The 144,179-nt window shown below is 47.1% G+C and overlaps 2 protein-coding genes and 1 long non-coding RNA gene across 4 annotated transcripts; 2 read left to right on the top strand and 1 right to left on the bottom strand.

Annotated features, from left to right (window-relative positions):
* The first annotated feature begins 26,499 nt into the window (after window positions 1-26,499).
* LOC134965890 (phospholipase A2 inhibitor and Ly6/PLAUR domain-containing protein-like) lies at window positions 26,500-66,566 on the top strand. The gene is made up of 5 exons (XM_063942283.1): window positions 26,500-26,660; window positions 52,580-52,699; window positions 54,943-55,092; window positions 60,216-60,356; window positions 64,015-66,566. Exons 1-5 carry the CDS (start codon window positions 26,606-26,608, stop codon window positions 64,209-64,211), a joined length of 663 nt encoding a protein of 220 aa, XP_063798353.1. The 5' UTR covers window positions 26,500-26,605; the 3' UTR covers window positions 64,212-66,566.
* LOC134965891 (uncharacterized) lies at window positions 28,441-99,822 on the bottom strand. 2 transcript variants are annotated; one of them, XR_010188538.1, is made up of 3 exons: window positions 99,746-99,822; window positions 89,114-89,200; window positions 28,441-29,235 (listed from the first exon to the last, which is right to left on the bottom strand). It is a non-coding gene; the product is annotated as an uncharacterized LOC134965891 (long non-coding RNA). The 2 variants fall into 2 exon arrangements; XR_010188537.1 differs by lacking the exon at window positions 28,441-29,235 and adding an exon at window positions 79,394-79,702.
* Window positions 74,970-135,061, top strand: LOC134965889 (phospholipase A2 inhibitor gamma subunit B-like). Its single transcript, XM_063942282.1, has 7 exons — window positions 74,970-75,057; window positions 75,138-75,281; window positions 98,561-98,926; window positions 103,572-103,691; window positions 105,706-105,855; window positions 109,818-109,958; window positions 134,841-135,061. The coding sequence occupies exons 3-7, from the start codon at window positions 98,872-98,874 to the stop codon at window positions 135,035-135,037; spliced, it is 663 nt and encodes a 220-aa protein (XP_063798352.1). The 5' UTR covers window positions 74,970-75,057; window positions 75,138-75,281; window positions 98,561-98,871; the 3' UTR covers window positions 135,038-135,061.
* Window positions 135,062-144,179: the final 9,118 nt, after the last annotated feature.

Here is a 144,179-nt window from a genome sequence, read left to right as displayed (position 1 = left end):
GGTCAAGAGATCCGCAGGCAATAGCTGTGGACGCGCTGGTAACACCTTGGGTGTACCAGTCGGTGTATGTGTTTCCTCCTCTGCCTCTCATACCAAAAGTATTGAGAATTATACGGCAAAGAGGCGTGAGAACGATACTAGTGGTTCCGGATTGGCCAAGAAGGACTTGGTACCCGGAACTTCAAGAGATGATCACGGAAGATCCGTGGCCTCTACCTCTAAGGAGGGACTTGCTTCAGCAGGGTCCCTGTCTGTTTCAAGACTTACCGCGGCTGCGTTTGACGGCATGGCGGTTGAACGCCGGATCCTAAAGGAAAAAGGCATGCCGGAAGAAGTCATTCCTACTTTGATTAAAGCGAGGAAGGAAGTAACCGTGCAACATTATCACCGAATTTGGCGAAAATATGTTGCGTGGTGCGAAGATCGGAGTGCTCCGACGGAGGAATTTCAACTGGGTCGATTCCTACATTTCCTGCAATCAGGATTGTCTATGGGTCTCAAATTGGGATCTATTAAGGTTCAAATTTCGGCCCTGTCGATTTTCTTTCAAAAAGAATTGGCTTCAGTCCCTGAAGTCCAGACCTTTGTTAAGGGAGTGCTGCATATACAGCCGCCTGTGGTGCCTCCAGTGGCACCGTGGGATCTCAATGTGGTTTTGGAATTTCTAAAATCTCATTGGTTTGAACCACTAAAAAAGGTGGATTTGAAATATCTCACATGGAAAGTGACCATGCTTCTAGCCCTGGCTTCGGCCAGGAGAGTGTCAGAACTGGCAGCTTTATCTTACAAAAGCCCATATCTGATTTTCCATTCGGACAGGGCAGAACTGCGGACTCGTCCGCATTTTCTCCCTAAGGTGGTGTCAGCATTTCATCTGAACCAGCCTATTGTAGTGCCTGCGGCTACAAGTGACTTGGAGGACTCCAAGTTACTGGACGTTGTCAGAGCATTAAAAATATATATTGCAAGGACAGCTGGAGTCAGAAAATCTGACTCGTTGTTTATATTGTATGCACCCAACAAGATGGGTGCTCCTGCGTCTAAGCAGACGATTGCTCGTTGGATCTGTAGCACAATCCAACTTGCACATTCTGTGGCAGGCCTGCCACAGCCTAAATCTGTAAAGGCCCACTCCACAAGGAAGGTGGGCTCATCTTGGGCGGCTGCCCGAGGGGTCTCGGCATTACAACTCTGCCGAGCAGCTACGTGGTCAGGGGAGAACACGTTTGTAAAATTTTACAAATTTGATACTCTGGCTAAGGAGGACCTGGAGTTCTCTCATTCGGTGCTGCAGAGTCATCCGCACTCTCCCGCCCGTTTGGGAGCTTTGGTATAATCCCCATGGTCCTTTCAGGAACCCCAGCATCCACTAGGACGATAGAGAAAATAAGATTTTACTTACCGATAAATCTATTTCTCGGAGTCCGTAGTGGATGCTGGGCGCCCATCCCAAGTGCGGATTATCTGCAATAATTGTACATAGTTATTGTTAACTAATTCGGGTTATTGTTGAAGGAAGCCATCTTTCAGAGGCTCCGCTGTTATCATACTGTTAACTGGGTTTAGATCACAAGTTGTACGGTGTGATTGGTGTGGCTGGTATGAGTCTTACCCGGGATTCAAAATCCTCCCTTATTGTGTACGCTCGTCCGGGCACAGTACCTAACTGGAGTCTGGAGGAGGGTCATAGGGGGAGGAGCCAGTGCACACCACCTGATCTGGAAAAGCTTTACTTTTTGTGCCCTGTCTCCTGCGGAGCCGCTATTCCCCATGGTCCTTTCAGGAACCCCAGCATCCACTACGGACTCCGAGAAATAGATTTATCGGTAAGTAAAATCTTATTATCACCCTGTGTACAGGGCCGGCTCCGGGGTTTTGAGCGCCCCGGGCAGGCGATGGGGGCGTGGCTTCATACAGGGGGCGTTGTCACTTACGCCCCCTGTACAGTAGTAGCGCCGATGAAAGATGTGCGGTGCGCGATGACGTCATCGCGCACCGCACAGCAAAGGTCCTCTCCACGAAGGGGAACTAGACGCTTCGTGTCTAGTTCCCTTCGTGGAGAGGACCTTTGCTGTGCAGTGCGCGATGACGTCATCGCGCACCGCACAGTAAACGTCCTCTCGACGAAGGGAAACTAGACGCTACGCGCACGGCACATCAGCAGCGGATCTTGCCGTAGTGCGGCGCCCTCTGGATGGCGCCGGCGCCCTCCGGAAGGCGGCGCCCCGGGCAAAAGTCCTGCTTGCCCGTGGCAAGATCCGCTCCTGCCTGTGTACCCTACTCACTATATACCTATTATATCACCCTGTGTACCCTACTCACTATACATATTATATCACCCTGCATACCCTACTCACTATACCTATTATATCACCCTGTGTACCTGCCTTACTATATACCTATTATATCACCCTGTGTACCTGCCTTACTATATACCTATTATATCACCCTGTGTACCCTACTCACTATATACCTATTATATCACCCTGCATACCCTACTCACTATATACCTATTATATTACCCTCCATACCCTACTCACTATATACCTATTATATCACCCTGCATACCCTACTCACTATATACCTATTATATCACCCTGTGTACCCTACTCACTATATACCTATTATATCACCCTGCGTACCCTACTCACTATATACCTATTATATCACCCTGTGTACCCTACTCACTATATACCTATTATATCACCCTGTGTACCCTACTCACTATATACCTATTATATCACCCTGCATACCCTACTCACTATATACCTATTATATCACCCTGCATACCCTACTCACAATATACCTATTATATCACCCTGTGTACCCTACTCACTATATACCTATTATATTACCCTGCATACCCTACTCACTATATACCTATTATATCACCCTGTGTACCCTACTCACTATATACCTATTATATCACCCTGCATACCCTGCTCACTATACCTATTATATCCCTCTGTGTACCCTACTCACTATATACCTATTATATCACCCTGCATACCCTACTCACTATATACCTATTATATCACCCTGTGTACCCTACTCACTATATACATATTATATTACCCTGCATACCCTACTCACTATATACCTATTATAACACCCTGCATACCCTACTTACTATGGCCCTCATTCCGAGTTGTTCGATCGGAGTTTTTCATCGCATCGCAGTGAGAATTCTCTTAGTGCGCATGCGCAATGTTCGCACTGCGACTGCGCCAAGTAACTTTACTATGAAGAAAGTAAGTTTACTCACGGCATTTTCATCGCTCCGACGTTCGCATTGTGATTGACAGGAAATGGGTGTTACTGGGCGGATGGACGGCGTTTTAGGGGCGTGTGGCTGGAAACGCTACCGTTTCCGGAAAAAACGCAGGAGTGGCCGGAGAAACGGTGGGAGTGCCTGGGCGAACGCTGGGTGTGTTTATGACGTCAGCCAGGAACGAAAAGCACTGAACTGATCGCACAGGCAGAGTAAGTCTGAAGCTACTCAGAAACTGCTATCTCGTTTGTAATCGCAATATTGCGCGTACGTCGGTCGCAATTTTAAGAAGCTAAGATTCACTCCCAGTAGGCGGCGGCTTAGCGTGTGTAACTCTGCTACATTCGCCTTGCGAGCGAACAACTCGGAATGAGGGCCAATATACCTATTATATCACCCTGCATACCCTACTCACTATATACCTATTATATCACCCTGTGTACCCTACTCACTATATACCTATTATATCACTCTGCATACCCTACTCACTATATACCTATTATAACACCCTGTGTACCCTACTCACTATATACCTATTATATCACCCTGCATACCCTTCTCACTATATACCTATTATATCACCCTGTGTACCCTACTCACTATATACATATTATATTACCCTGCATACCCTACTCACTATATACCTATTATAACACCCTGCATACCCTACTCACTACATACCTATTATATCACCCTTCATACCCTACTCACTACATACCTATTATATCACCCTGTGTACCCTACTCACTATATACCTATTATATCACTCTGCATACCCTACTCACTATATACCTATTATATCACCCTGCATACCCTACTCACTATATACCTATTATATCCCCCTGTGTACCCTACTCACTATATACCTATTATATTACCCTGTATACCCTACTCACTATATACCTATTATAACACCCTGCATACCCTACTCACTATATACCTATTATTATAATACCCTGCATACCCTACTCACTATACCTATTATATCACCCTGTGTACCCTACTCACTATATACCTATTATAACACCCTGCATACCCTACTCACTATATACCTATTATTATAACACCCTGCAGCTCTCCTCCATTGTACGAGACGCAACAATGACATGGGAAGGGGCTGGCTGCTGGGCACATCATCTCTGCACTGAATATCACTGTCTGGCCACACAATGAAATGGTAAAATATGATGGGCACATATATGCACCCTTCCCATATAAGGGTGCATATATGAATACACTGTGGAGCCAGGTTGACAGCAGCTGCACCCTTCCCTGTCAGCCCGTCCCTTTATTTGGTATTTGGACCTCAACCTCTGCATCGCGTACAGCGGATTTGGTCATGCTTAGTTCGCATATACAGTAAGATGACGTTAGGAGAATCTGGGATGTTTAATAAAGTTTATGAGGCTTCAAGAGACTGGTTAACAACACGGGAGCGGTGAGAGGGTTGGCAAGTAAAGGTGCATACACACTGAGCTGTTTTCCCCCTGCCCAGCGAACCGGGGTAGAGGTTATGCAGTATGCTACAGTGGAGGTGACAGGCGCAGTCACAGGTGGGCAGCTTACAGGGGCGAAGGGGGCAGCAATGGCGCCGCAGCAGGATAAGGAGGAGGGGTGCCGGGCGTCCCGAAGGCGTGAACGCCGGGGGAGGGGGGGTTGGCTGCAGGGAGGCAGGACCCCCTCCCCTTTGCATCACCTGCAGGGAGCCCTGGGCCAGTAAAAGGTGCGGCCCAGAGGCGGGGGGGAGGAGGGAGAGGCAGATAAAGCAGCAGCCGGGGGGGAGGGAGTTAATAGCTCTATTTTCCCCACACAGGAAAGGAAGTACCTGTGTCTGTCCGGTGGCTGCTGCAATTCCAGGGATCCAGGCATGGCTTCCACAGTGACCGGAGGCAGGTCACCATCACAGCAGGGAGCAAGGGTCGGGCAGCGCTTGGCAGAGCGGCCAGAGAGGAGAAGGGAGCTTCCAGCACGATACAGAGGCCGAGAGGTCAGCATTTCTGGCCAGCAGCTGCAGGGCCCATCCGTTCGTTCCTCTTCAGAAAGGCAGCACAGGAGCAGTGAAAATGTTGCTGTGGCGCCATCTGGTGGCCGGAGGACACATAAGAAGAAACAACCAGGGGAAAAAAGAAAGAAAGCAGGAAAAGCAACTGCTAGATCCGGAAGGCAGCAGCGACCAGCAGCCCTGCGAAAGGAGCAAGGGCAAGAGGGGGGTGAGTACCAGCCGGGACAAGAAGGCATAGGAGAAAGGGGCAGCCATTTTAGGCCCAAGGGGGGAGGGGCAGGGCGGCTATGGCCTACTACAGTCCAGGGGAACCCCTATTAACGTTGCAGCATACCCCAACACAGGCTAGGAACGTAGGAGCAGCATGCCAGGAAGGGGGAGTTATTCTCACCGACACAGCTAGCGGGGCAGGGTCACCCGAAGTGAGGGGGAGATGGGTATTCCTGGCAGAGACACAGCAATATAATAGCCCGGCTAGGCAGCCAGAGGGCACTCCTAGGCAAGGGGGTAACTGGGGACAGGGCGCAGGGAGCGCACAGGACAGGGACATTACGCTAGGGTTGCGAAACCAGCTTGCCCGCTCCCCTGCGTTTATATCCCCGCCCAGAAGAATGTACAAGCAGATACCAACGCCAGTCACAGGACAGAGCAGGGGCCACGAAACGCCGCAAGCAAGCAATCGGGAGCAAGGAGCCACATCGCAAGATTTCACATCACAATCGCAAAATTTCACATCACAAGCGCAAAATTTTACATCACAAGCACAAGCGAGAATCCAAGACAATTACAGCAGTTACAGAGACAGTGCGGTCCTCGCCATGCCCAGCGGCCCGTCAGGGCAGCATCTTGCTGCTGCAAGAGCGGCGGAGAAGAATACAGCGGAGGCCGGTGCCGTGACCAGCCCGGCCAGAGAAGACGTCTCCACAGCATCACTCAGGAACGGTGAGATGAACCATGTGTTTAATATGCAGAATGTGAATGTTATGCCGTTGTTTAATAGCAATACACAAAGTGTGAGGGGTGGTACTGAAAAGGGGCAGAGGCAGGGGTTGCACCAAAACAGCGCAAATGGCAGGGGGGCCACCTTAAATGATGTAGCGAACACACAATGGGAGGGTAACAGCGCCGCAGATAATCAGGCGGGCAAGCGGGGCAATAGCAGCGCGTCCGAGTCAGACGACGACGAGGCATGCAAGGTATTGAAAGAGCAACTGCGGTTGGCCAGGGCCAATCACAAGAAGAAGAAGTTGTCAGCCCCAGGGGCAGATACAGCGTGGAGTAAGCTAGGTCAGACCGGAGCAGCTAAGCCAGTTTTCTTACAGCAGGGAGGCGCATTGGATCACGAGCTAGGCGCATTGGCAGGGCATTTGCCTAAAGAAATTAGGAAGGAAATTGTGAAGGGGGATTTCATCGACATATGCTCCCTTACAGAGGAGGGTCTCAGGGACAAGGAGAGGGGCAGCGAGAAGGGAGTAGGGCGAGGGGAATCCTACAAGACAATTGACAATTGGATGACCGGGATGTTCGCATACTCTGGTTGCTACATAGAAGCTTACCCAAATATGGCAATGAACATGATGAAATACATCAATTTTGTTTATTCAGTGTACAAGGATTATGGGGGAACTGCGTGGCGCAGATACGACGAGTCCTTTAGGTTAAGAGCGCAAGGGCAGCAACCCATCAAGTTTGGGACAAAGGATATCGAGCTGTGGCTCAAGGCGCAGGCAAGAGGGGCTAGCGATAAAGAAGCGACAGCGCAAAGGCAGGGGACAGGGAGGCCGACTAGCCTGGAGGGGGGCTAGGTCAGGGCACGGAATAGACAGGGGCAGTTGTCCCCATTTTACACAGTGCGGCAGGCAGGTTTCAAGTGGGGGGGAAGGAAGAGGGAGAAAGAGAGAGAGGATACTTACATCTTCCGCTCTTCGGTCCCGCCGCCTCGCGCCGGCCGCCTTCTCCTTCCATTCGTATCTCCTCTCCCCGAGCGCTCCTGCTCGGGGGGGCGGGGCTTCGCGGAATGACGCGTTTGCGTCGTGACGTCACGACGCAAACGCGTCATTCCGCGAAACTCCGCCCCCCAAGCAGGAGCGCTCGGGGAGAGGAGATAAGAGTCACAAAGTGCCGCGGCGGGCGCCCCGTGCGGTTGCACGGCTCGCCCGCCGCTAGAAACGGCACTGCGGTTGTTACTTAACATCGGTGTGTTGTTTCCCTGATCACATCCTGCATCAGAACTTACATTATAATACCACAGGGAGATTTCTGCTAAAGTGGATCTTTTGCTATTACAATGCTTCTAACTAATGTCTGTGCTTATTTCCCATTTAGCGGTATTGATGGAGCATTTGGCCTATGTTCTATAGCTGGCTGAGGTACTGCAGAAACACAATATGTGGTAGCCGGGCAGCGACAGGTTCATCAGTGATTTTAAAAGCATTGCACGCCAGGCCAACTCATCACATAAGCAAGCAGTTTATTCACAGTTCAGACAGGGTTATCACGACAATTACATTTGATTTATTGTTCTCCTCTCTTCAGTGTAATATTCATATGGGTTACATCAGGTTACATTTCCTTTCATTTGCTTCACTGGCAATAACAGCATTTGGACAATGCCTATTATATGTCGTACTTTAAACACTCTAAAAAGGTTAATGAACACAGTACGCAATTGGCGTATGATATACCGTAAGGGTACGCACTTAGCGTACCAGACGCTTATCCGTGGACGAGACGCACGAGCGGCATGTTCGCTCACGGCTTAATGCGTAAAGGCAAGCACGCTATAGGCTGCCGACTACCGTAATGATACGCTACCGATCGAGACCACGAGGAGATCACAAGCGGCGCTGACGCTCACAGAATTAAACCTTAATAACTATACCATAAGTAATGTACTTATACTGTAAACCTGTGTGCAGTGATAAGGTGTAAATGCAACGCAGTGTAGCCTTGTTAGTTTAAAAGCCGTATGAGCGTCTGTGACGCTCTGAGAACACTTAGAAATATAATAAACACTCAGATACCGGTCTTAGGTTCTAACCCTTAAATGAACGTTCAATTGCAAAAGAATACACAATACAAGTTATACACTACCAAACTAACATAAACACCTAACAGGATTACTACACGTTTAAAACACAATAGTGGCACAATCACATTTAAGGGGAAGGAGAGAGAGAATGGCTTACAACAAATAGGAGACAAATATGGTTGCAGAGAACTTACGCACAAGGGAAACAATCGCAAGCGCCTTTCTGGATATCCAGCTCCCGATTATCAGTGATGAGAACCGTTGAGAAGAGTAGAGAGCTGGATCAGATCGGCTTGTCTTTATATACACTACACACAGTAAAATACAATGGTCCCTACAATCTCATTGTTCATTGGACACAGGAATTCGTCTCTGCATTATAACAAAAGGTCATAGGTTGGTTCATACAGGTGGGCTGTGACTATTTCAAGCTGCTCAGGTGGGAGGGAATCTTAGGTTTCCCGCCGCATGGGTAATAAAGTGCAAACATAGTAAATGTCCATAAACTTCTTATAGTCATAACTATTCGCACGAGCGATTAATCTGTTTCTAACCAACACTGGAATATTGCTAATTAAATACTCTTCCGATGGATACTAAACACCACTGTGTAACCCCTGTCGGACCCTTCGTATCAAACAAAGAGGGATCTCTTTGTCTATGAACATGCCATATTAACTAAACTTTCAGATTCTATCAAAGGGACCATTACCTATAAAACCTGCTATATGGATTTATTAAAGAGCGATTGAGTCGCTCGCTAGACGCACACAAACTCTACCGTAAGTGCACATACCATGCGCTCGAGCGCACGCCCGTTCAGGCGCCGTCACGCATCTGCGAGTATGTGCACGCACGCCAGTGAGAGTGCATGTGTAGCGGGCACGCGCATGAGGTGAATATATGGCAACGTGCAGCGCGATATTTTTCTGACTTTGACAGTCCACCCTTTGGCAGTCACCAATAACTGCCACTTCCTAAAACATTTCAAAAAGAGAAAAATATATGTCATGTAAATACATTTCTATGATTGGGTAAGGGAGGAGAGAAGAAGGTGAGAAAAGGGTATGACCTAGTGAGATAGCAGAAGCATGTGTGTATGAATCCATGTTTGGGGGGTCATGTATCATCGTGCCGTACGTGTTTTAAATCAAGCTTCAAGGTATTGCGAAGTATACATTTGAATTCCTTCTTATCACGTATTAAGGGTCTGTGGATGGGCTGTCAAACTTTACCGAGCTCTCTTCGGCTTTTGGTTGTAACAAAATGGGGGAGCACATTTTAGTTGATGATACATGAATGGGGGGATATGTGAGTGCTGATATCTGTGCCTGTATTCCCTATCGACTATGTGTGTCATTACCTGAAGGTTGTAGAAATGAAGATAAGAAGTGTTATTACGGGGTAGAAATACCATTATGTGAGGTTAATTTACATTTCGCCGATTGAAGTCTTGTCTGAAGTCTTGTCTTGATGTACATGTTGACTGTAGTTTCTTTGGACTTTTGCCAAAATGCGAGCAAAAGCTTTCTCAATGTCCATAGACTTACAAAAAATGTTGGGCTAGCGTAAAATTAACGTTACTAGGGATAAGGGGGTCTATGGCATAGTCCATCTGTTGTCTGTGCAAAAGGTTGTCAAATTCTTCTTCCAAGCGGATGTCTTTTTACCTTGGAGAAAAACAAAGGAGAAACGGGTGAAAGAAACGGACCGTGGAATCACATTTTCATCACAACATTGTCTCTATCGTTGGGTCATAAATCAAATCAAGTGGAATTACAATGTCCTCACTCCTCAGACTCATCACCCTGGTACTTCGTTTACACTTCGTTAAAGCCCGAACGCACCTAAATACCAAACCAATCAATATGACGACACCCAAGATACACAGAAGAAATTTCCCTACTTCCATTATAACTCCTTGAGCCCATTCTCCTATACCGGAGAACCAATTTCGTGGGTTCAACCATGACACCCAACCGGTCAGCTCATTAGCCACAGCAGCAAGGGTGAGATTATGTCTCCTGCGGAACTCCCACTTTAATTGGAGGATATCGTCCATCTTTTGGTCTATGACCTCGACCGGGTCCTCGGTGCTGTTTGTAATATAAGTGCAGCATTTTACGCCGTACTGCGTTGCCAGTGTGACACAATATCCACCTGTCACTGCCGTGAGATAATTGAGAACCATCCTATGCTGAACCAGTTCTGTTTTATAAGCTTGGAGCTCCCTTCCAGTATACCTAAAAGTGTCGTCATACATTTCAGTGATATTGTCTATCAAATTCGCGAGCGCGTTTATGTATTTGAAATTTATCACCCCCCTGGCGGTACGAGTGATATCCATTGCGAGGAGAAACTGAATCCCGGTGGATTCATAGATCAGGTCAGAGGTATGATGCTCTGTCCTCTCTACCAGGTGCCTTTTAACTACGTGCTCGTAATGGGTGTGAGTATAAGGAGCTGGGGCACTGCAGTGAATGTCTTTCATTTTGGTATGCGATACAGTCATTACTTCAGGCAATACTTTTCCAATATAACACAATCCCTCTGAGTTTGGGGCAAGCCACTTATACGCCTTTCTCCCGCATATGAAATATGCATCATCGGGGAGCACATATGGGACTGAATATGTTAGAACCATGTTACACATCTTCCATGTGAACCCTCCTAACCCTAATTCTCCCATCTGTCTAGTACACGTATCTGGCTGTATGATATGTGCACAGTATCCTGGTGATACTTCTCCAACTCTCATGGTTCTACTTCCTAGGGTATACCTATATCGGAAATATCTTCCACTACTGGCTATATGGCGTATAAGTTCTGTATCTGTAGGCATTCTATCGGCTCTATATGAAAAGGTCATGGTTTTGTTATTCTTATTCCATGACACTTCCCAATTTCCCGGCTTTCGGGGATTGGAAATGTTAAAACACACTAAGGACCTATCCACATGGTATTGGTGGAGCTTCAAACTAGGAGGACTAGAGATATTAAACCTCTTGTCCACCGGCCTCCCACCACTTAACTCAAGTACCTCCCCTACCGTTAAAGGAAATGGTACTAGTCCTGATTTGCTGTGACCTTGAGGTACTTGAGAGCATACCCAACAGTCTGTTTGGTTTAACACCTTACCCACTAATGAGTGATAGTCACCCAATGGATGCCGGTCCATGTTAATGTTAAAACTGGACTGACATTTCTTGATGCACCCATCCTCAACTAGGTTATCACAATGCCTACAGATGCAATTTTCTTCAGCTAACAATCCTTCACAATTCCTTCTATGGTCAATGCTACCAGATCGTTTTCTGATACTCGCCTTTGCTTGGTGATTATGTTGTTCTTGGAAATCTACGCCTTCATCCTGGCCATCAGAACCCATTCCAGAACCTCTCTCGACCTCCATGGTACTCTCGCCTGAACAGACTGCTCTGGTCAACATCATGGTCAACAGGAAAATCCGGATCACAGTCTCTTGGGGCAAGTCCATCTTATAGGAGGAAATGGAGAAGAATGAGAAGGGGGAAAGAAATAATTGAGGGAGATGGGATGGGAAGTGGAGGAAAACAATAAAAGGGAACAGGGGATCGACAACTGCCTCTGATCTTATTATTCTCAATGCTCAGGTGCTGTCTCAATCATCCCGAAACAGACACTCCAGTGATACAACTTCCTCTACCGTCTGTTCTTTATCACGAGACCTCTCTGGATCAGCAACCTTCTTACAATGGGACGAATGAACCCAAGTCTCTCTCTCGGCAACCTTCAATGCTGTCGTGCTAATCAATAAGACTTGGTATGGTCCTTCCCATCTGTCAATAAGGCAACCTGAGCGTAGAAAATTCCGTATCATTACATAATCCCCAGGTTCAATGTCATGACAATTACTATCTGGCAGATCAGGAATCACCAACTTCAAATTATCATTTTGATTCCTTAGCTGTTTATTCATCTTAACCAAATACTTTACAGTCACTTCATTGTTACACTTCAAATCATCCTGAGGGTTAATCATAACATGCGGTTGTCGACCAAACAGAATTTCAAAAGGAGACAGATTAAGAGGGGACCTGGGAGTGGTTCTGATGCTGTATAGTACGATGGGCAAAGCTTCTGGCCATGTCAGTCCTGTTTCTGCCATAACTTTGCTCAATTTATTTTTAATAGTGCTGTTCACTCTTTCTACCTTCGCACTCGCCTGGGGGCGATACGGAGTGTGCAGCTTACTATTAATTCCCATCAACTTACACATTCCTTGAAAGACATCACCTGTAAAATGGGTACCCCTATCACTTTCAATTATTCTAGGGATACCGTATCTACACACAAATTCCTGCACAATTTTCTTAGCAGTAAACATAGCGGTATTTGTGGCCGCAGGAAATGCTTCGACCCAATTTGAAAACACATCTATACAAACGAGTACATACTTCAAATTTCGACAAGGTGGCAATTGTATGAAATCAATCTGTATTACCTGGAAAGGGCCGTCCGTTGGAGGGATATGGGATGGCTCTGTTGGTATTGCCTTTCCGATATTCTTCCTCAAGCAGGTGAGGCATGTCATTGCCCTTTTACCCGCATGGGAAGAAAATCCTGGGGCGCACCAATATGCTCTTACCAACTTACACATCCCCTCCTTGCCTAGGTGGGTCAGCCCATGTGCTGCTTCAGCTAGACTTGGAAGGTATGCTCTGGGTGCCACTGGTTTACCCTGTCCATCTGTCCAGAGTCCTGTGGACTCCTGGCCATATCCTTTTGACCTCCAAACTGCCTTTTCCTGTGGGGAACACAAATTTTGCATTTCACACAATTTCTGTGTGTTTACAGTATTAAATACCATCAGTTGTGTGATGTCTGTCTGTCTGGGGGTACCAGCTGCTAACTTAGCAGCTTTGTCTGCTCGGCTGTTACCAAGTGATACCGGGTCTTGACTATATGTGTGTGCTTTACACTTGATAACAGCCACTCTGTCGGGTTCCTGTATCGCTGTTAGAAGCCTTTTGATGTGGGCTGCATGCGCTACCGGTGTACCAGCTGCCGTCATGAAATTTCTGAGGTGCCATAGGGCTCCGAAATCATGGACTACCCCGAAGGCGTACCTAGAATCGGTGTAGATATTGGCTGACTTTCCCTTAGCCAATTCACATGCTCTGGTTAGGGCAACCAGTTCAGCAACCTGGGCTGAGTGAGGTGGGCCTAGCGGTTCTGCTTCTATGGTGCCTTGGTCATCTACGACTGCGTATCCAGTACACAAGTCTCCCGAGTCTGTCTGTCTGTGACAACTACCGTCAGTGTAGAAAGTAAAATCTACATCTTCCAGTGGGTTGTCACTGATGTCAGGCCTTGCCGTGAAATTTTGGGTCAAATATTCCATACAATCATGTGTGTCATTGTCCTTACTAAATCCTCCTTCACCATCACTCTCATCCTCCACCCTTTGTGCCTGTCCAGGCACACCTGGGAGATATGTTGCAGGATTTAATGCACTGCATCTCCTTATGGTGATGTTTACGGGGGCCATCAATGCCAATTCCCATCTTGTAAACCGCACTGATGAGACGTGTCTGGTTTGAGCCGAATTTAGCAAGGCTGACACTACATGCGGTGTATGGATTGTGAGGTTGTGTCCTAGCACTACATCTTCGCTTTTCGTTACTAGCAATGCTATCGCAGCAACACTTCGCAAGCATGTGGGGAGGGATCGCGCTACCGTATCTAGCTGAGCGCTGTAGTAAGCTACCGGCCTGCTGGCATCACCATGCTTCTGGGTTAGGACACCTGCCGCGCAACCAGCACTTTCTGTTCCGTACAGCTCAAAGGGTTTCCCATAGTCTGGCATACCCAATGCCGGTGCCTGCGTTAGGCACTGTTTAAGTCTCTCAAACGCCATCTCAGATTCGTCTGTGTGCGAAATCCGATCAGGTTTGTTTGAGGAAACCATCTCCTGCAATGGTAGGGCCAATATGGAAAAACCTGGGATCCAGTTACGGCAACACCCACACATTCCTAAAAATGTTCTAATCTGTTGCTGGGTTTGTGTCATGTCTCGAATTGCTTGAATTCTATCAGCGGTCAGGTGTCTCAGTCCTTGTGTCAGACAGTGTCCCAAATATTTTACCCTAGTCTGGCATAATTGTAACTTGTCTTTGGAAACTTTGTGTCCTGTGTCTGAAAGATGAAACAGGAGCTGTTTCGTATCCTTCAGGGACGCTTCCAGTGAATCTGAACATAGTAGTAAATCATCCACATACTGTATCAATATTGATCCACTCTCTGGTTGGAAAGACTGTAAACATTCATGCAAAGCCTGTGAGAAAATGCTTGGACTGTCTATGAAACCTTGTGGTAATCGAGTCCATGTGTATTGGACTCCTCTGTATGTAAATGCAAACAAATATTGGCTGTCAGGGTGCAGAGGTACCGAGAAGAAGGCGGAGCAGAGGTCAATTACAGTGAAAAATTTTGCAGTGGGAGGGATTTGCATTAGGATGACAGCTGGATTTGGCACTACGGGGAACTGACTCTCAACTATTTTGTTAATCCCCCTTAGATCCTGCACGAGCCTGTGACCCCTCCCCCCACTCTTTTTCACAGGGAAGATGGGACTATTGGCAGTGCTGGATGCTCTTACCAGAATGCCCTGTTGTAGCAAGCGCTCTATAACGGGGTATACTCCTAACTCCACCTCTGGCTTCAGAGGGTATTGTGGGATTTTTGGAGCTATCCTACCATCTTTTACTTGCACAACTACTGGAGCTACGTTTGCCATTAATCCAGTGTCTTGTCCATCTTTAGTCCAAAGTGACTCTGGTATTTGGGATGTCATTTCCTCTACTTGGGATGGACTCCTATTTATCATGACAGTATGTGACATTAATTTTGATGGGGAGTCTAACATGTCTTGCACTTCCTGAGCGTGATTCTCAGGTATGTCTAAGAATACACCTGCAGGAGTACAATATATGACGCACCCCATTTTACACAATAAATCTCTTCCCAGGAGATTTGTCAGTGCCGATGCCGCCAGCAAAAAGGAATGCTTGGTATGCAAAGGTCCTATTGTAATCTCTGCTGGTTTGCTAACAGGGTAGTGTTGTACTACTCCCGTTACTCCCATGGCTGGAATTGTCTTACCAGTGGTTCTCATGCCCACTGTCGAATTTATCACTGATTTGGCCGCCCCTGTATCTACAAGGAAATTTAATGATTTACCAGCTACATCAATTGTGACCTCGGGTTCACTTCCAAGACTAGCAATTCATTTCACTGGCTGCAGATTACAGGTGTGGCCACACCCCTATTGGGTATGGTGACCTCTCTGAATCGCACTGGCAGCAATTATTTGTGATGGGGGTAGATGGGAACTATCAGAGATTTGCCAGTCTCTTCTTGGGGGATACCTTTTTGTTTCCCCTGCATGTGGCTCATAGCTCCGCCTCTGCGGTCCTTGATCCCAATGTCTCGTATCAGGTCGTTGTCTAGGGGTTTGATATGATTGTTGTATGGGTTTTACTTTACAGTCACGTGCAAAATGTCCCTCTCTATGGCAAGAATAACATGTCATAACCTTTGGCTTACCCGCAGGGATCACAGCTCTATACTGATGTGGTCTGGTGGTGAGAGCCTGTATGCTCACAGCCATTAACTTATCACTCTGTGACTCCCTGTGTCTGATGATATTCCGATCATGCCCAGCAGCAGCCTCTCCCAATGCATCCACCGACATACCTCTCCAATCAGGCCTAGTGGTTTGTATTCTTTTCCTCAAAACCTCTTTTAAACCGTCCATTAATACCGAAACAGCTACCTCCCTGTGGTGTACATTAGTTTTAATGTCATCTGTACCTAGCCATATCCTGCAGAGCCCGGTGAAAATACTCTGGTGTGGATTCACCTTTCGTTTTGTTTTATTGTAAAGATTTTATTCCACTTTACTACTGCAGGAAAATATACTCCTAACTGTAAGTTGATTCTCTTAACATTATCCTGATTATACTCTTCTGTTAGTGGCACTTCCTCATCTAACTTGCAATCAGCGATAAACTTTAACGAATCAACATTGGGGGGTAGACATGTCCTCAAAACTGTCCTCCAATCTTTGTTATTTGGCTCTGCAGAATTTCCTAGCTCTCTAATATACTTTTGACATGCAACTAAGTCTTTTCTAGGATCAGGGAATTCTGACATCATTGACCTCAATTCTGCTCGGGAGAAGGGACAGTGCATGGCAATGTTCCTGACAGGAGTTTCTCCTGAGGCTTCCGTTCGGCCATTTGGGACCGCAATTACCCTGACAGGATTAAGCTCAATGATATCATTCTGTGTAGATTCTACAATACCTGGTGTAATGGCTTCTGCATAATGTATAGTACCGTACTTACCAGTCAACGATACCTCACCTATCCCTCCGCTAGGGGCTTTTGTTACCACTCTGGGGGGTTGGGCTGTACCAACGGTAGTCTCTCTTATGGTGGCTGCTAGGGAGAGTGCTGATATTGTAGTGGGCTCATCCTCTTGGTCACAATCCTGGGGAAAGTTCAAAACAGGGTACAACTTGCATGGATTAGTCTTATCATTAATTACTTTTGTTACATTATCTTTAACTTCTATACATTTATTATAACCCTGTGTGCCATTCTCTGCAACCAATTTCTCTCCAGGTATGTATGTTGGTGGGGGTGCAGTGGCTATCAGCTTCCTGATAGGGTTAGATCCAGCTGCTTGTGCCAACCCCCTTTGTATTTCACCTTCCTGTTGCCACAATGTTAAATAATCATAATGTCTAATACGCCTTTTTGAAGATTTAATCAGGCAAACTCTTCTCTTTAAATTCTGTAACACTTCTGGGTTAAAAGTACCTACCCGGGGAAACTTCTCCCCGTCATACACAGTCATCCTTTCCCATTCATTGCACAACGTCTCTGTGTGATGACCATATTTCTCACACATGATATACCTTGCCGACCCGATTGGTCAGTTTACTAAATCAACCTGAACCTCGGTTGATCGCCCCTTACCTGAACAACTGGCACCCATCTCTGCAGGTGCTGCTTTCACTACCTCTGACTTCAAATCAGGGTCTTCGGCAACCCTTACAAAAACCAAGATCCCCGGGGTAAGGCTGCGGTGAGGGTTTTTCTCTGAGATCCACCCACTTAACTCGCGCCCACGCTGGCCAATACGGCGACCAAAGTTCCCAGAGGTTCCGTACCCAACCTAGGGCACCTAAGAACGTCTACTTGCTCGGGCGTGTGGGAGTGTCTTACCCTCCTCAGCAAGTATCAGTTGTTGGAGTGATCCTGAGTGATCAGCAAACCTCCCTTAAAATAAAAAATTACGCAAATCACGCGAGAATGTGCAAGTAGCGTTCCTATGAATATTTAAGACACGCTAATGCACACAATCACATGCGGTACAATCGTATCTGCACACAAGCAACTAATCTTATGTGCGAAACGACCAACGGAATCAAAACTTACGACTGTGAATTCCTTCAGCCAGAGCTTTATTGGCCTATATGGGTTTTGCACCAATCCCCTGGGTTGTGCTCTCTTTCCTAGTCTACTGTACCTGAACCTCCTGTTCCGTGACCTCCTGGTCTGTTATGTACAGTAGACTCTATTGCTCAAATATGTTGAGATTAACAAGGGACGCCTCCCAAGCCACCCCACGCTATCACTCTCGCTGGTGTACCTCTTTCTACTGGCCTATGGTTCCCACGTCCGTAATAAAAGAGAAATCTTATATATACACACACTCTTACCACATGTACACTTTAATCTTATTTCTGCGCAGAAATCCTTTCATTCGGTATTAGCCTAACCCAGAAGAATTGCAACAGAGAAGGTTATTTCTTTTAGCTTTAAACTTTTGGATTTGAGATAGATTTGTGTTATTTTCGCGTTACTTCCTTATCGCCTACTAAAACAATACTATCGTGCGGTTTGTATCATGTGGGCGTATCCGTACGCTCCGTTGCGTAATATACGCTCCGTGCGTCGACCCTTGCGTTGCGTACACCCTGCCCTTGTAAGGACACGTGTACACAACCCAAGTACGTCCACAGTAACACACTACACGTTTATCAATGTGAATGATCTTTAACAGTAATCATTAACTGCACACCACCCAAATCTCCCTTGTATCTCTAGGCGAGACTGCCTGCGTGCCTTTTACAATTATTCCCTTAAATATTACTTTTTTTTTTTTATCTTTTAACTATTTATAACAACAAATGTCTCAGCACGTTATCACTAGTGTGTGGCAATCAGGAGAATGAGGCACAGATAAATAATGCTAAACCAAGAAATACAGGTGTGTGTGCTTATGCGTATGTACGCAAAACAGAAACTAAACAGGTTTTAAAAGACAATAACGTACTGTTCCTACCTTCCAGTTCCGGATTCCCTCAGCACTCCTTACTAAGTGAAGCAGACGCTTATCTGGTCAGCACTGCGAGGTAGCACCTTCCCGCCTTTTGCTGATCGATAATGTCTGCTAAAGTTACCTAGTGCAGATATGTGAAGACCGGAGGAGCCCTCAATTGACAATGCCTATTATATGTCGTACTTTAAACACTCTAAAAAGGTTAATGAACACAGTACGCAATTGGCGTATGATATACCGTTAGGGTACGCACTTAGCGTACCAGACGCTTATCCGTGGACGAGACGCACGAGCGGCACGTTCGCTCACGGCTTAATGCGTAAAGGCAAGCACGCTATAGGCTGCCGACTACCGTAATGATATGCTACCAGCGTAGCGGACGCTCGAGACCACGAGGAGATCACAAGCGGCGCTGACGCTCACAAAATTAAACCTTAATAACTATACCATAAGTAATGTACTTATACTGTAAACCTGTGTGCAGTGATAAGGTGTAAATGCAACGCAGTGTAGCCTTGTTAGTTTAAAATCTGTATGAGCGTCTGTGACGCTCTGAGAACACTCAGATACCGGTCTTAGGTTCTAACACCTTAAATGAACGTTCAATTGCAAAAGAATACACAATACAAGTTATACACTACCAAACTAACATAAACACCTAATAGGATTACTACACGTTTAAAACACAATAGTGGCACAATCACATTTAAGGGGAAGGAGAGAGAGAATGGCTTACAACAAATAGGAGACAAATATGGTTGCAGAGAACTTACGCACAAGGGAAACAATCGCAAGCGCCTTTCTGGATATCCAGCTCCCGATTATCAGTGATGAGAACCGTTGAGAAGAGTAGAGAGCTGGATCAGATCGGCTTGTCTTTATATACACTACACACAGTAAAATACAATGGTCCCTACAATCTCATTGTTCATTGGACACAGGAATTCGTCTCTGCATTATAACAAAAGGTCATAGGTTGGTTCATACAGGTGGGCTGTGACTATTTCAAGCTGCTCAGGTGGGAGGGAATCTTAGGTTTCCCGCCGCATGGGTAATAAAGTGCAAACATAGTAAATGTCCATAAACTTCTTATAGTCATAACTATTCGCACGAGCGATTAATCTGTTTCTAACCAACACCGGAATATTGCTAATTAAATACTCTTCCGATGGATACTAAACACCACTGTGTAACCCCTGTCGGACCCTTCGTATCAAACAAAGAGGGATCTCTTTGTCTATGAACATGCCATATTAACTAAACTTTCAGATTCTATCAAAGGGACCATTACCTATAAAACCTGCTATATGGATTTATTAAAGAGCGATTGAGTCGCTCGCTAGACGCACATAAGCTCTACCGTAAGTGCACATACCATGCGCTCGAGCGCACGCCCGTTCAGGCGCCGTCACGCATCTGCGAGTATGTGCACGCACGCCAGTGAGAGTGCATGTGTAGCGGGCACGCGCATGAGGTGAATATATGGCAACGTGCAGCGCGATATTTTTCTATCTTTGACAATTTACAGTGATGTGGCAGCATTACAGTACAGAACATACCAGCACAGTCTCTGGGAATCAGTAGTGCGGCGTCCGCAAACTGAGATTCATTTCGGCGGGCTCTCCCCTATTTGCTAGGGGCTCTATCTAAACAGGATCATGGATATGTTACTGGGGGCCTTCCGCAAAATGTGGTTTCCTACCACTCATCCAGATAGTCCTCTCCCGAAGACTCACACCTCCTGTCCTGCTTCTTGGATACCCCTGAAGGTGGGGATCCCCTTTGTTTCTTCCACTGATTGATCATGCTGTTACTGCACATCTGCATATCTTTTGCTCTTCCTAGCAGCACCTACATGCTGTTCCATAATGCCAGGGACTGCGGAGTACCATGCTTGTTCCACAGTCCCCAGACTGCATTTTTTCTGGTCACTTAGCCTGTGCCCTCCATCTCAGTCCTCAGCTCACACTGAATTCCACCCTGTGCTTTGTTCCTTGTCCTAAAATCCCCCTACACTTCCTGGCATAACCACCTACATGTGGCAGGGTCGGCCAGAACTGGTTTTGGGGCCATAAACTCCCCCACTCACTGATAAGAATTAAATGGCTTTTGGAACTTTCCAATACCTGTTAACATTCCAGTATGCCACAAATACAAGGGCACTTCTCTCTAGTACTGCTTCAATAGCAGAAAACTCAACTGGGCTCTTGTGTTAAAAAGTGTATTAAGGTGGAAATGTTGCACTAGAGTATAGCAACCAATCGCGCTTGCTAGGTTGAAGTATGCAGGTAAAGACATATGACTGACTGGCTTTTACTGCACCGAACCGCAATATACTGTTTAGTATGTAAGGCTCAATTATTTCAATTCATATATCTAGTGTCATTTACAACAAGTCAAGCAGAAGGAAGCTGCTGACCTCAGGAAACTTTGCTTTTAAATATTGTCTCCTCTTCCTCTCCTCTCCTCTGCAAAGATTTTTTTCCTTTGAACTGGCATTTCCTCTCAGATGAAACCTCTCCTTTAGGGGAGGAGAAGGAGAGGAGATGATATTCAAAAGCAAAGTTTCCTGAGGTCAGGAGAGTCCTTCTGCTTGACATGTTATACATTTATAATGACACTAAATATGCCTGTTGTGCTAATTGCCTTCTGGTTTTCGGGATTTTGTTCGTCGAGATTTGATTGTAGGTAAATTGACCGCATCCCGGAAGACACAGTAGTTATATTGAACCGTTAATTTGTAATTGCTGATATATTGTGTTGCAAAATTTTGATTTATCTCATAACTGTTGTGTGCTTACGTAGCTTATGAGTATCCATTGTATTTGTAGAGGAATACATACCTGAGAATTATTTGAATTACAGTATTTATAGTTGATGCATGGATGTATTTATATGTTCCCTGGCTAGAGAACTTGAAGTGAACCTTGTTATTGTCAAAGGGAGTGTATTGATAACACAACTTGTTAGTGTACACAGTTGCTAATATCCAGAGATCCGTCTTGAGGAAGTCTCCGGTTGCCTAGGAGACGAAACGCGTTGACGCCCACTCCATATTGGTCTCTGTCTGGTCTGATTTGTCCGTGGAACGGACCTACTGCTATACACAGCCACAGCACTTCCCCGCAAGCTGTATGCCGGGTGCTCCAGCTGACTGTCAGCCGCAGACCACAATCCGAGAGGCAGAAGTCCGGTAGTCAAAGCCGGCGGTGTCCTGCAGTACTTCACGTCACAGTTTCTTACGACTATCAAAGCCGGCGAATACCAGCTAATTACCGCACACGGCTGCCCGCAGCGGCTTCAATTTCACCTGCCATTCCATTTGTTCTCACCGGGTGTCTGCTAATGTCCTCCGCAGTGGGGTCAATTACCCGTGGTGTGGAATCAATCACAGAAACCGCCTGACAAAGCCATCAATGAGGGGAGCTTTTTGCGAATGGAACGGTAACTCTATTCTATTAATCACCTACATATGTGCAATTTATTATAAAACGGACCGTATATTTAAACAATTCAGGAACCAGCACATTGGTAATTATCCATTACAATTAATACATATTATCCATTAAGAGACTGCATTATCATATTTGCGGGACTTTTTTATTATTTAATATTTTTTTATTTTTTGACACTGGGACGCCAGTGCTTAATAATTCAATCCTTACCAAACAGAGCCAATAAGTTATTTTTAGAATATATAGTATATTGTTTATACTGTCTGTTTAGAGAGCAATTTATTGCTACAAAGTTTATGTATGTATGTGTTTTATGCTGCTAATCTTAAACAGACCAAATATAAAAGTGGTTATTTATAATTGAAGTTGTACTGAGTCAATCATTATACATGACAGACTGCAGCACACTGGTATCACAAAGTGTTTTTTGGCGCAGAGTACATTTTTTCTTTGTTAATATCCAGAGATCACCGTCTTCTTCAATAAACAAGTTCTCCGAGGAGGCACCTGTTTGAATCACCCTTTGTTCCCAACTTCCTTATCTCTCTGAAACATTTGGAAGAACCTGAATCAGGTGGAAGAATTCAGTTACCAGGTAAAGCAGAACGTCACTATTATAATTCACACACCGGCACCCTCTCACACAATACGTGGGTGTAAACACCTCCTGTAGAGTACTGAGTAGAAAGCATTTTAGCACATCCTACTTTTCTATACTTTCACAATGATACCCCTTTCAGACTGACAGAGCCAGGTCACACCTGGGAATGTGTTCCCAGAAGCATTCCGGGACACAACACGGGAATGTCTCCTTGGCTTTGACACTGCACTTAAGGGCGCTACATACTGTGCGACCCGCCGCCGGGCTGCTCGACCGCCAATCCGCCAGACGGGCGACCCGGCGGCGAAGAGGGAGGTGAAGGGGGAATTAAGTTTCTTCACTCCCCCCGTCACCCGGCTCCATAGCAGTGCATGCAAATATGGACAAAATCGTCCATATTGGCCTGCATGCACAAGTGACGGGGCACCAACAATGAACGAGCACGGGGCCGCACATCGTTCATCGTTGCTGCCTTCACACTGAAAGATATTAATGGTATCTCGTTCATTAATGAACGAGATTGTTCATATCTTTCAGTAATATCGCCCAGTGTGTTGGGCCCATTAGACCTGGGATCGACCAGGGACAGCCCCGTTTACACTGATCCCGGGAAATCCCTGCAAAAGCATATGTATATCATTAAAAATGGCCATTTTTCTGGCTCGCATAGATAAGGTCACAATAGGCAAGCAAAGGGAGGGGTGGGGCCTGCTTTTTCAGAGTCTTCATTTTATTAACAACTTGCTGTTGTGTACGGATAATTCCTCTGTTTTTATAAATAATAGCATCCTTCACTGTGCCTGTGATCTGTCTCTTTATTTCCTCCTGCCCCCTTATGCTGAGCAGCTCTCTGATCTCCTGATCAGTCCAGGTAGCCATATTGCCTGTCTCCTCCGCTTCCAGGACGCTTCCCCGGGCTCTGGATGATGACATCATCTTTTCTGAGTCCAAGAAAGCTCCAATGAGAGGCCTTTTAACAGTCCCGTGTACTGAATACCGGATAGGGCCCATTCACACTACACTGCATCCTGGGACAATACCGGATTCAGACCAGGTCGAGACCTGGAATGAAATGCCGGGACACTTTCAGGATATTCTTTCAGTACCCTTTCACACTGAGCAAATTCTCGGGTTGATGCGCGTTTATGTGCAATAACCCGGGAAATATTTGGTACTTTCATTTGAAGTTTTTAACAATACTAAAGAAGTAAATCATGTTTTATTGTACACCAAGATAGTCATTGTTGCACTTGCACTCCAACTACCAACCAACTGCTGAAGCCTTTCCTTGTATGCTATAATACTTTGGCCCAGATTTATCAAGCCTTGGAGAGTGATACATTTCATGGGGATAAAGTGGCAGCCAAACAGCTCCTAGCTGCCATGTTACAGGCTGTGTTTGAAAAAATGACAGGAGCTGATTGGTTGTTACTTTATCACTATGCAATTTACCACACTCCAAGTCTTGCTAAATCCTACGATTGTTATCCGATGCTCTTTGCTAATTCCATCCAAATATGACTTCAGTGTTTCTCAAATATCCATTGTTAAAGTAACAGTTGTATGTACCACTTTTGTAGGCTTAAAGTTACCATACTATCCCTTTCAAAATGGGACACTTATGAATTATACAGGTTCCGTGGCTGTTTTTTCAAGCCTGCATTTCACCTGGTTTTAATCAGCCACAGAACCTGTGTAATTCATGAGCTTCCCGGTTTAAAGGGATGGTATGGTAATCCTAATATTGGGGGTGATTACGAGTTGTTCGCTCGCTAGCTGCTTTTAGCAGCATTGCACACGCTAAGCCGCCGCCCTCTGGGAGTGTATCTTAGCTTAGCAGAATTGCGAACAAATGATTCGCAGAATAGCGAAAATAAATTTCTTAGCAGTTTCTGAGTAGCTCGAGACTTACTCACAAATAGCGATCAGCTCAGTCAGTTTCGTTCCTGGTTTGACATCACACACACGCCCTGCGTTCGGCCAGCCACTCCCCCGTTTCTCCAGACATGGCATGCCTGCGTTTTTCCGCACACTCCCAGAAAACGGCCAGTTTCCACCCAGAAACACCCACTTCCTGTCAATCACACTCCGATCACTTCAACGATGAAAAATCTTCGTTCGGACGTGAGTAAATCTACTTGTGCTAAAATACTAACCGCATGCGCACTGCGTACCATGTGCATGCGCATTTTTGCCTTAATCGCTCCGTTGCGAAAATCGGCAACGAGCAAACAACTCGGAACGACCCCCATTGTGTCTTACTTAATCATTTGCTCGTACTTTATTAATGGAAATAATAAGTTCATGATTTAAAAAAAAAAAATGATTCAAATGATTTATTTCCATAAAAAATGCTGAGCATGTGCATCTCTTCTCTATGTATGGGCCTAATTCAGACATGATAGCAGCAGCAAATGTGTTAGCTAATGGGCAAAACCACACTGCACTGCAGGTGGGGCAGATGTAACATGTGCAGAGAGAGTTAATTTGGGTGGGGGGTGTTCAAACTGAAATCTAAATTGCAGTGTAAAAATAAAGCAGCCAGTATTTACCCTGCATAGAAACAAAATAACCCATCCAAATCTAACTCTCTCTGCACATGTTGCTGTATACCCCCTCCCCCAGTGCACATGGTTTTGCCCATTAGGTAACAAATGTCTGCCGTAATGTGTAAAAAGGGGACTCTGTCTGCTGTAATGTGTAAAAAGGGGGATGCTGTCTGCCATAATGTGTAAAAAGGGGGATGCTGTCTGCCGTTATGTGTAAAAAGGAGGACGCTGTCTGCCGTAATGTGTAAAAAGGGAGACGCTGTCTGCCGTAATGTGTAAAAGGGGCTCAGGGGGTCATTCCAAGTTGATCACAAGCTGCCGTTGTTCGCAGCGCAGTGATCAGGCTAAAAATCGGTATTTCTGCGCAAGCACCGCAATGCGCACACGCGATGTATGGGTACAAAGTCCTTTGGGGTTTTGCACAGGTTCTAGCAACGTTTTCATTCGCACTGGCGGCCGCAGGAAGATTGACAGGAAGGAGGCATTTTTTTGGTGTCAACTGACCGTTTTCAGAGAGTGCTTAGAAAAACGCAGGCATGCCAGGGAAAACGCAGGCGTGGCTGGACGAACGCTGGGCGGGTATGTGACATCAAAAGCCTACCCCCCAACGTTAGAATCAACGCACATGAAGAGTAACTACAGGGCAGGTCTTGTTTTGCATAAAATGTTTTTGCAGGCGCTCTGCTGCACAAGCGTTCGCACTTCTGCAAAGCGAAAATACACTCCCCCGTGGGCGATGACAATGCGTTTGCACTGCTGCTAAAAACTGCTAGCGAGCGATCAACTCGGAATGACCCCCTCTAACTGCTGTAGTGGCGCTACTGTGCGGCGTATTTTGAATAATGGAGACTACTGTGCACCGTAGTGTGAATTGGTATTATTTTGTGGCCACACCCCTTCCCTATGAAGCCACGCCCATATTTTACATAAGGGGGGGCAATGCCGTTTCTTGCACACAGCGCTAAAATGCCTAGTTACGGCACTGCACATACCAGAGAAAAAGGACAACAGCATGTATAAACAAACTGGTGTTAAGAAATTCATTCCTTCATACTGTACTGCACTCCAGGAAAGCTTCTTGATATTATACATGTGTTGTGCAGCAACCTACCACTTCCTCCAGTATTCTGCACATTTTGAGGTTAAACAAAAGAAAGAAGTGTAGCCCAGCACTGGTCCTTTACCCCCTCCCCTCTAGTATAATTGCATTCTATCAAGAAGCCAACGCCCCAGTACTTGTTATTAAGGGAAACCTGCTGTTGTCGGTCCATCTCCTCTTCTTCTCTCATCCATAAGTAATCATGGAAACATCTCTTCTCCTAGTCACCGTCATCCTCTCCGCACTGGTCGCTACAAGTAAGTGCTTCACGGTTTAGGTGTAATTATTACTTTTGAGTTGCAGCCATACAGAACATGCAATGTGCAGTAACTTAGCCGATGCTTATACGGTGCATGAAAATGAAAACATGACATAAAATGCATCTTGTAACATGAAACGGAACCACTAAAAGAGAGAACTTTATTTGTATAATAATTTAATTCTAGAATTCTGTCACTTCCATATAGATAGAACTGTTTTGGGAAGAGTAAAAAAAAAAGAATAATATAATTCTGGAAGAAAATAGTTTACAATTTAATGTCAAATAAAGTAATAACCTCAGATTGCATTGTGGTAATTACAGTATTATGGCATCAACAGCTTTGAAAGTATAATTTAAACAGCTAATGTGTAGAGAACAATACAAATTATGCAGAGATTAAAAAGCAGGTAATACATATATTTTAAATACAGTACATAAAGGATAATACAATTACTGGGTACCTTTTTCTGCTAAGACCACGAATGGTTCTACTTGGCACCTCCTCAGTAAATGTTAGCAAATAACTTTTTGTTCTGAGATTCTTGTAACGGAGATTTGACATTCATTATTTGTGAAATATTCAGCGTCAAATTCCGTTTACAGTTCCCCGCAGTCTGTGACTGTCTTATAGGAAAAACAGTTACAGAATGCTGGTCATATAGTTTCAGTTCTGAAGTGGGTGATACAGCACCCTGTGAGCAGCTTGTCCTTGCTTGAGATCACTGAGAGAGTTAAATGTACAATGCTTGCAAGGAACATTCCAGCATTGGCAGATGTTCATAAACAGGCTCTCGCGGAGACAAAAGACAGTAAGAATATAATGAGTCCATCACAGAGCAATACTCACTAGGGGTGTGGTATGAAGGTAACTCCTCAGTAACTAGGCTGACAGTGGCTAGGTCGACCACTATTGGTCGACAGTAACTAGGTCGACAGAGATGCTAAGTCGACAGGGTCTGTAGGTCGACAGGTCAAAAGGTTGATATGAGTTTTTTTATGTTTTTTTGCTATCATTTTCTCCGTACAGTGACCCTGTACCCCAATTAGTGCACCATGGCCCTCATTCCGAGTTGTTCGCTCTGTAATTTTCTTCGCATCGCAGCGATTTTCCGCTAATTGCGCATGCGCAATGTTCGCACTGCGACTGCGCCAAGTAAATTTGCTATGCAGTTAGGTATTTTACTCACGGCATTACGAGGTTTTTTCTTCGTTCTGGTGATCGTTGTGTGATTGACAGGAAGTGGGTGTTTCTGGGCAGAAACTGGACGTTTTATGGGTGTGTGTGAAAAAACGCTGCCGTTTCTAGGAAAAACGCGGGAGTGGCTGGAGAAACGGGGGAGTGTCTGGGCGAACGCTGGGTGTGTTTGTGACGTCAAACCAGGAACGACAAGCACTGAACTGATCGCACTGGCAGAGTAAGTCTCGAGCTACTCAGAAACTGCTAAGAAGTGTCTATTCGCAAATCTGCTAATCTTTCGTTCGCAAATCTACTATGCTAAGATTCACTCCCAGTAGGCGGCGGCTTAGCGTGTGCAAAGCTGCTAAAAGCAGCTAGCGAGTGAACAACTTGGAATGACCACCCATATCCCTTGCTTTGTGCTAAGGTTACTATTCCCAACCACAGTCCACGTGGATCGTGAAGTATGAAAAAGTTTAAAAAAAGTAAAAATGTGAAAAACTCATGTCAACCTTTTGACCTGTCGACCTAGAGACCCTGTCGACCTAGTCACTGTCGACCAATAGTGGTCGACCTAGATACTCTTGACCTAGTTACTGTTGTCCTAGAGACTGGATACCCTCACAAGAACCCTTGTTGTACATACACCCACAGATAAATACTATAACTCTCTCCGGAAGAGAGGGGGGGGGGGGGGGGTAACAAACCATGGTGAGGGATAAACTACCAGCCAATCAGCTCCTAACTTCTATGTTACAGGCTACGTAGGAGCTGGCTGGTTGGTACTTTCAGGCTGATGTATTAATCCTGGAGAAGTGATAAAGTAGACGATTATAACGCACCAGCCACTCAGCTCCTAACTGTAATTTTTTTTTAAACCCAGCCTGTAACTTGGCCGTTAGGAGCTGATTGGCTAGTGCATTATCACCTTCCACTTCTCCAGGCTTAATACATCTGCCCCTTTATCTCTCTCCAAGGTTTGATACATCTCCCCTGGGGATGAAATAAATGTTATTGTGTTATCTCTATTTTATGAACTATGGAAAGAGTGTCTGCAAAATCTAACATAGAGAAACAGTATCCTTGTATAGTAAGACATATGGAAGGCGTGTGTGTATCTGTAGTGGGACATATGAAAGGTGTATCTGTATAGTATGACTGTATTGGGAGATTGAAACGGTGCAGGCCACACCTAAGGAGCACATAGAGGAGGGGTGACTGGTCTGGTGTACCTCTACCACTAACATCAGCCCCCCTCGTGGGTCCAGTTGGGTCAAAACTCGCTCTCCACAAGCCTGTATTGTAGCAGATATGGCCATGCCAGCTGCCACCACCCAACTACACAGCCATCTGATGGGAAGAAACCAGGATGGGGTGAGAGGAAGAGCAGGAGCTGTAGAAGAAAGAGATAGAGAGGAGAATGAATAAAACAACTAACAAGAAAAACTAGGCAACACTGAGGACAACAGCTAGACATGTACACACAAAATATACTGTATTCTATTTATTGTAATGGGCTATAGTGTATAATGGGCTATAATTTGTCCCCACAGTTACGCATTAGAGTTGAGAGAAGGTGCTAACTCTCCTCAGAGCACATAGGCCCAGATTTATCAAGCCTGGAAGACAGTGGCATAAGTTCGCCCCAGTTTCCCGGAGGCAAGAGAAATATTGGTGCCCCCCCGTGTATATATATATATATATATATATATATATATGTATGTATATACACTGCTCCAAAAAATATAGGGAACACTAAAATAACACATCCTAGATCTGAATGAATTAAATATTCTTATTAAATACTTTGTTCTTTACATAGTTGAATGTGCTGACAACAAAATCACACAAAAATTATCAATGGAAATCAAATTTATTAACCCATGGAAGTCTGGATTTGGAGTCATACTCAAAATTAAAGTGGAAAAACACACTACAGGCTGATCCAACTTTGATGTAATGTCCTTCAAACAAGTCAAAATGAGGCTCAGTAGTGTGTGTGGCCTCCACATGCCTGTATGACCTCCCTACAATGCCTGGGCATGCTCCTGATGAGGTGGCGGATGGTCTCCTGAGGGATCTCCTCCCAGACCTGGACTAAAGCATCCACCAACTCCTGGACAGTCTGTGTGCAACGTGGCGTTGGTGGATGGAGCGAGTCATGATGTCCCAGATGTGCTCAATTGGATTCAGGTCTGGGGAAAGGGCGGGCCAGTCCATAGCATCAATGCCTTCGTCTTGCAGGAACTGCTTACACACTCCAGCCACATGAGGTCTTGCATTAGGAGGAACCCAGGGCCAACCGCACCAGCAAATGGTCTCACAAGGGGTCTGAGGATCTCATCTAATGGCAGTCAGGCTACCTCTGGCGAGCACATGGAGGGCTGTGCGGCCCCCCAAAGAAATGCCACCCCACACCATTACTGACCCACTGCCAAACCGGTCATGCTGGAGGATGTTGCAGGCAGCAGAACGTTCTCCTTGGCATCTCCAGACTCTGTCACGTCTGTCAGATGTGCTCAGTGAGAACCTGTTTTCATCTGTGAAGAGCACAGGGCGCCAGTGGCGAATTTGCCAATCTTGGTGTTCTCTGGCAAATGCACAGTGTTGGGCTGTAAGCACAACCCCCACATGTGGACGTCGGGCCCTCATACCACCCTCATGGAGTCTGTTTCTGATCGTTTGAGTAGACACATTCAGGAGGTCATTTTGCAGGGATCTGGCAGTGCTCCTCCTGTTCCTCCTTGCACAAAGGCGGAGGTAGCAGTCCTGCTGCTGGGTTGTTGCCCTCGTACGGCCTCCTCCACGTCTCCTGATGTACTGGCCTGTCTCCTGGTAGCGCCTCCATGTTCTGGACACTACGCTGACAGACAAAGCAAACCTTCTTGCCACAGCTCGCATTGATGTGCCATCCTGGATGAGCTGCACTACCTGAGCCACTTGTGTGGGTTGTAGGGAGGTCATACAGGCACGTGGAGGCCACACACACTACGGAGCCTCATTTTGACTTGTTTTAAGGACATTACATCAAAGTTGGATCAGCTTGTAGTGTGTTTTTCCACTTTAATTTTGAGTGTGACTCCAAATCCAGACCTCCATGGGTTAATAAATTTGATTTCCATTGATAATTTTTGTGTGATTTCTCTTACGTCCTAGAGGATGCTGGGGACTCCGTAAGGACCATGGGGTATAGACGGCTCTGCAGGAGACATGGGCACTGTAAGACTTTAGAATGGGTGTGCACTGGCTCCTCCCTCTATGCCCCTCCTCCAGACCTCAGTTAGATCCTGTGCCCAGAGGAGACTGGCTGCACTGCAGGGGAGCTCTACTGAGTTTCTCTGAAAAGACTTTTGGTAGGTTTATTATTTTCAGGGAGCACTGCTGGCAACAGGCTCCCTGCTTCGTGGGACTGAGGGGAGAGAAGCAGACCCACTTTCCTGGACTGATGGCCTCTGCTTCTTAGGCTACTCGACACCATTAGCTCCAGAGGGTCGGAAAACAGGTGTCGTCCTTGCTGTTCGTCCCAGAGCCGCACCGCCGTCCTCCTCACAGAGCGGGAAGATAGAAGCTGGGTATGTATAAGAAGCAAGAAGACTTCAGAGGCGGCAGAAGACTTCAGATCTTCACTGTGGTACCGCGCAGCGGTCACGCTACGCGCCATTGCTCCCACACACACAAGGCAAAGCATGGGTGCAGGGCGCAGGGGGGGCGCCCTGGGCAGCAAAATTTACCTCAAATAACACTGGCATTAGTAACAGATACTGCTGAGGCAGTGAGTTAATAAAACCCCCGCCAGTATAAATAAATTAGCGGGGCCAAAGCCCGCCGTCGAGGGGGCGGGGCTTGATCCTCCAGCACTAACCAGCGCCATTTTCTCCACAGCATGCTGCAGAGAAGCTGCTCCCGGACTCTCCCCTGCTGAACACAGTAACAGGGGGCAAAAACGAGGTGGGGGGGGGCACATTATTTGGTGCTAATATTTGTTGTGTATAAAGCGCTATTTAGACTGGGACTTTCAGTTTCAGTATACTGTGGCGCTGGGTGTGTGCTGGCATACTCTCTCTCTGTCTCTCCAAAGGGCCTTATTGTGGGTCAGTCCCCATATTTCAGTTATCCCTGTGTGTGTGGGGGTGTCAGTACGTGTGTGTCGACATGTCTGAAGCGGAAGGCTCGTCTAGGGAGGAAGCAGCGCAGATGGTGGTGGTGTCTCTGTCGGCTCAGCCGACACCTGATTGGGTGGACATGTGGAATGTTTTGAATCCTAATGTGGCGTTATTACATAAGAGATTGGACAAAGCAGAGTCCAAAGACAAAGCAGGGAATTAATCCATGGCTTTGACTGTGTCACAGGAACCCTCAGGGTCTCATAAACGTCCCTTTACCCAGATAGCAGACACTGATACCGACACGGATTCCGACTCCAGTGTCGACTATGATGAGGCGAGGTTACAACCAAGAGTCGCCAAAAGTATTCAATATATGATTATTGCAATAAAAGATGTTTTGCATATCACAGAGGACCCCTCTGTCCCTGACACTAGGGTCTACATGTTTAAAGAAAAAGAAACCTGAGGTAACTTTTCCTCCATCTCATGAGCTAACGCTTTATTTGAAAAGGCTTGGGAAACTCCAGACAAGAGACTGCAGGTTCCCAAGAGAATTATTATGGCGTATCCTTTCCCCGCAAAGGACAGGTTACGGTGGGAATCCTCGCCCACGGTGGACAAGGCCTTAACGCGCTTGTCTAAAAAGGTAGCACTACCGTCCCCTGATACGGCAGCCCTAAAGGATCCTGCGGATCGTAAGCAGGAATCTACATTGAAATCAATTTATGCGACTACGGGAGCCCTGCTCAGACCTGCAGTAGCGTCAGCATGGGTAGGTAGCGCAATTGCAGCTTGGGCTGATAACTTGTCATCTGACATTGACACCCTAGACAAAGATAGTATTGTGTTGACCTTAGGTCACATCAAGAACGCAGCGTTATATATGAGAGAGGCTGCGAGAGATATGGGGCTTTTGGGTTCAAGAGCTAATGCCATGGCAGTTTCTGCTAGAAGGTCCCTGTGGACCCGTCAATGAACAGGGGATGCTGACTCAAAGAGGCATATGGAGGCATTACCCTACAAGGGTGAACTTTTATTTGGGGATGGCCTCGTGGACCTGGTTTCCACAGCTACCGCGGCTAAGTCTTCTTTCTTGCCTTACGTTCCCCCCACAGCAAAAGAAAACGCCTCAATACCAAATGCAGTCCTTTCGGTCGCATAAGTTCAGAAAGGGGCGTGGCTCTTCCTTCCTTGCCAGTGGTAGAGGGAAAAGAACACCGGCTACGGCTAGTTCACAGGAGCAAAAGTCCTCCCCTGCCTCTACCAAGTCTACCGCATGACGCTGGGACTCCGCTTCGGGAGTCTGCGCCGGTGAGGGCACGTCTTCGACTCTTCAGCCAGGTCTGGGTTCAGTCGGATTTGGATCCTTGGGTGGTCGGAATTGTATCCCAAGGCTACAAACTGGAGTTCGAAGAAGTGCCTCCACATAGATTTTTCAAATCGGCCTTGCCAGCTTCTTCCCCAGAGAGGGGAAATAGTTTTGGCTGCCATACAAAAGCTGTGTCAACAGCAAGTGATTATCAAGGTTCCCCTAGTGCAACAGGGGAAAGGGTTTTATTCAACCCTCTTTGTGGTCTCGAAGCCGTATGGCTCGGTCAGACCTATTCTGACTCTAAAATCCCTAAACCTATATCTGAGGAGGTTCAAATTCAAGATGGAATCTCTAACGGCAGTGATCTCCAGCCTGGAAGGGGGGGATTTTATGGTGTCACTAGTCATAAAGGATGCATACCTTCATGTCCACATATATCCTCCTCATCAGGCGTACCTGAGATTCGCTGTACAGGATTGTCATTACCAGTTTCAGACGTTGCCGTTTGGCCTTTCCACGGCCCCGAGGAATTTCACCAAGGTAATGGAGGAAATGATGGTGCTCCTGCGCAAGCAAGGCGTCACAATTATCCCATACTTGGACGATCTCCTGATAAAAGCTAGATCAAGGGAACAATTATTGAAAAGCGTATCTCTCTCCCTGAGAGTACTACAACAGCACGGCTGGATTCTAAATCTACCAAAGTCGCAGTTGGTTCCGACAAATCGACTGTCATTTTTGGGCATGATACTGGACACGGAAAAACAAAGGGTCTTTCTCCCAGTAGAAAAAGCCCAGGAACTCCAGAACATGGTCAAGGACCTGTTAAAGCCAAAAAGAGTGTCAGTTCATCAATGCACTCGAGTATTAGGAAAGATGGTGGCGGCCTACGAGGCCATTCCATTCGGCAGGTTCCATGCAAGGACGTTTCAGTGGGACCATCTGGACAAGTGGTCAGGGTCCCATCTGCAGGTACATCGGAAGATAACCCTGTCCCCCAGGGCCAGGGTCTCTCTCCTGTGGTGGCTCCAGAGTGCTCACCTTCTAGAGGGTCGCAGATTCGGCATTCAAGATTGGGTTCTTGTGACCACGGACGCGAGCCTCCGAGGATGGGGAGCAGTCACACAGGGAAACAATTTTCAGGGAATATGGTCAAGCCAGGAGGCTTGTCTACACATCAATGTGCTGGAATTAAGGGCCTTATACAACGGCCTTAGACAGGCGGAGAATCTTCTTCGCAACCTACCTGTTCTGATACAGTCAGACAACGTCACGGCCGTGGCGCATGTAAACCGCCAGGGTGGGACAAGAAGCTGAGCAGCAATGGCAGAAGCCACCAGGATCCTTCGCTGGCCGGAAAATCATGTAAGCGCTCTGTCAGCGGTCTTCATTCCGGGAGTAGACAACTGGGAAGCAGACTTCCTCAGCAGGCACGATCTCCACCCAGGAGAGTGGGGACTTCATCAAGAAGTCTTTGCAGAGGTGACAAGTCGTTGGGGACTTCCTCAAATAGACATGATGGTGTCACGCCTCAACAGAATGCTTCAGACGTATTGTTCCAGGTCAAGGGACCCTCAGGCAGTGGCAGTGGACGCCCTTGTGACACCGTGGGTGTTTCGGTCAGTCTATGTGTTCCCTCCACTTCCACTCATCTCAAAGGTATTGAGAATCATCAGACGAACAAGAGTGCGGACAATCCTCATTGTTCCAGATTGGCCTCGAAGGGCCTGGTATGCAGATCTTCAGGGACTGCTCTCGGAAGATCCATGGCCTCTTCCTCTCAGGGAGGACCTGTTACTACAGGGGCCCTGCGTGTTCCAAGACTTACCACGGTTACGTTTGACGGCATGGCGGTTGAACACCAAATCCTAGCTAGGAAAAGTATTCTGGATGAAGTCATCCCTTTTAAAGCTAGGAAGGAGGTAACGGCGAAACACTCTCACCGTATCTGGAGGAAATATGTTTCTTGGTGTGAATCCAGGAATGCTCCTACGGATGATTTTCAGCTGGGTCGTTTTCTCCATTTTCTACAGTCTGGTGTGGATATGGGCCTGAAGTTAGGCTCCATTAAGGTGAAGATTTCTCTCCCAGAAGTCCAGACTTTTGTAAAGGGAGTGTTGCACATCCAACCTCCTTTTGTGCCTCCGGTGGCACCGTGGGACCTTAACGTGGTGTTACAGTTCCTTAAATTACACTGGTTTGAACCGCTTCAAACAGTTGAATTGAAGTTTCTCACTTGGAAAGTGGTCATGTTATTGGCCTTGGCATCTGTGAGGCGGGTGTCCGAATTGGCGGCCTTGTCTTACAAGAGCCCCTATCTGATTTTCCATGCGGACCGAGCGGAGTTGAGAACTCGTTCTCAATTTCTGCCTAAAGTGGTTTCGTCATTTCATATGAACCAACCTATTGTGGTGCCTGTGGCTATGGGGGCCTTGTAGGATTCCAAGTCCCTTGATGTAGTTAGGGCCTTAAAGGTTTATATAGCCAGAACGGCTCGGGTTCGGAAAACAGAGGCACTGTTTGTCCTGTATGCGGCCAACAAGGTTGGTGCTCCTGCGTCTAAGCAGACTATTGCTCGCTGGATCTGTAACACGATTCAGCAGGCTCATTCTACGGCTGGATTGCCGGTACCAAATTCAGTAAAGGCCCATTCCACTAGGAAGGTGAGCTCTTCTTGGGCGGCTGCCCGAGGCGTCTCGGCGGTTCAACTTTGCCGAGCTGCTACTTGGTCGGGTTCAAACACTTTTGCAAAATTCTACACGTTTGATACCCTGGCTGAGGAGGACCTGATGTTTGCTCATTCGGTGCTGCAGAATCATCCGCACTCTCCAGCCCGGTCTGGAGCTTAAACCCCACGGAGTCCCCAGCATCCTCTAGGACGTAAGAGAAAATAAGATTTTAAACCTACCGGTAAATCTTTTTCTCCTAGTCCGTAGAGGATGCTGGGCGTCCGTCCCAGTGTGGAAACATTCTGCAAGGCTTGTATATAGTTATTGCATACATAAGGGTTATGTTACAGTTGAAAATCAGTCTCTGGCTGATACTGTTTTGTTCATACTGTTAACTGGTTTAGTATATACCAGGTTGTACGGTGTGTATGGTGTGGGCTGGTATGTATCTCGCCCTTAGATAACAAAAATCCTTTCCTCGTACTGTCCGTCTCCTCTGGGCACAGTCCTAACTAAGGTCTGGAGGAGGGGCATAGAGGGAGGAGCCAGTGCACACCCATTCTAAAGTCTTACAGTGCCCATGTCTCCTGCAAAGCCGTCTATACCCCATGGTCCTTACGGAGTCCCCAGCATCCTCTACGGACTAGGAGAAAAAGATTTACCGGTAGGTTTAAAATCTTATTTTTGTTGTCAGCACATTCAACTATGTAAAGAACAAAGTATTTAATAAGAATATTTCATTCATTCAGATCTAGGATGTGTTGTTTTAGTGTTCCCTTTATTTTTTTGAGCAGTGTATATATCAGTGATGTGCGGTGGGGTGAGGCAGGTGAGGCAGAGCCTTTCCTGTCATACCAACGTTTGTGCCAGAGTTTTGACTATATAAAGTATATGAAAAATACAAAGACTTTGTTTGAAATATCTTCTTTGCATTATTCTGATCATTTTTATAGTCAAAACTCTGGAGTAAAAAGTCTATGGTAGGTGTGGCAGTGCCTCATCTGCTTATCTTTTACGCACATCTCTGATCAACACGCTCGTTATTTCCAGGAGTTTATACTGCTGCACCTGTGTATAATCATGCCCACATGTATATCCTGCTGCACCTGTGTATAATGCTTACATGTATATACTGCTGCCCCTGTGTATAATCATGCCCACATGTATATACTGCTGCCCCTGTGTATAATGGCCACATGTATATACTGCTGCACCTGTATATAATGGCCACATGTATATACTGCTGCACCTGTATATAATGGCCACATGTATACACTGCTGCACCTGTGTATAATGCCCACATGTATATAATACTGCCCCTGTGTATAATGCCCACATGTATATACTGCTGCACCTGTGTATAATGCCCACATGGACCCTTTGGCTCATATATGGGGTGTAAATCTACTGCACGTCCAGCTCACTGCATGTCCCATATATATATATATATATATATATATATATATATATATATATATAATATATTATATTATATATATAATCTCTATCTGTTTAGAAATAGAGAAGTGTAGGGGCACGCTATAGTGCATTGAAGGTTTTTAATTTGACAGTAAAATCCAATGAAATCCTCATTGATTAAAATAAATTTGTACCGAGTGTAAAAACACTGTGGGCTGGATACACAAGGCTCACATATGTGTTACTGGGCAAAGCTCCATCCATGTGTCTGACTCATCGCCAGGCTCACTGCCTCACTCCACTGACCGCCAAAGAAGCCGCAGGTCAGGAACAGACGCCAGACGAAGGATGCTGGGCAGACAGGATCGAGCATCACTAGGCCATGCTCTAACGCGTTTCATCCCCAGACTTTGTCAGAGGGCTGGCCTACTGATCACTCGGTGCATACTATAATCTCATCCGTAGCCAATGGCTGCGCCGGGCGGGACAAATGTACGGAGCTTCATTTGAATTGCTCCTTCATAAGCCATCTAGTGGCCGCCGATGCACACAACACTTGAATTCTCCCCCCTAGAGGTGAGGAGCAAAGTTAGCCTTTTATTATATAGGATATATTTCCCAGTGCTAAGGTCAGCTACAGTATACTTTGCTTTGTATTGGGTCGGTGTGTTTTACTAGTGTGTCCTTCATAGCAAACAAAGCAGCGGGAGCAACTGGTTATTGCAGGGTGTTGGTCTTTTTGAAAGCTCCAACTCGATTACGTATGCTAATGATACATAGTAACAGCGGGGAATGTAGCGAATAAGATCACAGCACACAATCCACTAACAAGTGCCCGGACATTTGATACAGAACTAAATATAAGTTTGAACTTTTCCAATAGCAAAAATAGGCTCCATTAGATATTACTTCATGCAGCTGTAACCACTCAGACAATATAAGGTTATATGTGTAAGGCTAACTCAAGTACTTAGAGCAGGCATTCCCAACCACGGTCCTCAAGGCACACCAACAGTGCAGGTTTTAGTGATATCCAGGCTTCAGCACAGGTGACTTAATTAGTAGCTCAGTTATTTTGATTTAACCACATGTGCTGCAGCCTGGATATCACTAAAACCTGCACTGTTGGTGTGCCTTGAGGATCGTGGTTGGGAATGCCTGACTTAGAGGTTTAAGAATTATGGAGACACACTGAAAATGAATCGCTTAATGTATGAACAATATACAGCAGGAATTTCATAATGTACAACTGCAGTCTTCTATGACAACCACAAGCAATTATATTGCTAAAAATCATCATTTGCCAAACAAGATAAAGGAACAAGGGGGATCATTCCGAGTTGATCGTTCGCTAGCAGTTTTTAGCAGCCGTGCAAACGCTATGCCGCCGCCCACTGGGAGTGTATTTTAGCTTAGCAGAAGTGCGAACGGTTGTATCGCAGAGCTAAATTTTTGTGTAGTTTCAGAGTAGCTCAAGCGTTTGCGATCACTTCAGACTATTCAGTTCCGGATTTGACATCACAAACACACCCTGCGTTCTCCCAACCATGCCTGCGTTTTCCCTGGCACGCCTGCGTTTTTCCGAACACTCCCTGAAAACAGTCAGTTGCCACCCAGAAACGCCCTCTTCATATCAATCACTCTGCGGCCAGCAGTACGACTGAAATGCATCGCTAGACCCTGTGCAAAACTAAATCGTTCGTTGTGCCCGTACGTCGCGCGTGCGCATTGTGCCGCATACGCAGAACTGCCTTTTTTTTTTGCCTGATCGCTGCGCTGTGAGCAAATGCAGCTAACGATCAACTCGGAATGACCACCAAAAGTCAAAGGGAAATTTAAGGATCTCTAAGAACCAAAATAAAAATTTTCAGCCATGACAAAGGTACAGTAATATAAATTGTTCAGTTCTAACTTAGCATTCCAGTCAGGGCCGTAACTAGGTGTGTGTGGAAGGGGGCACCGCACATAGGGGGTCATTCCGACCCGTTCGCACGCAGCGTTTCATCGCTGTGGTGTGAACGGGTCGGGATTGCGCCTGTGCGGCACACGCAATGCGCACGTGCATCATTGCCTGACGAAGGCCGTCGCCGGGCAGCGACACCACCAGCGGTAAAAGTGATCCCAGCAGCGATCACAAGAAGACTGAAAGGCGGGAGGAATTCCGGGGCGTCAACTGACCGATTTCAAGGCGTGGTGAGGCGAACGCAGGCGTGTCTAGGCGTTTGGAGGGCGGATGTCTGACGTAAATTACGGGACCTTCGTCGCTGGATCCGTCGCACAGGGTAAGACCATGGTCTTCTTTGGCTCAAAACATTTTTTGCATAGCAGGGCTGCACAAGCGTTCGCAGCTTTACTATGCAAAAATCCCTGCACATAGGTGGCATCTAGTTAATCGCACGGGCTGCAAAAAGTAGCTTTCTGCGATCAACTCGGAATGAAGGCCCTAGTGCCAAATTCAGATATGTTCTCTCGCTAGCGTTTTTCGCAGCGCAGCGATCATGTCACTACTGCGCATGCATATGCACCGCAATGCGCAGGCGCGTCATACGGGTACAAAGCGGATCGTTGCTGTGCGATGGATTTAACGAAGAATCCATTCGCACAGCCGATCGCAAGGAGATTGACAGGAAGAAGGCGTTTGTGGGTGGCAACTGACCGTTTTCAGGGAGTTTCTGGAAAATCGCAGGCGTGTGCAGGTGTTTGCAGGGCGGGTGTCTGACGTCAATTCCGACCTCGAACAGGCTGAAGTGATCGCAGCGGCAGAGTAAGGTCTGAGCTACTCAGCAACTGCACAAACTGTTTTTGCACAGGGCGGCTGCACATGCGATCGCACACTTGCAAAGCTAAAATACACTCCCCTGTGGGCGGCGACTATCTGATCGCAGCGCTGCAAAAAATAGCTAGCGAGCGAACAGGTCTTAATTAGGCCCATAGCATTGCGGGGTAGGGGGCGCTGTTGGCGGCACTTGTCAATTATCTGTTTTAATTACTTTCACTTGCAGCTTCCCCCCTCTTTGAAGCCCAGCGTCTCCTGACAGGATCCAGTCTCTAGGTCAACAGTAACTAGGTCGACAGGGTTTCTAGGTCAACAGGGTCTCTAGGTCGACATGTTCTAGGTCGAAAGGTCGACATGGGTTTTTCTTATTTTGAACTTTTTCAGACTTGACGATCCATGCGGACTACAATTGGGAATAGTTACCTGTGCCGAGCGCACCGGTAGCAGAGCGATGCACCCTGCTCGAAGCATGGCGAGCGAAGCGAGCCATACGAGGGGACACGGTGCGCTAATTGGGGTTCCCGGTCACTGTACAGAAAAAACAATACCAAAAAAACATCAAAAACTCATGTCGACCTTTTGACCTGTCGACCCAGCTTCCCTGTCGACCTAGTTACTGTTGACCAATATTGGTCGACCTAGACACCGTCGACCTAGTTACTGTTGACCTTCCATACCACACCCCTCCTGACCGCCGCTGTCTCCTACTCTCCATCACTAATACCCATACAACAGTCATGAACTCAACTTGAGATTTCTTTGTTATTCAGTCACATGGGGGGTCATTCCGAGTTGTTCGCTCGTTGCCGATTTTCGCTATGCTGCGATTTGCTGCTAATTGCGCATGCGCATGGTACGCAGAGCGCATGCGCTTAGTTATTTTACTAAGAACTTAGTAGATTTACACAAGCACGAACTAAGGCCCTCATTCCGAGTTGATCGGTCGCAAGGCGAATTTAGCAGAGTTACACACGCTAAGCCGCCGCCTACTGGGAGTGAATCTTAGCTTCTTAAAATTGCGACCGATGTATTCGCAATATTGCGATTACTAACTACTTAGCAGTTTCAGAGTAGCTCCAGACTTACTCTGCCTGTGCGATCATTTCAGTGCTTGTCGTTCCTGGTTGACGTCACAAACACACCCAGCGTTCGCCCAGGCACTCCCACCGTTTCCCCGGCCACTCCTGCGTTTTTTCCGGAAACGGTAGCGTTTTCAGCCACACGCCCCTGAAACGCCGTGTTTCCGCCCAGTAACACCCATTTCCTGTCAATCACATTACGATCGCCGGAGCGAAGAAAAAGCCGTGAGTAAAAATACTTTCATCATAGTAAAGTTACTTGGCGCAGTCGCAGTGCGAACATTGCGCATGCGTACTAAGCGGATTTTCACTGCGATGCAATGAAAAATACCGAGCGAACAACTCGGAATGAGGGCCTAAGTTTTTTCAACACTCGAGTGATCGTAGTGTGAATGACAGGAAGTGGGTGTTTCTGGGCGCAAACTCAGCGTTTTCACGGCGTTTGTTAAAAAACGCAGGCGTGTCAGGGAAAAACACGAGAGTGTCTGGAGAAACGGGGGAGTGGCTGGCCGAACGCAGGGTGTGTTTGTGACGTCAAACCAGGAACTAAACGGACTGAGCTGATCGCAGTGTAGGAGTAGGTCTCGGGCTACTCAGAAACTGCTAAGAATTTTCTATTCGCAATTCTGCTAATCTTTCGTTCGCACTTCTGCTAAGCTAAGATACACTCCCAGAGGGCGGCGGCTTAGCGTGTGCAATGCTGCTAAAAGCAGCTAGCGAGCGAACAACTCGGAATGAGGGCCGTTGTCCTTTATTACATTTCAAGATGCTGACACACCCCGGGATTCGAAAACATTGCCTGTGGCAGTGCAGTCAGACAATCTATTAATTGAACTATCTGCCCTTACGTAGGGGGTCATTCTGAGTTGTTCGCTTGCTAGCAGTTTTTAGCAGCTGTGCAAACGCTATGCCACCGCCCTCTGGGAGTGTATTTTAGCTTAGCAGAAGTACGAACAAAAGGATCGCAGAGCGGCTACAAAAAAAAATGTGCAGTTTCAGAGTAGCTCCAGACCTACTCCTAGCTTGCGATCACTTCAGACTGTTCAGTTCCTGATTTGACATCACAAACACGCCCTGCGTTCGCCCAGCCACGCCTGCGTTTTTCCTGGCATGCCTGCGTTTTATCAAACACTCCCTGAAAACGGTCAGTTGACACCCAGAAACGCCCCTTTCCTGTCAATCACTCTGCGTCGTCCATTGCAACTGAAATGCTTCACTAGACCTTGTGTTAAAATACATTGGCCGTTGTGAAAGTACGTTGCGCGTGCGCACTGCGCTGCATGCGCAGAAGTGCCGCTTTTTCACTTAATCGCTGCGCTGCGAACATTTTTCACTAGCGAACAACTCGGAATGACCCCCATAGACAGGTAGATAATTCTAAACTAGATCATTCTTTTTGAAGCTCAGCTTGTACTTTGTCAGCATTGCGGCTGAGCAGATCTATGTAGTGTGTGGCTGCAAGAGATTGGATGTGTGACTGCACACTACATAGATCTGCTCAGCCGCAATGCTGATTATTTTTTGCAAAGTACCAGTAGCTTCATATAGTGTTCATAGTTTTTATGCAGGATTAAATAGCTCAATGAGTAGGTTGTTTGATTAGAATTCAACAGGTTATAGGTTTGAATCCCATGTATGGCAGTATATTGAAATGTGTTATTTAATAAAGGGTATTGTAACTGGATAACTACGAGCTCTCAAGTTATAACTGCATGAATGTTGTGTATAGAAGATTTGTGTCCAAATCCATTTTCTTGCATTGGTCTGTAAATGTGTAAATACATATATATAAGTGAAAAGGGGCATCATAGCATGGGCTTTCTCTGGTATAAATCTTGTCATGCCCCTTCCCCACAAGGCATGTGCCTAATCAGGGGCGTCACTTACATTGTGAACACCTGGTGCGGCTCTGGCAGAAGAGGGGGGCCGTGGTTTCCCGGAAGTGGGTGTGGCTTCACGGGAGGGGCTTCGCGTTCCAACCTCGTTTTCCGTCACTTGGGGGGTTCTGGAGGTGCGGTCTGTCTCCCGCAGAGTGCTGTCTCTGCAATGGCGGCTCCTACATAGTGACAGGAGCCGAGTGCAGCACTCGGCTCCTGTCACTGAGCAGGAGACGGCATTTTTGTGTCACACCTCGGCGGGTGACACTCGGGAGCGGGCCGCAGCCCCCTTGTGACCCCTTATGTTTGTATTGAAAAAAATGGGGTAGAGGGGGCCGCCAATGCTCTCTCACAGGGCACCAAAAAGTCTAGTTACAGCCCTGATTCCACTGTCTGCTAAATGTATTAACATCACAATCTACTACAGACTGCTCCACCACATTTTCAAAACAGAACTCTAAAGGAATCCGATATTGGACCTTATTCGGTAAGGATTGCAATTTCTGCTAAATAGTTACTGCAATCAAATAGTTGCTGCCCAGAAATTGAGAAAAAACGGCCATTGCAGAAATTGGGTATGCATCGCACTATGCGGCTGATCGCAGAACCATACACAATTACCGGAACATGGAAGATTTTTCCTATCTGCACCAGGCAAGGTTGTCCACAGTTCTTGCAACACAAGAGGCTGGAACTGGTCATAGCTCAGCTGATGTCAGAGGCCATCCTTAAAAAACGCCTGGGCACGCCTGCGTTATTTCACACATACAGAAAACAGCAGGGTTTCCGCCCACAAACGCCGGCGTCCTGTCAGTCAAACGTCTGCATAGCGATCACGATGTGTAAGCATTTTCTGTCGCTATTTTTACTCATGCGTGCGCAATACGAATACTGCGCATGCGCACTAGTTCGATAAACAGCCAGATTGCGATTTGCTAATTTTGCAATTTTTACTGAATGAGGTCCTTAGGTCATAAAGCTTTAAATGCAGTCATTTGAGCTACTGTGACATCAGTCTCTCTGAACTCATGCATGATACAAACAATAAATAACAAGCTGTCAATCAGTTGTGTGTCTGCTCTGTTAAAATCAAGGGTGCTCCTGAAATGCCAAACTCATGTAAAGGAACATTAAAAATTGTGGACTTATAAAGTTAATCTTAGGAATGTCAGCTATTTAATGTATATTAAGGGTTCATTAAACACACACACACACACACACACACACACACACACACACACACACACACACACACACGTACACATACAGTGTATACATATATATGACATCATTTATGAGTATAATAAACCTGCACAACAGGACCCTGCAAATACTGTTTCTCTTACGTCCTAGAGGATGCTGGGGTCCACATTAGTACCATGGGGTATAGATGGGTCCACCAGGAGCCATTGGCACTTGAGAGTTTGAGAGTGTGGGCTGGCTCCTCCCTCTATGCCCCTCCTACCAGACTCAGTTTAGAAAATGTGCCCGGAGGAGCCAGTCACAGCTAGGGGAGCTCTCCTGAGTTTTCCTGGAAAAAAGTTTTTTTTAGAGTTTATTATTTTACAGGGAGGCTGCTGGCAACAGCCTCCCTGCAGCGAGGGACTGAGGGGGAAAGCAGTGTCCGCCCTGCGGGTTCTGAGACACTGTCTCAGCTGACTGGACACTGAGCTCCAGAGGGGTCTGATCGTTCTCCGCCACAGGGGACCGCTCGCCCCAGCAGCATGCCGCCACCCCCTTGCAGAGCTTTAGAATCGGTGGCGAGTGAGACACCGACCCCCCTAGCAATCGGGGGGTGGGTGTGAAGATGGCGGCATCAGGGTAGGAGCGCAGTATTAACTGCGCTCCGGGGATGGCTCAGAGGTACATGGTGCGGCGATATGAGGGGCGCCCTGAGCCAGCGCGACACCCTACACTGGTCCAGAAGCCTGTCGGGGTCCCCGGATCTCAGCCAGCACTAAATCCTCAGGACAGTACAATCTGATGAAGAGCGGGAAGACAGCGCCATGAAGGGGGCGGAGCTTCTCCTCAGAGCGGACCCAGCAGCGTTCAGCACCATTTTCCTGCCTGCACAGCGCTGACAAGGAGAATCAGGTCCCTCCACAGCAACTCCAGCTATCTACAAACGGTACCAGAGGGTTGTAGAAGGTAGGGGGGGAGGCTGCAATACGACTGTGTATACTATTAAGGTACACAGTCAGCACTGAAAAGGGGTCTCCCTTTGGTATAAAAGCGCTGTGTGTGGGTTGGCTCCAATCTCTGTGTCTCTCTTGCCATTCTTGGGGGGGGGGGGGGGGGGGGACTCTGTCTGCCATCCCCTTTGTGTGTGTGGAGTGTTTGGTTGTCTCCTTTAGCTATGTCCAGGGATACTGTGTCATATGCTGCAGAGGATTTGTCCTCCCAGGATGATCCCATTCTATGTAATCAGGATAGCACTGGTTTAGCACAGATACCAGAAAGGGAGCCTGAGTGGTTTTCCTCTATCAAATCTTGGATTTCTCAGATTTCTGACAGGGTTGCAAGTAATGAATCTGCAACCCAGGTATTACAGAACTCTATGGCAGTATGGCCGGTTTCTGGTACCTCGGGACGCTCCGCTATATACCCCCACAAACGTGCGCTTGTGCATGTCACGCAGGATGACACGGATACCGATTCTGACACCACAGACGGTGATGGGGATGTGTTGCGGGGGTCTGCATCTCTTGCAAAGGGGGTGCAATTGATGATAGAGGCTATCAGGGATGTGTTACATATTAATGATACCACACCTGAGCAGGTTGAGGAGGCTTTTTTCACTGAAAATAAAAAAGCCTCGCTAACCTTCCCTGCATCAAAGGAATTGAATGCTATATTTGAGAAAGCATGGGAAAACCCTGAGAAAAAATTCCAGATCCCTAAACGGGTACAGGTGGCGTTTCCTTTCCCTGAGGAGGATAGAAAAAAATGGGAAAACCCGCCGATTGTTGACGCATCTGTGTCCAGACTCTCAATGAAGGTGGTTTTACCTGTTCCAGGATCTACCGCCTTAAAGGAGCCGGCTGATCGTAAAATTGATAACACTCTTAAATCAATGTACACTGCTTCAGGGGCCATATTACGTCCCACTATTGCTACTGCATGGATTGCAAAGGCTATAGTAAAGTGGTCGGCTACCTTACTAGATTTGGATACGATGGATAAGGGTGATGTTGAAGTATGTTTACGCAACGTTCACGATTCAGCAGGTTTTATGGTAGATTCCAAGAAAGACCTGGGTTCCATGGCTGCCGGAATCTCTTCCATGTCTGTTTCAGCTCGTCGGGGACTGTGGCTGCGCCAGTGGTCGGCCGACGCGAAATCTAGAAAGAGTCCCTACCCTATACAGGTCAGGCTCTCTTTGGGGAAGCTCTAGACGCGTGCATATCCACGGCTACAGCGGGTAAGTCTCCGTTTCTTCCCTCAGCTGCACCTGCTCTGAAGAAATCCTTCTCTTCTTCAGCAACACAGTCCTTTCGGCCTAACAAGCCTAGAGAGGCCAGACCATCCAATACCTTCTTTAGGGGAGGTTGAGTTAAGTCCAAGAAACCTGCCACTGCAGGTTCCCAGGAACAAAAGCCTGCTTCAGGTACGCCAAAGTCCTCCACATGACGGTGGACCGTGCGGCCTGAAGGTGGGGCCAGTGAGAACGAGACTCAGACAATTCAGTCACGTCTGGGTATCATCCGGCCTTGATCCCTGGGTGATAGATGTTGTATCCCAGGAATACAGGCTGGAATTTCAAAGTCTCCCTCCTCATCGTTTTTTTAAATCAGGCTTACCAGCTCTGCTGGCAGACAGCACTGTACTACAAGAAGCTGTCCAAAAGTTGGTGGAGGCACAGGTCATTGTGCCAGTTCCTCCTCATTCGCAAACCACAGGTTACTATTCAAACCTTTTCGTGGTACCGAAACCAGATGGTTCGGTCAGGCCCATTCTGAACCTAAAATCGTTGAACCCATTTCTAAAGGAGTTCAAGTTCAAAATGGAGTCTCTCAGGGTGGTGATATCAGGTCTGGAAGAGGGGGAATTCCTGGTTTCCCTGAATATCAAGGATGCGTACCTACACATTCCGATCTGGCTGCCGTATCAGGCTTATCTCCGTTTCACATTACTGGACTGTCATTTCCAGTTCCAGGCCCTGCCATTCGGCCTCTCCACAGCACCGAGGGTGTTTACCAAGGTGATGGCAGAGATGATGGTTCTCCTCCGCAAACAAGGGGTGAACATCATTCCATATCTGGACGATCTGCTGATAAAGGCATCGTCCAAGGAGAAGCTGCTGCAGTCCATTGTTCTCACAACCCGCCTCCTCAAGATCCACGGTTGGATTCTGAACCTTCCAAAGTCACATTTGGAACCAACCCAGAGGTTGTCCTTTCTGGGAATGATCCTAGAAACAGAAGTGCAGAGGGTGTTTCTTCCACAGGAGAAGGCGTTGGTGATACAAACAATGGTCCGGGATGTCCTGAAGCCAGCCCGGGTGTCGGTTCATCAATGCATTCACCCGTTGGGAAAGATGGTGGCTTCTTACGAGGCTCTCCAGTACGGGAGGTTCCACGCTCGGGCCTTTCAACTGGATCTCCTGGACAAGTGGTCAGGATCTCATCTCCACATGCACCAGAGAATACGTTTGTCGCCGAAGGCCAGGATTTCGCTCCTCTGGTGGCTACAATTACCTCACCTTCTGGAGAGCCACAGGTTCGGGATTCAGGAATGGGTCCTTATAACCATGGATGCGAGCCTTCGGGGCTGGGGAGCAGTCACTCATGGAGTAACTTTCCAAGGAAGGTGGTCAAGTCTGGAAGCCGGCCTGCCCATCAACATCCTGGAACTAAGAGCCATCTACAACGGTCTTCTTCAGGCGGCCCATCTTCTAAGAAATCGGGCCATTCAAGTGCAGTCGGACAATGTAACGACAGTAGCCTACATAAACCAACAAGGCGGAACGAAGAGCAGAATTGCAATGTCGGAGGTGACAAGAATCATCCTCTGGGCAGAAAGACACGCGTTGGTTCTCTCAGCAATCTTCATTCCGGGAATGGACAACTGGGAAGTAGACTTCCTCAGCAGACACGATCTCCATCCAGGGGAGTGGGGTCTCCATCCGGAGGTGTTCAAGGAAATAACAGATCTTTGGGGGTTACCCTAAATAGCCATGATGGCCTCTCGTCTCAACAAAAAGCTTTGATGCTATTGTTCCAGGTCGAGGGACCCACAAGCAGTGGCAGTGGACGCCCTGGTGTCTCCGTGGGTTTTCCAGTCGGTGTACGTGTTTTCACCACTTCCACTCATTCCAAGAGTTCTAAAGCTCATAAGGAGAACAGGAGTTTAAGCGATCCTCATTGCTCCAGACTGGCAAAGGAGGGCTTGGTACGCGGACCTTCTGAATCTCTTGCAGGAAGAGCCGAGGCCTCTTCCTCTTCGGGAGGACCTGCTGCAGCAGGGGCCGTTCGCCTATCAAGACTTACCGTGGCTACATTTGACGGCATGGAAGTTGAGCGCCTGATACTTGCTCGGAAGGGCATTCCGAAGAAGGTGATTCCTACCCTGATACAGGCTAGGAAAGGGGTAACGTCTAAACATTACCATCGTATTTGGAAGAAATATGTCTCTTGGTGTGAATCCAAGAAGTTTCCTACGGTGGAGTTTCAACTCAGACGTTTTCTCCTCTTCCTGCAAGCAGGTGTGGATATGGGACTGAGGTTGGGATCTGTGAAGGTCCAGATTTCGGCCTTATCCGTTTTCTTCCAGAAACAATTGGCTGCCCTCCCTGAGGTTCAGACTTTTTTGAAGGGAGTCCTGCACATCCAACCTCCCTTTGTACCACCTACGGCGCCTTGGGACCTTAACGTGGTGTTGCAGTTCCACCAGTCGGATTGGTTTGAGCCTCTACAGGAGGTTGAGGTCAAATTTCTTACATGGAAGGCTGTCACGTTGTTGGCCTTAGCTTCGGCTAGGCGTGTGTCCGAATTGGGGGCTTTATTCTGTAAAAGCCCTTGCTTTATCTTCCACGAAGATAGAGCTGAGCTCCGGACACGTCAGCAGTTTCTTCCAAAGGTTGGTTGGCATTTCATATCAACCAACCTATTGTGGTGCCAGTGGCTACTGACTCCTCAATTACATCAAAGTCCTTGGATGTTGTGAGGGCTCTGAAGATATCTGTGAAGAGAACTTCTCGTCACAGAAAGTCGGACTCTCTGTTTGTCCTATGTTATCCCGAGAAAATTGGGTGTCCTGCTTCTAAGCAGACGATCTATCGCTGGATTAGGTTCACTATCCAGCACGCTTATTTTATGGCAGGATTGCTGTGTCCAAAATCTGTTAAGGCCCACTCTACTTGTAAGGTGGGGTCTTCCTGGGCGGCTGCCCGGTGTGTCTCGGCATTGCAACTTTGCCAAGCTGCAACTTGGTCTGGGTCGAACACGTTTGCAAAGATTTACAAGTTCGATACTTTGGCCTCTGATGATCTGAAGTTCAGTCAATCAGTTCTGCAGGAGCCTCCGAGCTCTCCCTCCCGTTCTGGGAGCTTTGGTACATCCCCATGGTACTAATGTGGACCCCAGCATCCTCTAGGACGTAAGAGAAAATAGGATTTTGGTTACTTACCGGTAAATCCTTTTCTCGTAGTCTGCAGAGGATGCTGGGCGCCCGCCCAGCGCTTCATTTTCCTGCAACTGTTATCTGGTTCAGTACAACTTTGTTTAGTCATGTACTGCACTGTTACTTGGTAAGTAATGTTTCAACAGTTGCTGAGAGTTTCAAGCATGTTAGCTTGATGTGCCTTGTATGTGTGAGCTGGTATGAATCTCACCACTATCTGTGTTAAATCCTTCTCTCGAAGATGTCTGTTTTCTCGGACACAGTTTCTAGACTGAGTCTGGTAGGAGGGGCATAGAGAGAGGAGCCAGCCCACACTATTAAACTCTTAAAGTGCCAATGGCTCCTGGTGGACCCGTCTATACCCCCATGGTACTAATGTGGACCCCAGCATCCTCTACGGACTAAGAGAAAAAGGATTCACCGGTAGGTAACCAAAAACCTATTATTGTTGTACAAACTTTGACATGAGACCAAACACAGAGATAATAGGTTGGGGGTTTGGGTGGGTGGGGGTTGGTAGTAGTTACCATGATAATTGTACTATGCTTGTCTCTGGTCTCCTTGACTCTCCCCGTCATCGGTCTCCAGACAATTTTCGCTACCTGCCTCATTTTCCTCTTTGAACACTCTATCTAGTAACATAGTAACATAGTATCTAAGGTTGAAAAAAGACAATTGTCCATCGAGTTCAACTTATTTGTGGTCTCCTATGTACGATTATTTTGTATAAAATTTTGACTGAAGTTGATTTCTACCGTTACATTTTACCCCTCTTTTTTATAATAACCATAGTGCGTGACTATGCACCGTAACCCTGGATATCCTTATCTATTAGGAATTTATCTAACCCATTCTTAAAGGTATTGACTGAGTCGGCAGGGAATTCCAAACACGTATCGTCCTTACTGTAAAAAAGCCTTTACGCTGTATTATGCGGAATCTCCTCTCCTCTAACCTGAGCGAGTGTCCACGAGTTCTCTGGTTTGATCTAACCAAAAACAGGTCCTGCTCAAGATCTGTATACTGTCCCCTTATATATTTGTAAATGTTGATCATGTCCCCTCTTAATCTCCTCTTTTCCAGTGTAAACATGCCTAGTCTTGCAAGCCTTTCCTCGTATTCCAGCGTCTCCATACCCTTAATTAATTTGGTCGCCCGCCTTTGAACCTTTTCTTGCTTCAGGATATCCTTTTTGTAGTAAGGTGCCCAGAATTGTACACAGTATTCAAGGTGTGGCCTCACAAGTGATTTATATAACGGGAGTATAATACTCTCGTCCCTAGCATCAATTCCCCGTTTTATGCATGCTAATATCTTATTAGCCTTCTTTGCTGCAGTCCTACTTTGGGTACTACTGCTTAGCTTGCTATCTATGAGGACACCTAAATCCTTTTCCAGTACAGAATCCCCCAATTTTAACCCATTTAGTAAGTAGGTATTATTTTTGTTCTTGTTACCACAGTGCATTACCTTACACTTGTCTGTATTGAAGAGCAGTCTCCATTTCGCTGCCCAAGTTTCTAATTTAACTAAGTCATTCTGAAGTGACTCAGCATCCCCCTCCGCATTTATAACTTTACACAATTTGGTATCATCTGCAAAAATTGACACCATGCTCTCTAGTCCTTCTGTTAGGTCGTTAATGAAAATATTGAACAATAGCGGTCCTAATACTGAGCCTTGCGGCACACCACTTAGCACTTCAGTCCAAGTTGAAAAAGATCCATTAACCACAACGCGCTGCTCCCTATTATCTAACCAGTTTTTGACCCAAGTGCATATTGTGCTTCCTAACCCTGATTCTTGTAGCTTGTAGATAAGTCTCATGTGTGGTACAGTGTCGAATGCTTTGGCAAAATCTAAAAAGATTACATCCACGTCTTTACCCTGATCTAGGTTTGCGCTTACTGATTCATAAAAGCCAAGTAAATTGGTTTGACAGGATCTGTCCTTCATAAACCCATGTTGATTCCTTTTAATGACCTTATTGACTCCAAGGAACTTCTGAATACTATCTCTTAGAATACCTTCCAATACTTTCCCCTTCCCCTCCAATACTTTCTGCTACCCTTCTCTGGCAGCCACTCCATTTGCTCACTTCTCAAGCTCGCTACCGCTCAGCCTCCCCACTCCACCCTCCAGCTCCAGCCTCATTTCTTCATATATATCCTCCCGCCCTCTTTTCTCTGCTAGTGACTGCTGCCTCACCTCCTCCCTGAACACAGCTTCCTACTCTTGTATTCAGTATTTCTCCAGGGCTGCTCCTCACCTCTGGAATACCATCCATCTCTCTATTAGACTTTCATCCAGCCTCCCAGCCTTAAAATGTGCCCTGAAAACTCACCATTTTATTCTATCTTTCCAACTCTGCAGCCTCTTCATCCTTATAATCATTGTGCCCACCCATATACGCCACAGTTTGTGAGCAGGACCCTCACGCCTTTGTCTTCTCTAGATAATTCTGCACACTGTAATTATCTGCCTATGTGAATTTATATTCGTACTTACTTATGTATCTTGCTGTCCACTTTTCTCCTTATACAATAATATGGACCCCAAAGTGCCTTTTGTTGGAAATATATAATTATATATATATATAATATAGTTCCAATAGAACAAAAAGTATCTATAGGGGCGCCTATAGTACCGATATATATATATATATATATATATAGTTCTGTTTAGTCCACACTCTAGCCTTGATAAATGGCTGCCTCCATATATGGATAGAAGTCCCCAGGACATATCCACTCCAATGTACTTCCAATATTATCAGGATCTTGACAAAGGTCCCCACATGGGACCATAACGTTGATACCCCGATTCTGATGATCTGATGTAATTATACAAATAAAATGTATTTTTCTTCATCTTTCAGGTTATTCTATAACTTGCATAAAATGCATGGGGATGAGTGACACGCCATGTTCAGGACCTGAAGTAACCTGCGCCTCAAAGGATGACGTTTGCATTTTGACTTACACGGTCAGCTCATTTGGTATGTGTATACATTTTTGGGGTCTACTACGGACAGCACAGATGCAATGTGTCACTTGCACTTAAAGCAAAAAAAAAAGAAATGTATTTTCCAGAAGACAATGGGACTAATTCAGACCTGATTGCTAGGGTGCGCTTTTTGCATCCCTGCGATCAGGTAGTCGCCGCCTAAAGGGGAGGGGGATATCGCTGTGCAGGGGTGCGATCGCATGTGCGGGAGAGCTGCACAAACAGAAGTTTGTGCAATCTCTGCACAGCCCAGGACTTAGTCTTCCAATGCGATGATCGGGGCCGCAGCTGACGTCAGAATCCCTTTAATTTGATGCATCCGCAATGTAATTGTGGACGCATCGGGAGGTGGCGCATCACACATACTGGGCGGCATTGCTCTGTGTTGGGCGGCCCCCAGCATGTGAGGAGATGGATGCAGATCTGGCTGCGTATGCAGCAATCTGCGTCTATCCCTGAATAAGCTCCAAAGTACCAGCCAATCAGCTCCTGTCATTTTTTTAAAACACAACTTGTAACATTGCAAAAAAACGAAATACCAAGGTAATTCGCCCGGCGCTGTTAAGAGGATATGCTAAACCTTTAAGCTGCTGTATGAAGGGATAGTTAGTCCCTGGAGATACAATAGGAAAAGGGGTGTGTAAACAGCGCTAAAAAACTGGATATGGAAAATTAATAATCACAATTTATTATAAAAATTGTTGCAACAATGAATCATTCAATTCATATATATATGAATAAATAAAAAAATGCAATGCTAGCAGTTGAAAGTCCAGAATATTAGGCGAACCTTGATTGCTTGGTTCCAAACCAGATTCAGTCCTATTCAAAGCTGGATCTCTGGTGCCTTTGTGGACCTCTGCCAATTTCCCAATTGCTGGTGGACTTCTAGGCTTGTTCCAGGTGTAATTGATGATTTGGAGGAGCCGTGCACTGTTTGAATCATCAATTACACCTGGAACAAGCCTAGAATTTGGTTTGGAACCAAGCAATCAAGGTTCGCCTAATATTCTGGACTTTCAACTGCTAGCATTGCAAAGTGCCCCCAGGACTGTGGCGTAATTCCAAGGATTTTCATCAGTACATCTTGTCCGGCTTCCTCGTGTGGTAATACACCAAACAAACTTGCTGTGCTTGCCCTATTTGACACGTTTTTATGATAATTATTTTTTATTTATTAATGATTCATTGTTGCAACAATTTTTATCATAAATTGTGATTATTAATTTTCCATATCCAGTTTTTTAGCGCTGTTTACACACAACTTGTAACATGGCAGTTAGGAGCTCATTGACTGGTACTTTATCGCTCTCCAAGGATTGTGTTAATAGACACCTCCTGCAGGACGAAGCATTGGATCACTCAGAATGGCCGTCTCATATCTGTAGCCGAGGCCAGTAAATCTGTCTGGAAGTTGCAGACATTGGCCTCAGAACTCCCAGGTAACCCCCCTCACACACACTTTCTGGAATGCTGCCCCCTTCCCACCCCCAAATGGCTGCACTGATGCAGGATCTGCTCTGCAAATACTCAGTATGAATCATACGCAGGTACAGTCCCCCGCCATCAGAGCTGTACACAAACTATTGGGTACAACTCTGAAGCAGGTTCTCTGTCACTCAGCACATTGCTACAGTACCAAGTGACATGACACAGTATAAATCTATGATATGAAGTTTCTGTACTTAGGGGAGTATTCAGCTTGAGTCGCAAAATAGAGAAAATCGCAAACCTACATTGCACATGTGCAACCCTTCACAATGCGATCTCATTGTGATTGACAAACGGCAGGGTGTTCGGTGGCAGCTGGTGCGGAAAATACAGGCCCGTTTTCAGTGGGCCGGATGACGGCGCCTGCATTTCCTGCAATGAGAAGCACGGTGTCGGTGCACCTGGACACGCAGCCTGGCTGCGTATCCGGGGGGCCACTGGTGTTTCCTGATTTCTGCGATGCGATCGCAATTTCTTTGCGAAAATCAGCCACATGCGATTGCATCGCACCAGCAAGGCATATTGAACAGGGGACAGTGAGCGGCAATGAACGGGTACCTTGGAACCAGCGCACTGTGGCTAAGGTGCCTGTGCAGTTTACTGATAATCTCTCAGTTGCGACACCATCGCAGTTGCGACTGCATCTGAATAAGGCCCACTCTGTACAAAACACACATTTTGTATTATTTTTGTTTTACTTTTTTTTTTGCCTGAGTCTCAGTTTAATCTGCTCTTTTTTTACAGGTGGAATGGGTGACAGCCACACGTATATGAGAGATTGCGGGAATCGCAAATCATGTTCTGCTTGTATGAGTTTCAGTAACCTGGCCGGCAAAAGCAAGAGCGCCAGTTCCTGCTGCCACACAGACAGGTGTACCCCTGCCCAACCTGTCAGTAAGTGTCTATCTTCCATTGACGTGTAATGGGAACATGAAGGAGTAACTATGACACTTGCACCAAGGATGTGCAGGAAGTGGGCTACCACATACTTTACCTCTATTCTCTTTTCCTCATTTTAGGTATCTTAGGTATTCCTTTGTTTGCCCTACGGTCCATGGTGGGTAATTTATATATAATAAGAATAACAACCCCTTAACAGGGTGCCATAGCACTCCATACCACACCCAGCGCCTTTAGCGGCTCTTATACCATTATATTTTTAGGACACTCCGAGCAGCAGTACAGATCCCACCGCACTGTGGTAGATGTTAGGATAGCTCTCCCCACACTGCATCGGCGGGGTAGTAAGGCGATGCCACCCTGTGTTACGCCACTGGCCGCACTGCCCTCCATACAGCCCTGAAGAATAAAAATAATAAGGCAGTAACATACCATGGACCCAGAGCACCCCCTATTGCATCCTAAAGTTCAATTAGAAATGGAGACCGTAAGGCTGAAGGTTCCAAACTGTGACACAAATGAGAGGTGGGCGTTTGAGGCGTGAAGGAAGTACCAAATTTTCTGCGAGATTGGTTAGAGTGGGTAGAGCGCCAGTTCTTGATACTGCAGTATATTATATTCCACATATATGCCTGAGATAGCCGTACTATTTGCAGGAAGAAAGGTCCAGGTGTAAAGAGGTGATGATGAAAGTGTGGCGCCATACAAATAAAATGTAGTAATGTATGTAGTAATAATAGTACTAATATAAATGTTCAAATTACCAGCATGAAAGTTTATAATATTTACAAGAAAAGGATTTCTCCCAGCGCTAATGTTGTTAGGTATATAATGGTTATTTAGTGGCAGTGTAGGCTCAAGAGATTAATAACATTCATAACATCAATGATAGTTAAAATATAATGTTTTATTGACACATGAAAAACACTTTTCCAAGGATATCTTATTCCCTAAAGTGATACTAATACCGGTATACACAAAACAAACACACACAACGATTAACATATAAAAATACCAGTGATACGCTAAAATAGTGGTTTATTCACTAGATAGGAGTTTATATTCCTCAGGTAAATGCAGGCATATATATGTGGTAGCTGTATAGATTGGAGTTTATATTCCTCAGGTAAATGCAGGCATATATATGTGGTAGCTGTATCACAGTCCCTTATCATATATGGAATAAGTCCAAAAGTCTTGATTGATACCAGCTGATCGCTGTAAAGTCCTTCCAGAGTGGAAATCAGCACATTGGGCAAAAATCCTAAACTCCTTGATGGGAAATGTCCAAAAATACAAGACACTTACTTCAAAATCACAGGATGGTTACTGCATAGATGTCGACTTCTGGGCTGCTCTCTCCGGGAGAGAGCAGCCCGTCGGCTCAGCAGGGGGGGGCGAGCAGTGAAGTGACTAGACAGGGGGGTGGGCCAGAGGCGGGACGGGGCGTGGCTTCAGGGCCGCGTCATTTAAGCCCCCCCCTGCTGTGTAATGCCGCGATTACCGGCATTATACAGCAGGGGGCGTGGTTACGATGACGCGATTCAACAAGAATCGCGTCATCGCCTGCCCGGACCGCCCACTTTACTCGTTAAGTGGGCGGCGGGCAGGGGTGACCCCCGTAAGTCGGGAGACTTGCCTGCGCTTCCGGGGGGCCGGGAGGGTCACCCGTTTTTCGGGAGCCTCCCGGCCATTCCGGGAGGGTAGGCAAGTATGGGTTACTGGAACGGGTGTCTGCCGGCAGACATATCCGATAGCTCCGCAATCAACTAGTTTCGCCTGGCACCGCAGGCTTCCTCAGGATGGCTGAGCTGTACCAAAAACCCCGTTCTTATACCCTATCCAGCGTGTTTGTTGTCATGGTAACTAGTTCCTTCCTTTCGCGCATGCGTCCGTTGCCGGGGCTCCGTCCGCGTCCTCCGTCCATTTGTTTTTCGTTGTTATGGAGACCGGGCGTGCTGACGTGTATCGCTCCGTCTCCTTCCTCTCCATGGTGCGCGTCTGTTGTCAGGGCAACTACGTCTCCGTCCACGTCTTTTGTTTATTAGTTGTCATGGAAACCGGACGTTTTAATGTGTATTTGCTTCACTTCTCCCCTGATCTGCTCCTCATACAGCGGCTCTTTTGTCATGAAAGTCGACACTATACTGAGTTTTTAGTCCTCTCCTTTATATACATATTCATGTATGTATCTTGCATAGTGAGGTTTGTCAGACGCCGGGGGCGGGGCCTATGACGCGCCGATTGGCTCGCCGCGCCCCTCTCCGATTGGCTGTCGCTCCGGGAGCCGCGATTGGCTCCCGGAGGGCGCCAACATTCAAATGCCCCTGCAGCCTCTGGTCCGGTGCAGGGAAAAAGGTAATCCCTGCACAGGACACCCGCCGCCGCCACACACTGACAGGCGCTGGGGACAGACAAGCTGTCCCAGTGCTGTCAGCGACGTTGTCCCGCAGGGGACACAGGCGCCCTGGCTGCTGCAGCTGGAATGTGTCCTGTAAAACAGGACACATTCCCACAGGGACATGCTTTCATAGTCCCTGTAGGAATGGTGCCGCATTCCCATGCAAATTCAATGGGCTTTTCCTGCCCATTGCTAGGCCCCGCCCACGCCCGCCCCCCGCTCCCATATCTTTTCCCAATCACTACGGGAGGCACCACGATCGGTGCCTCCCAAACTAATTATGCACACATTAATGATAAGTAAAATAATAAAGAAGATACTTATGTGTCATAAGTATCTTCTTTGTATTATTTTACTCATTAATGACAGGGGAGGCACTGCCTCCCCTGCCTCCCCTGACTGCACGTCCCTGGTGTAACCCCTGAGCTTGGCGCTTTCATTAATGACAGCCTCCATGCCCGGCCAGGAGAGGCCACTCTCTCCCTCCTCCTCCCTACTGATTCAGTTACCCTGTCTGACAGGCTACTGTTGCCAAGGCCTGATGTCACAATTTAGTGACCGGCCCTGGCAAGAAAACCAGAGAAGAGGAGCCTCACGTACCCAAGATGATGCTAAAGGCGGGCATGCCGTCCGAGTGTCCTCCATCACTCGTGGGTCATGGGTGTTGCAGCTGCTGTGTCAACATTTCTGCATGCACAAGGATCATGGAGTGGGTGAAAGGTTACTCCCAATCTCTCTGCCTCTCCCTATCACCCACTCTTCATCACCTCTGACTATCCCTGTCCTTTCACCGTCTCCCTCTCACCATCACCCACAGCCTCTTCCTTTCTCCCACCCTTTTTCACAATCTCCGTCACCCTCTGCCTCTCTCTGTTACCCTCTCCTTGTCACTCCCTGCTTCTCCCTCTGTTTGTCACATTCCCCTGTCCCCATCACCCATTGCCTCTCCCCGTTACCCACTGCATCGCCCTTTCACCCACTTTCTGTCACCCTCTCCTTGTCACCCACTGCTTCTCCCTGTCACCCTCTGCTTGTCAGCCTCTGCCCATCACCCTCACCTTCTCCCCGTCACCCTCTGCCTCTCTGTGCCACCCTCTCCCTGTTACCCACTGCTTCTCCCTGTCATCCTCTGCTTGTCACCATCTTCCCATCACCCCTACCTTCACCATCTCACCCTACCTCTCTTTCATTCACCCTCTCTCCTTCACTCTCTGCCTCTCCATGTTATCCACTGGTTGTCACCCTCGCTCTCTCTCTCTCTTCCTATTACCCACTGCTGTGTGGCATATTGTGACCTTGGGGTGGGGTATAGGAGGATGGCCCAAAGTATATTTTTTCACCTGGGCCCACCACTTACAAGTTCCGCCACTGGTGCTGTCCCTGTCTGCAGCAGCTGCCAGCTCCGGGCTGTATGTGATATCTCGTGAGAGTAGCACGATCTCACACATGCACACTAGAGCCGGCTGGGGGGAGAGACACAGGCTGATGCACTGTGTGCTCTAGCAGCTATCGCCAGAGGTTAGAGTTTTCATTCCCCCCTCTCCAGCAGACAAGATGATGATACATCTTGTCGGTGTAGCTTCCTGCTTTGCCTGTAATGAGGCAAAGCAGGAAGTGTTATACTTACACAATACATGTGGGTATAATACATTGTCCCATTATCTGGCAAAACCAAGTGCAGTGCACTGCAGGTGGGGCAGATGTAACATGTGCAGAGAGAGTTAGAATTGGGTTGGGTGTGTTAAAATTGAAATCTAAATTGCAGTGTAAAAATAAAGCAGCCGGTAGTTACCCTGCACAGAAACCCACCCAAATCTAACTCTCCCTGCACATGTTACATCTGCCCCACCTGCACTGCACATGGTTTTGCCCAATTGTTAACTTTTTTGCTTTGCTAACAACTCTGCATAATCCCCTTGGACTCCAGAGACCAAAACTTATTAAATGCTAGTGCAAAGGCATAATACACAAGGGGCCTCATACAGACCCGATCGCACGCTGCATTTCTTCGCAGCCGTGTGATCAGGTCTGAACTGCGCATGCGTGTGACCTGCAATGCGCAGGCGCATCAGCCGCCGGCGATGGCCGTCGCCGTGCTGCAACGACCCGCACAGAGAAAGCGATCGCACCGGCGATCGCAAGAAGATTGACAGACAGAAGGCGTTCGTGGGCAGCAACTCACCATTTTCTGGGAGTGGTCGGAAAAACGCTGGCGTGATCGGCCATTTCCAGGGAGGGATTCTGACGTCAGCTACTTCCTGGATCATCGCAGAGGGTGAGTAAGTCCTGGGCTGTGCAGAAACTGCACACTGCACAGCTGAACGCATCCCTGCAAAGCCCTAACCCCCTCCTCTGTAGACGGCGATTACCTGGTGGCAGCAATGCAAAAAATAGCCTGCGTGCGACCAGGTCTGAATTACAATTAGTGTGGATGCACTTGTATATGCAACATTGAGGTCTGAATTAGGCCATTAGCCGGATCAGAAGTTTTCATTATGTGGAAAACAGAATAATGTGTTTTATGTAATGTATTTAGGACATTAGTGAGGATAAAGTGATGTTGATCTCTCCAAACAGACCACGCTGAAAGCATATAAAGTGATAATAATTACTATCTCTAAGTGTTTCATTTTAAACTTTCCTAGATTGATATTTGTTATAACAGTCCAAAAATAATCTGTATTTTAAATTGTTTCCTTTTTATTTACTATTCCAGTCCCAGCGGATAACTACAATAAGAACGGTGTCAGATGCAAAACCTGCATGGACCTGACAGATAAACCCTGCCAAACTGATACATACGTGGATTGTCTTGGAGAAGAGAAAAAGTGCATCTCCCAGGTTTCAACTATAAAAGGTAATTTCAGACAAACAATCCTTATGGAATTTGCTTACATCATGCGTCGCCTTCTACTGGAAGATTACTACACTAGCAGCCAGGCTGGTGCCACACAAAAAGGTCGACACCTTAGGTCGATGCCAATTGGTCGACACACCTTAGGTCGACATGGACAAAAGGTCGACATGGACAAAAGGTCAATGGGAACAAGGTCGACATGGAAAAAGGTCGACATGAGTTTTTAATGTTTTTTTGGTGTTGTTTTCTTCGTAGAATGACCGGGAACCCCAATTACTGCACCGCGTTCGCGCGCCATACTTCTGGCATAGTGCCTTCGCTTCGCTCGGCACAGATTACTGTTCGAATCGTAGTCCACATGGATCGTTCAGTATGAAAAGGCTCCAAAAAAGAAAAAAATTGTGAATAACTCATGTCGACCTTTTGTCCATGTCGACCTTTTGTCCATGTCGACCTAAGGCGTGTCGACCTTTTTGTTGTCGACCTGGAGTCCGGATACCGTTAGAACGCTACTCCTTTTCCTGGCAAACAAATCAGGGGCTCCTGTGTGATAGAGGGGATCAGTATGATTTGCCGACGGATGGGATGCCCTATCCTAACCCTCCCCACTTGGTGCCTAACCCTAACCCTCCCTTCCACACTACTTCTACCGAGCCCTCCCCGCTTGATGCCTGAGCCTAACCTCCCCCTCTAAGTGCCTAAACCTAATCCTCCCTCCCCTGTCCCTAACCCTAAACTTCCAGGCCCTACTCCCTAACCCCCCTTCTCATGCCTAAACCTAACCTTCCCCCCCCCCCCCCACCACTACAGCAGGGAGGATTCCAGCGCGTCCCACTGTGAGGGTGATCGGGATGCTGGCTGTCGGTAATGTGACGCCGACATCCCGAGCGGCGTCGGTATGTAGATGCCAGCATTGTGTCCTCCTTTCGGATCCCGACGCGGTATATTGACGCGCCGGGATCCCATCCGTTCCCTGATAGAGAAACTGTGGGGTATATTCATTAAAGGTCGATTTTTGTGTTTTCCACCGATTTGGCCAATTGTGCATATCGGAGATCTACTAAAGGTGCAATCCGCCAAAATCCAACACTTGGGAAAACATAGATGTTTTCGGAGGGTCTAAATGCACTAAGTGACAGGCGTTTTTCACTTGTAAAACACATTCTATTGCCTAGACCTTCATTCCGATGCCTATGAAAGTAAGCAAGATGGACGCTACGCCAGTGTTATTGCAATTGAGTGATTATTGGTAAATTGTGCATACATCTGCTTCACACTGCGCATACGCCAAAGTCTAATAGCTGCTTGCAGCGCTTACCTCAGTCAGGCACCGCTGGCGGGCACTGAATGCAGGCTTATCACAGCTGTGTTTGGGCGTCTCTGTTCAGGCTGCCATGCTGCGTGGTTGTTCATTCAAGCTGGCGATTATGTAATGATCGGCGTGTGCGCGGGGTATGTGTACACAGCTGCTGTGCCTTTGCTCCGATTTTTAGTAAATATACCCGTGTTTTTTTACAGAGGGGAATGACACAAAAGGAAACCATTATACAGTACATGCAAATGTCCAAAAATGTAGCATTGCCTGCAGGAACCAATCAGCCTCCTGCTGTATTCTAGTACAAGATAGATAACAGAAGCAAAAGTCTGGATAATTTGGGTAACAATAAATTTTGCTTCACAGTGGTCTGCAGGGCCGTCTCAACAGCAGTGTGGGCACAGCAATGCACTGGGGCCCCTACCTATCCTCCAGCGTTAGGGGTGGGGGGAGCTATCAGCGGCAGCTCTGACGTCCCGCGGGTGGAAGAGGGTGTTCTATCTACTGCTCAGCATGTAGGAGCTGGATCAGTAATTTCTGCTAATTACTCCTTTACTGCACAGATGGTGGGAGATGGGGCGGGAGGGAGAACACTAATACCCCTTTTCCACTAGTAGCACGGGTCGCAGCCGTGTCGCCTGACACGGCTGCGACCCGTGCTACAGCCCCTTTCAGACAGCGCTCCCCAACCCGGCATATTGCCGGGATGGTGACGCTGCTAGTGACGCGGCAGGGGCGGCGCTGGGAGATCTCCCAGCGCCGCCCTCCCATACACTATGAACGGGAGCCGTTCACACTAGACAGCTAGCCAGGTTGAACGCGTGTTCAACCTGGCTAGCTACCTGGGTAGGATTCCCGGATCACTTGATCCGGGAATTTGCAGGGGGACCCTTTTCCACTAGGGAAAAACACGGGTAAATGCGCGCCCCCGAGCTAGTGGAAAAGGGGCATAAACAGGAGAAGGGTCATTGGGCTGAATGAAGGTTTCCCGGTACATGACTTCCAGGATAGTATGGGGTGTTTAATACCCACGGGAGGAGTGGATAGTGAAGTGGGCTTAATAGTCATCATTTTGCAGTGTGAGGGCAGCTTGCTTGACTGCAGATATCTCCAGTTTGACTTATCGGGAGAGCTGCCCTTTGTGGTACTAATAATCGCATAAATTAGTACATACAGTATGCCATTTGTTTCAGCACGATGTGGGCGGGATGTACCGCAAGAGGTTAGAACATCCTGCCCTTTATCTTGATACAAATGATACTAAACTTCATTTAGCAACTATTAGTTAAAATGAAAAACGGCAGAAAACTCCAAAAATAATCCAGTAATGCTTTCACTGAATGTGGACTTTAAAGTGGGATTCAATTAGCCGCGGTAATTTACCGTGGCTAATTGAAACACAACCGCACAAACCCCTTCCTCCCCCCCTCCCCTCCCGGGACTACTCAATTGTCCCTGAAGCCGGCAATCATCAGAGATTTTATTTTCAGCTGCGAAAAACAAATCCCAGATAATCAGCCCTAATCAGCCCCATTTGCAAGTGTGCCAAAAAAAAAAAAAAATCACGAAAAACTCTTGGACAAAAAATACTCGGGGCTAATTGAATTCCCCCCTAAGAATCTATAGATTAGCAGAGAAGTATGACAGTGTCAGGGAGATGCACAGATAATATGGTATATTTAGTCGACATTCGTCATGTGGACATGAGAATGTTGACGTGGTTGCAGTGTCAACGAGATTGGTATGTCGACATAGATGAAATATCAACATGAAAAGGATAGCGTACATTGGGGGTCATTCCGAGTTGATCGCTAGCTGCCGTTGTTCGCAGCGCAGCGATCAGGCTAAAAAAATCGGCATTTCTGCGCATGCGTATGCACCGCAATGCGCAGGCGCGTCGTACGGGTACAATGAGCATCGTGGGTTTGCACAGAGTCTAACGATCATTCATGTCACACGGCCGAACGCAGGAAGATTGACATGAAGTGGGCGTTTCTGGGTGGCAACTGACCGTTTTCAGGGAGTGTTTTGAAAAAAGCAGCCGTGGCAGAAAAGCCGTCCCTCCATCGTTGGAATCAACGCACAGGAAGAGTAACTACAGGGCTGGTCTTGTTTTGCACAAAAAGAGTTTGCAGGCGCTCGGCTGCACAAGCGTTCGCACTTCTGCAAAGCAAAAATACACTCCCCCGTGGGCGGCGACAATGCGTTTGCCCGGCTGCTAAAAACTGCTAGCGAGCGATCAACTCGGAATGACCCCCCCTTGTCATACATTATTCATCTCATTACACAGTAATATAACGGTTTGTCCGTTTCATTTACGTTGCTTTCCTTTGCTTACCCCAGCAGGACCAGGCAGTGCGATGTCTATGGCGATACGAGCCTGCGCCACTGAGGAGCTGTGTGATCTTGCCCCAGCAGAGCAGACATATGGACAATTTTCAGTCAAAATGCAGTCAACCTGCACAGGCGGAGGTTCCGGCCTACACTATAATTTCTTCTTGCTGCTTATGTCAGCCAGTCTGCTCTTAAAATTCATATGATCAAGTAAATTATCCAGTCCGTCGCTACATTTATGTGCAAGAATGTACCAGTATTAAAGGGAAAATATAACACTGAATACAACAATAGAACTAATTATGATTGGAGATGATAATATTTAAATGTCTTACGCTATGATATTACTGCAGGTGGTTTTCCACCAGACGCTAAAAAAAAAAAAAAACATACTTGCCAAGTCTCCCGGGATGCCCGAAATTTGGAGGGTCTCCCGAGAGGTTGAGATGGGCTTCTGCATGCCGAGTGAAGTGGGTGGTCTGCGGGTTTGATGATGCAGTGAATCTCATCATCATGGTGACGCCATCTGCTGTACCACGCCATTATCACGGCTTTGTTTCGGCCTGTTGCAGAGATCGCAACGCGCCCCTGCTACACCACCCTTGTCTTCCAGCTTGTAATGCTTCCTTTTTCCGCACAAGCATTTAGAGCAGGCATGTCCAAACTGCGGCCCTCCAGCTGTTGTGAAACTACATATCCCAGCATGCCCTGACACAGTTTTGCTGTCAGAGAATGCAAAAGCTGTGTCAGGGCATGCTGGGATGTGTAGTTTCTCAACAGCTGGAGGGCCGCAGTTTGGACATGCCTGATTTAGAGGGTCTGCTCGGCCCACATTTATTAACCAATGTTTGTATAGCACCTACATATTACACAGTACGGTACGGCGAATATTTCATCATTTACATCAGTCACTGCTGTTAATATCGGCTGCAGCCAATTAATCTATCGGTATCAGTTTAGAGTGTGGGAGAAAACTGGGGATCCCAGAGGAAATCCAGACAAACACAGGGAGAACGTCAAACTCCACTCGGATACAGCCATCGGTGGAATCAAACACAAAACCCTAGCGATGAAGCATCAATGCTGACCACTGTGCATCTGTGCTGCCCACACAAATACACTCCATTTTCTATGTAATGTTGAAAAGTGGGTTTACGAAAAAGTGGGGAAATCTGTAGAATCACATGCACGTTGCAATCACTTCTTCCATGTGTCTGCTGTCGCACTGACTGATTCAGCTCCATGTAAATACTGTGAGCGAGGGGTCGGGACTGTCTGTATTACATACTGTATGTCACTTTTTGTGAAGCTCTTTTTACGTTGGACCACTTTGAAGTTCACATAGAAAGACAGTGATTGTATGTATGTAATATAACAAATAATCATAGTACCACAAATAACCCAATTCAAAAGAGTTAATATAATTAACCCCTTTATAATCATTATCTTCATAATCCCTCATTTTAATCAGACTCAACGTCATCAAATAATTACATTTCTTAGTCTCATTTAATTACCCCCGTTAAAGGTCATCATTGGAGACCAGGGACGTACAGCCTTTTGTTGCAGTGCACCAACCCTGGGAAGAGATAAGATATATGGTGACAATCGACCTGCTCCCCTGATCCCAGGCTATAATAAAATAAAATCCTAAATTACACCCAGGATTGTGACTCCCTCCCTGAGCACCTCCTCTGGCACCCGGGGCGAGTGCCCTGCCTCCCTATTTTCGCCATCAGGCACTTATGGGATTGACAGATATTTTCCTTACATAATAAATGATGTTATTACATAAATTACAATGTTGATAAAAATAATAATAATCATCATCATTATCATCATCAACTGTATGTTAGCACATATACGATCAGTGTGAATTCGATGTGTGGCGTGATGTACCGCACAAGCTTAGTACAAACCACCTTTTATACCGAATATGTAAAATTATTTTTACCTATAGATTTAATATTTTGGTTGACATTCATAAATTAAACGATGCTAAGATATATATATATATATATATACTCTCAATTGCGGCGGCACTCGGATATGAAGAGTAGTCAATGCAGAGTACACAACGTTTCGGAGACTTTTATTGCCAAACGAAACGTTGTATACTCTGCATTGACTACTCTTCATATCCGAGTGCTGCCGCAAATTAGAGTATGTTGTGAGTCTGCCTGGGCACCTAGGAGGACACCGGAGCTATTGAGTGAAGCATTGGGAGTGCTGCCCCAATTGCAGATATACATATATATATATATATATATATATATATATATAATCTATAGTAATAGAAATTAGTAATGAAATTATATGTAAACATATATATCTCTCTTTAATAAATCCAATGATTTGAAACTAAAAAAGATAAAATAATTACCACTTGATACATTTATCATTGTGTGTCTTATTCGTTTGTTGTCATTATCCTGTTGTGGCATTACTGAAATCTTGGTGCGAGGGAAATTCTTTTTTTTGTCAAGATGATCTGATTTATGTAATCTACTATGTTGTTTGTTTGTTTGTTTATGTATTTAATAAATATATTCTTATTCCAATTTCCATTGGTCATTGAGTGCATATGTTGGGTCCATGCCTTCGTTTTGTGCTTATGGTGTTTTCTTGTAAGTAAAGACTGAGATGTATACAGTACAGTATCATGTCTTAGGCTGGGTACACACTTGCCGATGTCAGGGACTAGATCCCCCCTCAAACGGTATCGTTTATACACACTGAACGATATAGTTTGCACTCGTCGGTGACGGCATGCACCCACATCCAGTTGCATGCCGTCTTGTACAATATCTTTAGATTTCAAGTTGAGAAATAAACATATTGTACCTTGTTAACGACCCGCGGGAGTGCGTATCGTTAACGAGATAGGGTATACACACTTGCCGATGTGTACGATATACAGATGGGTCCACAGTTATCTTGACTAGTTTTCTGCGCCTAGGTACAACATGACTTATTAGCATAAACTAGAGATGAGCGCCTGAAATTTTTCGGGTTTTGTGTTTTGGTTTTGGGTTCGGTTCCGCGGCCGTGTTTTGGGTTCGAACGCGTTTTGGCAAAACCTCACCGAATTTTTTTTGTCGGATTCGGGTGTGTTTTGGATTCGGGTGTTTTTTTCAAAAAACACTAAAAAACAGCTTAAATCATAGAATTTGGGGGTCATTTTGATCCCAAAGTATTATTAACCTCAAAAACCATAATTTACACTCATTTTCAGTCTATTCTGAATACCTCACACCTCACAATATTATTTTTAGTCCTAAAATTTGCACCGAGGTCGCTGTGTGAGTAAGATAAGCGACCCTAGTGGCCGACACAAACACCGGGCCCATCTAGGAGTGGCACTGCAGTGTCACGCAGGATGTCCCTTCCAAAAAACCCTCCCCAAACAGCACATGACGCAAAGAAAAAAAGAGGCGCAATGAGGTAGCTGTGTGAGTAAGATTAGCGACCCTAGTGGCCGACACAAACACCGGGCCCATCTAGGAGTGGCACTGCAGTGTCACGCAGGATGGCCCTTCCAAAAAACCCTCCCCAAACAGCACATGACGCAAAGAAAAAAAGAGGCGCAATGAGGTAGCTGTGTGAGTAAGATTAGCGACCCTAGTGGCCGACACAAACACCGGGCCCATCTAGGAGTGGCACTGCAGTGTCACGCAGGATGTCCCTTCCAAAAAACCCTCCCCAAACAGCACATGACGCAAAGAAAAAAAGAGGCGCAATGAGGTAGCTGACTGTGTGAGTAAGATTAGCGACCCTAGTGGCCGACACAAACACCGGGCCCATCTAGGAGTGGCACTGCAGTGTCACGCAGGATGTCCCTTCCAAAAAACCCTCCCCAATCAGCACATGATGCAAAGAAAAAGAAAAGAAAAAAGAGGTGCAAGATGGAATTGTCCTTGGGCCCTCCCACCCACCCTTATGTTGTATAAACAAAACAGGACATGCACACTTTAACCAACCCATCATTTCAGTGACAGGGTCTGCCACACGACTGTGACTGATATGACGGGTTGGTTTGGACCCCCCCCAAAAAAGAAGCAATTAATCTCTCCTTGCACAAACTGGCTCTACAGAGGCAAGATGTCCACCTCATCTTCACCCTCCGATATATCACCGTGTACATCCCCCTCCTCACAGATTATCAATTCGTCCCCACTGGAATCCACCATCTCAGCTCCCTGTGTACTTTGTGGAGGCAATTGCTGCTGGTCAATGTCTCCGCGGAGGAATTGATTATAATTCATTTTAATGAACATCATCTTCTCCACATTTTCTGGATGTAACCTCGTACGCCGATTGCTGACAAGGTGAGCGGCGGCACTAAACACTCTTTCGGAGTACACACTTGTGGGAGGGCAACTTAGGTAGAATAAAGCCAGTTTGTGCAAGGGCCTCCAAATTGCCTCTTTTTCCTGCCAGTATAAGTACGGACTGTGTGACGTGCCTACTTGGATGCGGTCACTCATATAATCCTCCACCATTCTATCAATGTTGAGAGAATCATATGCAGTGACAGTAGACGACATGTCCGTAATCGTTGTCAGGTCCTTCAGTCCGGACCAGATGTCAGCATCAGCAGTCGCTCCAGACTGCCCTGCATCACCGCCAGCGGGTGGGCTCGGAATTCTGAGCCTTTTCCTCGCACCCCCAGTTGCGGGAGAATGTGAAGGAGGAGATGTTGACAGGTCGCGTTCCGCTTGACTTGACAATTTTGTCACCAGCAGGTCTTTCAACCCCAGCAGACTTGTGTCTGCCGGAAAGAGAGATCCAAGGTAGGCTTTAAATCTAGGATCGAGCACGGTGGCCAAAATGTAGTGCTCTGATTTCAACAGATTGACCACCCGTGAATCCTTGTTAAGCGAATTAAGGGCTGCATCCACAAGTCCCACATGCCTAGCGGAATCGCTCCCTTTTAGCTCCTTCTTCAATGCCTCCAGCTTCTTCTGCAAAAGCCTGATGAGGGGAATGACCTGACTCAGGCTGGCAGTGTCTGAACTGACTTCACGTGTGGCAAGTTCAAAGGGCATCAGAACCTTGCACAACGTTGAAATCATTCTCCACTGCACTTGAGACAGGTGCATTCCACCTCCTATATCGTGCTCAATTGTATAGGCTTGAATGGCCTTTTGCTGCTCCTCCAACCTCTGAAGCATATAGAGGGTTGAATTCCACCTCGTTACCACTTCTTGCTTCAGATGATGGCAGGGCAGGTTCAGTAGTTTTTGGTGGTGCTCCAGTCTTCTGTACGTGGTGCCTGTACGCCGAAAGTGTCCCGCAATTCTTCTGGCCACCGACAGCATCTCTTGCACGCCCCTGTCGTTTTTTAAAAAATTCTGCACCACCAAATTCAAGGTATGTGCAAAACATGGGACGTGCTGGAATTTGCCCATATTTAATGCACACACAATATTGCTGGCGTTGTCCGATGCCACAAATCCACAGGAGAGTCCAATTGGGGTAAGCCATTCCGCGATGATCTTCCTCAGTTGCCGTAAGAGGTTTTCAGCTGTGTGCGTATTCTGGAAACCGGTGATACAAAGCGTAGCCTGCCTAGGAAAGAGTTGGCGTTTGCGAGATGCTGCTACTGGTGCCGCCGCTGCTGTTCTTGCGGCGGGAGTCCATACATCTACCCAGTGGGCTGTCACAGTCATATAGTCCTGACCCTGCCCTGCTCCACTTGTCCACATGTCCGTGGTTAAGTGGACATTGGGTACAGCTGCATTTTTTAGGACACTGGTGACTCTTTTTCTGAGGTCTGTGTACATTTTCGGTATCGCCTGCCTAGAGAAATGGAACCTAGATGGTATTTGGTACCGGGGACACAGTACCTCCAACAAGTCTCTAGTTGGCTCTGCAGTAATGATGGATACCGGAACCACGTTTCTCACCACCCAGGATGCCAAGGCCTCAGTTATCCGCTTTGCAGTAGGATGACTGCTGTGATATTTCATCTTCCTCGCAAAGGACTGTTGAACAGTCAATTGCTTACTGGAAGTAGTACAAGTGGGCTTACGACTTCCCCTCTGGGATGACCATCGACTCCCAGCGGCAACAACAGCAGCGCCAGCAGCAGTAGGCGTTACACGCAAGGATGCATCGGAGGAATCCCAGGCAGGAGAGGACTCGTCAGAATTGCCAGTGACATGGCCTGCAGGACTATTGGCATTCCTGGGGAAGGAGGAAATTGACACTGAGGGAGTTGGTGGGGTGGTTTGCGTGAGCTTGGTTACAAGAGGAAGGGATTTACTGGTCAGTGGACTGCTTCCGCTGTCACCCAAAGTTTTTGAACTTGTCACTGACTTATTATGAATGCGCTGCAGGTGACGTATAAGGGAGGATGTTCCGAGGTGGTTAACGTCCTTACCCCTACTTATTACAGCTTGACAAAGGGAACACACGGCTTGACACCTGTTGTCCGCATTTCTGGTGAAATACCTCCACACCGAAGAGCTGATTTTTTTGGTATTTTCACCTGGCATGTCAACGGCCATATTCCTCCCACGGACAACAGGTGTCTCCCCGGGTGCCTGACTTAAACAAACCACCTCACCATCAGAATCCTCCTGGTCAATTTCCTCCCCAGCGCCAGCAACACCCATATCCTCCTCATCCTGGTGTACTTCAACACTGACATCTTCAATCTGACTATCAGGAACTGGACTGCGGGTGCTCCTTCCAGCACTTGCAGGGGGCGTGCAAATGGTGGAAGGCGCATGCTCTTCACGTCCAGTGTTGGGAAGGTCAGGCATCGCAACCGACACAATTGGACTCTCCTTGTGGATTTGGGATTTCGAAGAATGCACAGTTCTTTGCTGTGCTGCTTTTGCCAGCTTGAGTCTTTTCATTTTTCTAGCGAGAGGCTGAGTGCTTCCATCCTCATGTGAAGCTGAACCACTAGCCATGAACATAGGCCAGGGCCTCAGCCGTTCCTTGCCACTCCGTGTGGTAAATGGCATATTGGCAAGTTTACGCTTCTCCTCCGACAATTTTATTTTAGGTTTTGGAGTCCTTTTTTTTCTGATATTTGGTGTTTTGGATTTGACATGCTCTGTACTATGACATTGGGCATCGGCCTTGGCAGACGACGTTGCTGGCATTTCATCGTCTCGGCCATGACTAGTGGCAGCAGCTTCAGCACGAGGTGGAAGTGGATCTTGATCTTTCCCTAATTTTGGAACCTCAACATTTTTGTTCTCCATATTTTAATAGGCACAACTAAAAGGCACCTCAGGTAAACAATGGAGATGGATACTAGTATACAATTATGGACTGCCTGCCGACTGCAGACACAGAGGTAGCCACAGCCGTGAACTACCGTACTGTACTGTGTCTGCAGCTAATATAGACTGGTTGATAAAGAGAAGATGTCTATGTAACTATGTATGTATAAAGAAGACTGAAAAAAATCCACGGTTAGGTGGTATACAATTATGGACGGACTGCCTGCCGAGTGCAGACACAGAGGTAGCCACAGCCGTGAACTACCGTACTGTACTGTGTCTGCAGCTAATATAGACTGGTTGATAAAGAGAAGATGTCTATGTAACTATGTATGTATAAAGAAGAATGAAAAAAATCCACGGTTAGGTGGTATTACAATTATGGACGGACTGCCTGCCGAGTGCAGAGACACAGAGGTAGCCACAGCCGTGAACTACCGTACTGTGTCTGCTGCGACTGGATGATAAATGATATAAAAAATATATATATATCACTACTGCAGCCGGACAGGTATATATTATATATTATATAATGACGGACCTGCTGGACACTGTCTGTCAGCAGAATGAGTTTTATTTTTATAGAATAAAAAAAAAAAAAAACACACAAGTGAAGTCACACGACGAGTGTTTAACTTTTTCAGGCAATCACAATATAAGTATACTACTAACTATACTGGTGGTCAGTGTGGTCAGGTCACTGGTCAGTCAAACTGGCAGTGGCACTCCTGCAGCAAAAGTGTGCACTGTTTAATTTTAATATAATATGTACTCCTGGCTCCTGCTATAACCTATAACTGGCACTGCAGTAGTGCTCCCCAGTCTCCCCCACAATTATAAGCTGTGTGAGCTGAGCAGTCAGACAGATATATAATATATATAGATGATGCAGCACACTGGCCTGAGCCTGAGCAGTGCACACAGATATGGTATGTGACTGACTGAGTCACTGTGTGTATCGGTTTTTTCAGGCAGAGAACGGATATATTAAATAAACTGCACTGTGTGTCTGGTGGTCACTCACTATATAATATATTATGTACTCCTGGCTCCTGCTATAACCTATAACTGGCACTGCAGTAGTGCTCCCCAGTCTCCCCCACAATTATAAGCTGTGTGAGCTGAGCAGTCAGACAGATATATATAATATTATATATAGATAATAGATGATGCAGCACACTGGCCTGAGCCTGAGCAGTGCACACAGATATGGTATGTGACTGACTGAGTCACTGTGTGTATCGCTTTTTTCAGGCAGAGAACGGATATATTAAATAAACTGCACTGTGTGTCTGGTGGTCACTCACTATATAATATATTATGTACTCCTGGCTCCTGCTATAACCTATAACTGGCACTGCAGTAGTGCTCCCCAGTCTCCCCCACAATTATAAGCTGTGTGAGCTGAGCAGTCAGACAGATATATATAATATTATATATAGATAATAGATGATGCAGCACACTGGCCTGAGCCTGAGCAGTGCACACAGATATGGTATGTGACTGACTGAGTCACTGTGTGTATCGCTTTTTTCAGGCAGAGAACGGATATATTAAATAAACTGCACTGTGTGTCTGGTGGTCACTCACTATATAATATATTATGTACTCCTGGCTCCTGCTATAACCTATAACTGGCACTGCAGTAGTGCTCCCCAGTCTCCCCCACAATTATAAGCTGTGTGAGCTGAGCAGTCAGACAGATATATATAATATTATATATAGATAATAGATGATGCAGCACACTGGCCTGAGCCTGAGCAGTGCACACAGATATGGTATGTGACTGAGTCACTGTGTGCTGTGTATCGCTTTTTTCAGGCAGAGAACGGATTATAAAGTAAACTGCACTGTCCTCACTAGTAAACTCTCTCCACTCAGTCTCTACACTTCTACAGTAACAGTACTCCTCCTAGTCAGCTCCAGTAAATCTCTCTCAGTCTCTTATAATCTAAATGGAGAGGACGCCAGCCACGTCCTCTCCCTATCAATCTCAATGCACGTGTGAAAATGGCGGCGACGCGCGGCTCCTTATATAGAATCCGAGTCTCGCGATAGAATCCGAGCCTCGCGAGAATCCGACAGCGTCATGATGACGTTCGGGCGCGCTCGGGTTAACCGAGCAAGGCGGGAAGATCCGAGTCGCTCGGACCCGTGAAAAAAAACATGAAGTTCTGGCGGGTTCGGATTCAGAGAAACCGAACCCGCTCATCTCTAGGCCATAAACCCTTCAGCTATTGTTCTCAGCTGCAATACAATACAGATAACAATACAGCAAGGGATTAAGTCCGATTGAACAGTCTCGGTTAATCTTATAAAAGGTCAAGATAAATGTGGACCCATCTGTATCGTCCGATCCGCCGGTTTGGACGATATATCATGTGCACATCGGCAAGTGTGTACCCAGCCTAACTGTTCCTAATGCAACATATGCTACATAAGTCATGTTTTCTTGCAACCCTCCAAGTCTGACGCTCGTATTCCCAACCGCGGTTCCTTTAGTGTAAACATGTACAGACATGTCTCAGGTCTGAGAATCCCTGAATTGATATCTATTTTTTGGGGTAAGTTATGCAATAATGGTGGTCATTCCGAGTTGTTCGCTCTGTAAATTTCTTCGCATCGCAGCGATTTTCCGCTTAATGCGCATGCGCAATGTCCGCACTGCGACAAGCAAATTTGCTATGCTGTTAGGATTTTTACTCACGGCTTTTTCTTCGTTCTGGTGATCGTAATGTGATTGACAGGAAGTGGGTGTTACTGGGCGGAAACTGGCCGTTTTATGGGCGTGTGTGAAAAAACGCTACCTTTTCTGGGAAAAACGCGGGAGTGGCTGGAGAAATGGGGGAGTGTCTGGGCGAACGCTGGGTGTGTTTGTGACGTCAAACCAGGAACGACAAGCACTGAACTGATCGCAGATGCCGAGTAAGTCTGGAGCTACTCTGAAACTGCTAAGAGAGGTGTAATCGCAATATTGCGAATACGTCGTTCGCAATTTTAAGAAGCTAAGATTCACTCCCAGTAGGCGGCGGCTTAGCGTGAGTAAATCTGCTAAAATCCGCTTGCGAGCGAACAACTTGGAATGAGGGCCAATATTCAGGGATGTCCTAACAATAAGGCAAAACTGTAACACAAACACAGAGTAGGATGCAACTACAATATGCAGTGACAAAATACAATGCAAACATAAAATGTATCAAGATTAGAAGCAGATCTAATGGGAACAGGTTACGGTGAGAATCATTACCACCGACCAGGTCTTAGGCCTTATGTATCTATTTTGATCCACCTGGTTACACTATGATATTGTGTATTTATGCCAGTTTATATTGGTGAATACGCTGGAAGGGAAGCACCATACAAGGGAAAGTGTTCTCCTTTTATTATCACAAGCTTACCACTTACACTGTCATATCCTGTATTACCGCTTCTTTTTGGGTAGAACCCAGGTATTGCATTGCTTGTGAGGCTGCTCCCACAGAAGCACTATTTGAGGATCGCTATTCCATTTTATATTTAAAGAAGGACAAAAGCCCACAACAGGAGGACGAGAGAAAGAGCCGAGTGACAGGAGCTGCTGAGCGGGACCTTCCTAATACAGACAGCGTTGATATGTGTATGCTATTTGTAGCGGAATGCAGATAGTAGACACCAGATACAGCAGACAGTCCAAGTACTTAAACAGGTGTTTGCATTTATTGAAGTATAGTAGAGGTGTTTGTACAGCTATACTCACAGTTCTACCCTCAGTGGATTTGGATGGAGCGGAACTTGAGCGGAACATACTGAGGACCAGAGGTCATGTATGAAGGTAGTGGTGCACGCATGGGGGGGGTTTCTGAGTACCTGGAAACCCCCCTGATGAGCCAAATTTTCTCCTTCTTTTTTTAGATGAAGACAGCAGCAACAACAGAGAGCTATGTAGCTCACAGAAAAGAATGTCCAGGAGCAGCAGCTGGCTGCGCACAAACAGCAGTTCCCTCCATCCCCATAGTGCACCCAGTCCCCTGCTCTCAGCCCCTGGTTACATAAAATGTAAGTATGTGTGTCAGTGGCGGAACTAGCGAGCGGAGGGCCCAGTTGCAACATAATGCTACCCCCAGCCACCCCCCGTCCCCCCCCCCGTCCAAGTCCACCCACTGCGGGCCTGCCTACATTTGCATGTTGGAGTGGTCTGGGCCTAGTTCCCAGTACCACTCTTATTCACTGGGGTGGGGCACTTATTAACTGGGCCTAGCGCCCCCTAACTGCGCACAGGCCGGAGGCCTGACATCACCTACGGGCCTAGCGCCCGCCTAACATAGGGGTGAGATGGGTGACCTGGGCCTAATGCCCAGGGTCACCTTATTCACCTAAGAGGCCGCACTTTAACTAGGGCCTAATGCCCTCTACATGGGGACAGGCCTAATGCCTGGGATTAGCCACGGGCCTATTGCCCACCTACTGCGTCACAGGCCGGTGGCCTGACTATGCCCACGGGCCTAATGCCCGATCCCTGGTGGCCTAGGGAGGATATGCGTAGGTCCTTACAAGGGACTACCTTACAGTGGAGAAGACAGCTCTGTTTCTTTCCACCACTGCAGGACTTTGCGGTCTCTGGAGGTGCTCTTCTGCCGCTGGCCCGTCATGGCCAGCGGCGCCGCCTCTTCTTTTCTTCCTCCAGACGACACTGGGCATCTTCTTTCTTGATCCTGATGTCTTCAGGCCGCTTCCACGGCCACCGTAGCTCTTCACGCGTCTTCCATCTTCTTCTTGCGCTACCTGTCTTCTTCTGGCGCTCCCCGGCGGCGTCTGATTGGCTCGCCACAGCCGCCCGTGATAGGTCGGTGCTGTGTGAGACGTGATTGGCTCACGGAGGGCGCCGGCCTTTGAATCCCTTCGCCGGTGCTTCTGATTGCCTGCGGGACCGGCACCATACAAACAGTGCCAATCCCACAGCGCTCCCCACCGCTGTACCCGAACAGGCGCTGGGGACAGGCACACTACCCCAGCGCTGTCCACCAGCGCTCCCTGCAGCACCAGCGCTGGGCTCAGACACCCGATCCCAGCGCTATCCGCCTCATCCCGCTGGGGACACAGCTTCGCCTCCGCCTGCCGCACTGATGCCCTGTGATGCAGGGCACATCTCCTATATATTTGCCTTAGTCTGTGACTCTGTGCTCGTAACGATGGGCGGAGTCACAGAGCTGGGCAGAGTCAACTGCATCTGCTGCAGGGAGCTACCCCATACCCAGTGCCAGCAGCAGTCAGGTGCAAGACCCTACCTTACAGTATAGGAGGTGAGGATGGCCACTAGCTGCCGGCTGCTGTGCCTGTCCTCCCCCCCCCCCAATCACCTGTGACAGCGGGCTGTGTGCTGTGCAGTGCGGGTCCCGAAAAGGGGGCGGAGCTACGGTGTCACGAGGGGGAGGAGCTACACGGAATAGAGGGGCGGAGCTACACGGGACCAGACAGCTGAACAGTGGTGGAATCAGCATTGCAGTGACGGCCAGCCAGACTTGGTAAGTGGAGGGTGAGAGAGAAGTGTGTGTGTGTGTGTGTGTGTGTGTGTGTGTGTGTGTGTGTGTGTGTGTGTGTGTATATAGTGGGGGGGCTGTGTGTGTATATATAGAGGGGGGGCTGTGTGTGTGTGTGTGTGTGTGTGTGTGTGTGTGTGTGTGTGTGTGTGTGTGTGTGTGTGTGTGTATAGTGTGGGTGTGTGTGTGTGTATATATGGTGGGGTGTGTGTGTTTGTATATATGTGTGAATTGTGTGTGTGTGTGTGAGGTATGTCTGTGTGTGCGCACTTTATGGACGCCACTGCTGGGGGGCCATTACATGCAAGGACGCTACTAATATAGGGGGGGCATTACGTATAAGGACGCAACTACTATAGGGGGGGCATTACGTATAAGGACGCTACTACTATAGGGGGGCATTACGTATAAGGACGCTACTACTATAGGGGGGGCATTACGTATAAGGACGTTACTACTATAGGGGGGGCATTACGTATAAGGACGCTACTACTATGGGGGGCATTACGTATAAGGACGCTACTACTATAGGGGGGGCATTACGTATAAGGAGGCTACTAATACTGGGGGGCATTACATATAAGGACGCTACTACTGGGAGGGCATTACATGTAAGGATGCTACTACTACTGGGGGGGCATTATGTATAAGGACGGTACTACTACTGGGGGCACATTATGTATAAGGATGCTACTACTACAGGGGTGGCATTACGTATAAGGACGCTACTATTACTGTTGGGGGGCATTACATATAACTGCTACTACTACTGGGGGGCATTATGTATAAGGACACTACTACTATTGGGGGGGGCATTATGTATAAGGATGCTACTACTACTGGGGGGGCATTATGTATAAGGATGCTACTACTACTGGGGGGGCATTATGTATAAGGATGCTACTACTACTGGGGGGGCATTATGTATAAGGACGCTACTATTACTGTTGGGGAGCATTACATATAACTGCTACTACTACTGGGGGGGCATCTCCTATATATTTGCCCAAGTCTGTGACTCTGTGCCCGTAACGCTGGGCGGAGTCACGGGCACAGATCTGGCCAGGAACAGTCCCCTCCCTCTCTCCGCCCAGTCCCCTCCCCATCTCCGCCCAGTCCCCTGTCTCCCTCCTCCCCGTACACTCTCTGGTGACATCACAGCCGCTGACTGTGAGCGGAACTCACACTACCCGCCTCACAGACTAGCGGCTGCTGCAGAGTTCAGGGGGACATGCTGAGCACTGGCAGCTGCTCTCGCTCCCTCTCCCACCCGCGGCAACCACCCGCGGCATCCACCCGGCACTTACCCGCGGTCGCGGGTGAAAAGGGGGCATGGCTTCGCGGAAGGGGTGTGGCTTTGCGTCCCGAACCCCGTTTTCGGCACAACTCGCCCCCCCTCCCACCCGCGGCAACCACCTGCATCTGCCCCCTCCCGCGGCATCCACCCATCACTTACCCGCGGTCGCGGGTGAAAAGGGGGCGTGGCTTCGCGGGAGGGGGCATGGCTCCGCGTCCCGACCCCCGTTTTCGGCACATTGTGGGTCGGGGCATACGGCCTTCACCCGGACACTGCTGAATCTGCAGTGCTGGCTTCTGGACTGTGACAGGAGCCGGCACTTTGGTGTCACCCCTCAGAGGGTAACACCCGGGTGCGGGCCGCACCCCCCGCACCCACGTTGTGGCGCCACTGCTCCCGCCCCCACCTATAGCACAAACACCCGCCGCATCCACCCACCACCCGCGGCACTCCCGTCCCCTCCCCCACCCAGAGCACAAACACCCGCGCCACCCACCCGCGGAACTCCCTCCCCCTCCCCCACCCGTAGCACCAGCACCCGAGGCAACCAACCGCATTCGCCCCCCACCCGCGGCACTCCCACCCGCAGCACCAACACCCGCGCCACCTACCCGCGACACCCACCGCATCCACCCACCACCCGTAGCACTCCACCCCCTCCCCCACCCGCAGCACCAACACCCGCTGGGCCCCCCTGCGGCACCCAACGCATCCCCCACATCCGCTCCCACCCGCGGCACTCACGCCCCCACCCGTAGCTCCCACACCTGCAGCACCCCCTGCCCCTCCCCCACCCGCTGCAACCCTGCCCCTCCCCCATACCCACCTCTTTCCCCTGCTGCACCCTTCACCCAACCCGCGCCACCACCGCAACTGCCCCATCCTGCACCCACCCCTCCTGCACCCACCCCTCCCCCACCCGCACCACCGCCCCAACCCTCGGAACCCCAGCAGCTGCCTCCAACCATCCAACTGCACCACCACTGCTCCAGCCCCTGCCCCCCCTCCTCACCTGTCCCTCCACCCCCAGCACCCCCCCTCCCCCATCCACGGCACTCCCACACCAGCTTCTCCCACAGCCCTCCCACACCCACATCACCTCTGCTCCCAACCCCCCACCCATGGCACCCCCGCCCCTCTCCTACGCACAGCACCCCTGCTCCCGCACCCCCACCCCTCCCCTACCTGTAGCACCCCTACCTGTAGCAACCGTGGAACCCTCAAACCCACCACCCCCCCAAAATGCACCACACCGGCAAACCGCACCCTCCCCCACCCGTGACACCCCCCCACTCCACCCCCATACCCACCTCTCCCCCCGCTACACTCGGTTAACGGGGCGTAGCTCCTAACGACGGTGTGAAGAGCGCCCGTAGGGCGCGATGAATCACCTAGTCTCTACATAATGAGTCAGTTTGACTCATTACATGCCGCTGGCTCTGGGCCCCCTGACAACGGTGGGCCCCAGTGCAAGGCACTGATGTGTGTTTTATATATATATAGTAGTACAAATAAAAAGCTGTGCATTACAGCCCACTTTAGACTTATATATTAGTCCATATATAGCAGTCTGTGTCCGGTTGTTAGATGTATGCTGCCGTCTCCTCCGCTTTAGGACAAGAGCCACTGGATCCAATATACATCTAAATAATAGAAGAATGGAGGGCGCAGGTATGAGTAAAATATTACAATTCCATTTATTATAAAACAAAGCTCACATACATCTTAGCTTCAGAAGATAATGGAAAGATTGATGTTTATGTTTCACTTTTCTGTAGGTGCTATATATTATTTATCTGTACTATACAGCGTACATCTATTTATCTTTACAGCAGGCATGTCCAAACTGCGGCCCTCCAGCTGTTGAGAAACTACACATCCCAGCATGCCCTGACACAGCTTTAGCATTCTCTGACAGCAAAACTGTGTCAGGGCATGCTGGGATATGTAGTTTCACAACAGCTGGAGGGCCACAGTTTGGACATGCCTGCTTTACAGGTTCTATTATATGAATATGTGGTATCTGTATAGTACAGATAAATAATATATAGCACCTACAGAAAAGTGAAACATAAACATCAATCGTTCCATCTCAATATATCTTTTAACCCTTAGTAATTCTATATCTACGATATTAATAACTGCACCCGTGCTGCCCTTTAGGCACCCGCCCTCTAATGCGGCAAAGGAATTTGTATTATTTATCTGTACTATACAGCGTACATCTATTTATCTTTACAGGTTCTATTAAATGAATATGTGGTACCTACCCGTTGGTAGATAATGTTTCTAATAGTTACCGTTTAGATGGTAATGATTTAATATGGTACAAATTGTAAGGAGATGTGTTTCGTTTGTCTGCAGACTAATTAAGATCACCATGTGTCTAATAGTACTATGGAATTTTGATAAAAAATGTTTTTTAAAGTCATTGTTGATAGGGATGTTTTTATGTATAAATTATCTGTTAAATTGTAGATATATTTTGTACATGTAATAGTATTGAACGTGTTGTTTTACGAAAGCTTGTAACAAATTATGTTAACCACGGGAAAACAATTGAGTAGGAAAGAGAACACAGGTGTGTTGAGAGGTATGAAGTGATGACGTGAAAGATCATAGCCACGCCTCCTGATGAAGTCCATCGACGAAACGCGATGGGCGTGGTTTGTGGAGCGATAGACGCGTTGACGTCACCTAGTCTGGTCCCTGTGCAATTGACGGGCTGTACGGGCGGCTCTGGCGGCTTGCTGTTTGAGACAGTGCGGGACGGAGTTATCCATGAGGTTTTACTGCCGCATGGGGAATCACGCTTATCTTCTGAAGCTAAGATGTATGTGAGCTTTGTTTTATAATAAATGGAATTGTAATATTTTAATCATACCTGCGCCCTCCATACCTGCGCCCTCCATTCATTCAGCTCGGCACGGGAGAAGTATATATATATATATATATATATATATATACTTCTCCCGTGCCGAGCTGGCAGCACATGACCATGAGCTTTCCCAAGGCGGTGAGTGGGAGGGGACGTTCTAATGGAAAATAGGAATGATTGGCGTTGAGTACTGTACACTAAACTATGTAGACTTTAAAAGGGGTCTATTCATGAAGCAGTGAAAAAGGTGGAGAAGCGAGCTTGTGGAGAAGTTGCCCATGGCAACCAATCAGCTGCTCTGTACAATTGTATAGTATGAAAATTATAGATGTTACTTCAATGCTGATTGGTTGTCATGGGCAACTTCTCCACAAGCTCGCTTCTCCACACTTTCACTGCTTCATGAATAGACACCAAAGTGTATGTATGATTTAATAAACTTCCACTTTGGGAATTCCAGTGATATTGGATTTACATATATAGTATAATATAACATAAAATATGAGTATTCAATGTTCATAAGATACATACTGAGGCATTACCAAACAATGGTCCTGATTCATGTTTGAAAAGCAAAAAAAGCAAGTAACTATGGCCCTCATTCCGAGTTAATCGCTCGCTAGCTACTTTTAGCAGCCGTGCAAACGCATAGTCGCCGCCCATGGGGGAGTGTATTTTCGCTTTGCAGGTGTGCGAATGCCCATGCAGCCGCGCGGCTGCAAACACATTTTGTGCAAAACAAGACCAGCCCTGTAGTTACTTATTCTGTGCGATGATTGCTGCAACGAGTGACGCGGTAATGACGTCAGATACCTGCCCAGCAAACGCCCGTACACGCCTGCGTTTTTCCAAACACTCCCAAAAAACGGTCAGTTGACACACAGAAACTCCCACTTCCTGTCAATCTCCTTGCGTCCGCCAGTGCGACTGAAAGCATTGCTAGAACCTGTGCAAAACCACGATGCTCATTGTACCCGTTCACCGCGCCTGCGCATTGCGGTGCATACGCATGCACGGATCTGCCATTTTTTTAACTGATCGCTACGCAGCGAACAACGGCAGCTCGCGATCGACTCGGAATGAGGGCCTTTGTGTCTGGAACAAACCATGTTGCTATGCAAGGGTAGCAAATACATTTATATTGTTTCTGCGCAGGGTAAATACTAGAGATGAGCGCCGGAAATTTTTCGGGTTTTGTGTTTTGGTTTTGGGTTCGGTTCCGCGGCCGTGTTTTGGGTTCGACCGCGTTTTGGCAAAACCTCACCGAATTTTTTTTGACGGATTCGGGTGTGTTTTGGATTCGGGTGTTTTTTTCAAAAAACCCTAAAAAACAGCTTAAATCATAGAATTTGGGGGTCATTTTGATCCCAAAGTATTATTAACCTCAAAAACCATACTTTCCACTCATTTTCAGTCTATTCTGAATACCTCACACCTCACAATATTATTTTTAGTCCTAAAATTTGCACCGAGGTCGCTGTGTGAGTAAGATAAGCGACCCTAGTGGCCGACACAAACACCGGGCCCATCTAGGAGTGGCACTGCAGTGTCACGCAGGATGTCCCTTCCAAAAAACCCTCCCCAAACAGCACATGACGCAAAGAAAAAAAGAGGCGCAATGAGGTAGCTGTGTGAGTAAGATAAGCGACCCTAGTGGCCGACACAAACACCGGGCCCATCTAGGAGTGGCACTGCAGTGTCACGCAGGATGTCCCTTCCAAAAAACCCTCCCCAAACAGCACATGACGCAAAGAAAAAAAGAGGCGCAATGAGGTAGCTGACTGTGTGAGTAAGATAAGCGACCCTAGTGGCCGACACAAACACCGGGCCCATCTAGGAGTGGCACTGCAGTGTCACGCAGGATGTCCCTTCCAAAAAACCCTCCCCAAACAGCACATGACGCAAAGAAAAAAAGAGGCGCAATGAGGTAGCTGACTGTGTGAGTAAGATAAGCGACCCTAGTGGCCGACACAAACACCGGGCCCATCTAGGAGTGGCACTGCAGTGTCACGCAGGATGGCCCTTCCAAAAAACCCTCCCCAAACAGCACATGACGCAAAGAAAAATAAAAGAAAAAAGAGGTGCAAGATGGAATTGTCCTTGGGCCCTCCCACCCACCCTTATGTTGTATAAACAAAACAGGACATGCACACTTTAACCAACCCATCATTTCAGTGACAGGGTCTGCCACACGACTGTGACTGATATGACGGGTTGGTTTGGACCCCCCCCAAAAAAGAAGCAATTAATCTCTCCTTGCACAAACTGGCTCTACAGAGGCAAGATGTCCACCTCATCATCATCCTCCGATATATCACCGTGTACATCCCCCTCCTCACAGATTATCAATTCGTCCCCACTGGAATCCACCATCTCAGCTCCCTGTGTACTTTGTGGAGGCAATTGCTGCTGGTCAATGTCTCCGCGGAGGAATTGATTATAATTCATTTTAATGAACATCATCTTCTCCACATTTTCTGGATGTAACCTCGTACGCCGATTGCTGACAAGGTGAGCGGCGGCACTAAACACTCTTTCGGAGTACACACTTGTGGGAGGGCAACTTAGGTAGAATAAAGCCAGTTTGTGCAAGGGCCTCCAAATTGCCTCTTTTTCCTGCCAGTATAAGTACGGACTGTGTGACGTGCCTACTTGGATGCGGTCACTCATATAATCCTCCACCATTCTTTCAATGTTGAGAGAATCATATGCAGTGACAGTAGACGACATGTCCGTAATCGTTGTCAGGTCCTTCAGTCCGGACCAGATGTCAGCATCAGCAGTCGCTCCAGACTGCCCTGCATCACCGCCAGCGGGTGGGCTCGGAATTCTGAGCCTTTTCCTCGCACCCCCAGTTGCGGGAGAATGTGAAGGAGGAGATGTTGACAGGTCGCGTTCCGCTTGACTTGACAATTTTCTCACCAGCAGGTCTTTCAACCCCAGCAGACTTGTGTCTGCCGGAAAGAGAGATCCAAGGTAGGCTTTAAATCTAGGATCGAGCATGGTGGCCAAAATGTAGTGCTCTGATTTCAACAGATTGACCACCCGTGAATCCTTGTTAAGCGAATTAAGGGCTCCATCCACAAGTCCCACATGCCTAGCGGAATCGCTCCGTGTTAGCTCCTCCTTCAATGTCTCCAGCTTCTTCTGCAAAAGCCTGATGAGGGGAATGACCTGACTCAGGCTGGCAGTGTCTGAACTGACTTCACGTGTGGCAAGTTCAAAGGGCATCAGAACCTTGCACAACGTTGAAATCATTCTCCACTGCGCTTGAGACAGGTGCATTCCACCTACTATATCGTGCTCAATTGTATAGGCTTGAATGGCCTTTTGCTGCTCCTCCAACCTCTGAAGCATATAGAGGGTTGAATTCCACCTCGTTACCACTTCTTGCTTCAGATGATGGCAGGGCAGGTTCAGTAGTTTTTGGTGGTGCTCCAGTCTTCTGTACGTGGTGCCTGTACGCCGAAAGTGTCCCGCAATTCTTCTGGCCACCGACAGCATCTCTTGCACGCCCCTGTCGTTTTTAAAAAATTCTGCACCACCAAATTCAAGGTATGTGCAAAACATGGGACGTGCTGGAAATTAATTTGCCCATATTTAATGCACACACAATATTGCTGGCGTTGTCCGATGCCACAAATCCACAGGAGAGTCCAATTGGGGTAAGCCATTCCGCAATGATCTTCCTCAGTTGCCGTAAGAGGTTTTCAGCTGTGTGCGTATTCTGGAAAGCGGTGATACAAAGCGTAGCCTGCCTAGGAAAGAGTTGGCGTTTGCGAGATGCTGCTACTGGTGCCGCCGCTGCTGTTCTTGCGGCGGGAGTCCATACATCTACCCAGTGGGCTGTCACAGTCATATAGTCCTGACCCTGCCCTGCTCCACTTGTCCACATGTCCGTGGTTAAGTGGACATTGGGTACAACTGCATTTTTTAGGACACTGGTGAGTCTTTTTCTGACGTCCGTGTACATTCTCGGTATCGCCTGCCTAGAGAAGTGGAACCTAGATGGTATTTGGTAACGGGGGCACACTGCCTCAATAAATTGTCTAGTTCCCTGTGAACTAACGGCGGATACCGGACGCACGTCTAACACCAACATAGTTGTCAAGGCCTCAGTTATCCGCTTTGCAGCAGGATGACTGCTGTGATATTTCATCTTCCTCGCAAAGGACTGTTGAACAGTCAATTGCTTACTGGAAGTAGTACAAGTGGGCTTACGACTTCCCCTCTGGGATGACCATCGACTCCCAGCAGCAACAACAGCAGCGCCAGCAGCAGTAGGCGTTACACGCAAGGATGCATCGGAGGAATCCCAGGCAGGAGAGGAATCATCAGAATTGCCAGTGACATGGCCTGCAGGACTATTGGCATTCCTGGGGAAGGAGGAAATTGACACTGAGGGAGTTGGTGGGGTGGTTTGCGTGAGCTTGGTTACAAGAGGAAGGGATTTACTGGTCAGTGGACTGCTTCCGCTGTCACCCAAAGTTTTTGAACTTGTCACTGACTTATTATGAATGCGCTGCAGGTGACGTATAAGGGAGGATGTTCCGAGGTGGTTAACGTCCTTACCCCTACTTATTACAGCTTGACAAAGGGAACACACGGCTTGACACCTGTTGTCCGCATTTCTGTTGAAATAGTTCCACACCGAAGAGCTGATTTTTTTGGTATTTTCACCAGGCATGTCAACGGCCATATTCCTCCCACGGACAACAGGTGTCTCCCCGGGTGCCTGACTTAAACAAACCACCTCACCATCAGAATCCTCCTGGTCAATTTCCTCCCCAGCGCCAGCAACACCCATATCCTCCTCATCCTGGTGTACTTCAACACTGACATCTTCAATCTGACTATCAGGAACTGGACTGCGGGTGCTCCTTCCAGCACTTGCAGGGGGCGTGCAAATGGTGGAAGGCGCATGCTCTTCACGTCCAGTGTTGGGAAGGTCAGGCATCGCAACCGACACAATTGGACTCTCCTTGTGGATTTGGGATTTCGAAGAACGCACAGTTCTTTGCTGTGCTTTTTCCAGCTTGAGTCTTTTCATTTTTCTAGCGAGAGGCTGAGTGCTTCTATCCTCATGTGAAGCTGAACCACTAGCCATGAACATAGGCCAGGGCCTCAGCCGTTCCTTGCCACTCCGTGTGGTAAATGGCATATTGGCAAGTTTACGCTTCTCCTCCGACAATTTTATTTTAGGTTTTGGAGTCCTTTTTTTACTGATATTTGGTGTTTTGGATTTGACATGCTCTGTACTATGACATTGGGCATCGGCCTTGGCAGACGACGTTGCTGGCATTTCATCGTCTCGGCCATGACTAGTGGCAGCAGCTTCAGCACGAGGTGGAAGTGGATCTTGATCTTTCCCTAATTTTGGAACCTCAACATTTTTGTTCTCCATATTTTAATAGGCACAACTAAAAGGCACCTCAGGTAAACAATGGAGATGGATGGATACTAGTATACAATTATGGATGGACTGCCGAGTGCCGACACAGAGGTAGCTACAGCCGTGGACTACCGTACTGTACTGTGTCTGCTGCTAATATAGACTGGTTGATAAAGAGATGTAGTATGTATGTATAAAGAAGAAAGAAAAAAAAACCACGGGTAGGTGGTATACAATTATGGACGGACTGCCGAGTGCCGACACAGAGGTAGCTACAGCCGTGGACTACCGTACTGTGTCTGCTGCTAATATAGACTGGTTGATAAAGAGATGTAGTATGTATGTATAAAGAAGAAAGAAAAAAAAACCACGGGTAGGTGGTATACAATTATGGACGGACTGCCGAGTGCCGACACAGAGGTAGCTACAGCCGTGGACTACCATACTGTGTCTGCTGCTAATATAGACTGGTTGATAAAGAGATGTAGTATGTATGTATAAAGAAGAAAGAAAAAAAAACCACGGGTAGGTGGTATACAATTATGGACGGACTGCCGAGTGCCGACACAGAGGTAGCTACAGCCGTGGACTACCGTACTGTACTGTGTCTGCTGCTAATATAGACTGGATGATAATGAGATGTAGTATGTATAAAGAAGAAAGAAAAAAAACCACGGGTAGGTGGTATACAATTATGGATGGACTGCAGAGTGCCGACACAGAGGTAGCTACAGCCGTGGACTACCGTACTGTACTGTGTCTGCTGCTAATATAGACTGGATGATAATGAGATGTAGTATGTATAAAGAAGAAAAAAAAAACACGGGTAGGTGGTATACAATTATGGATGGACTGCCGAGTGCCGACACAGAGGTAGCTACAGCCGTGGACTACCGTACTGTACTGTGTCTGCTGCTAATATAGACTGGATGATAATGAGATGTAGTATGTATAAAGAAGAAAGAAAAAAAAACCACGGGTAGGTGGTATACAATTATGGACGGACTGCCGAGTGCCGACACAGAGGTAGCTACAGCCGTGGACTACCGTACTGTACTGTGTCTGCTGCTAATATAGACTGGTTGATAATGAGATGTAGTATGTATAAAGAAGAAAGAAAAAAAAACCACGGGTAGGTGCTATACAATTATGGATGGACTGCCGAGTGCCGACACAGAGGTAGCTACAGCCGTGGACTACCGTACTGTACTGTGTCTGCTGCTAATATAGACTGGATGATAATGAGATGTAGTATGTATAAAGAAGAAAAAAAAACCACGGGTAGGTGGTATACAATTATGGATGGACTGCCGAGTGCCGACACAGAGGTAGCTACAGCCGTGGACTACCGTACTGTACTGTGTCTGCTGCTAATATAGACTGGATGATAATGAGATGTAGTATGTATAAAGAAGAAAGAAAAAAAAAACCACGGGTAGGTGGTATACAATTATGGATGGACTGCCGAGTGCCGACACAGAGGTAGCTACAGCCGTGAACTACCGTACTGTGTCTGCTGCGACTGGATGATAAATAATGATATAAAAAAATATATATATATCACTACTGCAGCCGGACAGGTATATATTATATAATGACGGACCTGCTGGACACTGTCTGTCAGCAGAATGAGTTTTTTATAGAATAAAAAAACACCACACAAGTCACACGACGAGTGTTTAACTTTTTCAGGCAATCACAATATAGTATACTATACTGGTGGTCAGTGTGGTCAGGTCACTGGTCAGTCACACTGGCAGTGGCACTCCTGCAGCAAAAGTGTGCACTGTTTAATTTTAATAATATGTACTCCTGGCTCCTGCTATAACCTATAACTGCTCCCCAGTCTCCCCCACAATTAAGCTGTGTGAGCACAGTCAGATATTATATATAGATGATGCAGCACACTGGGCTGAGCACAGATATGGTATGTGACTGAGTCACTGTGTATCGTTTTTTTCAGGCAGAGAACGGATTATATTAAATAAAACTGCACTGGTGGTCACTGGTCAGTGGTCAGTCACTAGTAAACTCTGCACTCTCTAGTACTCCTAAGCTCCAGTAAATCAAGTGTCTCTGTCTCAATCTCACTCTCTCTCTTCTAATCTAAATGGAGAGGACGCCAGCCACGTCCTCTCCCTATCAATCTCAATGCACGTGTGAAAATGGCGGCGACGCGCGGCTCCTTATATAGAATCCGAGTCTCGCGATAGAATCCGAGCCTCGCGAGAATCCGACAGCGTCATGATGACGTTCGGGCGCGCTCGGGTTAACCGAGCAAGGCGGGAAGATCCGAGTCGCTCGGATCCGTGTAAAAAAAGCTGAAGTTCGGGCGGGTTCGGATTCCGAGGAACCGAACCCGCTCATCTCTAGTAAATACTGGCTGCTTTTGCATGTAGCCCACAAATATTAGACAGCTTTATTTTTACACTGCAGTTTAGATTTCAGTTTGAACACACCCTACCCAAATCTAATTCTCTCTGCACATGTTATATCTGCCCCACCTGCAGTGCAACATGGTTTTGCCCAGTTGCTTCCTATTTTACTTTACTTACAAACATGAATCAGGACCAATTTACATTCAGTCGACTGCAGCTAAAAGAATTCGAGGGACAAACTAGGCCCGAGAATAAATAAGCGTCCTGGGTTTTTTAAAGAAGGAGCCTAGGGCAAGGAAGGAGAGAAAAGGGGAGGGTAGGGGAGGGGAGGGGAGGGGAGGGGGGGGGGGGGGATAGAGCAGGTAGCATAGCAGCATCCTATAGGTAAGAGGGGGAGGAGAGTTACCTGGGAGGTACAAAAGAGCAGGAGTGCCAGGCAGGCTCCCTCTTTCAGGCTGATCAAGGATACAAGAAGGCACCCACCTCACAGCTCCTGGAATCAAGGGAAAGGAATAAGTACAATTTTATTATAAGCCCCCTCTCATACACTTCAGTTATACACACACTGCAGCCCAAAATCTAGACCCCCCTCCTTACAGTTCACCACAAAATATACTCACTGCACCAAACGCAGCCCAGTCATCTAGCGCCCGCACACCAGAATGCCCAGACCCAGGAGGAATGCCCCCGCCCCCCGGCGCCTCATCCAGGCGGACCAGGCAGCGCACGGTTCACAGCACGCTGCTCACTCCCGAGGGCCCCGGACGGGATCGGCGAGACCGCCGACCGCGTCACCCCTACGCACGTGGCTGGCGCGCGGCGGCCCGGAAGCAGGCTCCGGCGAGCCAGCCCGTAGCCAGCCGCAGGCCGCACCCCCCCTCCTTCCGGCGCCGAGCGATCGCGTCACGCTCGGCGCCGCCCAGCCACAGCAGCAGCTACAATCCCCGTCTACGGCGGGTCAGGTCCTAAGAAACTTAACAGGCCGCCGCCAGAGCCCGCACTCACACCCCCAGCGACGCTGCACAGTAGCGGCGCGTACCGACACACGCAGGTGCGCGCCCAGCAGCGACAGCAGGCACAGATAGCGGCTCCGGCGGGACAGACACCACCGCAGGAGCCTGTGATTGCTGTGGGTGGAATACTCTACTTCTCACTAAGAAACTTAACATGCTATCCTTTTTAAAATACTTTTATTAGTATTTTCATGTTTTTAACTAAAAATTAAAGGTAAACGGTACAGCAGAATGTGTTCTAAATCTTTAATCAAAATAAGAACAAAGTGGTAAATAAATATGATACAATAAAAATAATAAGAGCAAAGTGGTAAGTAAATATGATACAATAAAAATATAACATGAAAATATAACATTATAGGAAAGTAAGATTTCAAAAATGTAAAGATCATTTGGAGTAATCCACATTTTACAGGTCACAGTTTCTCATTCTTTATAACAGCACCATGTTAGCTTACATTTTATCTGTGTATACTCCTATGTCGGTAATTGAGTAATGTTTATATAGAAAAATAGTTGCTAAACACTCATTTTGCACAGCCAGAGCAAGTGGGATGGGGGCAGCAGCTTGCAGCGCTCCCCCCCCCCCCCCCTCGGGTGGCATGCGGGACAGCACTTCCCCACAGCCCATTATCCGCAGTGGGCAAGCTGCTGGCCCGCCGCAGCCCACTCCACCGGGTATCAGCCCCGCCATATCCGCCAGGCTGCACGGGCGCTAGCCAGTACCAATACCCATATCAATCAGCCAGCCTATTTATTAATTCAAGTTATTGGGTTGTTAGTTAATTAATTATTTCCATGAATGTTCCCTTTTCGGTCATGTTACTTTGTAATATGGTACTTTTCCCTCTCACTTACTGTACTTACTTACAGATGATCAGGCTACTCGTCTCGCTTCTCCCTACGGCTTAGCTTCAGGGGGAGCCCACGCGAAACTTTGCAATCTAATGATTCCTTAGGAGGCACGCAGAGGGACCACCCAGATAAGTATCATGTATTTACAGGCTAGGGGTATGGCTTCTGCGCTATGGCTTAGTGGGTTAAAGCGACTGTCTGGTAAGAAAACATAAGATAATCACTCCAGCCTTGGAGTTGGTTTTAAAAGACAAACGCATGGGACATTCAGCTGCTGCAGGGATAGCAAACACCACATCTAAGCAACCCCCCCCCCCCCCCCCTTCCCCGTTGCTAAGGCTTCCCGCATAAAATCTTTGCTCTCACAGTAATACAATAGCTTCCCCCCTTCTTAATTACTGATAGCATGTCCAGCAGACGCTATCTGGCTGGGGGTTATCTTATCTCCCCTCCTCCAACAATGGTGGTGGTTCCCTTTCATCTTCTCCCCTGCACATAACCCCTCCCAGCAGGGTGACCAGTGTAAGGTATACGAGGGAGGGGGTGTAAAAATAAAAATACATAAATAAAGGAAATAAAAGGGCAGTGGGGGGCTGGGTAGAATTACAGGGTTGTGGGGGTTATGGCAGCGCATAGGGTGTAATAGTGTCATAGTAGACAGTATAACATGGGTCAGTGGTTACATTGCAGTCAGTATTAAATTACAGCGTATAAAGTATGATAAGGTTATAATATGCGAGTGATGCAAGGATCGCAGAAGTGCAACGGCGTGTATATATTGCAGGGTAGAATAGGTACTAGCAATGCTGCTCACATCGCAAAACCTGCTTTTGAAACGGTATTTGAAACGGTTCTTAAAACGGGTTTGAGCAGTTAAACCCCTTTCACATCTCATGTTGTAACCAGTATATTACCATTTCATTAATTTTTTTTTGGTACCTTTCACACTGAACCCGTTTCACCCATAGAAAACAGTGGTTGTCGCTATAAATGGACTTTTCTAACCACACATTATTAATAAGTATTAATTAATTAATTATTAATAAATTTGGATAGTAGTACGATGGAACCCAGCAGCTTGAAGCATTTTGCTATGTTTTTATATATGAGGGTATTCTTGACTGTCCCAGTAATTTGTCTGCAGATTTCCTCATCCCCTCTGATCCTAAAGCAGCTCCCTCACCTCTTCATCACTCCAATGAGACATTTTATAGTGGCTTTGCAGTATAAAAGTTTATAAAGCCACTCTCACATGGGTCTCCGGTGTTTTCCAAGCTGTTTCCTGGTTGTGGCTGCTGACATCACACATGGAGACAGCCTATGACCTGCTGGGGCTTGCAAATACCGTTTCAGACCCTTTCACACTGCACAGTGAAATGGGACTGAAACGGGGAGGACCCTTCTTTTACCGTTCAAAATACCTGTAGTTGAAAGCGGTAAATTGAAGGGGACCCCTTTTCACATCGCAGTTTTGACCCGTTTAGGAAGCCAGTTAAAATGGCAAAATACCGGGTACGGGCGGCAGTGTGAAAGGGGAAGTATACGAGATAAAGCAAATCAGCGATGTCATTGCCGCATGGGTATATTACAGGGTACGGGTCGTACTAGGTATACAGCGTAATGATTACTGAGGGCATGGCGGCAAGAGCATATTTCAGCATCATAGGTATACTAGCGGGCTAATATAAAGCTTAATACCGGATCGAATGGCCGGGGGGTATTTTGCACATTATAGAGGGGAATAGCGATGAATTATATAATATAAGGCAGAACAGTCATCGCATTGCCGTGAGCATGTACTATTGCATTGATAGTAGGTATATAAGAACAGTATAATACAGATCAGTGGGGGACAGTCACGCACCATAACGTTCATACTAGCAAATTTTTTCAGTATTACCCGTGGCCTTAGCTCCATTATTATTGTATTGCAGTTAGTAGGAAGGCGTCACAGGCGATTTGCAATGCCTTGCACAGTCCATACATTAGAAAAATGCATGGGTACACAGAGCATAACGAGGCAGTAACAAAAACCAAAAATAATAATAATAATAATAATAATAATGAATAAATAAAAATAAATAAAAAATAGACAGACCACGATTTGCATAGCGCGGTACAGCCCAGCGCTACGCAGTACAACTTCCACTGTGCTAAACGCATGGTTTAATCCCCTGGCATTGTATTATGTGGTATATAGTTATAATGATAACCGCTTGTTATATAACCTGAGTGTCATACAAAAGGCAGGCCTGGGAGACAAAGCAAGTAGCGATAGCGATCTCAATAGAAAAACCATCAAAGCGGCTTTGGGCAATACGCAGTATTATGTTCACTTAGGTAGCAGAATAGCAGAAACGCACCATTTATGGGGCAATGGTTAGCATTACGGCCTCACAGCGCTGAGGTCATGGGTTCAATCCCAGTTCTTAATTCATATTACATTTACTAGCTATGCCTTTAAGCGCTGAATAAGTTTGTTCCAGAACCGAACGGTCATACAAAATGCAACAAGTAGCGGTAGCGATCACAGTAAAAACCCATCAAAGCTACTTTAGTGAACGTGCAATATGATGGTCACTTATGGTATCATAATAAGGTAGACAGGACAGAAGGAAAAGGAAAGCAAAAGGTCCAGGCGCAAAGCGAAGGTTTAAGGGCGGAATAATACCTCATCTCTGCATAAAGTAGGGGTCAAGGCTGCATGTGCCTTAGCGGTAGACGGGATAACGTAGGACAACTATAGTCTGGCGCAAGGCATGAATATCAAGTCAGCGTAAACGCACCAGTATGTGGCAATGGGTAGTATTACGGCCTCACAGTGCTTAGGTCATGGGTTCAATCCAGTTAAGAGCATTCTTTGTGGAGTTTGTATGCACTCTCGGGTGTCTTATGTCATATGTCAGTTGCTAGGTATAGATCATAGGGCGCTATATGATGAGTATACCTAACCGGATTGAACCCGTTAGGATGTAGAATTGTTGTGTTTTTAATTTCGGCACCGTTAGGATGTAGAAATTTTTTATTGGCACCGTTAGGATGTAGAAATTGTTTTTTGTTTTTTTTTTTTTCGGTGGAGGCATCGTCAGGCCATTTGAAAGTGTAATTATCAACTGACAAGACATGGCAGTAGTGGCACGTAAGGGGTTGCCAGCGGGCGAGACCAAAAATCTGGCCAAGGGGAAATCAGGAGCGTACAAGGTACACTTACGCGCGGAAAAGCAAGACTAGAAGGCAGCTCGGCGTCTTTCGCGAAACCCAAGGCCTTAAGCTGCCCGCCATAAATGGGGGAATGAAGGACTTTTTCCAATTTTGCCCTCAAACAAAAAGAGGTTTTGTGGTTTTCACCTTCATATGGGTCGCGCGAAAGTTCGCACCATAGGTCCGCATACAACAGGGGGTAACGGTTATTTGTAATTCTACTTTTCAGGAGGGCAAAAGGTCTAGGGGGCAGCGATCTAGGAAAAAGCTAGGGGAGCGAGCCGATTACGGCAATTCAAGCCGGCATACAAGGGTTGAAGGGCCGGTGGCCTAATACACGGATCACATGGTCCGAGATAGTCCCAAGGGCACAGGGGGGCACGGGGTTACAAAGGGTCAGAAGAAAGGTGAACAGGGCGGTAGCCCGTCTCTTAACGGGAGAAGGCGATACGATCGCCAGGCACCCGTTGTTGAGGTTCGGAGAGGAGGGACTATTCAGGCAAGGCAGGGTACACCTGACAGAGGAAGGTTTAGCTATATTCTTGGGCAACATAGCAGAAAGCGTCAGTGGAAGGCATGAGGTAGCAAGGGGTGGCGGGCCTGGGTTCTAGGAACCAGGCTATGGCGGCAAGCAGTGCTCCTCGGCGGTCTGTAGTAGCGCAACGTCGGTTGGCCGGCACTTCCCCAGATACTCGGCGAATTTGTCGTGGCCTCAAGGGCCGACACGGTCGTCATCTTAAGGGTGGACCGGTGCTATGCCGATGAGGGGAAGTGGTACCGCTCAGCTAACTTGCGCAAGGGCGGGACTTAGGTTCCGCCCCGTTGTTTAATTGAGGAGAAATTAATATGGAGGCTGTAGCCGGGGGTATGCACTGCTTTCTCGCCACCCACTTATAGAGTACCAATTCTAATCCAATCAATAAATTTGGCTGTGACCTTTTAAATCGCAATTCAGTTGTCCGCGTGTTTATTGGGGAGAAAAGAAGGTAGGGGGGTGGACGGCGAGGCCGTTAATAAAATCAATGGACGGCTTAAAGAATTCGAGGGACAAACTAGGCCCGAGAATAAATAAGCGTCCTGGGTTTTTTAAAGAAGGAGCCTAGGGCAAGGAAGGAGAGAAAAGGGGAGGGGAGGGGAGGGGAGGGGAGGGGAGGGGAGGGGAGGGGGGGGGGGGGGATAGAGCAGGTAGCATAGCAGCATCCTATAGGTAAGAGGGGGAGGAGAGTTACCTGGGAGGTACAAAAGAGCAGGAGTGCCAGGCAGGCTCCCTCTTTCAGGCTGATCAAGGATACAAGAAGGCACCCACCCTCCCGCCCAGTTGGTAGGGCAATTTGGCCCTGGTATTTAGGAATTGAACATTTTTTAATTTCGGTGGTGGCACCGACAGGCAATCCAGAGTTTTCGCTATCACCAGGGCGAAGGTGAGGTAACTGGAATTTGAATTGAAGTTTACGTCCGGTGGTGGCAACGTCAGGCCAATTCGGTCTTTAATTATGGTCTGGCAAAAGAGGTCCAGCAGGCGCGGCAAGCAGTGCTCCTCGGCGGTCTGTAGTAGCGCAACGTCGGTTGGCCGGCACTTCCCCAGATACTCGGCGAATTTGTCGTGGCCTCAAGGGCCGACACGGTCGTCATCTTAAGGGTGGACCGGTGCTATGCCGATGAGGGGAAGTGGTACCGCTCAGCTAACTTGCGCAAGGGCGGGACTTAGGTTCCGCCCCGTTGTTTAATTGAGGAGAAATTAATATGGAGGCTGTAGCCGGGGGTATGCACTGCTTTCTCGCCACCCACTTATAGAGTACCAATTCTAATCCAATCAATAAATTTGGCTGTGACCTTTTAAATCGCAATTCAGTTGTCCGCGTGTTTATTGGGGAGAAAAGAAGGTAGGGGGGTGGACGGCGAGGCCGTTAATAAAATCAATGGACGGCTTAATCCACAATACTGCATCTACCGAACACGCATAAAAGGAGTCACAATTTGCTCAGCAGCTATAGGACCTAGGAGCAGATGTACAAAGGCTTGGAGAGAGTTAAAGTGGAGAGAGATAAATAATCGGCCAATCAGCTCCTAACTGCCATGTTACATGTTAGGAGCCAATTTTCACCACATCAGTCCAGCACCAACTCTCTCATTTTCCGATTCACTTCAGGCGACACAGGATTAGGGCCCTCATTCCGAGTTGATCGCTCGCAAGGCGAATTTAGCAGAGTTGCACACGCTAAGCCGCCGCCTACTGGGAGTGTATCTTAGCATCTTAAAATTGCGAACGATGTAATCGCAATATTGCGATTACAAACTTCTTTGCAGTTTCAGAGTTGCTCCACACTTACTCGGCATCTGCGATCAGTTCAGTGCTTGTCGTTCCTGGTTTGACGTCACAAACACACCCAGCGTTCGCCCAGACACTCCCCCGTTTCTCCGGCCACTCCTGCGTTTTTTCCGGAAACTGTAGCGTTTTCAACCACACGCCCATAAAACGCCGTGTTTCCGCCCAGTAACACCCATTTCCTGTCAATCACACTACGATCGCCGGAGCGAAGAAAAAGCCGTGAGTAAAAATACTATCATCATAGCAAAATAACTTGGCGCAGTCGCAGTGCGATTAATGCGCATGCGTACTAAGCGGATTTTCATTGCGATGCGATGAAAAATACCGAGCGAACGACTCGGAATGAGGGCCTAGGTTAGTATTTAATAAAAGAAGGCTAACATTAAATTGTATCTGCGTCTGTATTAAAGTGTGTTTTCCCTAAAGCTAGCATGTACCATATCGGACTAATCAGCATATTGTATATAAGAACCTTATACGGCAAAAAAAAAAAACTCCTGACGCTATCAGAGTTGGGCGTAACTGCAGTAATGACGTATCTTTAGCTATTTAATATAAGTGAAGACCAACAACAAAAGCCCTCTACCCAGGGGCGTAACTAAACCAAGGGGGTCTCCATAGCTAGATTTTTAGGCACATTCCAACGCCACGGTTGGGGGATGTCCCAGCGGTCTCAGCATGGCCCCGCCTCTTCCAGCATCAGAGAGAAGAGACAGAGCCAGCTGAGAGAGCAGATGTGACTGCAGTGCTGTGATAGAAGAAGCCACCCAGGGGGGTGAGCGCTTCACCTCTCACATCAATGGCACGTGGTGCTCGTCAGTTTACACGTCGGTTATTCGCAATGGTGCCATTTGTCCAGTCACGATACACCTTCACCGCAGCAGCACGCGAACAGGTCACACACTGCGCTGTGTCAGACATACTACCACCCTTGGCCCGAAAGCCGATAATCATCTCTTTATGCAACTCGGATAAATCGCCCCTGTTACCTATGACACCAACCAGTGATATGTGTGCAGACGGCCTATCACACACCTTACATACCCACCAAGCCAGCGCATGACACGTGACGTACTTCATGGTCTATGTGCTGCCGACGTCACATGTAGGAGGTGGTCATAATAATGTGACTCGACCGTGTGTAAGCCGATATTTGGTCACTCGATTTGACTCAAAGGAAGGAATAACTATATACTCTCAATGTTGTTAAATGAATAAATAAAGTGATACTGAGTACACAGCATTTTAACACACTTTTCTTTATTTCACAAAGACAGAATTATATTTATCTGCTTTTAAGTATATTATAGAAGTATATGAATAACATTATCATACCTCCCAACATCCGGAGGTTAGAAGTCGTGATGAAAAGGGGGCGTTGCTTCCCATGAAAAACGCTCCTCCCATTTTCGTCACAGAGTGGAGGCACAGTCAGCGCTGTCACTGCAATAAATGCAGTGCACGTGCGCACAGCGTCTATTCAGCGCTGGTCTGCGCTAAACTATTCAGCGCTGCTCTGCTCCAACCTAAGCAGTGACAGGAGCCTCTAAATTTCCCCCCACCAGCACTGTGGCATACGGGAGGGACAGCGGGACAGACCCAAAAAATGGGACTGTCCCGCGAAAATCAGGAGAGTTGGTAGGTATGCATTATAATGTGCACCAATTAAGCTAATGTAATATAACTATTATTATCAGCCGCTGTTTACTACTGACATCAATCAAGGTATCACTGCGGTGACATAGACTATCCATAATAACTATAATATATGTACCATGGGGGTCATTCCGAGTTGATCGCTCGTTGTTTTTTTTTCACAACGGAGCGATCAATCGCTAACGCGCATGCGCAATGTCCGCAGTGCGACTGCGCCAAGTAAATTTGCTATGCAGTTAGGTATTTTACTCACGGCTTTTTCATCGTTCTGGTGATCGTAATGTGATTGACAGGAAGTGGGTGTTACTGGGCGGAAACTGGCCGTTTTATGGGTGTGTGTGAAGAAACGCTACCGTTTCTGGGAAAACGCGGGAGTGGCTGGAGAAACGGAGGAGTGTCTGGGCAAACGCTGGGTGTGTTTGTGACGTCAAACCAGGAATGACAAGCACTGAACTGATCGCACTGGAAGAGTAAGTCTGGAGCTACTCGGAAACTGCTAAGAGGTGTGTAATCGCAATTTTGAGAATCTTTCGTTCGCAATTTTAAGAAGCTAAGATTCACTCCCAGTAGGCGGCGGCTTAGCGTGTGCAATGCTGCTAAAAGCAGCTTGCGAGCGAACAACTCGGAATGAGGGCCCATGAAAATACATGTAGTGTTATTTTATACTTAATCGTCTGCTCTGTTAAACATGGCATTTTCATTAAATACTGCATGGTTGAAAAGCGAATGCAATTAAAAGAATTCACGTGCAAAAACAATGATGAAAATATCTTTATTTTATTGTTATTTTAATTCAAAGGGTCATTTTTTTTCTTAACGGAGAGGAAGAGGAACATGATATAAGTAAATGAACTGTCCGTCACAGTGCCCTGTATTTATAAATCTACTCCTTCATACAGTACTGCAGTCCAACACAGCTTCTTATTATCCTGTGTAGCAAAGTAACAATTGCTGCAGTGTACTGGATACGTCGAGAGAAAACAAGAGAAGCAAGTTTTTGCCCAGCACTGGTCCCCTGCTCTAATTGCAGAAGCCAACGCCCCTGTGCTTGTTATTAAGGGAAACCTGCTGTTGTCGGTCCATCTCTTCTTCTCTCATCCACAAGTAATCATGGAAACATCTCTTCTCCTAGTCACAGTCATCCTCTCCGCACTGGTCGCTACAAGTAAGTGCTTCACGGTTTGGGTGTAATTATTACTTTTGAGTTGCAGGCGTACAGAACATGCAATGTGCAGTAACTTAGCTGATGTTTATACTATACAGTGCATGAAAACATGATATACCGGGGGTTCAGTATGATTTACCGGCGACCGGGATGCCAGCCGCTATAAAGGGGCTTATTGTTTAGTTTTTGCAGCCAGTTTCCGAATATAAATATTCCTTGTCTTTATTCACCCAGAAGTACCATTACGGAGTTGTCAGGTCAGGGGGCTTCACACCCCAAAAAAATCAAAAGGTAACCTATAGGCCACTATAGTCTACTGTCACCTGAAGATGCCATTAGCGTCCGGGTCCAGCTCCTGATTGCTTTACCATTCTAGAACTCGGTAAATCAGGCAATTCAGCAGCCCCCATATAAACCTATGGGGGCTGCTGTCAGAAATAGAGTGACCGTGGCACATATCTGATATAGCTACTGTGCTACTTCTTACATCCTGGGGATCCTTAATATGTGCATGTACCCCACAAAAACTGCTGTTTTGGGGGATAATCCCATATACTTAATAAATATGCTGCAAAATGAATCTTCTAACGTATCAAAAAAATATATATATATTTGTATAATAATTTAATTCTGTCATTTTGTAAATTCCGTAATGCTCAAAATGTTTTAGGAGGATGCCAATTTTTTTTTCTAAATAAGCATTTTATCATTTGATGTCAAACAATATAAACTAATAACCCTTGATTATATTATGCTATATATTAATTAATATGCCCTTAAAGCAATAAAAATGCAATTGTAACATTTAATGCCCCTCACCTTTTAGATTGTGAGCTCACAAGAGCAGGGACTTCTTTCCTCATGTGACTTTCCTTTTCTTACTCACACTATCTTATACTCCATACTCCCTCTGATGGCACCTGACCCCGGGTTTTCTATACCTGTCCTATATTGTCCTGTACTGTAAGTGCTGTTTTCTTGTTTGCTCATTTTATTATGTACTCTGTAATTGGGCGCTGCAGATCCCTTGTGGCGCCATATAAATAAAGGATAATAATAATAATAATAATGTGCATACAATACATAGCAATTTAGCAGGTAAACTACACACATATATATATATATATATATATATATATTCATATATATATATATATATATATAAATATTTTCACACACATATGTATATATATATATATTCATATATATATATATTCACACACATATGTATATATATATATTTATATATATATATATATATATATATATATATATTCACACACATATGTATATATATATTCATAAATATATATATATTCACACACATATATTATATATATATATATATATATATATATATATTTACATACAGTACATGGTTGTTTATAACAGTACCTTTCTTTTCTAGTACCTATATACCTAGTGCCTCACCAGTAAATGTTATGAATGACAGTAACTTTGTTCTGAGAGTTATAGAGATTGTAGGTTCATTATATGTAGACATGGTCAGCGTCAGACTTCATATTTCAGTCCCCTGGGAGTTTGTGTCTTATAGGAAGAGCAGTTAGATAAGGGTGGTCTTATATTATCTGAAGTAAGTCATACACTGTCCTGCATTTTGTTGTTTTCTGCAAACTGTTAAGCGCCAAACCTGGCGAGCTTGTCCTTTCTTGTTTTCCCTGGGAGCGAGTTACTCTAAATATAGAAGTGCTAGAACGCTTGGAATATTGCTCTTACAGTGGGATTGCCAAATATTCCTAACAGTGGAAAACAATCTCGTGCTGAGAGAAGAAAGAGAAGGATTATAATAATGGGGCCTTCTCAGCGCAACAGCTCACAAGAACCATTGTCGTATATACGCACAGAGAGCTGTACAACTTGCGAACGCCGACATACCCACGACAAGCCCACAACTGGTGTCCGTCCCCGTCCCCCCCAGCTACCACCCAGAAACGCACATCGATTACATACATCTGAAGGCACAGTCCCTGGCCAAGGCACACCTACAATAAGGGGTGACACCCTCCCTCCAGTTTTGTAGAACAGCCCCCATCACCGATTCTGCCCTGCCACCTTCCCCCCACCCCCCCCAAAGTCAGGCGTGCTACAGCTTGGGTGTAGTCGTGCGAGCGACAATGTAACTGAGAATATGTAGCAAGCCTTTTTCCTTATGGGAAGCTGACAAAAAAAAAAAGAATTAAAAAAAAATATTTTTAGATTTATATCCACCCAATCATAAGGGATTATTTACAAATTATTATAATTATTATTATTATTATTATTATTATTATGATTATTGCTATTATTATTATTATTATTATTATTATTACTACTACTATTATTATTATTATTATTACTATTATTGTTATTATTATTATGACTATTATTATTATTGTTGTTGTTGTTGTTGTTATTATTATTATTATTTTAACTTCTCTGCTTCATTCTGGTGTGATAAATAACCTTATGTTAAATATTTTAAACCTGTTTCTAATCTATACTCACTATAAAAGGCAGCTGGAAACCTCTTTACTCTCCCCCCTCCCGAGCGAATCCTTTTTCTACTAACGAACACCAATTACAGCAACAACAATGACTATAGTATGGGATCTATAAAAAAAGGCCTGATTTTAAGGATCATTACACCTAAAAAAAATTATATTATGAATATGTATATCATTAAAGAATATTATTGAGTGATAAACAGTTAAAAAAAATGCTTTCCCACCTATTATAGACTCCATTATAGACTCCATTATAGACAGCTGAAGCTCCTCCTACATCTTTAGGATGGTGTCGGGATCTGATACAGTTAATAAAGCTGAGAATGCAGTCACTTGAGCTACTGTCAAGGTTGCCTCAAGGGCTGTTCCCGCGGAGCATCTGTACGGGCCCCCCCCCTCTAGGGAAAAATTGACTAGATAATTGGAAATAGCAATGGATATAGGTTAATCTAGGACAAATAAACATATAAATATTCAAATGTAAGAGGGCAGTATAATGAAACAAGAAAAAATACACGTGTTCAGTATAAGGGGCCGCAAGCTGCTGCAAAAACAGGGCCTGAATGGAAATAAGCAATTTAGTGCAAGGATTCCGACGGCCATATAAAAGAAAAATCATCAAGGTTCTGCAGTGTCATAGGCAAACGCAGGGGGGGGGGGGGGGGGGGGGGTTCTGGTTGCCCGGAAACCCCTCTCCTCTTGCCAAGTGGCTTTAAATTCTGACAATAGCAATGATATAAAATACAAATACTAGAGCTGCTGTCACATCATGCAGTGTAAGGGACAGAGCGGAACTGCTGCGCATACCCAGTGTAGCAGCTTTATCTACCAAGTTTGCTGTGAGTGGAGCTCAATCAGTGCACCGGACAAGAGAGCATCTATCAGGTAGAAGAAACAGGATCCTTATCATGATATGGGAGAATGTGTGCTTAGAAAGTGCAGTTCTGGTTCTATTATATTTGTGTATTTATTATGTTTTTTTTCTTTTCCTGACCACTTATTTATATTATTTAAATGTTTGATACAGCCTATTCTATAGACCATCTATAATGTTAAATATTAATACTGTATTCCATCCAGTAACCAGTGTATAGAAAGATCAATGTGAACACTAATGTCTAGGGTCTGTACTAGGTACTTCTACCTCTCCCCCAGACTCCCACACTTGCTCCAATGTTCTGCAGAGCGGGAGATTATGGATTGTATTTGGAAACCTCCCTCTAGAAATCCTGCGTTTGCCACTGAGTGTACTTCAGTTTCTCCGTACCTGACACAACACATCCATGAAGAAAAGTGCTAAACCACTCAGAGAAGGTCCGGGAGATTAACAAATGTTTACCAAGGGGTTGTTCTATGAACTCCATGAAACAGAATGATTGAATACGGATGAAGGGGCAGCACATTGAAAGTGGACTCAACATCTATTCAAAGGGGCCCCTGGGCCAAAAGAGTGAATCCTGCAAATATGACATCTTGGTGGCACATGAGGACTGGAGTTTAAACCCCTGGTAGTTAATGCCCCAGGACACCTCTACTTTGGGAGTGGATAAAATCAGGCTACATTTGTGCCTTACAGTATGTACAATGTAAAGAGTATATATGGCCGAATTCAGATCTGATCGCAACAGCAAACTTTTTCTCTAATGGGCAAAACCATGTGCACTGCAGGTGGGGCAGATATAACATGTGTAGAGAGAGTTAGATTTAGATGGGGTGTGTTCAAACTAAAATCTAAATTGCAGCGTATAAATGAAGCATCCAGTATTTACCCTGCACAGACACAAAATAACCCACTGAAATCTGATTCTCTCTGCACATGTTACATTTGCCCCACCTGCAGTACACATGGTTTTGCTCATTAGAGAAAGATTTTGCTTTTGCAATCAGGTCAGAATTAGGCCCGTAGAGCGCTTTTGTGTCCGCTATGTACATACAGGTAGTATGATTAATGTCCACTTCATTAATGAATAATTAAAACAACAATTTTTTTTTATCTATATGTTGATGCTTGTGAGCTATTGTACTGGTCATTTAAGGTGAAGATGCCACTGATACTTTCAAGACAGATTTTCTTCAATATGTGACTTTTTATATATTTTTTTAACTTATATTCCATTTTTTTATTCTTATTCATATTTCAGGTTATTCTATATCCTGCGTAAAATGCATCGGGTTGAGTGGCTTGCAGTGTTCAGGACCTGTAGAGAGGTGTCCATCTGCGGATGATGCCTGCATTTCCATGTATACAGTAATCATGATTGGTAGGATATTATATATTATTTTGGTGCACTACTGACAGCATGATCCTCTAAGGGTAACTGAATGCACAAAACACAGAAAAACAAAGAGTAGAATGTAAAAGAGAGAAATTGATGATGATGATGATGATGATGATGAAGATGATGAGGCGAATTTCATAAATTTAATGACAGAAACTTTAATTGTTGGTAAAATGTGAATTATGTGACTATTGATTTCATAGAAGATTAAAAACATTATCAACATCACAACCTAGGGATATTACACAGTGTACCACTATGATATCAAATCACTAACACTCCCATAGTTGTTACTCCGAAATGTTTTCTCATATACTGGGAGGAATGCATCAAAGCTTGTAGAGAGATAAACTACCAACCAATCAGCTCCTGTCATTTTACAAACACATCCTGCAAAATGGCAATTAGGAGCTCATTAACTGCTATTTTATCTCTCTCCAAGGTTTGATACATATCCCCCTATCTCTCTCCAAGGTTTGATACATATCCCCCTATGCTAGATGCGTCCCTCTAGAGCAGATCCAAGACACTAATTGGGCCCTTCTCTGAGAGAGTACCATTTTGTTGATACTGGGCCCTTACTGGACGTATCAGGGCAGGATTTAGGGGGACATGTACTAAGCAGTGATACAAGTGGAGAAGTGAGACAGTGGAGAAGTTGCCCATGGCAACCAATCAGCTGCTCTGTACATGTTTATAGTATGCAAATTATAAATGTTACATCAATGCTGATTGGTTGCCATCAGCATCTTCTCCACTATCTCACCTCCACTTTTATCACTGCTTAGTACATGTCCCCGTTAGTAACTCAAGGTGGATTTATTAAGTGAGCAACATCACCCATTAAAATAAAAGTGTAATCCAATAAATATTTACCAAAGCTTTTCTTTAACGCTTGATCTCTAAGGGGTAAATTTACTAAGACATGTGTTTGGGTGATGCTTTGCCTTTTTTTTTGGCGATAAACCTGCGATTTTGCAATTTGACAATTTACTGAAGGCCAATTCACACTTGCCCTGGGGGATATTCAGGAGAGGGCAATCCTTTATTTGGCGGGGGTCATCCCTTTCTGTTGAATCCCAAGGCTTGGTGGCTAGTTGGGGGATGAATGCTTTGGCCAGGGGACCCCATCAAGTGTGTCCACTGCAATTGGCATTAACCCCCCCCCCCCTCCCTGCTACTAAGAGCCCAGTGCTAGTTCTGGAAAAACAGGGGACCCCTACACATTTACCCCCCATATTTCCAAACCAGCACTTGAGCCTGGCACTGGTTCACTGAAATACAGGGGACACCCACATCCCTTTTCCCCTGTTTTTCTTGAATAAGGACTGGTTGACCTAGACTGGTGCTGGTTTTGCTTTAGGGGGAGAGCCCACATCATTTTGTTTTCTAAAATGAATCCTTTAATTCACTTAAAACACAAAAATCTGCATGAACCTCACTGATCCGTGCAGGCGTGGCAACTATAAACTGCCTTATCGCAGCTAAATGTACAAATCCCAAAGTGCCACAAAACAACTAGATACACCAACAAAAATATAATACACAAGCCAACACGACTGTTAGTAAATGTGCGATTTGCGGCGATAAGAGGCTATTTGCGACTGAAGCCCAAAACGATTGTTAGTAAATTTTTCCCCAGTAGTCCACATGGGAATTCTTGAAATTCAGGACTTATTTTATGAAATAGAAACCCCAGGGAGCAAAAAGACCGCCCCCGAGGAGCATGTGCCACAAATTGATGATAATTACAGTGTTTAAATATATACAGTATATTAATCAAAATGTCAATTAAAATTTTTCATTTTTCATAAAAATAATAAAATCTACATGTTTGGTATAAATAAAACCCATTTAGATATGCAATTAGATAAAAAGTAAAACAATGTACAGGACATAGAGGTTTCCCTCTTAGAAACACATTAGTGATAGATTTTTTTATTTTTTTTACTGTTTTGTGTTTTTTTTCTCCATTTAATTTGCTCTTTATTTACAGATGGAGTGGGTGAAAGTAAAACGTTTCTTAGAGATTGTGGAAACCGCAGTTCTTGCCCAAGCGCTATGAGTCTGAGCAATACTATTGTCAAAAGCAGGACCGGCATTACCTGCTGTTTCTCAGACAGCTGTACCCCTTCCCAGCCTACCAGTAAGTGTCTCTTTTCCATTGACGTAGTGGGAACAACAGGGGATTAGCCATGGCACTTGCATTATGGATGTGTGGGGAAAAATGCAGAGAAAGGAAAGATATCAGCTACTCAGACAAGTGTACAGTCTTCAAATACAGGGTCGGACTGGCCCGCAGGGGTACAGGGGAAACCACCGGTAGGCCCCACTGCCTGAGGGCCCACTTCCTCCTCTAGGGATCAGGTTCCAGACTATGCACTTGTATTATACATGGTAGATATGTTGCATTACACTGCACTAAACTATTGTGTATTTCAAGCCTCTGTGTGGGCTGGCCACACCCCCTTTGTAGGCTGGCCACACCCCTAAGCATGGGCCCCTATCACTACATTCCCCAGGTGGGCCCTTCATGCCCCAGTCCGACACTGTTCAAATACTTAACTTCTTTATTGCAGAGGAAGGGTGGGGCTCGTCCTGCTCTCGTCATCCGCAACAAATTGTTCTCCACCACCCCGCTTACTAGCCTTCTCCCCATCTGCACTTTTTCATGAGTGTGGATTTCCAAGAATAAGGAGCCAAACTCAAACTGTGACGGCATGCATCCACTTTATTTTAGAGTTTAAAGCTGAATGCAAATACACGCCCCAAAACACGGCTTTGACATGCCTGAGCATTTGTCGCCACTCGCCGTTAACTTTAACTCCCCAAAACAATGCCTGCCTGTCAATCACTCTGCGATTAATTTCTCACTGTCAGCGAGATTGCAGCGGCACCTTGACGCGTGTGCAGTGTGATTGCGGCACGTGCGCAATCTACTGCTAATTGCTCCATTGTATGACCTACGGCTATTGCATACATACCTCAGTTAGGCCCTCAGCTCCAGTGAGACTCTGTGGTTATAACTCAGAGAGAGAGAGAGAGAGAGAGAGAGAGAGAAAGAGAGAGAGATCTGCTGTTGCTGCATACTGCTACATCTTGTACTGTATATGCACCACTACCCAATTATAGCTCCGACTGGTGAACTATATGCTCTGCTCAAGCTCCGATCCATCATTCAAATATTGAATGTATATAACAGTGAGTACAGGTGTACAATCACACCGCTGCTCAATAAAATAAAGGAATGGACGGTCTTGTGCTGCCTAATATAACTGGTGGATCCACTGGTGTATATTATTTACTCTGCTTACCGCCACCAAATTGTACTGAATATACATATTGAACGGGTTAAGGGCCCATCATACAAGTGCTAAGCATACAGACCCAAAGCACTTAAACCCCAGCAGCACACAGACACGTGCAAGCAGAGTGTTTCCAGAACACAGTGCTCAGCACAAAGTGTTTACTGCAGTATACTAAGAGTCACTATAGCGTGTTACCAGAAAAGTGAAGTTGCGTAACTATGTCAGTGCACAGCATATATTCAGGAACTACACCCATATTGAGGTTTATTAAACTGAGAGTTGCAATGGAAATGCAATGAAAGCATGAATGGGTGTGAAAATTACAGTTGACCCATATTACAATCCAAAACGCAGATGATGTAGAAATAGTAACCATGGAAACAATTGGCTACACATGTATTCTATCATACATGGGAAAGTGTCAGCAAAAGACATGTGGACAGCACTACATGCAGTATATAAGGATGGGGGTCTGATGAGAAGAATTAATTCAAGGCATGTATTTTTTAATACCAAGTTATGTAAATGCACAAGTATGAGTGACTATATTCACAAAGATGATGTCCATATCCCAGCAAATAATGTCTGCAGGAGTCCAGGTAGATGATGAAGAGATCACCATGGTAATGTTACAGAACTTAACGTCTGAGTTTGACTTTTTGGTGCTTGCGTTGGGAGCATAGGTGTTGGAATCGGGTGGGCAAGGGGACAGCATGCCCCCCCCCCCAAACATGACAGAGGCGCAGGCGTGGGGAAGGGGAGCGCTTACCCCCAGATCACCGTGGAGTATCTGATTCAAAACTCCAGCGCCGCAGCGTGCGGTCCCATGTCCTGTCCAGCCGGCTCTTCACAGAGGCATTACTGGGAGGAGGCGGGGAAGTCCCAGCCGGCTCAGCATGGCCACGCCTCCTCCCAGTAATGCATCTGAGATATGGCCAGGACAGGACACGGGGAGGCACGCTGCCGTGCTCCCCACGTGGGGTGGGGTGAGAGTGATTAATCATGGGGGGGAGTGCCAAAATTTATTTTTATATATGCCCTCCCTCCAACAACAACACGTTCTGGCGCCCCTGGTTGGGAGTAAACACAACCAATCTAACTACAGAAATGATCACTGCTTCAGTTCCAAGAATGTCTGCCAGTGGAGTTAAATGATGAGGATTCTGCATTGCACGCTAAGGGGCGTATTCTATTGCAGGCAGGTTTTTCCAACACCAATGTAATTGCCTTAGCTACAGTAACTTGCCGCAGAGCAGGTACAATTTTTCATGAATTCATTATTTTAAGGACAAATTGTTGTTACTTGTTTCAGAACCCCTTGGAAACCCCTAATGACTAACAAAGCAATTGGAAATTTCTAATTATCTTAACTAGTCCACAATTACGTACCTGTTTTCCACCTCCCCTTCCCCAACATTCTGAGGTCTTCCTCCTTGTCTAACGCAGCATCCGGAATACATTGGTTAGTGCCTCCGGATGAGGGGGTGGTCACACACACACTCTTGTACGTACACAAATCTATACACACTAACAAGCACTCACACAGATATTGCATTTACTGCTGCTGTAATAGACCAGGTCCCAACGCTTGGGGGTAGATGAAGACAATGCTTCAGAAAGTGAGTAATTGCAGACTAAATTCCAATATGCTTAATAAGTACTCAGGGGGAGGTGCCATTAGGGTGCCAGAGCAAGTCCCTATCATTTTTCTAAAAATAACGATTTTAGGAAAGATGAGACTTGCTCTGGGGTTACGTGAAAATGGCACTGTAATTTCTATAGATTTTGGTAAGTTATATTGTTTCTTTGCAGAGATGAGCGGATTCGGTTTTACTCGGTTTTACTCGGTTCTCAAAACCGACCCTTATTGGCTATCCAAAACACGTGACATCGGTGAGCCAATTAGATGCCGTTTTGAGAACCGAGTAAAACCGAACCCGCTCATCTACTGGCTACATAGGCATGTAGCCGCCCCAAATGTTAGACAGCTTTTATTTTTACACTGCAATTTACACTTCAGTTTGAACACACCCCGCCCATATCTAACTCTCTCTGCACATGTTACATCTTCCCCACCTGCAGTGCAGCACGGTTTTGCTCAGTTGCACGCTTTTTGCTTTACTTAAAAACATGAATCAGACCCTAAGTCAAGAAATGACTGGTGTGAGTGACAATACAAAACAGGCAAGAAGAATTTAGAGTACATTTACTAAGCTCCGTGTTTGCCCGCGTTGGCAAAAACGGGAGTGTCTGGTCAAATTTTCAGTCACGGATATTTACCAAAGCCCAAACATCGGAGTGTTTGCACAAATACAAGTCCTAAATACGGGTGAACATAGACATATATTTATGCTAATGCCACAAACAATTTTTTTCAGACGACACGGACTCATGCTCAGTACTTCCAACATCTGCCAACTGCGTGCATATTGGCATTGCATCGGGTTCCCAAACGCAGTACTCAAGGATATCCTTAAAACCAGCACTGTTGGGGTGGCTTGAGGACTGCAGTTGGGAATCACTGCCTTAGGGTTTATTGAATATTAGTGCTTACAGATATGGCACTTTAGCCAGACCTATGTTTACATGAGTGGAGATTAAAGTAATGGGTTTTATTTAAGCTATAAGGACCATCAGCACAGGTAAAACGATCAGACTACACTTACACTAAAAACTCCTTTATCTAATATGATAATAATGACATTATGTAAGTCCCTCTCCAAAACAATGAGTGCTTTTACTGTAACTATCATAAACAGATAGATTTACTTCTGTTTCCTTTCTATTTGATATTTTTTAGCACCACCGGAATACTATAATAAAAATGGTGTCAGATGCAAGACATGCTATGATCTGTCAGACAAACCCTGTCAAACTGATGAGTTCATGGATTGCCTTGGAGAAGAGAAAAAGTGCATCTCTCAGGTGTCATCTGTAAAAGGTAATGTCTGTTAAATAATCTCTCTGGTGCATTGCCAAATTGAGGGGGAGTTGCAGGGCATACTGTACCCCGGACCCCTTTTGTCAGCCCCACCCCCCACCCCCTCGGCCAGAGCACACTGACATCACTAGCTTTCCCCCTTAAGCAGCAGCAGAACCAGCAGCCAGAATGCGAGCAGGACAGTATGCAGTGCAGGCAGAGACACATGAGTATCAGGTTTCATGAGCTACCAACAGAGCTTTCCGACCAGATGAGAGATAGGAGGGTGGAGAGAGCTGTAAGTGACACAGTGATCCCAGCTTCTGCTCCTCCCTGCTTGGTTGTCTAAGTCCTGTGTAAACTGTTATGGAACTAAACCATTTGGGTCTAGAGATACAGACTCACACAGAGAGTCCTCCTGAGTCCTGTCCCAGTCTGTAAGTAGTACAGAGGCTGTTGCCATTCTTGGATATGACAAGATAAAAAAAAAATTATATATGTAATTTAAGGTTAAGTTGTCTTAATTACACTACAAGAAAAGTTTATAAAATAGTTGTCTTTCAATTAGGTGGAGCTATAAACAGTACCCAGGCAATATCAAACTATTAGTTTGAAAGTAATATACACAATTGGTTTAAATGTAATATACACAATCTATACCTTCCAACATGATCCATTCCAGGAGGGGCAAAATGCTCTCTACCTGGACTTCCTCTTAATTTATGATTGTAGTCACCTGTGTTGAAATACTTTTCTTATCAATTAGATTGTTCAACACAGGTGACGCCAATCATACATTAAGTGGGAAGTCCAGGTAGAGAGCATTTTGTTCCTACTGGATTGGGACATGTTGGGAAGTATGCACAATCCAATATACACCCCTCACCTTTTACTAGCCCCCCCCCCCCCCCCCCCTTAAGTGCCCCGGGCACCCCCAAGGCTTAATCTGGCCCTGCTCTGGTGTCTGCTTATTTGTGTCTCCTTATCTACTGGAAGATATCTAGAGAAGCTCAATGCTGTTGTCACACAAGCTTGTGTGAACTCTAATGTTGCTCAAGGCATTGCAATGTTTTCTGAGAATTTGGGAGACTTCTGTGTGACAACCGTGTTTCTTACTGACTGGAAATGGTATCCTGATGATAGACTGACAATGTTTTGGCTGACAGTCAATATTTTGACGCCATATGGTCGACATGCATAGTTCAACAGGTACAAAAGATTGTCAGGTCGACAGTATTTAAGATTAACAGGTACAAAATATCGACAGGTTCAAAAGATGGACATGACAATTGTCGACAGAAATTGCTGACCATTTGTGTGCCGACCATTGTCGTTCCGACCTTTTGTCCTTGTCCACCTTAACCACAGTCGACTTTGCACAAAAATGTAATAACCTGATGTCTTCTAGAATTACTTAGAAGATAAAAGCAAATGTCTGGTTGCTATGGGTAACATATAATTTCCTTCACGGTAATCTGCAGTATGACATTTTATACACATATCTATTCCAAAATTGCTCGTGTGGACCAAGTTTTATTGTGCTTTCATGTAACAGCAGACACGAAATGTTTTTTTTTTTTTTCTCTGACGTCCTAGTGGATGCTGGGACTCCGTAAGGACCATGGGGAATAGCGGCTCCGCAGGAGACAGGGCACAAGAATAAAAGCTTTAGGATCAGGTGGTGTGCACTGGCTCCTCCCCCTATGACCCTCCTCCAAGCCTCAGTTAGATTTTTGTGCCCGAACGAGAAGGGTGCAGGCTAGGTGGCTCTCCTGAGCTGCTTAGAATAAAAGTATATTTTAGGTTTTTTATTTTCAGTGAGTCCTGCTGGCAACAGGCTCACTGCATCGTGGGACTAAGGGGAGAAGAAACGGACTCACCTGCGTGCAGAGTGTATCGGGTTTCTTAGGCTACTGGACATTAGCTCCAGAGGGACGATCACAGGTTCAGCCTGGATGGGTCCCGGAGCCGCGCCGCCGGCCCCCTTACAGAGCTAGAAGAGCGAAGAGGTCCGGTGAAATCGGCGGCAGAAGACGATCCTGTCTTCAGACTAAGGTAGCGCACAGCACCGCAGCTGTGCGCCATTGCTCTCAGCACACTTCACACTCCGGTCACTGAGGGTGCAGGGCGCTGGGGGGGAGCGCCCTGAGACGCAATATAACAGATAATACCTTAGGTTGGCTAAAGAATACATCACATATAGCTCTTGGGCTATATGGATGTATTTTAACCCCTGCCATTTTTTACAGAAAAAGCGGGAGATAAGGACGTCGTGAAGGGGCGGAGCCTATCTCCTCAGCACACAAGCGCCATTTTCCCTCACAGCTCCGCTGGAAGGACGGCTCCCTGACTCTCCCCTGCAGACTTGCTACTGAATCAGGGTAAAAAAGAGAAGGGGGGGCACTATTGGCAGCTAAAAACTATATAAACAGCAGCTATAAGGGAATAACACTTATATAAGGTTATCCCTGTATATATATATAGCGCTTGGTGTGTGCTGGCAGACTCTCCCTCTGTCTCTCCAAAGGGCTTGTGGGGTCCTGTCCTCTATCAGAGCATTCCCGGTGTGTGTGCTGTGTGTCGGTACGTGTGTGTCGACATGTATGAGGAGGAAAATGATGTGGAGGCGGAGCAATTGCCTGGGTTAGTGATGTCACCTCCTAGGGAGTCGACACCTGACTGGATGATCGTATTTAAAGAATTAAGTGATAATGTCAGCACTTTGCAAAGAACGGTTGATGACATGAGACAGCCGGCAAATCAATTAGTGCCTGTCCAGGCGTCTCAGACACCGTCAGGGGCCCTAAAACGCCCGTTACCTCAGTGGGTCGACACAGACCCAGACACAGATACTGAGTCTAGTGTCGACGGTGAGGAGACAAACGTAATGTCCAGTAGGGCCACACGTTACATGATCACGGCAATGAAGGAAGCATTGAACATTTCTGACACTACAAGTACCACAAAGAAGGGTATTATGTGGGGTGTGAAAAAACTACCAATAGTTTTCCCTGAGTCAGATGAGTTAAATGAGGTGTGTGATAAAGCATGGGTTTCCCCCGACAAAAAACTGCTAATTTCTAAAAAATTATTGGCACTATATCCTTTCCCGTTAGAGGTTAGGACACGTTGGGAAACACCCCCTAGGGTAGATAAGGCGCTCACACGTTTATCTAAACAAGTAGCGTTACCGTCTCCTGATACGGCCACCCTCAAAGAACCAGCAGATAGAAGGCTGGAAAATATTCTTAAAAGTATATACACACATACTGGTGTTATACTGCGACCAGCAATCGCTTCAGCCTGGATGTGCAGTGCTGGCGTCGCGTGGTCGGATTCCCTGACTGAAAATATTGATACCCTGGATAGGGACAATATACTGTTAACTATAGAGCATTTGAAGGATGCATTACTATATATGCGTGATGCACAGAGGGATATTTGCACCCTGGCATCAAGAGTAAGTGCTATGTCCATTTCTGCCAGAAGAGCGTTATGGACGCGACAGTGGTCAGGCGATGCGGATTCCAAACGACATATGGAAGTATTGCCGTATAAAGGGGAGGAGTTATTTGGGGCTGGTCTATCGGACCTGGTGGCCACGGCAACGGCTGGAAAATCCACCTTTTTACCCCAGGTCACTTCACATCAGCAGAAAAAGACACCGTCTTTTCAAACTCAGTCCTTTCGTTCCCATAAGTACAAGCGAGTTAAAGGCCATTCCTTCCTGCCCCGGGGCAGAGGAAGGGGAAAAAGACTGCACCATGCAGCCGCTTCCCAGGAGCAGAAGCCCTCCCCTGCTTCTGCCAAGTCTTCAGCATGACGCTGGGGCTTTACAAGCAGACTCAGACATGGTGGGGGCCCGTCTCAAGAATTTCAACGCGCAGTGGGCTCACTCGCAAGTGGACCCCTGGATTCTACAGGTGGTATCGCAGGGGTACAAACTGGAATTCGAGGCGTTTCCCCCTCGCCGGTTCCTGAAGTCTGCTCTACCAAAGTCTCCCTCCGACAGGGAGGCAGTTTTGGAAGCCATTCACAAGCTGTATTCCCAGCAGGTGATAATCAAGGTACCCCTCCTCAGTGGCGTAACTACTGCCCCCGCAGTCCTCGCGGTGGCTTGAGGGCGAGGGGCTGCGGGGGCGCCACTGATTTAGAACAGATTGACATGCGGACGAGCGTCCGCATGTCAATCTGCGATCTCCTCTCCGGCTCTCCCTCCCTGCGGTGCCTGCTCCCCCGGCCCCCCCCCCCTATGTGTTGGAGGGACACGAGCGCATCGCGCGTCTCTCCTGTGTCCCTCCTGGCTCTCCCCCGGCTGGTCTAAGAAAGCATGTGCCGTTCGTGAGCTCTGATTGGCTCACGAACGGCACTTCCGTTATTAGACCAGCCGGGGGAGAGCCAGGAGGGACACAGGAGAGACGCGCGATGCGCTCGTGTCCCTCCAACACATGGGGGGGGCCGGGGGGGAGCAGGCACTGGGGCATATACCCGGCACTGGGGACATATACCTGGCACTGGGGGGGCAGATCTGGCACTGGGGACATATACCCGGCACTGAGGGCATGTACCTGGCACTGGGGGCATATACCTGGCACTGGGGGGGGCATATACCCATCACTGGGGGCATGTACCTGGCACTGGGGGCATATACCTGGCACTGGGGGGGGCATATACCCGGCACTGGAGGCATATACCTGGCACTGGGGGGGAAGCAGGCACTGGGGGGGAATATCTGGCACTGGGGGCATGTACCTGGCACTGGGGGCATATAACCGGCACTGGGGGGGCATATACCCGGCACTGGGGGCATATACCTGGCACTGGGGGGGCATATACCCGGCACTGGGGGCATATACCTGGCACTGGGGGGGAAGCAGGCACTGGGGGGGAATATCTGGCACTGGGGGCATATACCTGGCACTGGGGGCATATAACTGGCACTGGGGGGGCATGTACCTGGCACTGGGGGCATATACCTGGCACCTGGGGGGAATATCTGGCACTGTGGGAGAATATCTGGCACTGGGGGCATATACCTGGCACTGGGGGGGCATATACCTGGCACTGGGGGAATATACCTGGCACTGGGGGGGCATATACCTGGCACCTGGGGGGAATATCTGGCACTGTGGGAGAATATCTGGCACTGGGGGCATATACCTGGCACTGGGGGGGCATATACCTGGCACTGGGGGAATATACCTGGCACTGGGGGGGCATATACCCGGCACTGGGGGCATATACCTGGCACTGGGGGGGGAAGCAGGCACTGTGGGGGAATATCTGGCACTGGGTGCATATATCTGGCACTGTGGGGGAATATCTGGCACTGGGTGCATATACCTGGCACTGTGGGGGAATATCTGGCACTGGGAGCATATGTGGCACTGGGAGCACGGCCCTAGCAACAAGCACTACCCCCTAGCAACGAGCATGACACCCAGTGCATGAAACCCCTGGCAACGAGCATGACATCCTGGCACCGTGCATGGAACCAAGAGCATGAAACCCCTGGCAACGAGCAGGTAATTTAAAAGTAATTGGAAGCCTTACTGTAGAACTTAATGTGTAATGGGCATTACGGTGTGTGGCATAATGTATCACGGACATTGCAGTGTGTGTCATAATGTATCTGGCATTACGGTGTGTTGTAGACTATGTCACGGGCATTGTGGTATGTGGTATAATGTCTCAGGATCATTGTGTTGTGTGTCATACTGTGTCACAGACATTGCATGTGCTATAATGTATCAGGGGCATTGCAGTGTGTAGCATAATGTATAACGGGCATTGCGATTCCTGTCATAATGTGTCACAGGCATTACGGTGTGTGGCATAATGTGTCGGGGGCATTACGGTGTGTGGCATAATGTGTCGGGGGCATTACGGTGTGTGGCATAATGTGTAGGGGGCATTACGGTGTGTGCATATTGTGTCATGTGCATTATTGTCAGTGATCGCAAAAACGCGCTATGGCGCGTATTTTACCCAGAAACAGCCGCCCGGGACTCACATTTAGAAGATGAGCGGGTCCCACAGGACGCGCTCATCTGAATATGTGTTTGCATGTGTTAAGCCTGTCAGCGGAATGCAGGAGGTGACTGGCTGTTTCCTCGGCCAATCACCTCCTGTAGTCTCCATCCAATCACAGCCTGCAGCATCTCCCGCTTTGAATCCTGCTCCCCGCCAGCACATGAATCTGTGCTGCAGGGCTGACAGACTGGCCCCGCTCATCCGGCTCCACTGCCGCTCTGCCGCCAGCACCCTCCTCTGTGACTGGGAGTACAGCTCCGGATCTGCCCGCCGCCACCCCCCTACCCGGGACCCGCTCAACGCCCCACCGAGACCCGACAACTACCTTCCAGCAGGAGCCGGCCGGGCTGCGCAGCTCCCGCTGTTGGTAAGCAGTAGACAGTGCTGCATCGCCCCACTTCACCTGGAGTAGCTGGTGCAGATGCGGGATGTCCGGGGGCTGCAAGCTCCGTGTGTGCAATGTGAGGCCGCTCAGAGTGTCAGGGCCTCACTGACACCATTTTTCTGACAGCACAGTGCAGTGAGTGCACTGGCACAAGTAGCCAGCCGGCGCCGCAGCATGAAGGAGCTATCTGTAAAATCGCAAGCAGAGGCTGGCAAGAAGGAGCTCCTCCGATCGCTTCCCCTGACGGGCTGGCCACTGCTAAATATACCAGTAATCAGTACAACTGTGCAGTGACACTGACTTTCCCATTGCACCTGGGGCTCCACTACTTTGACCTAGTTGGAACTGATTATCGGTATATTTAGCAGTGGCCAGCCCGTCAGGGGAAGCGATTGGACGAGCTCCTTCTTGCCAGAGAACAGCCTCTGCTTGCGATTTCACATAGAGCTCCTCCAGGCTGCGGCTACTACAGGCGCAGGCTGGCTACTTGTGCCAGTGCACTCACTGCACTGTGCTGTCAGAAAAAATAGTGAGTGTCAGTGAGTTGCTGCTGGGGGCGGTACCACTTGTGTCAAACGGCCCCTTCGTGCAACTGGAGGTGATAAGTGAATGGTTACTGCAATGTGCCTCAGTGCTCTACCAGGCGCATTGTGTATAATAACGTGCTCTACCAGGCGCATTGTGTATAATAACGTGTTCTACCTGGCGCAATGTGTATAATAACGTGTTCTACCTGGCGCAATGTGTATGATAACGTGCTCTACCTGGCGCAATGTGTATGATAACGTGTTCTACCTGGCGCAATGTGTATGATAACGTGTTCTACCTGGCGCAATGTGTATGATAACGTGTTCTACCTGGCGCAATGTGTATGATAACGTGCTCTACCTGGTGCAATGTGTATAATAACGTGTTCTACCTGGCGCAATATGTATGATAACGTGTTCTACCTGGCGCAATGTGTATGATAATGTGTTCTACCTGGCGCAATGTGTATGATAACGTGCTCTACCTAGTGCAATGTGTATAATAACGTGCTCTACCAGGCGCATTGTGTATAATAACGTGTTCTACCTAGTGCAATGTGTATTATAACGTGCTCTACCAGGCGCATTGTGTATAATAACGTGTTCTACCTGGCGCAATGTGTATGATAATGTGCTCTACCAGGCGCATTGTGTATAATAACGTGTTCTACCTGGCGCAATGTGGCTGATAACGTGCTCTACCAGGCGCATTGTGTATAATAACGTGCTCTACCAGGCGCATTGTGTATAATAACGTGCTCTACCAGGCGCATTGTGTATAATAACGTGTTCTACCTGACGCAATGTGTATGATAACTTGCTCTACCTAGCGGCAATGTGTATGATAACTTGCTCTACCTAGCGGCAATGTGTATGATAACATGCTCTACCTGATGCAATGTGTATGATAACTTGCTCTACCTAGCGGCAATGTGTATGATAACATGCTCTACCTGGCGCAATGTGTATGATAACGTGCTCTACCTGGCGCAGTGTGTATAACGTGTTCTACCTGGCGCACTGTGTATGATAACGTGCTCTACCTAGCGGCAATGTGTATGATAACGTGCTCTACCTGGTGCAAAGTGTATGACGTGCTGTACCTGGTGCAAAGTGTATGACGTGCTGTACCTGGTGCAAAGTGTATGACGTGCTGTACCTGGTGCAAAGTGTATGACGTGCTGTACCTGGTGCAAAGTGTATGACGTGATCTACCTGGATCAGTGTGCATAGGAGGTTCTACCTGGTGCAATGTGTATAAGCACCACTACTGTGTGGTGTAATGTGAATTGACACTATTATGTGGTCACGCCCCTTCCCTATGAAGCCACGCCCCTGAAATTTTGCGGCGCGCCTACGGCGCGCACTACCTGTTCTTTCTGGTCTAAGTGGTCTAATACCAATTCACTTTCTGCCTAAGGGCACCAAAATATCTAGTTACAGCTCTGGTGCAGGGTGTCCTGCATGCTACAGAGCCCAGCAGCATTGTCACCCCATCCCCCCCATCTTGCAACACTTTTGTAGTGTCCAAACAAGATTAAAATTAATAAGAACCTTCATTCCGATGGGACCCAGAAAACGACCGGTAGGACCCCAATTTTTAAAAGTGAAGGGTCCCTGGGACCCACTTTTTTTTTGGCTCAGCGCGATCACTGATTGTGTGTGGAATAATGTCTAAGGACCATTGCAGTATGTGGCATAATGTATACTGGGCATTACTATAAGGAGGAAAAATGACAAATAATGTAAGGGGCATGAATCAGGATTATTTTTCTTTCCTGTGGTGGCCAACGTCTGGGCGTGCAGGTTACAAAACTGGGGTATAAGGTAGTCTTTTCCTGCAATGCCACGCCCTCCACGCCCATTTCGACAAAGCCACACACCCTTTCTGCCAGCGCGCGCCTGTGGCGCGTGCATTTTTCTACCTTTGCTAGTGCCAATTACGGGGTGTATGAGGGGGGGGGGGGGGGCGCCGAAGGATTTTTTGGCTTGGGGGAGAAAAATTTCTAGTTACGCCACTGCCCCTCCTACAACAGGGAAAGGGGTATTATTCCACGCTGTTTGTGGTACCGAAGCCGGACGGCTCGGTGAGACCAATTTTAAATCTGAAATCCCTGAACACTTACATAAAGAGGTTCAAATTCAAGATGGAATCACTCAGAGCGGTGATAGCAAACCTGGAAGAAGGGGACTATATGGTGTCTCTGGACATCAAGGATGCTTATCTCCACGTCCCAATCTACCCGTCTCACCAAGGGTACCTCAGGTTTGTAGTACAAAACTGTCATTATCAGTTTCAGACGCTGCCGTTTGGGTTGTCCACGGCACCTTGGGTCTTTACCAAGGTAATGGCCGAAATGATGATTCTTCTTCGAAGAAAAGGCGTCTTAATTATCCCTTACTTGGACGATCTCCTGATAAGGGCAAGGTCCAGGGAACAGTTAGAAGTCGGAGTAGCACTATCTCAGGTAGTGTTACGTCAGCACGGGTGGATCCTAAATATTCCAAAATCGCAGCTGATTCCAACGACACGTCTACTGTTCCTAGGAATGATTCTGGACACAGTCCAGAAAAAGGTGTTTCTCCCGGAGGAGAAGGCCAGGGAGTTATCCGAGCTAGTCAGGAACCTCCTAAAACCAGGCCAGGTGTCAGTGCATCAGTGCACGAGGGTCCAGGGAAAAATGGTGGCTTCTTACGAAGCAATTCCATTCGGAAGATTCCATGCAAGAACGTTTCAGTGGGATCTACTGGACAAATGGTCCGGATCGCATCTTCAGATGCATCAGCGGATAACCCTGTCGACAAGGACAAGGGTGTCTCTTCTGTGGTGGCTGCAGAGTGCTCATCTACTAGAGGGCCGCAGATTTGGCATTCAGGATTGGGCCCGGGTGACCACGGACGCCAGCCTGAGAGGCTGGGGGGCAGTCACACAGGGGGGAAAAAAAATTTTTTTCCAGGGCTTGTGGTCAAGCATGGAAACATCTCTTCATATAAACATTCTGGAACTAAGGGCCATTTACAATGCCCTAAGTCAAGCGAAACCCCTGCTTCAGGGTCAGGCGGTATTGATCCAATCGGACAACATCACGTCAGTCGCCCACGTAAACAGACAGGGCGGCACGAGAAGCAGGAGGGCAATGGCAGAAGCTGCAAGGATTCTTCGCTGGGCGGAAAATCATGTGATAGCTCTGTCAGCAGTGTTCATTCCGGGAGTGGACAACTGGGAAGCAGACTTCCTCAGCAGACACGACCTTCACCCGGGAGAGTGGGGACTTCACCCAGAAGTCTTCCACCTGATTGAAAACTAGAGATGAGCGCCTGAAATTTTTCGGGTTTTGTGTTTTGGTTTTGGGTTCGGTTCCGCGGCCGTGTTTTGGGTTCGAACGCGTTTTGGCAAAACCTCACCGAATTTTTTTTGTCGGATTCGGGTGTGTTTTGGATTCGGGTGTTTTTTTCCAAAAACACTAAAAAACAGCTTAAATCATAGAATTTGGGGGTCATTTTGATCCCAAAGTATTATTAACCTCAAAAACCATAATTTACACTCATTTTCAGTCTATTCTGAATACCTCACACCTCACAATATTATTTTTAGTCCTAAAATTTGCACCGAGGTCGCTGTGTGAGTAAGATAAGCGACCCTAGTGGCCGACACAAACACCGGGCCCATCTAGGAGTGGCACTGCAGTGTCACGCAGGATGTCCCTTCCAAAAAACCCTCCCCAAACAGCACATGACGCAAAGAAAAAAAGAGGCGCAATGAGGTAGCTGTGTGAGTAAGATTAGCGACCCTAGTGGCCGACACAAACACCGGGCCCATCTAGGAGTGGCACTGCAGTGTCACGCAGGATGGCCCTTCCAAAAAACCCTCCCCAAACAGCACATGACGCAAAGAAAAAAAGAGGCGCAATGAGGTAGCTGTGTGAGTAAGATTAGCGACCCTAGTGGCCGACACAAACACCGGGCCCATCTAGGAGTGGCACTGCAGTGTCACGCAGGATGTCCCTTCCAAAAAACCCTCCCCAAACAGCACATGACGCAAAGAAAAAAAGAGGCGCAATGAGGTAGCTGACTGTGTGAGTAAGATTAGCGACCCTAGTGGCCGACACAAACACCGGGCCCATCTAGGAGTGGCACTGCAGTGTCACGCAGGATGTCCCTTCCAAAAAACCCTCCCCAATCAGCACATGATGCAAAGAAAAAGAAAAGAAAAAAGAGGTGCAAGATGGAATTGTCCTTGGGCCCTCCCACCCACCCTTATGTTGCATAAACAAAACAGGACATGCACACTTTAACCAACCCATCATTTCAGTGACAGGGTCTGCCACACGACTGTGACTGATATGACGGGTTGGTTTGGACCCCCCCCAAAAAAGAAGCAATTAATCTCTCCTTGCACAAACTGGCTCTACAGAGGCAAGATGTCCACCTCATCTTCACCCTCCGATATATCACCGTGTACATCCCCCTCCTCACAGATTATCAATTCGTCCCCACTGGAATCCACCATCTCAGCTCCCTGTGTACTTTGTGGAGGCAATTGCTGCTGGTCAATGTCTCCGCGGAGGAATTGATTATAATTCATTTTAATGAACATCATCTTCTCCACATTTTCTGGATGTAACCTCGTACGCCGATTGCTGACAAGGTGAGCGGCGGCACTAAACACTCTTTCGGAGTACACACTTGTGGGAGGGCAACTTAGGTAGAATAAAGCCAGTTTGTGCAAGGGCCTCCAAATTGCCTCTTTTTCCTGCCAGTATAAGTACGGACTGTGTGACGTGCCTACTTGGATGCGGTCACTCATATAATCCTCCACCATTCTATCAATGTTGAGAGAATCATATGCAGTGACAGTAGACGACATGTCCGTAATCGTTGTCAGGTCCTTCAGTCCGGACCAGATGTCAGCATCAGCAGTCGCTCCAGACTGCCCTGCATCACCGCCAGCGGGTGGGCTCGGAATTCTGAGCCTTTTCCTCGCACCCCCAGTTGCGGGAGAATGTGAAGGAGGAGATGTTGACAGGTCGCGTTCCGCTTGACTTGACAATTTTGTCACCAGCAGGTCTTTCAACCCCAGCAGACTTGTGTCTACCGGAAAGAGAGATCCAAGGTAGGCTTTAAATCTAGGATCGAGCACGGTGGCCAAAATGTAGTGCTCTGATTTCAACAGATTGACCACCCGTGAATCCTTGTTAAGCGAATTAAGGGCTGCATCCACAAGTCCCACATGCCTAGCGGAATCGCTCCCTTTTAGCTCCTTCTTCAATGCCTCCAGCTTCTTCTGCAAAAGCCTGATGAGGGGAATGACCTGACTCAGGCTGGCAGTGTCTGAACTGACTTCACGTGTGGCAAGTTCAAAGGGCATCAGAACCTTGCACAACGTTGAAATCATTCTCCACTGCACTTGAGACAGGTGCATTCCACCTCCTATATCGTGCTCAATTGTATAGGCTTGAATGGCCTTTTGCTGCTCCTCCAACCTCTGAAGCATATAGAGGGTTGAATTCCACCTCGTTACCACTTCTTGCTTCAGATGATGGCAGGGCAGGTTCAGTAGTTTTTGGTGGTGCTCCAGTCTTCTGTACGTGGTGCCTGTACGCCGAAAGTGTCCCGCAATTCTTCTGGCCACCGACAGCATCTCTTGCACGCCCCTGTCGTTTTTTAAAAAATTCTGCACCACCAAATTCAAGGTATGTGCAAAACATGGGACGTGCTGGAATTTGCCCATATTTAATGCACACACAATATTGCTGGCGTTGTCCGATGCCACAAATCCACAGGAGAGTCCAATTGGGGTAAGCCATTCCGCGATGATCTTCCTCAGTTGCCGTAAGAGGTTTTCAGCTGTGTGCGTATTCTGGAAAGCGGTGATACAAAGCGTAGCCTGCCTAGGAAAGAGTTGGCGTTTGCGAGATGCTGCTACTGGTGCCGCCGCTGCTGTTCTTGCGGCGGGAGTCCATACATCTACCCAGTGGGCTGTCACAGTCATATAGTCCTGACCCTGCCCTGCTCCACTTGTCCACATGTCCGTGGTTAAGTGGACATTGGGTACAACTGCATTTTTTAGGACACTGGTGAGTCTTTTTCTGACGTCCGTGTACATTCTCGGTATCGCCTGCCTAGAGAAGTGGAACCTAGATGGTATTTGGTAACGGGGGCACACTGCCTCAATAAATTGTCTAGTTCCCTGTGAACTAACGGCGGATACCGGACGCACGTCTAACACCAACATAGTTGTCAAGGCCTCAGTTATCCGCTTTGCAGTAGGATGACTGCTGTGATATTTCATCTTCCTCGCAAAGGACTGTTGAACAGTCAATTGCTTACTGGAAGTAGTACAAGTGGGCTTACGACTTCCCCTCTGGGATGACCATCGACTCCCAGCGGCAACAACAGCAGCGCCAGCAGCAGTAGGCGTTACACGCAAGGATGCATCGGAGGAATCCCAGGCAGGAGAGGACTCGTCAGAATTGCCAGTGACATGGCCTGCAGGACTATTGGCATTCCTGGGGAAGGAGGAAATTGACACTGAGGGAGTTGGTGGGGTGGTTTGCGTGAGCTTGGTTACAAGAGGAAGGGATTTACTGGTCAGTGGACTGCTTCCGCTGTCACCCAAAGTTTTTGAACTTGTCACTGACTTATTATGAATGCGCTGCAGGTGACGTATAAGGGAGGATGTTCCGAGGTGGTTAACGTCCTTACCCCTACTTATTACAGCTTGACAAAGGGAACACACGGCTTGACACCTGTTGTCCGCATTTCTGGTGAAATACCTCCACACCGAAGAGCTGATTTTTTTGGTATTTTCACCTGGCATGTCAACGGCCATATTCCTCCCACGGACAACAGGTGTCTCCCCGGGTGCCTGACTTAAACAAACCACCTCACCATCAGAATCCTCCTGGTCAATTTCCTCCCCAGCGCCAGCAACACCCATATCCTCCTCATCCTGGTGTACTTCAACACTGACATCTTCAATCTGACTATCAGGAACTGGACTGCGGGTGCTCCTTCCAGCACTTGCAGGGGGCGTGCAAATGGTGGAAGGCGCATGCTCTTCACGTCCAGTGTTGGGAAGGTCAGGCATCGCAACCGACACAATTGGACTCTCCTTGTGGATTTGGGATTTCGAAGAACGCACAGTTCTTTGCTGTGCTGCTTTTGCCAGCTTGAGTCTTTTCATTTTTCTAGCGAGAGGCTGAGTGCTTCCATCCTCATGTGAAGCTGAACCACTAGCCATGAACATAGGCCAGGGCCTCAGCCGTTCCTTGCCACTCCGTGTGGTAAATGGCATATTGGCAAGTTTACGCTTCTCCTCCGACAATTTTATTTTAGGTTTTGGAGTCCTTTTTTTTCTGATATTTGGTGTTTTGGATTTGACATGCTCTGTACTATGACATTGGGCATCGGCCTTGGCAGACGACGTTGCTGGCATTTCATCGTCTCGGCCATGACTAGTGGCAGCAGCTTCAGCACGAGGTGGAAGTGGATCTTGATCTTTCCCTAATTTTGGAACCTCAACATTTTTGTTCTCCATATTTTAATAGGCACAACTAAAAGGCACCTCAGGTAAACAATGGAGATGGATACTAGTATACAATTATGGACTGCCTGCCGACTGCAGACACAGAGGTAGCCACAGCCGTGAACTACCGTACTGTACTGTGTCTGCAGCTAATATAGACTGGTTGATAAAGAGAAGATGTCTATGTAACTATGTATGTATAAAGAAGACTGAAAAAAATCCACGGTTAGGTGGTATACAATTATGGACGGACTGCCTGCCGAGTGCAGACACAGAGGTAGCCACAGCCGTGAACTACCGTACTGTACTGTGTCTGCAGCTAATATAGACTGGTTGATAAAGAGAAGATGTCTATGTAACTATGTATGTATAAAGAAGACTGAAAAAAATCCACGGTTAGGTGGTATACAATTATGGACGGACTGCCTGCCGAGTGCAGACACAGAGGTAGCCACAGCCGTGAACTACCGTACTGTACTGTGTCTGCAGCTAATATAGACTGGTTGATAAAGAGAAGATGTCTATGTAACTATGTATGTATAAAGAAGAATGAAAAAAAACCACGGTTAGGTGGTATACAATTATGGACGGACTGCCTGCCGAGTGCAGACACAGAGGTAGCCACAGCCGTGAACTACCGTACTGTACTGTGTCTGCAGCTAATATAGACTGGTTGATAAAGAGAAGATGTCTATGTAACTATGTATGTATAAAGAAGAATGAAAAAAAACCACGGTTAGGTGGTATACAATTATGGACGGACTGCCTGCCGAGTGCAGACACAGAGGTAGCCACTGCCGTGAACTACCGTACTGTACTGTGTCTGCAGCTAATATAGACTGGTTGATAAAGAGAAGATGTCTATGTAACTATGTATGTATAAAGAAGAATGAAAAAAATCCACGGTTAGGTGGTATTACAATTATGGACGGACTGCCTGCCGAGTGCAGAGACACAGAGGTAGCCACAGCCGTGAACTACCGTACTGTGTCTGCTGCGACTGGATGATAAATGATATAAAAAATATATATATATCACTACTGCAGCCGGACAGGTATATATTATATATTATATAATGACGGACCTGCTGGACACTGTCTGTCAGCAGAATGAGTTTTATTTTTATAGAATAAAAAAAAAAAAAACACACAAGTGAAGTCACACGACGAGTGTTTAACTTTTTCAGGCAATCACAATATAAGTATACTACTAACTATACTGGTGGTCAGTGTGGTCAGGTCACTGGTCAGTCACACTGGCAGTGGCACTCCTGCAGCAAAAGTGTGCACTGTTTAATTTTAATATAATATGTACTCCTGGCTCCTGCTATAACCTATAACTGGCACTGCAGTAGTGCTCCCCAGTCTCCCCCACAATTATAAGCTGTGTGAGCTGAGCAGTCAGACAGATATATAATATATATAGATGATGCAGCACACTGGCCTGAGCCTGAGCAGTGCACACAGATATGGTATGTGACTGACTGAGTCACTGTGTGTATCGCTTTTTTCAGGCAGAGAACGGATATATTAAATAAACTGCACTGTGTGTCTGGTGGTCACTCACTATATAATATATTATGTACTCCTGGCTCCTGCTATAACCTATAACTGGCACTGCAGTAGTGCTCCCCAGTCTCCCCCACAATTATAAGCTGTGTGAGCTGAGCAGTCAGACAGATATATATAATATTATATATAGATAATAGATGATGCAGCACACTGGCCTGAGCCTGAGCAGTACACACAGATATGGTATGTGACTGACTGAGTCACTGTGTGTATCGCTTTTTTCAGGCAGAGAACGGATATATTAAATAAACTGCACTGTGTGTCTGGTGGTCACTCACTATATAATATATTATGTACTCCTGGCTCCTGCTATAACCTATAACTGGCACTGCAGTAGTGCTCCCCAGTCTCCCCCACAATTATAAGCTGTGTGAGCTGAGCAGTCAGACAGATATATATAATATTATATATAGATAATAGATGATGCAGCACACTGGCCTGAGCCTGAGCAGTGCACACAGATATGGTATGTGACTGACTGAGTCACTGTGTGTATCGCTTTTTTCAGGCAGAGAACGGATATATTAAATAAACTGCACTGTGTGTCTGGTGGTCACTCACTATATAATATATTATGTACTCCTGGCTCCTGCTATAACCTATAACTGGCACTGCAGTAGTGCTCCCCAGTCTCCCCCACAATTATAAGCTGTGTGAGCTGAGCAGTCAGACAGATATATATAATATTATATATAGATAATAGATGATGCAGCACACTGGCCTGAGCCTGAGCAGTGCACACAGATATGGTATGTGACTGAGTCACTGTGTGCTGTGTATCGCTTTTTTCAGGCAGAGAACGGATTATAAAGTAAACTGCACTGTCCTCACTAGTAAACTCTCTCCACTCAGTCTCTACACTTCTACAGTAACAGTACTCCTCCTAGTCAGCTCCAGTAAATCTCTCTCAGTCTCTTATAATCTAAATGGAGAGGACGCCAGCCACGTCCTCTCCCTATCAATCTCAATGCACGTGTGAAAATGGCGGCGACGCGCGGCTCCTTATATAGAATCCGAGTCTCGCGATAGAATCCGAGCCTCGCGAGAATCCGACAGCGTCATGATGACGTTCGGGCGCGCTCGGGTTAACCGAGCAAGGCGGGAAGATCCGAGTCGCTCGGACCCGTGAAAAAAACCATGAAGTTCTGGCGGGTTCGGATTCAGAGAAACCGAACCCGCTCATCTCTATTGTAAACCGTTGGGAAAAACCAAAGGTGGACATGATGGCGTCACGTCTAAACAAAAAACTAGACAGATATTGCGCCAGGTCAAGGGACCCTCAGGCAATAGCGGTGGACGCTCTGGTGACACCGTGGGTGTACCAGTCAGTGTATGTGTTCCCTCCTCTGCCTCTCATACCAAAGGTACTGAGAATCATAAGAAGGAGAGGAGTAAGAACGATACTCGTGGTTCCGGATTGGCCAAGAAGGACTTGGTACCCGGAACTTCAAGAGATGCTCACGGAAGACCCGTGGCCTCTACCTCTAAGAAAGGACCTGCTCCAGCAGGGGCCTTGTCTGTTCCAAGACTTACCGCGGCTGCGTTTGACGGCATGGCGGTTGAACGCCGGATCCTGAAGGAAAAAGGCATTCCAGATGAAGTCATCCCTACCCTGGTCAAAGCCAGGAAGGATGTAACCGCAAAACATTATCACCGCATTTGGCGAAAATATGTTGCGTGGTGTGAGGCCAAGAAGGCCCCTACAGAGGAATTTCAACTGGGTTGTTTCCTCCATTTCCTGCAAACAGGACTGTCTATGGGCCTAAAATTAGGGTCCATTAAGGTTCAAATTTCGGCCCTGTCGATTTTCTTCCAGAAAGAACTGGCTTCAGTACCTGAAGTTCAGACATTTGTAAAAGGGGTACTGCATATACAACCTCCTTTTGTGCCTCCAGTGGCACCTTGGGATCTCAATGTTGTTTTGAGGTTCCTTAAGTCACATTGGTTTGAACCACTCACCACTGTGGACTTAAAATATCTCACATGGAAGGTGACGATGCTGTTAGCCCTGGCTTCAGCCAGGCATGTGTCAGAATTGGCGGCTTTATCATATAAAAGCCCTTACTTAATTTTTCATTCTGACAGGGCAGAATTGAGGACTCGTCCTCAATTTCTCCCTAAGGTGGTTTCTGCTTTTCACATGAACCAACCTATTGTGGTGCCTGCGGCTACTAGGGACTTGGAGGACTCCAAGTTACTTGACGTTGTCAGGGCCCTGAAAATATATGTTTCCAGGACGGCTGGAGTCAGAAAGTCTGACTCGCTGTTTATCCTGTATGCACCCAACAAGCTGGGTGCTCCTGCTTCTAAGCAGACTATTGCTCGTTGGATTTGTAGTACAATTCAGCTTGCACATTCTGTGGCAGGCCTGCCACAGCCAAAATCTGTAAAAGCCCATTCCACAAGGAAAGTGGGCTCATCTTGGGCGGCTGCCCGAGGGGTCTCGGCTTTACAGCTTTGCCGAGCAGCTACTTGGTCAGGGGCAAACACGTTTGCTAAATTCTACAAATTTGATACCCTGGCTGAGGAGGACCTGGAGTTCTCTCATTCGGTGCTGCAGAGTCATCCGCACTCTCCCGCCCGTTTGGGAGCTTTGGTATAATCCCCATGGTCCTTACGGAGTCCCAGCATCCACTAGGACGTCAGAGAAAATAAGATTTTACTTACCGATAAATCTATTTCTCGTAGTCCGTAGTGGATGCTGGGCGCCCATCCCAAGTGCGGATTGTCTGCAATACTTGTACATAGTTATTGTTAACTAAATCGGGTTATTGTTGTTGTGAGCCATTTTTTCAGAGGCTCCTTCGTTGTTATCATACTGTTAACTGGGTTCAGATCACAAGTTGTACGGTGTGATTGGTGTGGCTGGTATGAGTCTTACCCGGGATTCAATATCCTTCCTGATTATGTACGCTCGTCCGGGCACAGTATCCTAACTGAGGCTTGGAGGAGGGTCATAGGGGGAGGAGCCAGTGCACACCACCTGATCCTAAAGCTTTTATTCTTGTGCCCTGTCTCCTGCGGAGCCGCTATTCCCCATGGTCCTTACGGAGTCCCAGCATCCACTACGGACTACGAGAAATAGATTTATCGGTAAGTAAAATCTTATTTTTAAACTGATTTCCAATTGCATTCTGTCAGGGTCAAAAATTACTATTCTCTGTTATCAGCTGTGTTGTAAATTTGTTGCTGGACAATTGTGAAAATTGAATCAAGAAACTTGTGGTAACCCATAGCAACCAATTGTATTGCACTAATCACTTATCTATCGCAGGTTAGACAAGTTGGATGAGCATTGCTTTAAGCACACTTCATTTTTTTATTTGTTGAAGGGAAATAGCGGCATTTCATTTAATTTATGGGGGTCATTCCGACCCGATCGCACGCTAGGATTTTTCGCAGCGGTGTGATCAGGTCACAACTGCGCATGCGTATGCGCCACAATGTGCAGGCTCGTCGTATGGGTGCAAAGCGAATCGTTGCTGAGTGATGGATTTAAACGAAGAATCCGTTCGCACAGCTGATTGCAAAGAGATTCACTGGAAGAGGGCGTGTATGGGTGTCAACTGACCGTTTTCTGGGAGTGTTTGGAAAAATGCAGGGGTGTCCAAGCGTTTGCAGGGCGGGTGTCTGACGTCAATTCCAGACACGAACAGGCTGAAGTGATCGCAGCGGCTGAGTAAGTTCTGAGCTACTCAGAAACTGTACAAAACTTTTTTGTACCACTCAGCTGCACATGCGATCGCACACTTGCAAAACTAAAATACACTCACCTATAGGCGGCAACTATCTGATCGCAGCGCTGCAAAAAATAGCTAGCGAGTGATCAACTCGGAATGACCCCCTAAGTACGGCACTGGTACGGGGTTCCTGTTCAGAGGGTTTAAAGCAATAGCTAATCTATAATGAGTCCAAGCCGTGTGTTTCACATGGCCCCTGGGTACAGAGGGGCCCACACCGCACACCCATGTTCTTCAATACTTAACTCCCCGTAGTCCGGCGCAGGCAGCATCAGCTCTGAAATATCACCGGGCACAAATAGCACTTGGTACATAGGGGGTAATTCAGATCAGATCTGAACTGTGCATGCATATGCACCGCAATACGCAGGCGTGATGGACGGCTGCAAAGTGGATTGCCGTTCAGCGATGGGTTTTTGCGTAGGATCCATTCACATGGGTGTTTGCAAGGAGATTGACAGGAAGAGGGCGTTTGTGGGTGATAACTGACCATTTTCAGGGAGTGTCTGGAAAAATGCAGGAAAAATGTGATCGCAGCGGCTGAGTAAGTCCTGGGCTGCGCAGAGACTGCACAAAATCAGTTTGTGCAGCTCTGCAACACATGCGTTCGCACACTGGCACAATGAATATACACTCCCTCTGTAGGCGGTGACTATCTGAACGCAGGGCTGCAAATTTCGCTGCCTAACGATCAGATCTGAATTTCCCCCATACACAGTAGGGAAATCACTGGGAAAATGGTGCAGAAGCCATTTTTCTGGAGACCTGCACATGCATAGTAGACTCTAGCCCAGTGCTGCAGTCTTGTAGTGGTCAGAGCTGATGGTAGCCATGCAGAGAGGAGGGGAACCGGATGGAGGCTGCACAGTGCACAGGGGTTCCCAACTAATTTAGTACATCTCTGCAACAGTGATACATGCTGCACTGTGCCATTCCTGACCAAATGCAGAGGCCATGGGGTGCAGACTGTGCTGCGCCCTTGGTGATACCACCGCTTACACACCAGAGTTATGGACAGACCTCCCGTATATCACTAACTTCTCCAGAGAAGTGATTGGGATGGGCAAGTGATGACATATTTTGCTGTGCATCCAATCATCATGGCCCTGCCCATGCGGCAAATGCTGGAGATTGCGGCACTACATCATGACAGGGGTGTAGCAAGGACGGCTCCGGTGGAGCGCAAGCTATGGGCACCGGAGAAGTTAGAGGGAGTGCTGCCACCTGACACCCCCCCCCCCCCCCCCATCCCCTATCCCCTTTCCTGTGGGTCAGCTGCAGAGCAGGAGGAGGAGAAGCAGAGGGGCACACACAGACTTGGACTCTGAGACTAGGTAGGTAACAGGGCAGGCAGAGGCAACAGCAGGAGACACTGACAGCCGGCACATGCCGGAGCTCTGCACACTGGGCCGGATTAGCATAGAAAGCAAAGACTCTGACACTGTTCCAGGTTCTTTGCTCTGTAGTGGCCACCGTCATCTCCCCAAATATCACTGGGAAGATGGCGGTGGCCAGGGAGGAAGAACCCGCTTCCTGATATAGGCCCTCATTCCGAGTTGTTCGCTCGCTAGCTGTTTTTAGCAGCATTGCACACGCTAGGCCGCCGCCCTCTGGGAGTGTATCTTAGCTTAGCAGAAGTGCGACCGAAAGATTAGCAGAACTGCTACTAAATATTTCCCTGCAGTTTCTGAGTAGCTCCAGACCTACTCCTAGACTCCGATCACCTCAGTCCGTTTATTCCTGGTTTGACGTCACACACACGCCCTGCGTTCGGCCAGCCACTCCCCCGTTTCTCCAGACAATCCCGCGTTTTTACCTGACACGCCTGCGTTTTTTAGCACACTCCCGGAAAACGCTCAGTTACCACCCAGAAACGCCCCTTTCCTGTCAATCATTCACCGATCAGCAGTGCGACTGAAAAGCGCCGCACGAACAACAGCAAAACTGCTAAGTTTTTAGTTAAATAACTAAGCGCATGCGCCCTGCGTACCATGCGCATGCGCATTTAGCAACAAATCGCAGCATAGCGAAAATCGGCAATGAGCGAACAACTCGGAATGAGGACCAAAGTACGGTAATATCTCGCTCAGAACGATATCCTTTATTTTCTCGTCTACTGTGTATCGTCCATTATTTATAAAGAAATGACACAATCCTGCTGTGTATTATTACAATAAGATATCGTACTCAAAGGATAAAGATTCAGCAGAAACACAGTGTCATAACAAAGGATAATTTGTTGCAACCTGAGAAGGCTGATGTGTAGGATAATACAGATGTCTCAGAATAAGGGGGACATTTACTAAGCAGTGATAAGAGCGGAGAAGTGAGCCAGTTGAGAAGTGGCCCCATCAACCAATCAGCAGCTCTGTATCATTTTATAGTATGCAAATTATAGCTGTTACTTCAGTGCTGATTGGTTGCCATGGGCAACTTCTCCACTGGCTCACATCTCTGCTCTTATCACTGCTTAGTAAATGTCCCCCTAAAGCACAGACTGTACAGGCATCTTATAAAGCCCCATACACACTAGACGAGAAAGTTAAAGATACAGTATCACTCAGAAGGGCCATTCTTAGTGATATCTATTACTATAACGTCTAGTGTGTACACTCATCATCGTAATCGACCCCCTTCCTCGTCTCAACAGTCCAGGCAAAGGAGGACCTCGCTCCCCCCACCCTCGCTGCCCCCACCCTCGCTCCCTCCACCCTTCATGCCGGCATCAGCAAGTATGTATGCAATTGGCGGTGCCGACACCCCACCTGGTACCTGCCGCAGCCAGTGTCTACCCGGCTTAAGTATAAAAGGTTCACATAGTTTTATTATCACATTCCGTTTTTCGGCCACACTATTTTTTTTATATTTCACCATTTATCTGAAATAATTTTAATGCGTACCAAAAAAAAGTAATTTTAACACTTTGGGGGTAATTCAGACCTGATTGTAGCAGCAAATTAATTAGCAGTTGGACAAAACCATGGGGGTCATTCCAAGTTGATCGCTCGCTACGGATTTTCATGGCAGAACGGGGCTAATCTGCGCATGCGTATGCACCGCTATGCGCAGGCGCGTCATACGAGTACACAGTGGTTGTTACCCAGCGATGGCATCTACGACGATTCCATTCGCACATTTTTCTTTTCTTTTTTTTTACTTTTTCATACGTTACGATCCACGCGGACTACGATTGGGAACGGTAACTTGTACCACGCGCAGCGGTAGTGGAGTGAGGCACCTTGCCCGAAGCATGGTGAGCAAAGTGAGCCATGCGAGGGGATGCGGTGCACTAATTGGAGTTCCCAGTCACTTTACAAAGAAAATGACACCCAAAAAAAAACCAAAACACCTCATGTCGACCTTTTTCCATGTTGACCTTTTCCATGTCAACCTAATGACTGTGTTGACCTATTTCAGGTGTCGACCTAGTCACTGTCGACCAATAGTGGTTAACCTAATGACTCTCGACCTAGTCACTGTCGACCAATAGTGGTTAACCTAATGACTGTCGACCCAATGACCCACACCCACTCTGACACTGTGCCAGAGTCTTTGCTCTGTAGTGGCCAGCATCAGCTTCCCAGATACCACTCGGTAGATGGCGCTGGCCAGGGAGAAGGGACTGTTCTCGGACCAAGTAAGGCAGGAAGCGGGTGCTATTATTTTAATTCAGAGAGTGGGGGCATTAGCAGGTATGTGGAGATTCACATTTGGGGCTTTATTTTCATTAAGGAATTTGGGGGGTTGTCAGGTCAGGTCAGTCGGGCATATATAGTGTTTAAAATGTATTTGAATTAAACAATTAAATAGTTAAAAACAGCTACTTTCATAGCAGCTTTACCACGGTGTAATGTGAATAAGTGGCTGAACCATAGTGTAACATGTATAAGGGGCTCTACTGTGTGGCAAAACATGTATAAGGGGCTCTACTGTGAGACATAATGTGTATAAGTGGCTCTACTGTGTGGCATAATGTGTATAAGGGGCTCTACTGTGTGGTGTAATGTGAAAAACGGACTCTGCTGTGCGGTGTAATGTGAATAAGGTGCTTAACCATAGTGTAATGTGTATAAGAGGCTCTACTATGTTGCATAACATGTATAAGGGGCTCGACTGTGTTCCATAATGTGTATAAGGGTCTCTACTGTGTGGCATAACGTGTATAAGAGGCTCTACTGTGTCGCATAACGTGTATAAGGGGCTCTACTGTGTGGCAAAACGTGTATAAGGGGCTCTACTGTGTGGCATAATGTGTATAAGGGGCTCTACTGTGTGGTGTAATGTGAAAAACGGACTCTGCTGTGCGGTGCAATGTGAATTGGTACTAATCTGTGGCCATGCACCTTCCCAATGAAGCCATTATTTATTTATTATTATTTATATAGCGCACACATATTTACAGGGAATAGTACGCCATTGACATTAGTCCCTGCCCCAGGGGAGCTTACAATCTATATTTCTTACTACTACTACTACTACTACTACTACACACACACACACACACAGGTTAATTTTTTTGGGAGCCAATTAACCTACAAGTATATTTCTGGATTGTGGGAGGAAACTAGAGCACACGGAGGATACCCATGCAAGTACAGGGAGAATATACAAACTCCACACAGTTAGGGCCATGGTGGGAATCAAACTCCTGACCTCAGTGCTGTGAGGCAGTAATGCTAACCAATACACCGTCATGCCCCTATATTGTTGTTGCAAGCCTTCGGCACACAATGACCCTATTGTAAACATGGGGGGCATCCAAAGGAAATTTTCATCCGGAGATCCACAAGGTCTGGAACCGACACTGTCACCAGTTTAGGATTTTTTTATATAGTTTCTTTTCAGATGTAACATACCACCACATGTTGGCTAGGCCTCCAATTCAGTACAGGGGAGGGGGGTGCCAAAACATACCCTTGCTCCGGGCACCTTGGCGCCTAGCTACACCTCTGTATCACGCACCCCTCCCCCCTCAGCTCAACTGTATCCCCCCCACACAATCCCCCATCCCAACACAACCAAATCCTCCATTCTCTTTACATTCATGTGTGAGAGAGTAATTCATTTGGAAACTGTGCACTTAATGAGTTATTTATGTTGTATTTCTTTGCTTCACCAGTGGGATCATCCGGTCAAGTGTCAGAGGGTATGCGCGGCTGCGCCACACAAGACATGTGCAACATTCGACTAATAGATAAAACCTTTGGAGAGGTCACCATGAATTCGCACATCACCTGCACGGACGGAACGGCTGGGCTCCACTATAATTGGCTTTTGCTCCTTATTTCAGCTAGTCTCCTTTTAAAGTTCATATGATAAAGTCAAAGTATTGATCAATTACTCCATCTATGGTCCTGATTCAGAAATGTCAGCTAATGCCGCCGCCGCAGCTGTAACCTAGTACGCAGCGGCTCTGCTAAAAAATAGGCAAATGTCGCTGTCCCCTGGATTTGTATTGAGACGCCCACTGACAGCTTTGTAAATCCCAGCGGTTGGGTACAAAGAAGCAGCATTGACTGTCAATCACTTTGCAGATAAACCCTCCCTGCGACCACTGACACGAAACCATCACGGCACATGCGCTGTGCGACGATGGTGTAATAAATGGTTCCACTGCGTACACCTCTGAATCAGGTCCACTTACTGACACAAACACTTCCTGACACAAACAACACCTATTGGCACATACATACTTACTTTCAGACACTCTTTCCTGACACAGATACCCCTTACGCAAAAACACACACACATGACACAGACACTACTTACCGTATATACTCGAGTATAAGCCGACTTTTTCAGCACTTTTTTTTGTGCTGAAAAAGCCCCTTCAGCTTATACTCGAGTCAGTATTTAGGAGGCACACGGAGGGCACAGCGCGCGGCTCTCCTGTGTCCCTCCTGCGTCTCCGGCGTGTGTGTGTTAAAGGAAGTGCCCGTTCGTGAGCTCTGATTGGCTCACGAACCGGCACTTCCTTTAGCACACACACGCCGCTGCAGCAGGAGATGCAGGAGGGACACAGGAGAGCCGCGCGCTGTGCCCTCCGTGTCCCTCCTTCAGAAGACAGCGCGGGAGCGACGGAGGGTAAGTAACTGGCACTGTGGGGCATATCTGGCACATCTGGCACTGTGGGGCATATCTGGCACATCTGGCACTGTGGGGCATATCTGGCACTGTGGGGCATATCTGGCACATCTAGCACTGTGGGGGCATATCTGGCAGTATGAGGGCATATCTGGCACTGTGGGGCATATCTGGCAGTATGAGGGCATATCTGGCACTGTGGGGCATATCTGGCAGTATGAGGGCATATCTGGCACTATGAGGGCATATCTGGCACTGTGAGGGCATATCTGGCACTATGAGGGCATATCTGGCACTATGAGGGCATATCTGGCACTGTGGGGGCATATCTGGCAGTATGAGGGCATATCTGACACTATGAGGGCATATCTGGCACATCTGACACTATGAGGGCATATCTGGCACTATGAGGGCATATCTGGCACTGTTGGGCATATCTGGCACTATGAGGGCATATCTGGCACTATGAGGGCATATCTGGCACTGTGGGGGCATATCTGGCAGTATGAGGGCATATCTGGCACTGTGGGGCATATCTGGCAGTATGAGGGCATATCTGACACTATGAGGGCATATCTGGCACTGTGAGGGCATATCTGGCACTGTGGGGCATATCTGGCAGTATGAGGGCATATCTAGCACTGAGGGCTGTGTACGGCTAGAGCTGCATTTCCCACCCTAGGCTTATACTCGAGTCAATAAATTTTCCCAGGTTTTTGTGGTAAAATTAGGTGCCTCGGCTTATAGTCGGGTCGATTTATACTCGAGTATATACGGTACTGACACAGATACCATTTACTGACACAGACATCACTTACTGACTGATACCCCTTCCTGATACACGCACTTACTGACAGATACTATTTACTGACACACACACAACACAGATAAACTTACTAACACAAACACTTACTGAAATAGGGGGAGGGGAACACCCCCAGGCCAGGTGAGTGCTGCATCTCGCCAGGTGTCACACGCCCACTTTTCTCTTCAATCCACAGACCCGCCTACCCTCTCCTCACAGACCGCAACCTCCTCCCCCAGTCCCCTCCCCTCTTTCACCCTGCATCTGATTGCTGTTGCAGGAATCATAAGCAATAACTTCAGACTGTCCGCGAGGGCAGAGCTTCAGGTGCTATGGGGGAGGTGCTTCGGCGGATCTAGGGGAAGAGCATCAGGCAGATTCGGGGAAGTAGAATATCAGATAGGACGGAAGGACGTGGGGTGGACTTGTCTTTGGCTGGCAGGTTCGGGGTGGGGATGAATGGGCGATGCTACCTCAGGCAGCTGAGAACTGAGTGAGCTGAGCTGTTGGTGTTGACAGAATTGTTTTTCTTGGCTGCACTGCAAGGGATCCTGTGGTCTATTTTCAATGGGGGGGCCAAGCTCCATCCTCCCCATTGTTAATCCAGCCCTGCACTCACCCTATGCCTAACCCCAACCCCTGTGCTACATTCGGGATCCGTCGGAATTCTGACCATGTCGGTATCACGACAGCCAGAATCCCATTCCTATGTATATTAAAATAACATTTTTGCAATTTTGTGACACTCAGAAACTATTGCACGCTGTCACTAACATTATTCCACGTCATTTCACAGCTAGAATGAATACTATTCATTAACCAAGCTTTAATTAATGAACGCTTTATGGCCCTCATTCCGAGTTGTTCGCTCGCAAGGCGATTTTAGCAGAGTTACACACGCTAAGCCGCCGCCTACTGGGAGTGAATCTTAGCTTCTTAAAATTGCGAACGATGTATTCGCAATATTGCGATTACAAACTACTTAGCAGTTTCAGAGTAGCTTCAGACTTACTCTGCCTGTGCGATCAGTTCAATGCTTGTCGTTCCTGGGTTGACGTCACAAACACACCCAGCGTTCGCCCAGACACTCCCCCGTTTCTCCAGCCACTCCTGCGTTTTTTCCGGAAACGGTAGCGTTTTCATCCACACGCCCATAAAACGCCGTGTTTCCGCCCAGTAACACCCATTTCCTGTCAATCACATTACGTTCGCCGGAGCGAAGAAAAAGCCGTGAATAAAAAAACTATCTTCATAGCAAAATTACTTGGCGCAGTCGCAGTGCGAACATTGCGCATGCGTACTAAGCAGAAAAACGCTGCGATGCGAAGAAAATTACAGAATGAACGACTCGGAATGAGGGCCCATGTTCTTTCACCAACAAGTCAAATTGTTGATGCTGATAGTGAGATGTGTGCGTTACCCTGTGATCTGTAAAACTGAAGAATAAATGGGGGTTTCCTCACAGTTTTGCTTTAATAAATCTGCTGGAATATGTATTTAGTTCTTGTTGTTGATGTTTTTCCATTTTAGAACTGTCACAATCAGGCGTTAAGGGAAAGTCATTCTTGTTGCCAAGATAATCTGCTTTATTTATTGCATTATATTGTTTTTTGATGTATTAAATGAACACGTCCTTATTCACTTTGGGTAATTAATGGCATATATTGTGTATATTCTTTCTTATTGTGCTAGTGGTGGTTACATGTAAGTAATTGCTGAGAGATAGGTATAAAATATAAAGTACAGTATCGTGCCTTAGACCAGAGTTTCCCAAACTGTGATATTACAGTCCAGGTTTTAAGGATATCCATGCTTAAGTCCAGATGATTGAATCGTGTTGACTGAGGTACTTAAGTCACCTGTGCTCCTTCATGAATATCCTTAAAACTTGGGATGTCACGGCAGAATTTGGGAAACTCTGCCTTAGACCAAAGGATATCAAACTCAATGCTCCTCACCCCAAACTGGTCATGTTTTCCAGGTTACCTCAAAGAATCACAAGTGAAATAATGAGCTCCACCTGTGGATCTTTTAACATGTGTCAGTGAGTAATTAGTACACCTGTGCTCTTGCTGGGTGACCCTGGAACACGTGAGCTGTTTGGGGTCCTGAGAACTGAGTTTGAGAACCACTGCCTTAAGAAAAGTACACACTATACAATTATCTGTCCAATCTGGCTGGTTGGAATGAAAATCTGGTAATGTGTGGAAGCAAATGATAATAATCGAACACCTGCTCCTAAACACTGGATAAAAACATTCGATTAGAAAACTTTGTATAATCCAGTGGCAGATTGAACACATGGCTCATCAGGAAGATTCCTGGTAGGCCGAAATGTCTGTGGGGCCTGTTTTGTGTGTTGTCATCTGGCCCACCCCCCACTTGACAGGCAGCTCACCGCACTCACGAGTTGATCGCTAGGTGCATTCGTTCGCTGTGCAGCGATGAGGCAAAAAAACGGCACTTCTGCGCATGCGTATGCGGCGCAATGTGCACGCGCGATGTACTATTACAATGAACGATGTAGTTTCACACAAGGTCTAGCGATCCTTTTCAGTCACACTGCTGACCGCAGAGTGATAGACATGAAGCGGGCGTTTCTGGGTGTCAACTGACCATTTTCAGGGCGTGTTCAAAAAAACGCAGGCGTGCCATGGAAAATGCAGGCGTGGCTGGGCGAACGCAGGGCGTGTTTGTGACGTCAAAACAGGAACTGAATAGTGTGAAGTGATCGCAAGCGCTGAGTAGGTATTGAGCTTCTCTAAAACTGCACCAAAAAACTTTGCCGCCGCTCTGCGATCCTTTCGTTCGCACTTCTGCTATGCTAAAATACACTCCCAGTGGGCGGCGGCATAGCGTTTGCACGGCTGCTAAAAACAGCTAGCGAGCGAACAACTCGGAATGACCACCTCATTACACTGCATTGTCCCCATTCATTCTGTTATTCCAGCTCTGCAGTACAGCAACTCTGCCATCCAGTGATGCTGCCATGGCTACAACCAGGGACGTGCGGTGAGCTAAATGGCTCAGGAGGAACTGGCTAGCACCAGAGCCAGATGTACACACAATATATGAGCCTGAGGGTACATCTGGGCATTATACACAGGTGCAGCAGTATAGAATGTGGGCATTATACACAGGTGCAGCAGTATAGACATGTGGGCATTATACACAGGTGCAGCAGTATATACATGTGGGCATTATACACAGGTGCAGCAGTATAAACTCCTGGAAATCTGGTGAGTTTTGATCAGAGATGAGCGGAAAAGATACACAGGTGAGGCACTGCTTCACCTGCCATAGAATTTTTACTCCAGAGTTTTGACTATAAAAATGATTAGAATAAAGCAAAGAAGATATTTCAAACATATTCTTTGTATTTTTCATATACTTTATACAGTCAAAACTCTAGCACAAACGTTAGAATGACAGGAAAGGCTCTGCCTCACCCCACCGCACGTCACTGGGTTACACGGTATGTTATACCCAGCAGCGGATCTTGCCACGGGCAAGCAGGAATTTTGCCCAGGGCGCCGCTTTCCGGAGGGCGCAGGGCGCCATCCGGAGGGCGCCGCACCAGGGCAAGATCCGCTGCTGCTGTGTGCCCCCCGCTGCCGCTGGCTGCTGCCCCCCTGCTGCCGCTGGGAAGGGAAACTAGACGCGTCGCGCACCGCACAGCAAAGGTCCTCTCCACGAAGGGAACTAGACGCTACGCGTCTAGTTTCCCTTCGTGGAGAGGACTTTGCTGTGCGGTGCGCGATGACGTCATTGCGCACCGCACATCATTTCAGTCTGTATAGGGGGCGTAAATGACCACGCCCCCTGTACGAAGCCACGCTCCCTAATGCCGCCCGGGACGCCAGAAGCCCCGGAACCGGCCCTGGTTATACCTCTTGTGCTGCCCATATCGGGCCACTTTTACAAAATATTGCAGGGACACTTTTAGCTCCCAATCTGCCCCTGGTCTCAATCCCAGGAAATGAAGCAAGGAAGGCTGAAATTGCGTACAATCAGTCCCTATGAGGAGGGATCACGCCCCCTCAACTGACCCCACCCCCTTATCAGACCGCACCCCCATTAGGGCTGCTTCCATAAATTTCCCAAGATGGTTTTTTTATCCCAATCCGCCCCTGGTATAATCTGTTTGATTTAACCAGTTTATCTGAATGACCATCCAGTTTTTGGGGCCGCAGAGAATTCTCTAGCCATTGGATATTGGTGGTCATTCCGAGTTGTTCGCTCGCTGCCGATTTTCGCTACGGAGCGATTAAGGCAAAAATGCGCATGCGCATGGTACGCAGTGCGCATGCGCTAAGTAAATTTTCTCAAAACTTAGTAGATTTACTCACGGCCAAACGAAGATTTTTCATCGTTGATGTGATCGTAGTGTGATTGACAGGAAGTGGGTGTTTCTGGGCGGAAACTGCCCGTTTTCTGGGAGTGTGCGGAAAAACGCAGGCGTGTCAGGCAAAAACACGGGAGTGTCTGGAGAAACGGGGGAGTGGTTGGCTGGATGCTGGGTGTGTGTGTGACGTCAAACCAGGAACGAAACGGCCTGAACTGATCGCTATTTGTGAGTAGGTCTGGATCGCTATTTGTGAGTAGGTACTCAGAAACTGCTAAGAAATTTATTTTCGCTATTTTGCGAATCTTTCGTTCGCTATTCTGCTAAGCTAAGATTCACTCCCAGTAGGCGGCGGCTTAGCGTGTGCAATGCTGCTTAAAGCAGTTAACGAGCGAACAACTCGGAATGAGGGCCATTGTTTAAATCCATGACTTAACCAGGTATAGCAGGTGCGAAGACACACTTTCATATGCATAAACACGCACTCACATAACTTTGGCTATGATAGAACTTTTATTTTTTTAATTTCTTATTTATTACCAGCAAATTTATATAGCGCACACATATTCCGCAGAGCTTTACAGAGAATATTTGATCAATCACATCAGTCCCTGCCCCAGTGGAGCTTACAATCTATATTCCCTATCACATGTACACACACAGACACATTCACGCTAGAGTTAATTTTGTTGGGATCCAATTAACCTATCTGTATATTTTTTGATTGTGGGAGGAAACAGGAGCACCCTGGAGGAAACCCACGCAAGCACGGGGAGAATATACAAACTCCACACTGTTCGGGCCATGGTGGGAATCGAACCCACGACCTCAGTGCTGTGAGGCAGTAATGCTAACCACTACACCATCCGTAATGCCCATGGACACCTAAGGATTCAGCTGGAACTATGCATTAGAGATACCCCGGGATGGTGATTGGAATGAATGAAGGAAGCCTGTCGGAACGCATCAAGCGTTCCATTAATAGCGGAAATGAAAGAGACATTGCGGCAGACTACGTGGTGTAGAGCGCCATGTATGCTCCATCTGAAAACTGGAAGCGGAAATGATGCTGCGGCCGCGTCTTGGAACGCAACGCACTATGCATTCCAATACACAGGTGTAGTGTCTTTAACACAATAGAAGAGGTTCAAACACCAGCAAAAAGCATGCATGTATGAGGTGACCACTGCCTAAGGAAGGGAGACTGAAACGCGTCGCTGGCGGGGACCCTCTGGGATTTGGATGCCTGGACCTTGGTGGGCGGCATCAAGCTGGGACAGAGGGAGTAACCAGGACTCTCATTTATGCTTATGTTTGATTCTGCTCAGACCATCATGCCATCTGGTAGGCATTCTGTTCCACTGGAATGAGCGGGTTTAGGCTGCGGTGAGAAGGGTTAGAGTTAGGATGCGGGAGGGGGTGGTTAGGGTTAGGCACCACAGGGGAGTGTTAGGGTTAGGCTGCGGGGAGGAAGGGTTAGGGTTAGGCTGTGGGGGGGGGGGGGTTAGGGTTAGACTCCGGGGAGGAAGGGTTAGGGTTAGACTGTGGGGGGGGGGGGTTAGGGTTAGACTGCGGGGAGGAAGGGTCAGGGTTAGGCTGTGGGGGGGTTATGGTTTGACTGCGGGGAGGAAGGGTTAGGGTTAGGCTGTGGGGGGGGTTATGGTTAGACTGCGGGGAGGAAGGGTTAGGGTTAGGCTGTGGGGAGGGGGGTTAGGGTTAGGTTGCTGGGAGGAAGGGTTAGGGTTAGACTGTAGGGGGGCGTTAGGGTTAGACTGCGGGGAGGAAGGGTTAGGCTGTGGGGGGGTTAGGGTTAGACTGTGGGGAGGAAGGGTTAGGGTTAGGCTGCGGGGAGGAAGGGTTAGGGTTAGGCTGTGGGGGGGAGGTTAGGGTTAGGCTGCAGGGAGGATGGGTTAGGGTTAGGCTGTGGGGGGGGGTTAGGGTTAGACTGCGGGGAGAAAGGGTTAGGGTTAGGCTGTGGGGGGGTTAGGGTTAGACTGCGGGGAGGAAGGGTTAGGGGTAGGCTATGGGGGAGGTTAGGGTTAGGCTGCGGGGAGGAAGGGTTAGGGGTAGGCTGTGGGGGAGGTAAGGGTTAGACTGCGTGGAGGAAGGGTTAGGGTTAGGCTGTGGGGGGGGGGTTATGGTTAGACTGCGGGGAGGAAGGGTTAGGATGTGGGGGGGAGGTTAGGGTTAGATTGCGGGGAGGAAGGGTTAGGGTTAGGCTGCAGGGAGGAAGGGTTAGGGTTAGACTGCGGGGAGGAAGGGTTAGGGTTAGGCTGTGGGGAGGAAGGGTTAGGGTTAGGTTGTGGGGGGGTTAGGGTTAGACTGCGGGGAGGAAGGGTTAGGGTTAGGCTGTGGGGCGGTTAGGGTCAGGCTGCGGGGAGGATGGGTTAGGGTTAGGCTGTGGGGGGGTTAGGGTTAGACTGCGGGGAGGAAGGGTTAGGGTTAGGCTGTAGGGGGGAGGTTAGGGTTAGGCTGCGGGGAGGATGGGTTAGGGTTAGGCTGTGGGTGGGGTTAGGGTTAGACTGCGGGGAGGAAGAGTTAGGGTTAGGCTGTGGGGGGAGGTTAGGGTTAGGCTGCGGGGAGGAAGGGTTAGGGTTAGGCTGTGGGGGGGAGGTTAGGGTTAGGCTGCGGGGAGGAAGGGTTAGGGGTAGGCTGTGGGGGAGGTAAGGGTTAGACTGCTGGGAGGAAGGGTTAGGGTTAGGCTGTGGGGGGGGTTATGGTTAGGCTGCGGGGAGGAAGGGTTAGGGTTAGGCTGTGGGGGGGAGGTTTGGGTTAGGCTGCGGGGAGGAAGGGTTAGGGTTAGGCTGTGGGGGGGAGGTTAGGGTTAGGCTGCGGGGAGGATGGGTTAGGGTTAGGCTGCGGGGGGGGTTAGGGTTAGACTGCTGGGAGGAAGGGTTAGGCAGCATAGGGGAGAGTTAGGGTTAGGCTGCAGGGGGTGATGGGAAGGGTAGGGTCAGTATGTGGAAAATTAGGGTTTGGGAGGTTAAGAATTAGGGATAGAATACTTACCTACTAGGTGTCGTGATCCTGAGCGTCAGGAAGCCGCTATCGGTTATGACTGCCGGCATCCCAAGCGTCGGGATCCAGATACCATCCCGTGGATGCATCTCATGTAAACAAACAAATGACACTATGAAATATGTCTTTTCATTCTTTCTGAGGAACATAAGGGATCTTGGGGGTAATTCCAAGTTGATCGCAGCAGGAATTTAGTTAGCAGTTGG

This window comes from Pseudophryne corroboree, chromosome 10, assembly GCF_028390025.1.
Source record: "Pseudophryne corroboree isolate aPseCor3 chromosome 10, aPseCor3.hap2, whole genome shotgun sequence".
In the NCBI taxonomy this organism is placed as follows: Eukaryota; Metazoa; Chordata; class Amphibia; order Anura; family Myobatrachidae; genus Pseudophryne; species Pseudophryne corroboree.
The sequence above is the reverse complement of the archived record's forward strand: the minus strand, read 5'-3'. Positions and strand labels throughout refer to the sequence as shown.

Excerpts from the sequence above, each read along its gene's own strand:
- LOC134965889 (XM_063942282.1), top strand. The coding sequence starts at position 98,872 with ATGGAAACATCTCTTCTCCTAGTCACAGTCATCCTCTCCGCACTGGTC. Across the intron at positions 98,927-103,571 it reads CTCCGCACTGGTCGCTACAA|GTTATTCTATATCCTGCGTA; the intron begins GTAAGTGCTTCA and ends TTCATATTTCAG. Across the intron at positions 103,692-105,705 it reads GTATACAGTAATCATGATTG|ATGGAGTGGGTGAAAGTAAA; the intron begins GTAGGATATTAT and ends CTTTATTTACAG.
- LOC134965890 (XM_063942283.1), top strand. The coding sequence starts at position 26,606 with ATGGAAACATCTCTTCTCCTAGTCACCGTCATCCTCTCCGCACTGGTC. Across the intron at positions 52,700-54,942 it reads TTACACGGTCAGCTCATTTG|GTGGAATGGGTGACAGCCAC; the intron begins GTATGTGTATAC and ends CTTTTTTTACAG. Across the intron at positions 55,093-60,215 it reads TACCCCTGCCCAACCTGTCA|TCCCAGCGGATAACTACAAT; the intron begins GTAAGTGTCTAT and ends TTACTATTCCAG.